The sequence below is a fragment of the Saccostrea echinata genome, unplaced genomic scaffold, assembly GCF_033153115.1.
Source record: "Saccostrea echinata isolate AGI-Se365-2 ecotype Australia unplaced genomic scaffold, CSIRO_AGI_Sech_v1 ptg000029l, whole genome shotgun sequence".
Classification (NCBI taxonomy): Eukaryota; Metazoa; Mollusca; class Bivalvia; order Ostreida; family Ostreidae; genus Saccostrea; species Saccostrea echinata.
Window position 1 is genome coordinate 17,005,812 of NW_026889778.1, and position 119,226 is coordinate 17,125,037.

Below are 119,226 nucleotides of genomic sequence, written 5' to 3' on the forward strand. Positions count from 1 at the left end.
AGTTTTTTTTTTCAAAAAGAATGGACAGTTAAAACAAACAGAATGGAGAGTTACAGGTAAACTTTGGAATGTGTTGAAGAGGGAAACAAAAACAAATACATTAAATTCTTTTTAATTTACATGTAAATAACAAAAAGAACGCGGAGATCAAAGTTAATCCAGAACACAATGTCTGCACAGCATCCACTCGAGTTTACTCGTTTAAATCCATAAATGACGCACATTATCTCAATACCCAAAACTTAATTTTCACAAATCTTGAATTCAAATGACACAATCTCACATTTGATTTAAATTTCGGAAAAATCATTCCCTCGAGGAAAATTCATTTTCAGACAGAAGTACGTCTAATATTAAATCCTCCACCCAGAAAACAGTTTGCACCATGAACACTACACTGCTGCAGTTAATATTTCGGTAGAAAATAAATAAAAATGAAACATTTCCAGATTTGATTTGAAAAAATTTCAGGTCGAAGATTGGATTTTGGCTAATCCAACACTCAGAACACAATTTGCATCTCACCATTACGCTGCTGCAGTTAATATATCCTCAAAAATAGAATTCAAATTAAACATTTCCAGGTTTGATTTGAATTTGATTATCTGTATCTGTCGTCGAAGTTCATTTTTGGGTCAAAATTTGGCTAATATTTCTTTTACTCTTACTTTTCTCTTTCCAAGTCCAAATATCACTAATTTTGTGCATATTTTGGTTTATAAGATTTTGATTCTGTCATATACTCTCTCCATCACAGGAAAACATGTATGCCTTTACAACGCAAACTTTAAACTGATTTTGAAGCATTGCATACTTGTATAAATACTAGTATCCCTCAAAATTCACCTGTAACTGTCCATTCTTAAGACAAAGACCTTTTGTTATTTGCATCTGGAAACACAATGGCTAATCAACAAATTGCTCTGCATCACTAGCTTACCTGTGACTGTCCATTCCGTAAACAATGAACTTGTCATTGTATGTGTGCGACCTGTCATTTTATACATTTTTATTTAATTTTCAGAACAAAGGAAATCATGTTTTAAGTAGGAGAAAGGCCTCAAACTGTCCATTCTGTGAGAGAAAGAACTAATCTCGGGCCTACGGCCCTCGATTAGTTCTTTCTCTCACAGAATGGACAGTTTTCGGCCTTTCTCCTTTACGTAATGTATCCCTGGATTGGTTATACATGTATTATGTTTACGGTATATACTTGACAATTCAAATTATCAAAACATTTAATTTAAATTGGAATTTTCATAATGAATGAATATATTAAGAATAAATGTCTCGTTAATCGTTTATTACACAAAAAAGTTCAATTATTTATTTATTTATTTATAAATTTATTTATTTATTTATTGGGGGTTGGCTATTCATCTGTAATTCGAGTTACTTTATAGAGTCTCCATTAATTCAGATAGATCCTGGTTACATTCCTGTAATTTTGATTATAATTTACAATTTCACTATTCTTAATGTGTATAACGGTTATGAATGGAATAATTTTTTTTTACTCTTGCAATTACGCATACATATTACAGTCACTTATTTCTATAATAAAAGTTTATCCCATAATTTAATAATAACACATCATTATACTACGGAGTAAATCTTTATTTCAAAAACAAGTTTCTGCGATACATTTGTATCCACAGATTACTTTCTTGATAATTAAGGATCTTCATAAACAATCTCCAATCCATAAGCTTAAAGACGCCTTTTGAAAAAAAATTAATATGAAGATACTTTTCACTACACCTATAATTATTTTGTATTATGTAAACTCAACAAAGAAATGAAATGTACTCTCTTAATGATGTACCACTAACTTGTTTTATCATATGTTCACATATTAATAGTGGATATCACTTATTGAATTTTTTTTTTTTTAAATGTTTCACTCTTTGTAAAGGCATGTGATGTTATTAGTGCATGTTTATAAACAAGATGTGTTCACTTTGTAAAACACTGATGCCCCCGTATGACAGCTTATGGCAAAGGTTAAAGTTTTCAAATGCAAGTCAAACTCACGAGGTCAAGGTAAACAGATCAAAATTGTTGGTACCTAAGGGAATGTCTTGTCAAAAGGAAAACATGTGTGAAGTGTTAAATTCCTAACACCAACTGTTCAAAAGCTATTGCCGGGGTTTAAGTTTTCCAAAAGTAGGTAAAACTCTAAGGTCAAGGTCAAAGGATAAAAATTGATGGTATATAATAAGGGATGAAATTGTTACAAAGAATACACCTGTGAAATTGAAAGCCCTAGCACCAACCGTTCAAAAGTTTTGGCCAAAGTTAAAGGTTGTCACAGTAGATCAGACTCAAAGGTCAAGGTCAAAGGCTCAAAATTGTTGGTACCCAAGGGTAGGTCTTTTCACAAAGAATACTCCTGTGAAGATGAAAGCCCTAGTACCAACCTCTAAAAGTTATGGTCAAGGTTAAAGTGTTTCAAAAGTGGGTCAAACTCCAAGGTCAAACCTTGTCAAAATCGTTGGTACCCAAGGGAAAGTCAAGTTTCAAGGTATATACATGTGTAATATGAAAGACCTAGCTCCAACCATTTAAAACTTATGGCCAAGGTCATAGTTTTTGTAAAGTGGTCAAACTCTAAGGTCAAAGGGTCAGAACGGTTGGTACCCAAGGGAAGGTGTTATCACAAGGAATACACAGGTATAAAATGAAAACCCTAGCACCAACTATTCAAAAAGAAATGGCCAAGGTTAACGTGTGATAAAATTTTGCAAAAGTGGGTCAAACTCCTAGGCCAAAAGGTCATATATATTGGTACCAAAAGAAAGGTCTTGTCACTAGGAATACACATTTGAAATGTAAAAACCATAGCTCCAACCAATCAGAAGTTATGACCAGGGTTAATGATTTTGCTGATAAAAGGACAGCTAGACAGACAGACGGCCAGGCAAAACTAGATGCCTCGAATCTTCTATTACGAGGGCACAACAAATACATGTGTGTGCTATATGAAATATGAAAGATTGGACTAGAAATTTAAACAATTTTAATCAATCGTTGACATAAAGGAACTTTATTTAATTGAGCACTATTTTTAGCGGAGAAATATTCTTAACACCGCACTGGAATGCAAATACATGTAGGGGTAAAAGATACTAAAATCACTACAGGTAAACTCATTTGATAAAGATCATAATCCATCATGAAATATTATTGGATACTTAGTTGTTGTTTTTTTATCCAACTCAATGTATGTTTTCTTTCCCTTCGTCAAACATAATTATACAATAGTTAAGTGTAATTAATGTAAAAAAAAAAAAAAAAAAAAAAAAAAAAAACTCTGATATTTTGCTTTGATACATTAGATTTACTAGGACACTTAGAGTCTATGATATAGTGATATAGAATTTTAGTTGACAATGAAACTTGACTCTGGATATCTTTGATATTTTTCATTTACATTTCTTTATAATCAAGAAATGACCTTGAACCACTACCATCCTCTCCTCAAAAACATGGACAACCTCATAAAATGGTAAGGAAAGTCATGTACCTGAAGAAAGTTTATTTGGGAAAGTGACTTGTTCTATCCCTCTCCTTCTCCACACACAAACACACGCGGAATAAATAGGTTTTTCCGGTTTCCGCAAGTTATTTACATTTTTATGTCCCCGTAATCCAAAATTCGGGGGCATATAGTTTTTGCCCTGTCTGTCGGTCTGTTTGTCTGTTTAACCGAAAAAACTTTAACTTTGCCCATAACTTTTGATTGGTTGGTGCTATGGCTTTCATATTTCACAAATAAATTCCTTGTGACAAGACCTTTCTTTGACTACCATCAAATTTGACCTTTTGACCTTGACCTTGGAGTTTGACCCACTTTTACTAAATTTTATCAAACTTTAACCTTAACCATAACTTTGAATAGCTGGTGCTAGGGATTTCAAACTTCACATGTGTATAACTTGTGAAAGATCTCATTCGGATACCAACAACTTTGACCATTTGACCTTGAAGTTGTAGTTTGACCTACTTTTGAAAAACTTTATCCTTGGCCATAACTTTTGAACATTTGGTGCAAGGTCTTTCATTCTTCGCATGTGTATTCCTCGTGACAAGACATTCCTATGGATATCAACAATTTTGACCTTGACATTTGAGTTTGTCCTACTTTTGAAAAACTTTAACTTTGGTCATAACTTTTTGAATAATTGGTGTTAGGGTGTTCGTACTTCACATGTGTATTCCTTGTGACAAGACCTTTTGGACACCAACAATTTTGACCTTGACCTTGGAGTTTGACCTACTTTTGAAAAAACTCTAACCTTCGCCATAACATTTGAACATTTGGTTCTAGGGCTTTCATATTTCACGTACATGTGTATCACTTGTGACAAGACCTTCCCTTGGGCACCACTTGACCTTGATATTTTATTTTCTCTTGAAAAACTTTAACCTTCGCCATAACTTTTCAACGGTTGGTGTTAGAGCTTTCATATTTTACAGGTATATTCCTCGAGACAAGACCTTTCTTTGGGTACCAAACTTTTTTGTCTTTTGACCTGGAGTTTAATTTGCATTTGAGAAACTTAAACCTTCGCCATAAGCTGCCATACGGGGCATCAGTGTCTCACAAACACATCTTGTTTTTATCTTATTTTGCTAGTCTAAAAATTTCCGAGCCCTATGTAACAATGTAAATAAAAATTCAAGTTCTGGGGATATATATTAATTGCAGCAGTGTGTCGTTGATGGTAAAACTGTGTTACGACAGTATTGAATTAACGTTTATCATACATGAATTTAAAGTGTTTTTGTTATAAATTTACATGATAATTAAATGTTGTTAAAGTATTTGTATTTTTTCCCTCATATATAGATACATTCCAATCTGTAACCGTATTCCTCCCGTCTCTATATGAATGAAAAATTCTCGAATGGGACGTAAAACAATATACAATCAATCAATCAATCCCTTCTGTTTGTTATCTCTGTTCATTCTCTTTTTAAAAAAGAATGGGCAGTTTTTTTTTTTCAAAAACAATAGACGTTTACAGGTAATTTAATCAATGGATTGTTTTTGGAGCACAACAATAAACTATATAATGGACAACACAAATAAAAGGTGTACGTCACAATCATCTAATTTTTCTAAAAATCGAAATAATCATTTTGAGATAAATATTTCTTAGCGTATGATTTGAGGAATTTTACCAGGAATCATAAGCCTAATCATTTTATGCCGTTATTTTTTTTTATTGATATGACAGTCACATTTTAAAAAATGATGCATTTGGCCTAAATGTTCCACCATAAATGTTGAAATCACATGATCTAATATACAATTTATTTTTAGAAAGAAAATTTCCGTTGAAATCTAAAATTAACTTTATAAACTTCCTGGAAGATTGACATTTAAAAAAAAAACAAAAAAAAAAAAAAAAAAAAAAAAAAAAAACCAGAACGCATATTTTCAATGGAAAAGGAGATGATTTTAAAGGAGAAAAGGTATACTTTTTTAAATATTTTAATGCACATAAAAGTAAGAACAAATTCTTTCACTTTTATCTGTTCATTGTCATTTTCCGTCTGTTTATGATAGGAAACAGTGAACACGTAATGTGAAACTTAAGATATGCAGATATGTCTAAAATATTTCGTTTTGTAGTTGCACAGAATGGATACGAATTTTGATATACACAAAATCTGTAAAATGTGTGTGCATTAAACAACTCTAGTTCGAATTTGTTCAAGACTTAAAGCACAAATTTTACTTTCGTTTTACTTTTTGAGGAATTTTCTTGTCGAAAATGTCAAAAGCATTTTTTACAACATAAAAAGAACTTTTATTTAAAAAAAAAAAAGACATTACCTTTAATTATCACAAAAGTTTTGTAACCATGCACGTGCTTATTCATTCTTCAAATGCATTTATCTCATTTCAAATGAAAAATCTCCATTCCATTTGTAGAATTAAGAAGAAGTGTTTTTATCATGGTGGAGACAATATCAACATGATACTGGTGTGTGTTCCGAATTGAGTATATTTGTAGGTAAGATTAAATTTAATTATTACTTATCTACACGATAGTTGTTTTTGAAAAGACAAAAAAATAATTCGGTCTACTGACGTCTAATTAGTAATTACCGGCTGATAATATAAGCATCAACATTCTTATTCAATTTCTAAAATTTAAAGTTACAATTCAAATGCTTATTGCGCAATTTTTCAATTTTTAACTTAGATCTACAAAGCATTAAACGTCTGTGTATTCAATGAACTTAAAAGTATTGTATGGAATATGTATAAGCATATTTAATTTTGCCATCATACAAGCATTTGGTTCCAGGCATCATTTACATGTACATTTAATGTTGTTGTTGTTGGTGGTGGTGGGTTTTTTTTTTTTTTTTGTTTTTTTTTTGTTTTTTTTTTTTTTTTTTTTTATGCTTATTTCTTTCAAAGCCCGAAATCTTAAATTTTTATATAAACAACTGGGTATCTTAAATTTATGAATTTATTGAATCATACCTGCATTGAAATAACCAATAATGTAGCAATTTAACATTAGCGTAGCATTATGTGATATTGCATATATTTGTCGTTAGGAAATGGCATCAAGGACAAAATACAAAGGCAAGACTCGCTCAAAGAAAGGACAGTCAGGTCATTATTTATGTACATATTCAAAATCTGAATAAAACAATGTAAGAACATATTTTTGAATTAAATAGAGAACAATGCTTTGTGTGTTTGTGCTTACACATGTATAGTTTCTAAAATTTGTCGTCTAATGTTATATAGTTATCATATATAAAAATGAAGAAAAAAAATCAGGATTTTTTGACAATATATTGCTAAGCATTAAAGACAAAAATTGTGGACACCTTGTATTGAATCCATGTGTAGTGTTCCAAGAAACTGAGAATTTTTTTATGAAACATTTATCTAAAATGTTGGATTAATAATATACAATATACATGTAATTCAGTGTTACTACATGTGTATTGTTTTAAACGATAATACCCCGTACTTTCTAATGATAGATGCAGTTTACAAGGATAGCCTCTCATTTATTAAATATACATCCAGTATGTCTGCTGATGTTCAAAATTACTGCTATTGAAAATAAGTAAGGGTTGTAAGGGTTGTTAAATCTGGTGATATTTCAATTTCACCGTCTGCTTTGTATTGTGTGGTACAAAATGTCAAAAAAGAAGAGGAATTCAGTTAAGAACAAGAATTTGCTGGCCTAGTAAACTAATATTCACAGATAAAAGGAGGATTGGATATTTGCTCAGTAAAAACAACACTAAGTGTAGAAAAATGGGGTTTCCCCCAGCCCTACTAGCTCTTTCCCTCTGCCGAATATCTTTCTATTTTTTAATATTTTGACCCACATATGAATCAATAGTAGACAGTGGAATACTCAGTGTTTCAGAACACTGATCACTAGTTTTGCAATTCTTTAATAATAAATATCTACAATAGGCTTTCTTTTTCAAAAGCACTCATTTTGAACATTAGCAATCGACCGGAAGTATACCCCCCCCCCCCAAAAAAAAAATAAAAACGGTAAGTTATTCATGAAAACTGCATATAAAATAAGAAAGTAGCAAGTATTGTCATTCGATAAAAAACTGGTTTCAAGTTATAAAATATTTTATTTTTAAAATATTTAAAAAAAAAAAAAAAAAAAAAAAAAAAAACAGTTCAGGAAACAATTCTCAATAATTTCTGGGAACACTATTTTTAAATGATTTTCATTGCAAAATAATAATACATAATTTCATCACATGAGAAAAAAAATGTATATACCAGTCTTTCCAGGATTCGAACCATTATCAGGTAAAGGAATACTCGTGCAGCCCACCTGCTGACCGACACTATAATTTAAACATATTTTACTGAATAAATCAATAAGGATCGGGAAACAGACAAAGCCTATACATACCCTCCTTGTATAATAGGTCAAGTCAAAGACAATAAATAATAATAATACTTGTACATGATAAAAATAATACTAATAGTCAAAAATAAAGATTCACAATCAAGTATCATTCCTAGGCCTCGAGCTCAATATTGTATATAAAAAACAGATGATGACCCCCTGATTATGTATAAATTATTTACTTACTGTTTCAGCTTTAATGGACTTATTGAGACCAAATGAAATTTATTCAGTTTTAACTCCTATTTTAATTGTGTAAATTTAGTACATCACACTGTGTCCATTGCATTTTATAATTAAGTACATATCTCAACATTAAGAGGATTTATGAAAAATAATTTATATCGGTTAAATATTTTGAAAATTTCGACAGTTATGTGCATGGATAATATATATGCTCTTTGCGCCTAAATTTCCAAATGTTTATAGTTTTTTAGTTTTTTTAATGCGTGCATTTGTTTAAATCATACAACACTGGGCCCATAACTGTATACACCGGAACCTTGTTAATCCGGATGTCAATAATTCGGAAGCTTCATAATCCTAATGGAATTTGTGAGGAACAAAATTAACATTTATACCTACGAATTATAAAAAGGTTGTTCTATGCGGTAATCTAGACGCTTTATTTGAATTGCTTGAAACACAAGTGTTGTAATAACGAGGCTCGATTGTAATTTCATTAATAAATTCCTCATATAAGAAGACTGTGAACACAAGTTTATATTTGCATCGTAAAGATTTATTGTATAATTTCATTTTAGCTCCTCCTACTTTTAATATAAAGATCGAGAAATATATTGAGATTAGAAAGAGCAGCGCCTTCCAAATAGGGGATCATAATGTCATAAACACGGAGGAAGATGCAAAGCGCCTAATTGAACACCCCAAAGGTAACCTTTTCTGATGGAGTACAAATTCATGTCGAACAGTTTAGTCTCTTTCCTAGATCTAGAGTATCAATACCCAGTAGTAAAAATTAATTCTTATTTTTTTAACAGAATTCCAGTTATCTCGAAATGAAGTAGCAATTGGATTTGTCAACGCAATCCTGTGTCCTGATGAGGACGATCCGGTTGCAATGCCCATTCTAGAACTTCAACAGAAAGTAGAAAATCAAATCAGTTTGCTGAAACGTGGTCAAAATATATCGTTCGAAGAGTTTTCTGGACATTCCATTCAAAATTTTATTGATCGAAACAAGGATTGGTATGAAAAACTTGAAATCAAGAGGAAAATGACTGTACGCCTTTTATCAAAAAAGATCGTTGAAAAGAAACCATTGAAAGTCAAAGGCAAACGTCAGTCAGAGAGCGAAGGACAATCCATCGGCACAAATGACCTGTCTGATTTGGAGCATAATATCACAGACTACGAAACAGCCTCATCAGATGTTGAAAAGCATCAGCAAGCAATAAATAAAACAGAAACACTTGAAAGAGAAGACAAAGAAGCCCCGGCACAGGGCACTCTATGTGAAGAATCTAATGTACATGAACCAACACGTCGACGAAAACTGGTGAGAAAAAAATCTCAAACCGAAGGAGAAAAAGACTTCCTGACAAAAGAGAATAACTACCATTGTGGATCATCCTCGGAAAACATCATGAAAAAGAAGAAAAAACAAAACTTGAGAGCAAGCGAAAAAATGTTCATGCAACATTTACGAAGAGGTGAAAGTCAATTTGTTCTCTTCAGGGACATTGGGCAATGCATAAATAAGCCTCTAGATCTTGCCCTTGACATAGTAAGTCTTTGGAACACACCTAGAGAAGAAATGGGAATTGTTATCATCCAAGATGTAAACTTTCCGAAGTCTGAAATTGACGATGATGATGTAGAACAATTAAAATGTCATTTAGAAAACCAGAAAAGCAAATTTTCGTACTTTCCATGCATTGAATATCAAGATGTTACTATTAAAGGAAAAGGCTTTATGATATTAGAGGTACCCCCTTCTCACAGTCAGAAAATGCCAATTTTTAAACACAGCATAGATGAACCTACACTTCCAAAGGAACTATGGTGCCGAAGCGGTACAGAGAGAAAACTTGTAGAAATGGACGATCCTTTCATTGCGACTGTATATAGTTGGTTTCAAAGTAGACCAGATGCCCCAGGTGGACAACAAAGTCAAATGACTATGAAATCAGAGGAATTAGATGCAACTCAAAGTTTGTCAACATGGAATAGTGAATTGACATTTAATACTTCATCTGAAAAGTTTTTGGATGATGTTCAAAGATTCAAGAAAGGCCATTTTTCTCTGATGATAGGAGATGTTCGATGCAAAGCAAAAAATTTAAATGCATTTTCAAAGCTACCGCTGATATCTGTGTACGATTTTGACGTCTACGGACGAGAACGTGGCTTGTTAAATGCAAATGAAAATAGCATAGTTGAAAATAGATCTCTTCAGTTATGTACATGGAAAGATCCTCTACCAGGACTTTCTGAAAATGCAACTATTTGGACATTTCTATTAGGAAGACGAGATGAGCCAGAAAGCCGAATGAGAGATGAAAATGATATTCGAATGTGGTCGAAGACAGTATCTGCACGATTACAAATGCACGCAGAACAAATTCAAAGGTTCGTTAATGGATATACGGTCCTTACTCTGATAATTTTATGGCCAGAGAATGAAGACCTTGTTGGATTTATGCAAAAATTTATACAACAGTGCCTAGAAGATTGTGTGGAACCTTCCCCAAAACTGATATTGTGCATGACAAATGAACCAAAAACAGAAACCGGAAGATCATACCTGAATACCCTTTGGCGAGAATGGAATCAACATATTTGCATATTCAAACTCTCACTGGAAGAAATATGTACTTCAATAGATTTGGTAATGAACAGTGATCAAGAAGTTCGACAACATGATTACACTCTACCGGCGTCAGACGGCAAATGCACTTTGTCAGCTAGAGAAGCATCCTGGCTTAGAGAGGATTTGGAGGTGTTATATCAGGATAATCCGTACTGCAAGACGTTGAGAGACGTAGATGCCCTTTCCGAAGAAAGACATCAATTTTATAGGGGAGGAACCTTGCACTGGTTTGCTTGGTATGAATATGGAAACGACAGAGTTGATGTAGATAGAGATTTAGCAAATTCTATCGTATCTAAACTAGATACAATAATAGAAAGCAACAAATGTGAAGTTGTGTATTTGTATCATGCCCCTGGATCTGGAGGTACGACACTTGCACAGAGAGTCTTGTGGGATTTCCATCAAAAGATTCCTTGTGTACATGTCAAGCTCCGAACGGCATCCCCAGTCGCAGATCTAGTTGGAAGGATTGAACTTTTGCACGAAAAGTCTCACAAACCAGTGCTTCTTATGATTGACGGTGAGGAAGAATCTCGAGTTCGACATTTAATGAGGCTACTGACTTCAAGAGCCATAGCAATTATTCTGTATGTGAAACAATATCCATATCAAATACCACATGGAGAAACCATGAGAACAAAAGTTTTTCTTGAAAGCACAGTTTCATCAAAAGAAGCAAAAAACCTTGCCATGAAATATGGTGACAGGTGCCAGGGGGATAAGGATAAAATTAAGACTTTAAACAAACTCAGTAAGGAAGTTGAGCGAATGGAACCCCATTTTCTTTATGAATTTGGACTTACAGCTTTTACTCACGATTTCAAAGGAGTGGAAGCATATGTTAAAGGATATCTAAGGCTTTATGACAACGTTGACGGAAAACTGAAGGACTGGCAAAGAATCCTGGGATATTTGTCCCTTGTTTACTTCTATGGCCAGGCTTCTCTTCCCTGTCAATTTTTTCAGCCTCTCTTACATATGAAAGAAGATGATGTTGTGGATATTACAGATTTTGAGCACCCCATAAAAGATTTTATTGTTGTCGATAAAAACGAGGGAAGAAAAGGCAATGTTAGAATATGTCACCATATCATTGCACAAGAAATATTACAACAAATTTTGGGCGATCCTAATGAAAAAGTTGTAAGAGGTCCCAATCTTAGTCCTTCTGCAAAGCAATCTCTGGAAGCATTTTGTATTGAATTCATTGATTATGCAAGCAAAGGGAAACAACAAACTTGCGGGACAGTAGCACACATATTGGCAAGGACTTTCATATTCCGGGACAATAAAGAAGTAAGTGAAACTGCTGAACAAGGTAGAAGAAAGCCAAGATTGTCAAGAATTATAATTGACATTACTTCAAAACAACCACTTTTCACTGAAAGACTGAATGTTCTGAAAAAGCTGACAGATGCCTTTCCTGAGGATCCGAACTTTATTGCTCATTTAGGAAGATTTTATGCATACTGTAGACCTAATGACCAACAAGATGCCGAAGATTGTCTACAGAAAGCCCTAGATCTAGCAAATAAACAAACTAAGGGGAAGAAGATAGAAGAGCTTGATGAAAGATGGAAATTATCACTTATGCATATCTACCATATGTATGGGACGATAATTCAAAAACGAATCGCGATGTACACTGGACAAACAATTGATGATATCCCTCTTAAAAAGACAAAAAGTGGGAATGTCAAAAGTAGGCTAGAGTATCTTATACCCCTTGCAGAGAGATCGTGTAATTATTTTTCAATTTGCCGAGAGTGCACACCGCCCGGGCGAGAAAACTGCTATGGATATGTTGGAGAAATAAATGTGCGATTGCAGATCTGCGACTTCGTTGAAAAGCATTTCGAATTGAGGGAATATAAAGGAATAAAGGGATTTCTGCGGATGAAATCTTCGGAGGATTGGCAAGGTATAGACTTTGTCAAACAAAGCATATCAATAATTGATACGCTTCTGATGGAGTGTTACAATGTCATTGATCAGAATGATATGGACCCTTCAATTCAGAGTTCAGTGTTTTGGTATAATTTTCTTTTTCACCAAAATAGCTTGAACCTTGAGACCTTGCCACAATCCCAAGACCCTACGACGTTTCGACTACGAATTGCAATGAAGAAATTAAAGTGTGTAAGTAAGAACAAAGATTACACAGTTTTGGAACATATCCAATCCAGCAATGACATAGACCAAATAGTAACATGGTACGAGGAAATTTTCCGAAAAATTCCAATTGAAGGACCCATAGAGAATAAACGTGCCTTGGATAGAGACTACCAAGAGTGGCTTTTTGCGATAAGACATCAAAAATGTAGCAAACAGTATGACTTAGAAAATGTACTGCTCGTTGTGAAACAATGGGAAGACCAAATGAAAACACCTATGTCTAAGTTCTACAACTTTATAATCACAAGTCTGATTGGATTTGGATCAAAAAAGCTGAGCGGTAAAACAGACTGCTTATTAGAGGCTCAACGTATACTTAAAGACGATATGAAAAAAGCTGGGAAGTTTCTGCTGAAACCAAAGTTTCCGCGAGAATGGCTTGGAAGGGATGAAAGTGGAATACGACGACTCGTTCCTGGAACAAGATTTCTGAGCCTAAATATGAGCGACAGAGATATAGTGAAAGGGACAATGACGTCCGATTTGGCTGTATGCAAAGGAACGATCTGTCAGCCAAATACCAAAAAGGGTGCTGGATTTATATCTCTTGACTTAGGTGATAGTATAGTCCAGGCAACTGTTTTCTTTATACCTAACGTATGCAATCTTGTCGGATCTCATAATGGCGGTCGTAGGGTCGAATTTGTAATCGGTTTCACGGTAGAAAATGGATATGAGGCATTTAATGTCAAGTTACTCAACAAGTATGGTTGCGGAAATTGCAGTGGCTCTGTGGAAATCACACAAAATGAATCTTTTGCTGTATGTGGGATTTGCGGGAAAAAGGTCATCAAAGGTGATTTGAATCAGATTTCCACAGATTAGACAGGAACACGCTCATTTATGGAGTTTTTCAAAAGTAGTCGGTTGACAGAGAATACTTTAAAATACTTAAGAAACTTTTTCAACCGTGCTACTGCACGTTTTTGCCATTTTCATTTACAAGTGATAACAGTTTATTAAAAAGAATGAAAAGTTTGACAGAAGTGTTTTACACTAATATTAGTCATTTCAAATGATTCCTTTTTTTTTCATAGAGTTGCTATTCTTGAACTTATCATGGTAAACCATGATTCATTAAGCAAAGTCATTGCACCTCAGATAGTATTTGTTTGTTCTACATTATTTTTAAAATTCTATTTATGCATATTTTTTAATTTATAGATATTTTATGTGTTATTTATCAGTTGCAATTCATTGAGCTGTGATTTTTAATATTCATTAATTTATTTGAAACTTTTTTTAAAATATATTCATTATATGGATTTTTTAACATGCGTCTGGTTTTAAATTTCATCATAAAAATAAATTACTGTTTATGCCAGTTTAATCTCTGTTATAGTGTTTTCTGATGTACATTAAAATGTAAAAGGGGGTACCGAGTATTTACATGAGTATCAAAGATTAACAGCTCTTCCGATATGGCCCCTTTTTGAGGTCATGGGCAGTATAAGGAAAGATGTAATTATTTGGCCCTCTTAAACCTTTGATCTACTTAGGGGCAGCAGAAAGGGAGAATACTTAAGAGAGATTGCTTACTTTTTCATTAAAGTTGCTGCAAAGCAGGAATTGATTCTGAATTGATTAATATACATATATAATCAAACGCTAGGGTCTGTTTTACCAAAAAAACTTGCGTGCTTACATTCGTTTGAAAATGATATTAATCTTTATAGCATTTTGACAAGAATAATTTTATGTTAGCAACTTTTAACAGAGGAACTAATTTTGTTACATTTTATTATCAGCTAAAGTTTATGTCTGGTATACTCCTTTGTAATGTGACTGTATGCAGTGTATTTGGTTTAGAACAGTAAGAACCTATCGTCATCATGTTGAGAGTTCACCAACAATCTCTAGATCTTCTAGCCTTAATCGTTATTTGTAGATGCTGCAGATGATCAAACATCAAGGACAATAAAACAGTTAACAACTAAAGAAATTTATGATTTTTAAGCATTCTTACAGCATTCAAGAAGGAAAATGAAATGCATGCATGGTGCAAATTATACGTAATTGCAAAATATGAGATGGGCAAATTAGACAAGAAAAATACCGACAAAATTATATCTAAACCTTTATAAAATTTTCTTGAAAATACAATTAAAAGTTGTTTAGGTCATCTGAATTACTCAGTTTTATTATAAAGAAAATTAAAAGGATATGTTTCTGATAAAAATGAATAAATATTAGTTAATTACAGAACCAAAGAGTTGCTGATTTGTGGAATGGAATTAAATTATTATTTGATATTTAATTTAATTACTGTATTGGATATCATAGAGAACAAAATGAAGAATACTTGTTAAGGATAAAATGTTCAAATGGACTGAGCATGGAAAAATGTATTCATTTGTTTAATTGAGCAGCAGAAAGGAGTCTAGGTAGGAAATGCGTGCACGTTTGCACAGTTTATTTTGCAAATTAAAACAAGCATTCAGTATTGCATAAGCACTACAACGAGAAAGAAACCTACAGTCCCCTGCTCTTTCACCGGAAGGAGACTAATAACACCTAGAAGAGACTCTGAGTTACCAGTATTGGATAACTGTCGTAGTTATGGATCGTAAGAAAGAAGAGTTGTCTTTCTTAAAATCAGTGACAAATTTCCTCAAGCTCAATGTATGTACATGTTCAACAGCATAAACAAATGAATTCTGAATCCTTTTGTCTAAATTATTCATTGCTTGTTGATGTAGCAGTTGATTAAACATAATAGAACCAAAACAGTTATTGACTACATGTATAAAGTTTTATATATATATATATATATATATATATATATATATATATATATATATATATATATATATATATATATATATATATATATATATATAATTTCAGTATACTCTGATTTTAATCACACCTATCATAATGAAAATGCGTCTTCTTTTTTTTTTTTTTTTCTTTTTTTTTTATACATATAAACTTTGCCCATTTATAAATACAAAATATAATTCTAAAATTTTAAAATTCTGGGTTGTTTTTTTTTTTCGAAGATTGATCCAAAGATAATGTTATACTGCTGTAAAATCTTTAATTACTGCAAGTCATCACCAAATTTTATAAAATAAACATTTTAATTCCAGATATACATTACTTTTAAAAATATTGCATAACGTATACATGTACATGTATGGTATTTATCTGAATGAAATTTTTAGACAACAATCAAAAGAGACAGAGGTATTAGTATATATCAAATTCTGTTGACGACTTCCTATTACATGTATTATATTATTAGAGATTTTAAGGACCATCTATTTTTGGGCTATTGAGAAAATTATGTTTTTCTCAATGGCAACATTATCATTCAATACCTGTGAATCTTAAGCTTTATCTTTTCTTTTTCAACACAGGGTATCTGGCATTCACCCCTTTGAAAAATTTTCAAAGACAATGCAGTCCTTTTGTTTACTTAAGAATACTTGAATCGATTACTAATTAAGCTATACACTGTATATATATATATATATATATATATATATATATATATATATATATATATATATATATATATATATATATATATATATTTCAATTAATTTTATTCCAGATAAAAGGGCAGCTCACTCTGCTTAAAAACACCAAAGAATGCACTCTATTGTGCGGTGTATAGAGATTTCTAAAAACACATCACATTACTTTGGGATCACAATTCATACTTTTTCCCAATGCAAACAAAATTTCCAAGCAACCATTAGATCTTCTTAGTTACTACACACTGGAGAGCAAGGGTGACCATGCCCCCTTCCTTTGACATAACACAACACCATATATAAATTATTTCAAATATTTTAATTTGCTGTTTTCATTATTTTTTTCTGTACAAATATAATAACAGAAACTGCTTCAATGTCGTCACAATGTACACAACCATAAATAAATAAGAGTTGAAGCTACACTTGTAGTATAGACAAACACTATGACATACAGTGTACAATGGATGATTAAACTCGTTAACAAATGGCACCTCGAGAAATGTAATAAAAATACTTTTTATTTATAACATAAGATTATTTGGGTTTTTTTTTTTTTATAACTTTGATGGTGTATTTAAATTTAAAATCAATCACAATGCATAAATATTCTATAAACAAAGCCAAATTTCATTTAACATTTTGTAATAAAAATTGAGGACTTTTTTTTGAAAACCACAATAAAGTATGATCTTTTGGGATAACTAAACAGAATACATTTTCATGAGAGAAAATAAAATGATAACATGACATGTAAGTGAAAATGGGTGAAGAAAGAAAAAAGAAGACGTCTCGTAACAAAGGGAGGTTAGTGTGTATGGATTTCATTATATAGTCACATTTATAATAATGCATTTAATAGACCTAATGTTCATCAGATTCACAATATGTTTCATACAAAACTCAAAAGCAATGAAACACAATGCTGTCTACAAACAAATGGTAAATATAAAATACTGATATATCTTTTAAAGCACCTTGTATGCTGCTGCTAAAATGTAACGGACTGCAAATCAAAACACCAACATACTTCTTTACTGAAAAGTAACCGACATAAACCTATTTTATTGAATTTATTCCTATTGGGAGATTTAAAAAAGTGCTTACTATTTGAAAAATGATTATCAACATTTTGGACATTTCACAATTCCAAAATGAAAACTCTGAAAAAATTTGTCTCATAAACAAACTTGCATAACATGAGTCACTCTCCAACTTTCAAACAGAAACATGTATGAACCAAATATTTGTGGTATGAGGTATTTCATTTTAATACATAAGTATGTACATCTTAAATACATAGAAAGAAATACTTCAATTTTTTTTCATGGAATGAAGAAATCTTTCCGAGAATTCAAAGCAATCTAAATTAAACGTATGGCAATTCATAAACACCATTTTACATTGTATTATGCAGTACACAGAACTGAAATTCTCCGTTTAGACTACAATGAAAATCATCTATAATGCTTTTGGTTTATAAATGCTCAAAAATGTTTCTGCCTTTTGATAACATACTAATGCTTTTCTTTGGGGGGAGGAAAAAATGTCAGTTCAACAAATGCATGATTAAGGAACTTGCATTATACACAACAAAGTTGAACAAAACAGAAAACCTTTGGCTTATACGATCACAGTCAACAATGGTTATAATTTCACTGGTTTTGAAATAGTTTCAAACTATATCAGCTAAAATATTAACATACTATGAAAGAAGGTAATGAGATTTGCACTGTTGCTTTACATTTAAAATACAAAATATCAATAACCTGAAGATAATTTAAGATAATACTCATCTCAAATGGTACATATTTTTCTTCCAATTTAAGCAATTTGACAGTGCAAATTCCAGAAGCTTGCTTTGAAAAGACAAAATTTTAACACTGCACTATACATCAGTATATTATGCTAGACATTCTGAGGGTGGGGGTATTTACCATGGGGACCCCCATTCTGTGCCAGCGAGCATTTATTTGCATGTATGTACATATGTTTATGCTGTTTCGGTGGAATGGTGGGGGGGATTTTGTCCGTTGACCAGTTCCGGTTCAGACTGTGGTGACCTCTAGTGTCTGCCCGGTGATAGTAATCACCCACCATACAGTTCTCTGCCGACCGAAACCGATGGAGTGGTCTCCCCTCCTGATTGTCACTACGATGCTCCCTGTTCTCACCAGGGGGCGCACAACAGGGATTTGCACAAATGCGAATTTCATGAGTATTTAAATAACAAGGTCCATTACTGGCATTGTGGGAGGTTGATTGTGGACTATGATGATAAGAACACGCTGCAAGTGAAAAAGAACGTAGATCACAATTTATTTTCAGTTTCTCTTCAATAAAGAAATAAAACCTAACTTTTTTTATATTTCAGCCAAAAAATCATCTTATATCACACAAAAGTATGCTGCTTCCTATAAAAAAACTCTCACGATTTACTTCCTTAAGGATAAAATGACTTTACACAACATACAAATTTAACTGATTACTTATTACATAATTCATTTAAAATGATCACCAGCTTTCTGCTGTATCAGCTACCTACCATTGCTTGTTCTGAGAGATGAGTTATATACAGGAGATACATGATTATGACAAGTTGAACATGTACAGGATTGTTGTGGTGGACTATCACACATTCTTTCTGAAACTCCTACTTCTGCAACAGAGAGACAAAAGGTAATTTTATACCCCAAAATTAAGTCTTAATTCCTTTAATACAAAATCTGTACAAAAATATAGTGAAAGATATCTGTTGAAAGGGCATTCAAAGCTACCCACTTCTGATCGTTTCCATGACAATACTAACCTCTAATACTACCACCAGGGGGCTGAGGAAGTGAACCGTGATGGACTCCTGGATGCGATAATCCATTTGAGTATGTGCCATTCAGCAAAGAATGTCTGTTTAAACTTTGGCATTTATGCGAGTCACTTTGTTCACCTCTACACAATTCACAGTTCTCACAATAACTCTGCTCTGAGCACTTGTTTTGGGATCTCGTTGAAGGGGGGAGAGGGGGAGGTTGCGGGACCTCCCTAATGTCTGGGTGGAATGTCCTCAGTGTCTGCTGACCACTGGTGTGAGTGCTACTCGTGCTCTGAGAACTTTTGAGTGAGTCTGTTTCACTGTTTGGATATGAAGCACTGTTGTCTAAAATAGAGAAAAAACAAAATTTGATTTGTTTGAAAGTTAAAGAATTAAACCATATTTTTTTTATTGATAATTTTTGAAAAATTTCCCATTCCTAACATCTACACGCTTGAATACCAATTCCTGGATGTAAGATCTTTAATTTCAAAGTGGCAGTCCATACCTGGTGAGTGATCAGCTGGTACTCTGGATCCAGGGTGCTGGTTCCCATCCTCCACATCACTGGGGAAGATGGCCGCTGCTCTTGCAGCTCTGATTCTGCCTGAAGACGACTCGTACCCCGACTCCTTGCTCTGATACTCCTGGTACTGCTGATAAGATCCAGGGTGATACATCATCACTTGGTGAGGGTATACCCCTCCCTCCTCTTCGTACTGCTGCTGGCTCATGTAGTCAGCTGGTATGGGGGAATCATCCGTGGAGGTGGGCGTGTATAGCTCATGTCTTTTCCTGGTATGGTAGATAATGATAACCCACACCAAGGAGGTTCCCACCACACAACATACCACAGCAATGATAATAATTCCTGTTGTGGTAGACTCATCTATAGAGCTATCTTCAGATGAAGGCCTCTGGTTATTAGATTTGACAGGATGGTGAAGACTCTGCACATGAAGATGGGTGTCTCCACTGCGGCTTCCCAATGTGTTTTTCATCTCACAGGTGTATTTGCCACTATCTGTTGTGGTGGTCTTTACGATGATGAGCAGTTGTTTGTGAGCTGCCAGGAAGTGGCGGTTGGTCAGATCCAGGGTGCGGTTATCCTTCTTCCAGGAGAGTAATGGTTTAGGACGACCCTCTGCCATACACTCCAACACTGCTGTTTGTCCCTCATTCACAATTTTTGTTCTCCTCATGGGCTCCGTAAAGGAAGGAGGTTCTGTATAACACAATGTGGAAACATTTAAAAACTTAACTTGTTATGATTTCTGAATGAACATTAATTGAGGTTTATATCAGAGTTAGTATTTTAATCCAAGTTCAATTAATTTATCATTCAAATTTGAAAACAACAAACTGAAGTTTTTTTCATTTAATATCCACACAATCAAATATTCAAGTAATTGCAACTTGAAAATTTCAATTTCATTCGAAATCTATTCTGCACTACAATATTTCAACATATTTTTTTTCTTAAAATCTATCAACTTACGCTGAACAGACAATGTTACGTTGATGCTGATTTGTCCTTCTGAGTTGGATGCTGTACATCTGTACACCCCCTCATCCTCCGGCTTCACCTGAGCTATGAAGAACACATCGTCAGCCGTCATCACGTGGAATCGGTTCTCATTAGCTGCTAGGAAAGTTCCCCCGTTCTTCCTCCAGACAATCTTAGGCTTTGGTTCTCCCTTTGCTGAGCAGTCAAACCTGGCTGTGGTTCCTACCTTGACTGTTACGTTAATGGGAGTTTTGATGAACTCTGGATATTCTATAAATATGAATCAGTACATTTTGTATGGCAAATATTTCAATCAGGATCAAAGTGGGAAATACCTTGCCTTTTTCAAAAAGCAAAAATAATATGCTCTGATAAATTTTGTTCAGTAAGCTCTCATTAAAACATTTATACTACCACAAATATCTGAATGCAAGCCTGATGATTAAGTCTGAAAACTTCCCATTAAGTCTTCAGATATTCTACCGGATATGTGGAGTCTTTGACAATTCTCAATTTCAACTGAAACCTACAACTTACCATGAATGGTGATGTTGGCTTTATTGGAGTAGGCGGAGCCAAACTTGTTAGTGATGATACACTGGAAGTTTCCCACGTCCCTCTCCTGGATGTTCCTGAGGGTGAGGTGGGAGGTGAAGTTATAGATGGATCTCCCATCACCCAGGACCCCCGCCTCTTTTGTGTTGTCCATTCCCTCTGTCAACACCTGAAACAATAACAGGGAAGTTAACTACTGTAAACAGTCAAATAGAATTACTTATAATAAAGATGCACATAATATCTCTTAATTCTTCCAATACATCTATCAACTGACAAATACACTTATCAAAATAATTTTAGCATTTTAAAAAATGTCCATTATGTCAGACTCTTTAATTATATATTTAGCTTTGTATTTGTCTGGCTTTGGTGATCCAACAAAGGTATTAAGTTCTGATTTGCAAAAACATCATTTATGATTTTTCTTTAAGGTTTACATACCACATTGTCCCTTTTCCAGATGAAAACTGTCCCAGAGTCCTCTGTACTGACTGCCTGACAGGTCAAGGTTATATTGTCATTCTTCAAAGCCACTCTTGTCTTGGGATGAGATGTGATGTACGGCTTCAGGAAATCACCATCTGAAAAAAAAAAAAAACAACATAAAATAAGTCAGCAAATCTATCATTTAAAAAATCATACCTGATTCAGCATTTAGGGATCCAAGTTGATTATTCCAACTTCATATTGATACATGTGTATCAAAAAACTTGAATGACAAGCGATAACTTACCACACTTGAATTCATCTGCCTGGACCAGAAATATATTCTTCCCAGTGAGTTTGGGTGGGTAAGCACACTTAGCGGTGACCATGGTGTGGAATGTTTTCTGAATCAACCATGTGGGCAGCCACTGAAGCTGACAATCACACAGAAAGCTAGACGAATTCATGTACCTGTCAAAACAGAAAACAAAAAGTTAGATCAATGAATCTATCTAAATGTAAGCTGTGATTACAAGTAAATTTTAAGTGGGACAGAAATGGTTTGAATAATCCCTTGTTACAATAATTACATTTGCAAAAGTAATATTTGTAATTCAAGACTTGAGAAATTTTTTAAATAAGGCTTTCTGACAACAGATCATGATACTGCAGCAGTTTAAATACACACATTATGCATTAGTCATATTCTAATTCGTCCCAAGAGTTATCTCTCTTGACACACAGTCTTCAGTGACTTACAGTTGCTGTAGGGAGATCATGCTCTCCAGGGCATTGTTCTTGATAGACGTGATGTTGTTCATGTTCAAACTGAGAACCCGTAGGTTGGTCAACCCTTTGAATGCATCGTTAGCTATTGACTTGATCTTGTTCTTTTCCAGTTTCAGTTTCATCAGCTTAACCAGACCCACAAACACACCAGACTTGTCCTCTATGGTCCAGGATAAGTCATTATTGTTTAGTTCCCTACAAGTAATCAAAATACGACTTAAAAACCTTTCAACCAGAAAATTACTTTGCTTTTTGTGCAAACATGCACAATTTCTAGAAAAATTTTATTTTGTGAATCATTTGCCCTTATATATATAATAATATTTTTGAAAATTTCATATCAGTTTTTTTTTCCCCAGGCAATTATGAATATGACTGTATTATCAAAATCGTAAATTTTTGGATCCACCCAATACTTACAGCTCCTCTAGCTCCTGAAGATGCTGAAATGCTCCATCCTGGATGTTGGTGATCATATTACTATTGAGGAACAGCTTCTTGAGATGACCAAGCTTTGAGAAAGCTTGACTGCTGATAGTAACCAGTCTATTGTTAGATAAATCTCTGCAGAGAAAAAATATTAAGTTTTATTAAATTCCACTCCTATATTTCACTTTTTTAATCAATCAATGATATTTTGTGAAGCATTTTTTTCAATATCTTTACCAAAAATGATTGCACAATGACAGCTGTATATTATTGCAAGATTTGAGGAAAAATTTGAATCAAAATTAATAACCCTTTCAAAATAAGTTTCACAAACATACTGATCAATATAAGAGATGAATGTAAATTTATATTGTTTGATCAGATCCTTTGTAAACAACCAGTCCTCCTCTTGTACAGTGCTGTAATTACTTCCCTGCCACATGGATAGAGATGTAAATAATTTGACAGCAAGAATAAAACTTTGACAATTATTAGGAACAGTTCCCTACCCATTAAAAACCAGGTCACCATTGTTCACCCTTCACGAAGGGCATATCTGTTTACAGATAATAGTGACTGATCCCTCCCCCCCCCCCCCCCACCCAAAACACTGGACCAAGCCCCCTTCTAAATACAGCACTGTGACACCTCTGTCCTCATTCCCGTAACGGACCCTATCTTAGTCCTCAGCAGCTAAATCAAACTCTAGTATCCTTAACTCAAAACTTTCATCATAAAATATGCACCAACACACTGGGTAACACCTGTGAGATATTTTTAAATCGATTTATCCCTCAAGTGCCAATCACACTTCAGAATTCTGAGTGAACAAAAGGGGGACAGAAAGGTGAATAGCCTCGGTCAAATACTAATTGTCTCCAAACTCTGCATAGTAATTTGAACTAAAGATGACTTCTTAATCCTTCGGGAACTGGACAAGAAAATACATGCATGAATGAGAAGGGTTTTTTTTCCTGATGGCACTAATTGGAGTGGGAGGATAGGGTTGTAAGTTGCAGCATTTCACATGACACTTTTTGCAATGAATCCACAAAATGTATAACTTAATTAACTCTGCAAAATGAGACACAAGGAATTTCCTGACCGACAATTCAAAGATTTGTGTCATTTAAAAAAAAATTACTGGGGAAAATTTCCATCAAATATTATATCTGCTTTAGCCTTTACACCAAATAAATAATATTAGTTCACCGGTAATAGAATAACTGTTACATTATATCAATATTGAATTCAGTTTGTTTATTCTGAAGCATAGCCTGACATTAAGAAGCAACATGCACTAAAGATTCATCATATGTTTACAATATACAGCCCAATGCCTAGAACATTAAACCAGAGGATGGTATGGTTTTATCTAACTTTTTTCCAAGCCATAAACTTTATCCTTGGAATATCTCCAAACAAAAGCCGATTAATTTCACTAATTAGTCATACCAGATGTTCAGAGGGGAAAAGAAAAATCATAAAACACAGATAATATAAAAAAAGGATGTATACTGGGAATAAAATTTATGGACTTGTTAAGCAACATTTCAAAGAATATTGTTACTTGTGTGCAATAATCGTCCATCTGTTAAAATCTATATCTTGATATTTTTTTGTCAATTCCAGAATATGTCGATCAAGCCTCAAAATAGTATCTCTACTTTTTTTTTCTTTTTTTTTTTGAAAGCGCTAATGAGCACACATTTCCTAAACAAGGCAAGAATTTTTCTTGTATGCTAAAAACCTTGCCGACTAATAGTGTCAACCTGCTGAGCTATGAAAGTAGAGAAATTAGTCGAATCTCTCATTAAAGAGTCCTCCAATTAACATTGTTTCTCCTAGTCCTGGCTGACAAATCATCAAAATGCACTACTTACACAAAACACCTGTTACATAACTAGCGGACTTTATTCATGAATGGAGAAAGCAGGTACAAGCCATTCGAAAACAGCAAATGACTAAGAATTTGAGAAAAAAAAATTATACATGTGTCTCTGAAGAATGTAGCAATTAAAATTTTACATTCAACATATGGTGCTCTTGTACAATAGTGTGGGCAGCAAGTTTGCCTTATGGAAACTGACTAAATCTTGCATGTGTAGTGTATTCATATCTCAAAACACAGAACACACGATATGCATCAGATGCATCCAGCAATCCTGCATGAAAATTGCCAACTCTAAACCCCTTTACTATCGAACCTGGACAATTCATGTCTTGAATAAATTTCTATCTCTCCCTTTTTCTCTCTCATTTTTAACTTTCCACCCCCATCCCTCCCTCCACCCAGTGCTATTTTAACAGTTGGATTATCTGAGACTTGTTATATTTTCATTTTTCTTTTCTTAAACCATGGAGATGCTAAAATAGATCACCCCCAGTTATCTAACATTGCCCCCAAGTGATAATGAAAGCATTTCTCTTTCACACATTCCTGACCTCGAAATCGCAGAACCGTGAAAATGTCAACCAGCACCAAGGAAAATTGTAATGAAAATATGAAAAAAAAAAAAAAGGCTGAAATGTTTTCCCAGTCAGACACAGAATGTATTAAGCGGATTACCATGTTTACAACAGAGCAACACCTCCCATCAATTCCTCCTTAATTTAAATTGGCAAATGGAAAAGTAATTTTGAAGGAAATTTTTTCTCTGGCCCTCTTGGTGAATCACTCAACATGGATTTAGGACCCCTATTTTTCAATGACTGTTTTATGCTAATATGAACCAGGATAGAAAAGTTGGTACTCTGGCATGTTTGAAATTCAAATTCACTATTGAAAGGCCTTAAAAATTACACCAAATGTTGCCATCTTATTCAAATTCCTTAATTTGTTTTTGAAGAGAAGCTGAAAAAAGTTTATAAGATTGAAATTTGAATATCAGCTACCAATTCAAATTCAGAAATTACAAAATTATACAACTAGGAAGGACTAAATATATAATTTTCCCCATCACTGAAGTGTCATTACCTTAATGTAACTGGTCCAAACATGGTTTCCCTATGGAGAGCATCAATTTTATTTTTCCTGCCTAACTTTGATTCTAATTGGACAAAAGTTTTACCTAGATGCTTAACCTTTCTGGAAATGTTATTTCTTTTTAAATCATTGTTTTGTTATGAGCTCTTGAGAATTTTGATGAATACTCACATTGTGTCAATTGAAACACACCCTTGCCAAGCCTCTGGATCAATCGTCTTTATCTTGTTGTGTGCAAGGTTTCTAAAAAGAAAAACAAAATAAATATTTACTTCCTGAAATAAGACTTTATCATTCCCATATCTTATGAGCATAACAATATTCTAACTATTATAATCAATGTTACTTTTTTTAACAATGCAATAAAGTATACACAACCTTGATAACACGAATAAATTGGTCAAATGAATATTTATTACAGAATTTTTTATCCCACTATCATGAACAATTTAATATACACAACTTAAGGCCATTTTATAACCCCCAAAATTATTTTTTTTTTTTAGTACGTGTGTGTGTGTGTGCCTGTAATTTTATTTACATCTTGGGAATAATAAACTCGAAGAATGATAAAAAAGATGATCGGACCTATGATGTTAACCATAAAAGTCATAAATATCGTTAGAGGGATCTATTTACATATTAAGTAGAGAGTAAATGCACGGTATGGACAAGCTTTCCTTTCTACTTGTACAATTCTGGGTGTCATGTTTCATAGAAAACTGTCACACATATCAAGTCTTTCGAAAAGAAGGGATTAAATTTCGTGCTCGCAAGCAGCCTTTTGCATCTTAATAGAGAAATTATGTAAACAGGGAAAGATCGTTCTCCGAGATTTTTATATCTCTTAATTATTGACCTCGTGGGATTTAGGGAATCACTAACTTATTTAAATCTAATGTGAATCGAAATCAAATTTCATGGGAACAAACTTTTGTCCAAGCAGATGAGACAAATTATATTGCAGGCTCACAGAATAGGCAATTATATTAATGACAGTAATTATCAAAGTCTGTTTCAGATATATTATAGGGGTAATATTTGCAGAAACCTCCAATTCTGGTCCCACCCAATACTTGCAAAACACAAAAAATAAAATCCACAGATGAAAAATGCCTGAGAAAAAAAATATTTCCTCCCAAATTCTGAGACAAGGACACCTGGCAAAATACTTTTTGTGAAAACAAGAGAAGAGAGATAGGGTCTCCGAGCCTGCGAATTCCATCAATATTTTTTTTTATATTTTCGACACCTGGAAATGTCGTTATCCTCCTGTCAGAGATTATCAGACGTTTTCTCAGACTAGATCCTTTCCCTAATCAAATTTGTTCAGATGACGGGCGGTGAAATAGAATACACAGTTTCAGCTGGGGGGTAATCTACAATTCTCAACAGTTTGCATTTGTGCACAAATCTCACTTTCGACCTCCAAGTTCACAGATCACCGCACAAGCTTATACATTTTTTTGCCAAGAGATTGGAGATTTTCTTCACACTCTGCACTGATAAAAAGATAACATTTCCCTGATAAATTTTTTTTAAAAAACTTTTTCTCCAAAGTATCGAAAGTTCATACATTTGTAACCAATTATTAAAAAGGGCAAAGTTCTTGAAGGTAAATCATAATAAAAGAAGTGTTTATAATCATTCTCCTAAATGTTTTAGCACTTAATGTAAACAACCTAGTTATACAAGTTTGTTTCATCTTCAAAACAGCCCCCTACATCTTGTATCTTCCTTCTGTGGCCATTCCAAATAGAAGGGAAAAAAAATCTTTTCATAAATGCCAAGAGGTTAACTCCTTTGACCCATGAAACATAAACATCTCAGAAGGTTGATATAAATAAAACACAATAAAAGAAAAACGGCCAGATTAAGAAAATAAAACCAAGCAAAGAATAAGACAATTAAAAATCTCCATGTCGGGCCTACAATTTTACGAGACCGCATGAAAAATGTGCATGTAGACTTATTTTTGTCTTCCTTGAAACTGTGTCAGGGATTATGAATGATACATACTCAAGATCTCTCTCTGTTATTGGTTGCCAGAATGAAAGAAAAACCACATCATTTGCAATTGTTGGAGTTTTGTAGGTTCAAAGACATAAGAGCTACACACAGAGAGAGACAAATTAGACCTGTACATAACCCTTGCAGATCCTTTTCACACGCTGCACCTGACAGAGTGAACGAGAAGTTGACACTGCATGAGCCTTTCTTCCTATCACAATTTAATTGCTATACTTATATTAGACACCTTACTTCTACTTAACATCATAAACTAAACTGTAAACAATTTGCTCTGTTTCATAACTTAATTGTTGTTCACGCAGTTTAATAATGATTTTATTTGCTTTTGTCTGTTCGGTTTTTTTTCTCTCTCGTTTTAGTACCAGTTTACCTTTTTTAAAGTACATATGGTACTATCTTAATGTTTAAATAAAACCTCTCTAGACTATATAATCTTTGGCAGTTTGCTTAAATTTGAACTAAGAATACTTGAATTTCCTACACATCATTTCATTTTCCCTATAAATTTTAATTAATTTGTAATTAAAACCAATAAATAAGCAAACGTCATGGCTAATTAAATTTACACAATATGTAGCTTTGTTGAAGGGGGGACTAGGTACCCTATCTCTCAACTGTTCCCACAAAAGTGTAGACTGGCTCCAATTTTTCTGATAACTTTGCATCACAGACGATAAAAATACTGATGATCTTCACTTAATGAGAAGATATACTTTTTTTTTCTCCATGGCCCAACAGAAAAAAGAAACTTCATCAAAAATACCAAGCCGGTACACTACAGTCACACACTATCTCTACTCTCGAAAGGTCAACCAATATCTTCTCTTCCCTGGCTTATTTCTTTGACGAGCGTCAATGCTTTCTTTGCTTTCGTTTTTTTTTTTCTTTCTTAACATAAAACCCTGCAGAGTGTGGGATCCGTCATAAAACTCTTTTGAAATGGAAATTTCTGTCGATGAAGACTTTCACAACTGAATTCATAATGCTGAAAAATTAATTCCACTTTTGTCCAGGGGATCCCCTTCTTACAAGTGAAATGTGGCTTTCCTTTGTCCCCCCATTGTGATGGTGTGAAAGTGGGGTCCAATAAGCGAGGATGTAAATATATTGAAAATGCTGAGCCATGAAATTAATTCAATAACAATGTGTTCCAGACATATGCTACAATAACCAAACCTAGCACTTCGCTTTCCAACCATTTATTGAATTTTTGAATATTAAATACGACATCTAATTATATTTCTCTGAAGTCAGTTGCATCAAGGTTAGAGATTCCTATCAATACAACCTAATTTCTTAAATAAAATCCTTGCCCTCCCAAAATGGATTGAATAATCAGTAACAAGTTCATATTATATTAAGGGGACCCCACAAATTTATAATTTACAAAAAAAATTGTAATCAACAACCCCCTTTTTCAATTTCCCATGAAAAAGAACTGAAATTAAGAAGACAGCGAACACCACTACATAAGGTAGAGATCAGCGAAATGTACCAGCAAGAAGCAGCTGGTTTAAAATAATATTTGATTTTGAGTTTTTTTGCTGGTTTCCAAGTCAATTACAGGGTTGATGACAGATCGCACTGCTTCCAGGGAAGATCAGATGTTTTCAAGTCGATGCCAAAGAAAATGAAGAGGACTCGACAGAAATAGGATGAATGGTGGTTAAAAATGATATCATGTCCTGAAAATACCTTTACAAATTAAATTTCCTTTTTTTCTCTCTCTCTTTTTAAAAGAATGATAATATTTATATTGTAATTTTTTTTTTTCCTTCTTAACCTGCACTGTTTCAATTCTTTACAAACATATCTCTAAAATCAAAAGAAAGTTAATTTTCTCCATTCTTGTACAGAAGTAATTAAATCTGCAGAATATTTAATAATCAAGAAATCATGTAATTATAAATGCTAAGCAATATAACATCATGCATGTAAGTTCTTTATTTGCATATATTTCAGAATGTATTTTTAATTATTATAATCTACATTATCATTATGCACTTATTTATCATTCGCATGGTTTTAAACACGTAGCGGTAACCACCTGATAAAACTCAATATAACAAAACTCAAGGACAGACTTCCAAGAATTTTTTTTTCCCCCCTTAGAAGACCATCGGCACCCTCAGATCTTTACAACTTCCTCCCTTTGAGGTAGTATTTTCTGCCTTGAAGCCGTCCATTCAGACAAAGCTATCATCACCAATAATCAAGTGATTAGTGTCAGTGCATCACAAATAAACACCGGTCAACACACCAAACTAGCCCTCCGCTGGTTGTTTGCCTGTAAACATCCCCCCATCATTTCCGACAGCTTCCACATGCTGCAGATCTTTAGATTCAATAATTCTGTTTTTCTTTCCCTTTGTACCTGAGTTTTCCCCATTTTTCTGAACACTTTATCATGTCTTATGATAAGAATGACTTACTCTCTCTCTTATCCTACAATAGCTTCAAGAATGTTTTATTTCACTAGATTCATTATAATGCATTTAGATACCTGGCTGGTAGAATTGCTGGACATTAGGATATTGAGGGATGGAGTATTATTATAAGTAGAAGTCCTTAAAACAATATGCACACTTACATCTCTCTTAGGCCCTTTAATCCATACAGCCACGACTGGGTCACTCGTGTCATATTGTTATGTTCCAATTGCCTAAAAATTAAAAAAAATTGCCTTTGATACATCATGTTATACAACTGTATTATCTCTTTATTTTGTGTTTATAGAAATTCTCAGCATAAAAAATTAATACTTCTCAACAACTGACAGTGCATTCAAGTTTGTTTAACTTAATAACTGTAGAGTTTGTAAACTACAACTTCTACAATAATATATTGAATTGCCCTCAAGTTGGCAAAGATTCCCACAGTTTTTGGCGTTTCTTCACTTTTTCTCCATGGCCTTGCTTCACAATACCAGTTTTTGTCTGTGCCCCACTAACGAGCATATGTTTTTATGGTTTCATCGCCAATCTCTGGGTGTGAAGGGATTCATTATCAGGCATCACATATCAAATTCATATCAACCCTTATTAAACTCAGCCAGATGTTGTATTCATCATTTTTTTTTTGAAGGGGAAGGAAGTCATGCCCTGCCTGAGTAAATAGTTTGTTTTTTGGTCGCAAGTGTAGCCAGGCACGAGGAGAACTAACTTCCGCCTAGATGAGAACAAATTTCCTCCTATCTAGTTATTTGTACCAAAACTTTAAAAACTTAGCACTTGTGAACCTTAATTCATAATACAGATATCCACTGAAGCTTTAACATTAATCATTACACATAAAATATTGAAAAGACAACCAATATGTGGATGATCTGTCTTATGTTCAAACCCTTCGTTTCCAGTGTAATGATTTTTTCCCTCTGTTTCCAGTTTATGTGCTGCCTTTTGTTAGGGGGGAACATTTTTAGATTTTGCTGTGCTCTCTCTTTCTCTCTCTTAAGAGAGCTGAGTCTGATAACAAATCACTAAAACAAATGTTTCTCTCCTACACACTTTGTCAATACTTACAGTTACATCTAACTATTCTACACAAATCCGAAAAGAAAAATAAACTTGTGATAACCTGCAGTAACAGATTCAAGCTCAGCTAGGAACCCTACAAATTATTTCTGTAACATCGTTCACAAGTTCTACTAGCTGCAGATCTGTAGCTCACTGGTCTGAATAAAACTGGGATGGCCAACCATAGAGCTACAGGCCATCCCATTTTTTTCAGACCAGTGAGCTGCAGATCTGCAGCTTAATTTCTACATCTCCAATAAAGCTACAACCACAGTTTATACAAGTAAAAAAAAAGTCTGTATAGAACTTTCTTCAGAACTTAATAAATATGAACACACTTACAAGGTGACAAGTTTGTCCAGGCCGTAAAACGCTCCATCAGAAATCTTTGTGATCGTGTTCTTCCTCAGCTTCAGAATCTTCAGATTTTTCAGATCCTGAAAAGTCAGTCCACCTATCCTCTTTAGTTTGTTCTTTGTCATCTCCCTGCAAAACAGAAAGTGATTAATTTAATATTTGACTACACTATGTGATATTGGTTGTAAAATTAATACAGAATAACAAAGTATTTAATAAGATACTATAAAAAATTTCAGCCCCTGATAGTTTATATTCTACAAAAGTTTTACTTAATAACAATATCTACTATGGATATTTTCTTTGTTTACACTCTTTTAAATTTGTCTTTTATGTTCTTTGATTAACTAAATATGTTTAATTACTAAAATTAATCATTATCTTATTAACCCCCAACTAATCACCCTTGTCAAAACAATCCAGCTGCTACATGCACTTTCCAAACACTGAAATATTTATCATTTTCCTCGCTATATTTTATTTTCCTTTCAGTTGAGTTATCTTCCTAATTGGAGCTTACAGAGATAGGTATCTTTTCATCCCGATTGATTAGCGGGTAATTTTAGCACCCTTCCACAGGGCGATCCCCCATATACCACTACCAGACCCGCAGCTTACTGCAGGTGTTGGAGAGCAAAGAAAGACTTTTATTGAATATGAAATGTATTTGTGATATGGAATCACTCCAATTTTCTTGTAATACAGCCACGATAACGCAGGAAAACCGTTCCGCTCAATGTTGAAACAGGTGTGCCTGATAGTTTCCTTATATTTTTCTTTACTCAAAAAAATATTTCCCATATCTGTGTTTCTTTAAACAGAACCAACCTCCCTCAAATTTTTGCTCCTTCTCTACATTTCTATAATTTTTTAATTCATGCAATTAGAAATTCAGTACTCAAAAAACTGTAACAGAGTTCCTTTATATATGTATATATACCAATAAATGAATATATCTCTGGGTCATTTAAATTATACGCTATAAACAATATAACTCCCCATTAAACCAATCCAGCCTCTAGACTAACTGACACGACATTTCAATCATCAGTGATTATTTAGGGATAATTTTCCTTCCATCAACAACCCCCTAAAAGTTCATAAATATCCATTACATCACTAACAATATGCCAGGACCCCAATTATACCATTTTCCTGACAATTATATCAACTGTCACCACATCTCCCAGACCAATATCTCAATTCTGATATGTCTCCTGACCCGACTTAATAGTTACATCACTGCAAAGTCTCCCCTTTAAATACCACTGTATCTATTTTAGCTCTGTGTTCCCCCATTTCCCAAATTGTCTTATATTGCAAAGTCAAGTCACAAATTCTCTTTTCTTTTTGACATGTCAGCAATCATAAGACAATTTTAGTCAAATTTAGTCACAGAAACTTTACTTTCAAATTATAAATACATAAACTAAGCAATGAGACATAAGATGCCCATTAAATTTTCAAAATCATACAAGTTTCCAACTTTCCTTTCCTCAACATTTTTCCATAGGTTTTTACGCCAGAAAGTTGTACAATGACTTACAATAAAGATGAGAATTGAAGACTATGATGCTAAAATGTCAAAGTCATATTCTGTTGACTTACAAAGTTTCCAGATTTTTCAGCTTCTTGAAGATGTCTTTGGAGATGGTGGTCACTTTGTTTTTGTTGATCTTCAGGACCTCCAGAGATGTCAGGTTGTCAAAGCAGTTCGACTCGAAAGACTCCAAGTAATTATTATTCAGGACTCTATAAAAAAAAGTGATCAAATATTGTTTAATTTTTTTTTTTTTAAATTTACATAAAATTTCTTCTATGAATAACAGCTGTTCTTGGACCCTGTTAAAAAAGTCCAAGGTAATAAGACAATGTGTACTGAATGTAATTTTTTTATTTCTTTAACTTCATAATCATCATAGGAAGGAGGAAGCTTTATCACCATCATCATCATCATCAACAAATTCAATAGAGGACATTACCATGAGTACTGGGATTAATCATATTAATTTTTATAATTTGATCAATTATTTATTTTTATTTTTTGGTTGTATATTTGTGAAACTTGCTAGACATGTTTTCTCCAAATAAGTGCCAGACATTTTACAGATTATAAAATTTGTAATGTGGATTTTTTTTTTCTTTACTCTTTTGTACTTTTTTCTCCATAAAAAGAAAATCTGATAGCCTTTAATGTTGTATATATATATAAAAAAAGAGTTTGGACTTCTGCATCAAGTTTCAAAACTAAAGGGTTAAAATGTGAGGACAAAAAATTTATCTGGATCATTTCCATTGTGCTCTAGGCATTAAGCAATGGTATTTGGAAAAGAATGGTAGAAAGCCATTTTCTAATCACTGTAAATCAGAATAGAGATTTGTTTTTTAACATTCAACAGGGAAATGTGGTACATTATATGTCATCACAAGGGACCTTAATGAATTAGACTCTCCTTAATTCTAGACACCATCAACAGGTGTTGTCCCAGAAAAAGAGTGGGTCAAACGCAGAACTCAATACAGGCAAAAAAAACTTTAAAATCTTAGATTTAGTTTCTGAGCGTCATTAACCATTTGTTTTGATGCTAAAAAACATAACACATTAATAAAAAAAAAAAAAAAATACTGGCCCTCCTTTACATATCAAAATTCACCATTTGTCCAGAGCCCTAACATTTCATATTACTTTGTGATGTGGTAAGAAAAGACAGAAGGCCCCAATCTGTTATATAAATAACTATAATTTTACTGGGACACCTCACTTTTTTGTTTGTAGTGTCATTAAATTTCAGGTTATTTGTTCTTTGTAACCGGAGGGGTCGATAAGAAACGGCACCTCCTCATTGATTTCCAATGATCAAAAGACAACACGTAGTATCACCTTGTAAAACATATTTACTGTGGTGCTTCAAGATCAGACTTTGAAGAGATTATCGAGGTGTTAGAATTTGTCAATATTAAACCATATCAAAGGCAAAAAGAGTGCTAAGCCTCATGGCTGGGTACCGGGGGCCACACAGAAGAAAACACGTCTGTTACATGTCTGCACTTAGTAATCAGTCAGATTGAAAGTCTGAAATGTGGCCGAAATATCACTGTAAGGATCATTTCGCATCTAACCCCAGACTCCATTCCCTCCCCTTAAAAAAAAATCACCCTCCCTATCTCCAGTCTGCCTGGCCTGGAAGAATTCCACATTCATCAAATTCCCTGTCAAACTTTCCGTCTCCGATTTTCAACACTTCATCAATTTCATTTTTTTTTTTTAATTTTAAGTCTTCCATTCTTTTAACACCTCTAATAACATGTTGCTTTTTTTACCGTACCATAATACACATTATATAATCAGCAGACATTTGTATTGCTATACTTCTCACACCCTTTAGTAGTTTGTCTAGAGACTTCACACCTAGTGTACCTTCACATTTCTACCTGGTACACGCCAGACTCCAGCATTAGGTCTTCAGACAAGCTTTGTCTCCACATTTTCACATACCATATAAAACAATAACAGGAAATCTGGGGACTGTCTAGCATGAAGGGGCCTGGGCTCTCACACAAGATTGATGGCTGATGTTAAACATGTTTTATAATAGGGGAAAGAGCTAATCCGAATTGAGATTAATCTATAATTTTGATTTTTATTACTCTTTTAATACTGAAAGAGCATAATCAATTTACAAAAAGTTTCTATTCAGTTCATGTTTTTCTTCATTTTTACCATAAACTGCAAAGGTTTGAAGCAACCTTTAAAAATCAAGAAATCCATAAATCTCTGTCTCTGGGACTAACATTTTCCTTACTACTCAACAAACACACTTTTTTCTATCCCCCCCCCCCCCCCTCCCTTTACGACAGATTGTTTAGCTGACTTACAGTTTCTGAAGTGAGTTGTTGGCTGGGAACACCCCTGGTATTATGTCCGTTAGTGAGTTGTGGTTCAGTTCCAAGGATGTTAGCTGGATCATGTGAACCATGAACTCTGGAACCAGGGTTCCTATGTGGTTATGGTTTCTGAAAAATACAAATATTTCATCAGTCAAAAACTTTGTTTGTTTGTTTGTTTTTTTTTTTTTTTTGGGGGGGGGGATGTTCATAAAATCTGAAGATCTGTACATACTTAAAAACTTCAGAACAGTTCAAATGTTGTATATAAAACCTTTTTATCATTATAGCAACACTGTGACAATTATGTGCCAATATTTTAACATCTGAATATCATTACTGACACCATCAAAATTACATCATCCCCTATTACACAATATAACAGATAAAATGTTCTGCTTCTTGATAATGCAAACTGTATGCATGAAGACCTTTCAACGTTTTGCTTTCGGTCACATCAAGTGGAGTATCAGAGTATCGATACGTACATTTCTTTCACCAATCTTCATTAATCATTGAAAAACTTGAGAGAGAAAGTTTTCCTAGAGATAGAGAAGAAATGCATGTGGATATAACTTGATCATCATCTTTCATGCCTACTCTAAACAAATTCAACTTGAAAGCCGTGTAATAAAATAAACAATAAATGAAATATTATTTCCCTCCATCAGCTGTTCACACATGGTCAATTTTCACCAGGGATCAAAAAATGACTGCAGACATGAATGTCTGTATCTTATCTGTTTTGCCCATGCATCCACATACCCCCCTAAAAAACTGGGTTCTTGGCAGCATTACGTAACCCTACGCAGGCCATTTGCACCAGCAGAAATTGATTTCCAGGGAATGCTTTACGAGGAGTTTTCAGCACATGATCGACATTTCATCACGCTTACTCCCCCTGGATTACAACATTACTGTCACTAATCCATCCATTCCCTTATATTTTAATGGTCTCTTGTGACTATACTCTAAGGCCTAACTAAGATAAATGAAAGCCATAACAATTTTAAACAATTCTCAAACTAACAATGGCTTGTAATTTCAGCTTTTATGACTCTACAACTCCTAAATAATCTGACTTTTTTTCCTTCCATTTTCATATATCCATTTGAAAATACATGGATACTAGACATGGCTTGTCAGTCTCATAAATATTTTTAGAGGATTTTTTTTATTTCAACTTTTGCATGAGAAAAATTTCTGTATCTTATACGCTAACTCTGAAGTACAATGGGGGCTTTGGGAAAGAAAACCCCTCTCTATCTCTTTCTCTCTTTCACATAAAATTATGACATGCACTGTTAAGATAAACGTCCCTCTCAAATTTCTGCAAAAAGGGGAGGGTATAACAAACAGAGACACAGATGAGGATATCTAAACAGTTGGTGACAACAGACCACACACTGAAACAAAAATTTCAGCCTAAAATATCTATTTATTCAGGATGACCTCCCCTTGGCCGACTTTAGGGCTTGGACGGTTCAGATAACCCCCCGTCTGTCAATCCAAACATTCACCTGTTGATTCAGGTTTAATTTTTTTGGCAGGATACCTGATAAATTGGGTTGGCCAGCCACTCTGCATACCTGTACAATACACATTGACTCCATATCACTGCATGTGATTTTTATCAGGGTAGTAACAATTGATGTTATCGCTTTGCACTGAATTTTATTGTGCATCCCATTAACAAAATGTGTTTCTCAATCTTTGTTAATATCCTTTTTTACACCTTTGATGTTTTTCTATTACCTGTTGTAAATTCTATAAGGATTTCACTTCCATTTTAGGAGATAAAACTTTTTAACAGACATATATATGAAGGAATATGCCGTAGTTTATGGGAAGTTGTTAATTAATTCACATCACTTACAATTCTAAAACTTTCAGCTTTCCCAGTCCTTTTAGTTTAGGCACTTCATTGAGTTTGTTGTGGTTGATTTTCCTAGAAAAGAAAATTAGAACTTTATATCAAAGGAGAAACGAAACAAAATAAAATGTAACACAACAACACCCCCCACCTCCCATCGTAAACCAAACCTTTAACTTTGGTTGGCCTTCTTGATCATTGTTTCACCTGTCAGGTGCTAATGATAACAAGCATCATCAAGTCTGTACGTGGACCACACAAAAACGTCCCATCTCAAGAGTTATTACATATAACAAAATATTTACTTCACACATGCACCAATAACCTCCAAAAAAATTTTCTTTCTAGCTTCACAGTTAAAGATGCCAATTTATAACACTTGTAGATTTACAAGCGGTGTGTTTAAAAAACCAATGTCGACACAAAACTGCTTTCAATACCATGTCAAGAAGACATTTATCTTTTTATATGGCAATCACCGACAAAGTTCGCAGGGATATCCAGGAATTTTGATTATTCTGTCTCTGTATGGCTGTTGCAATATGCCGCAAAACAAAGGTATCAACAACCTATCAAACAAGCTATTGGATACTAAATCGGAACATCATACGAGGCCCCTGTGTGTGTATACTGTTTATTGATGGAAATTTAAGTTAACAATTGCCATATACTTACAAAATTTCTAAAGATGTGAGATGTTCAAATACACTGTCATTTAGGAAGTGAAGATCATTGGAGCTGATGTCTCTGCAAAAAAAAAAAAAAAATCATAAAATTAATTATATCAATGTGAAAAAAAAAAAAAATGTAAGTGATGTTATAACAAATATACCTAATGTTTATATACTTATTGATATTCATGGCACGAATTGTCAAGTTTTACAATATGTAAAAAAAATAATAAAATCTGTTTTTATTTTAAAGTTTACACAAAGTTGAGAAAAATTCTTTTGAATCTGTGCATTCACACCTTAAAACATCAGGAAATTTGTACATAGAACTTAGAATTCAGACATAAAATCTCTTTGCAGGGGCTGTAAATTTTACTGGTAACCGTGATACAGAAGGGTTTCTCAACACATATAAAGTCAACAATACGCTGAAGCACTAGACACACATTAAGATTTATAACATCTTTTGTCAAGTAAAAAGTAATATTACAAACTGCATATTCTGCACAAATAATTTATCTATATATATATTCAGTTGTTTTCAATAGAAAGCACAATTTATTTATCAAAAGCATTTTTCATTACAGACTTTGGGATAGAATAATAAAATATATGAATATATATATCCAAATCTAAAACATCTTTTTACCAAAAATCAACATGCTTTTGCACATATTGAAATAAACGGAGACCCTGATACCTGTTTTTCTGTGCTATGACTTGACACATTTAATGTGGATTAATAAATGCAACTTTGCTAAGATTTCGTCACAGTTTCCCCCAATTTCAATATAAAGAGTTCAAGTTTTTTAATCCTTCCCGTATTGACAATGTACATAAAACACACCTTATTTTTGACACGTACACTAAAGCCCAGTCAATATCTCTGACACTTTACACTATTGCCCAGTCAATATTTTTATTTGCCAATTTTTGAAACTGCACTTTACAAAAAAATTTGAAATTTTAAACATGCATTCTCTACGGTTCAAATCAAGTGTGCTGAAACTGCAACAGATATTCCTTAGAAAAACGAATAGAGCAAAAAAATCTCAGTTAAATTTAAAGATTCCTTCAGCAATCACGGGAAATTTTTGGTGTATTTGATAGGCACTTGATAGGCATATCAGGTTTATAAACTGCAGGTGCAGTCTAATCACCCCAAAACAATGCAGAGGAAATGAGTGGTCTTACTATTTACCCTGACAAACCTGCCAAACACATGAAAAGTTGGGTGGTTCAACCATTCCCAATCATTTACATAAAACTATACAACCTTGAAAAAACCCAAACCAATTTGTATTACACAGTGGAATGTCCTGGCCATAAATTCTCTACACAAGCACACCTCCCCCTCTTTTTTCTTCAGTCCCAACATCTGAGCCATATATACAGTCTTCAATAAAAGACCCATAACAGAAAAGGTATCAATTTATAAGGAAAACTGATCCTGTGAAAAAACCCACCAATTTGATCATTCAGCATTAAATAATATTAAAACCAACATCAAACACACCAACAGTTATAAATCTCCTATCTAACTACCACCTTGCCAAACCAAATTCTGGTCAGCTTTGAACCAGTATTTTTTGTATGTAAATTAAAATGAGGCATCCATGAAAAAAAACCCCACAAATACAGCTACTATCAAGTTACAGTCTTTGAGTCTGCGGGGATTATAGAAACACCAATAAAAATGTAAACCCTGTCCCCTTAAGTTACAATAAAATAAAGATGTCAAAAAGCAAACTTATGTGAACTCTTATGTTGAACCTGGTTGCAAAACTCTAATGGCCAATTTTAGAATATATCCCTTTTAATTTTTAATTTAAACAATAAATTCAGTTTTAAATCATTTTGTTTTTCTGAGATGCAGATGTAAAGTTCATTACAGGACAGGTAATGTGTAGTTCTGGCACGTGTTAATGATACATTCAACATGTTCAAATTTAAATTTTACTTCACTAAATCAGGAATCGCAATTAACCCCCCAGTGGTCCACTCAAAATTGAAGCAATAAATTTACATTTCTAATATTCATGAGTTTGGTTAATGAAATTTTTTACGAACCATTTCACATAATTTTTCAACATATAAAACATGAAGTTTCAAGCCTGTAAATATTATATATATATTTCCAGATGACAAAAAATTTGGAATTCACTGGGAACATGATTTATTTTAAAGGGCTTTACAATGAAATGTACACAGGTATACAGGAATGTATGGGCAACAGCTGTACGATTAAATATTAAGAATACGATGGCACTATCCAGGGGAACCAAATGTTTTCTACTTAATCCGTAATAATAACTTAACATTGAGAGGCATTGGAGCATGTAAAATCCGGCCTGCTTTTAACACCTTTACTCAACACTTCGCCCCTTCTTGACCAGTAAACACTTTCTCTTCTCATTATTCGTACAATGCGATGGACAAATGGCCCTTGGCACCAAATCATACTTATAGATTTATAAATTCGCCAGGTGTTTAATTCTTTATCGAGCTTTATTCTATTGGTGTAGACCCCTTTTACTATCAGTATTTGCATTAGATGTGTTAAGCTCCCAAACCTCGGATAATGTACTGTATACATAAACCTCATCATTAAGTTCTAGGTGACATTTTCAATTAGTCAAACAAGCATTTACAGTTCATTTGTCACGCATATCAATAAACCAATATTTATTAATTCTCGACAAGGATGAATAGTCAATAGACAATACTTTTATGCAAAGATCTATTCCAGAATAAAATTGGAATGGATATTTGAATATATTTCAATTTATTTAACCCACTTCTTTATTTTTTCTTCGAAATCTGCAAAAAATTATTTGCCAAAACAAAGAGAATTTGAAGATATTTTTACTTTTTGTGCCAGGTACAACTTGCGATTGTGCTTGTTTGATACAATTTTAAAATAAACAACACAAAAATGTCAATTAAAAAAATTCTAGATCTCACATCAATTAGGCATGTCAGAGGCATTGATTTAATAATTCATTGCATTGCATGCATTTTAAACAAACAATGAATTCAACAACAAAAAAACATTAGCTTGATAAATGACAGTGTCAGATTGATTTTGAAAATGTGCATAAAATGTTGTACATTTACTAATGTAGTTTTCCTACATCGCCCATTTATCAAAATTCTCCTACTTTCCAATTAACACTGTACAGAAAGACAAAAAACACCCTGAAAAATGACAATTAATTGAGCCAAAAGTATATGTGTATACTGATACAATGCTACATGTATATATCTTAATAAATATATTGTACATTTTATATCAGTTTTAACATCATCTTCACCACTGTGTGCCATTACCAGGTTTACCACGGGATATGTCATCTCACACTTAAAAACAGTCTCTGAGAACTAAGGACATAATTTGGCATTTGATACTTTCATTATTACTTTCCCTGTCACGGGCGACATTTCATTAATTAACACCTCAACATAAGTTTATAAGTACAGGTAAATAATGTTTTACTGCATTGAAATCCTAGCATTGATGCATAGAGTTGTGAAATATTCTGTCAAAGGCAGAGAGTCAACAATAGTGACTTGACCAGGCTTTGACACATGTAAAGTTTTGTCCCCCCTAAGAGTCCGTTCACCAGCCGAGAAGCTAGCTAGGGCAGTTCTTTTTCCCTTTGCTTTGCCGAGGTGACACTTTCGTACACAACAAGATTAAAAGCAAACACGAGCAACAATGGGCAATTTCATGCTCGGAGACCACTCGTATTTGTTTTGTTTTATCCTCCAAAGTAACCGATTCCTGGGCCCTTTGTATGACCAGAGAGTTGTTTGGGCAAACTATTGATATAAGCATTAACCCCTGTACAAAAACTGGCCTTGTTTACTTAGTGGAAAAACATTTTTTTTTTGAAAGGTGTGAAAAGCTAATAATGAATTTCTTATTAGCATGGTAATTTCTTCTACATGTAAATGTATTAAACTTCTCTCTTGAGTGGATTATACCACAAAAGTTCCACTGAATTTATTTTGACAGATTTAATATTTTAAAAACTTTCCTTTGGAACTTGCTGTGGGATTTTTTTTCCATTACAAGTGGATAATCATTTCTAACATATTTTAATTTTCTCACTATAGCACTTCTCCAGTCAATATATTCACAAAACTTCAATTTTAATGAAATATTTTCACAGCAAAGATTTTTTTTAATTAAAATTGGAGACCAGGTGATAACAATTTCAATCAATTAAATCGCTGTTAAATTTCTATCTATTAATTAAATACTGATTTTAATGTTGTTTGAAAAAAAATGAGATTTTAAAATATACACATAAATTTAAAAACAAGTGAAACAATTAAACAGAATACATTAAAACTATCTTTTTAATTATCTTTGAGGGACATTAAAAGACAAGATTCGGGATAAGATGAATCTAAAAAGTCACCATTATCTCTAAAAATAAAAAAAAAAGATAGAGCACACACATATATAACACACCCTTTTAAAGTTCTTTAGATTTAATTGGATTTGTTTAATCCTCTCTCCCCTAAATTCACAATCACAAAACAAAATCAAGAAAATTAACACTGAATTAAAAGAGACAAATTGTAATTTTCCATTGATTGCACAAGTTGGTGATAAGGGTAGCAATAAAACCCTTCCATACAACGACTAAAGGTGCCCCTATACTTTTTCCTCTACTAAATCCAATACCTGAGAAATTCAATATCCCCTTATTCTACCTGGGAAGTCCTGATTGTTTTTACAAACACCTGGCCTTCCACGCTCAAAGCTTCTTGCTTGGGCAACTGTTGTAATGTTGGTACATATATATTTAAACAGATTTTTTTTTTCCCATCTAAATCAAGAAATAAATTTACTGTACACACCTGTTTCATGTATAGTGCAATAAATTTCACCTCAAAAGGAATGCATGGATACGAACAGAGCAGAAAACTTTATGAAAACCAACTTTTTTTCATATTTATATTAAAAATTGCATTTTTATCAATGAATTCCACATCCAGAAAAAGGAAACAAAATTGTAATTGGTAATCAAATTATATACTCTACAATATAACCTTCAACAAAGAGCAATTTCCCCCTTTATGAAGGTCAAACTACATAAGTATACATGTATATTTGCAGTGTAATAGGTAAAAGTCATTCATTTCTACCTGAATTAATAATGAGGACCTACACCAGATGTTGTTAATTAAACCTATACACCAACAGTCACTACTCTGCTGGGATGACATGCTACTTATAACTCATTTGAAAAGGAATTTGCAATGTCATTAGTCCCTTTCCAGGAAATGATATTAAAATACTATTGGAATCATGTACTTTAAGTACTTTTCACGGCATGATTGATACTGTAACAGTTAAAATATAGGTCAAAATAGCTTGAAAATGATGATAACCAAAGTAAGTTCTACAATTTAAATAAATCTTTGAACAGTAAGCAGAATATTTTACTCTAATTTGTGCAAAGTATTCAAAATTACATATTAGCATATATTCAAAACTAAGGAACAATAAAAATTTCTTGTAAAGTCTTTGCATTTATTAACATGATGAAGGGAAAAAGAGAGATCTCAAACTGACTAAATAGGTATGAAATATGACAACTTGCAGGCATAAATTCTAAAGCTATCGGCCATGAGAGAGATTATCATCAAATATCAACATAAAACATCAATTCCTTGCTTCTCATCTTTGCCTTACACCTGGTCCCCACCAAGAAAAAAGTACACATTATACGCAAACAACAACACTATCAACACCGCCATACATGTTTGCTTCTCATTCAAATCTAAGCCCAACACAAAATGCTACATCCTTTGGTGTTGGAAATCTCGCCGTAAGATCTACAGAATCCAATCGAATTACTCTGTGCCGATTTTTTTTTCCCCCTTGCAACACCTCGCGCGCTATAGGACTGAAATCTGAGTAATGAACAGGGGGGATGCTGCAGCTAAAATTAGAACACTTAGAAATCAGAAGTGGAAAATAAAGAGAATGTCAGACTGGCATGTTTACACCCAGGGAGCTTATCTCTAATTTACACATTTTCTTAGTTTTGAGATTCAAAGATCTGAGATTTATGCACTCTGTATATTTCTAAGATTTGATCATACTTGGATACAAAATTTCTAAGAGTGGTACAGTGTACATTCCTGACTTTTGATAATGCTGGGAGGCAAAATTATTTTTTTCTAGATGCATGTTTTAATACATTCAGATGGTTCGAATTATCAACATTTATGTGTTGTATAATTCCTATCTTTAATAACTGGTTTTAATTATGATAAAATTCAAACCTTATGTGCTCTGTACTCTATATTTCTGTATTTAAGTAATATTTCTGACTTTAAGTAATTACAATATAAAGATACAAAACCTCTCCACTGTATTCATATTTCTATACTTGTATTAATAACCACATGATTTTCCATTTTTTTTTTAAATCTTTTTTTTTTTTTTTTTGGTTGTGAAATATTAATGGCTTATCTTTCAAATAAATAAAATAAAATTGTTATTTTACATATATGTTTATAACAGGTGTACAGTAAAGAAAGAACACAGTCTCCATATTATCTAGTGTTAACTATTTGCGTGCAACAAAACTGCTAACGTTCTTTAACGTTTTCCCTATTTTGGAACAAGCTTTTTTTGATTGAAAACCCCATCCAGCATCATTAAATTATTCAGGTTGCACAAAAAGCAATACAAAATCACTCTGAAGAAAGACCCAACTTTCCATAAAAAGTCAATCTGTATTTTTCATTAAACTTTCACGTACTTGGTAGCCCAACCATACAATTTTACGGAGTGACTTCACAAATTTTATCGCTTAATATCATGCAATATCAAGAATTTATCGCTGTTACGCTATTATTATCCGAAACCCATATTTCATGTTTTTTTTTTGTATCGCTTGCCACATCATAGATGAAAGTGATCACATTAGCTAGGTAATGACTCCCATTGACTAACTTAATGCACACGGCTTAACATGGTGCAGAAAAAAAAAATCCACCAAGACGTTCAACAAACAAAACTTCCGACCATTTCATCCTCAGCTTAATATCACGAAGACCAATTTAAAATCACTCAAATTCAGATTTATCAAACAATGTCCAAATCAATTTTTCTCTCCATCCACAAGATTTATCTTAATTAGTTTATGTACATTAACTCTATATGGGGATAAACTCTTAACTAATTAATATGTACAAAACAGATCACACCAATATTATATTAATTACAAGTTACAAAAATTTACCTTAGGTCATATATATACAATTACATATTATATATCTATGATATTTAACTGTTCTTATCTATAAAAATTTAACAATTAATACAAGCAAGATGTATTTCAACCCTTTACAATAAAGAACAGATGGTCAGAAAAAAAACTGCAATAACACTGTGATAGGGTTAAGGTTCATTTCCCTATTCTTACCAGAAATTTATTTCATTTTCACCCCTTTATTAAAACTTAACCTTGCAAACATTTTTCAACAATGAAATCAAAGAAAACAAACTGTTATTGCTTATAGAAAAAAATATCCTTAAAGCACATAAAACTGGGTGTAATAACTTGAGTTACAATTTGTTAGAACCATATACAAAGTATGAAACTAACCATCTGTTTGGCATAAAAGTAAACAAGCACTCTACATGAAAAAAAAAACGTCATTAACATTTAACACTATTAATTTGAGGCAATCTGAAGTGTAGCAAATATACATCCCATGTTACAAGGCAGCTTTTGATCTATATTGTTCATACTAACTTCTCTGTCTTGATATCTAGATGGTAGGGTGCCTGGGTACAGTTTTAATTACACCCATTACCCACACGTGTGTAAGCCACACTAAAAGATCTTCACAAGTAATATGGTCAGCATGTTCAAAATGTGATATTTGCATGCTGTTGCTATTTTTCATGAGGCAAAACAATACGGCAATTATATATTCAGGTAACATTTACAAAAAAAACAAAAAACTGAGTGTTTAAAATGTTACAATGTGTACAATATTAGTCCATGACAAGACTTCATACAACACAAGATTAATTCCATATATTACACCTGAGTTAATATTCCATATTAGTAATGATTATGGTTTCAGTTTTCACGTGTACCCTTTGCCCAAATAATGGCCTCCTCTAACAAAATATAAATCATGAATGACGAATTTGTGTGGAAAGGTAGAGACCTTAAACAGGTTGCATGATGTAAAAACATCAAAAAAGTGATTCCATTCTTAATGAACCAAGATTTGTGTTTCAATAAGGAAACCCTAGCATCATACCCCTCAATGTGTTCATAAAAAGCCTCTTCATATTATTTCACAACTAAAGAAAGTGTATTTTCTTCTTAAAACAAGTACATTGAAAGGGGAAAAAAGTCCAATCTCATCTGACACTATACTACACATATATACATTCATAGCCATGAAAAAAGACACCCAATTTTAACCTGCTTATTCAAAATCTCTAATGACATTTTCTTTCATTAACAAAAAGTCCACTTGATCTGCAAATAAAACTTTTTACCCAGATAAGGACAACAGTTTAAAGATTTATAATTGTATAATGTGTCTATTTAATGAAAGGCCACTGTCCCCTTTTGTGCTAGCTGACAATCACATCTTTTTCTACTGACTTGATATTCCGACATATCTGATCAAATTAAAAGACCTTTGAGATGTGCTTCAACAACTTCATTAAACAACAATGATCCACAGGCCAATTATGTTTTTCCCCCCATACAAAATTCAATTGTAGATCTAGGTAACTTTATCAAAATGCTTAAAATTGAGGGAGAAAAATTACTCTTTAAAATGTGCACAGAGAAATAATGCTAAAATTTTACAACATATTATTTTTCAGGTTTTTGCATTATCCACTTCAAGAAATCTTTCGTACAGTCATGAAGAGTATTTAACCACCATGCTGAAATTCTTGAATCCACGTTGGCCAATAAACAATGGGCATAAAATCATCAAAAAAGTAATGTGCTAATTTTGTTTCCTTCTTGAATGTATAAAATAAGTTACTTATTTTTTAAATTAATAACAATGTGCAAAATCACATAAGCTTGTGAATTTTATGGTCATGTTTACCACCTTTTACTCTAGTCCCTGGGTTCTTTGTCAACTTCACAACCTGTATCATTTTGTCCTCTGTTTCTCTCAGACTTGCATCATTAACTTTCAAATATCAAAAAATCCCTGTGCCCTATGAAAAACTGAAATATACTGCATCATACCAAGCTTAATAGATCTATACTTACAGCTGGGTCAAGTTTCTTAATCCTTTAAAATCATCTTTAGACAAGGATGAAATTCCATTGTTCTGCAATTCTCTGTAAAATCAAATTTTAAAAAATGCATTTAATGCGTTACTTTTGAAATCACAACAAATGAGCTTTTAAATTAATATTCCTAGATGATGTAAATAAGTTTTTCAGTTTGAAACATTTCTACATCATGCAGTCATTACTTTTACAATAAATGTAAATGTTTCTCAGAAATCACAATTAAATTTTTTATACCATTGCAACCCATTTAAAGCATGTGACATGTACTATGATGTACTGTACAGCAGTGAAACATTAGGTAATGAATTTATTACATTATAATGCTGCATCCATCATATTTCATTTTAATTCAGAATCCTACTGGAGACCACTTTACAACTATTCAGTAAATTGTACACTTTATTCATTGTATCAAGAGTCCTTGACAAATAAGAGCTGATCTTAATATTATGCCTCAAACAGGAATTAGTCCTTGTTTCAAGCGAGAACAATTTCCTGAAAATTTTGATCGTGTAGTGTTTTATTTCCTCGTAATCTCTAGGTACCATCACAATGTGTTGGAATAGTTTATAGGGATTTTGAACATCGAAATATCTTTTTTAGAAAAAAAATATGCCTTGTCACGTACCTCTTCAGATCAATTTAAATTAACGCAAATATTAATTGCATCAACACCACTCATTATTCATAATCAGAAGAAACACCACATTATTGCAAATTGCAGCTCTATAAACATTTTCTATAGAAAAGTTTTAAAATGGATTTGTTGAAAACTTTTTAATTGATATTCTCTTCATAGTAAAAACCCTTTCAATACCCCAATTTAATTGTTCGCAAAGATATGTCCCTGAGAAAACCAATATTCTTTTGAATTAAAATTTCACTCTGCAAACACAAAGCAATTCTTTCTTTTGGACGTTACTTTGAAACGGTTGTGTAAATAACTCAGCTGGTCTTCACTGCATTAGAAGACGTGGTCTATGTAAACAAAACCACTTTACATTGGCCAAGAGAAGATAACCCAAAACCAAATCGTTAGGTAGTTTGGAAACTTTTACACAACTTTTTCTAGGATATATTACCTTAAAATATACTTATATATATGAAATAGTATCTTTAGGAATTAATTTTATCACTAGAAAGAAGATTCCATCAGATCTCTACTCGTAATGTTAATGTGCGTTAGAAAAAGGGGGTCAAGTTTACTTACAGTCTAGTTGTCCACACTGGGAAAATGAGGTCTTTCGGAACATTTATAAGACCTTGTCGAGAACAATCTACAAGGTTTCCTAAGCAATTACAATACGTCGGACATTGTAGCTGCACGCCCAATGTTCCACTAAAACACATCAAATTCCATATAACAAAAGCAGCGAATACATAAACAGCGGCCGCCATTTTGGCAGACCCATGGACAGATGAAGTTTTGGATTTTCACCCAAAATGCATTTACACACAATCAACGATTAATCGTTCCGCACGGATGAAATAAAGACATTCTGCTCTTTCGTTTGCTTTAAGTTTCCTGGTCAATCGATGTCCATTTTGTATGAATAAATACTAGCACTCCGCACTCTGTCCAAGTTCTGTGTAGTTCGAGATCTCGCGAATGTTTTACATCGCCTCCAAAGTCTGGAGAGTCAATACATACCGCAACTTGTAACGAGACATTTGATTGGTCTAGATAATCACGTGCGTGTTAATTTAACACCCCTTGGCTTGAAAGGTGTCAAAAGTGTGTGTATTATGGAAATTGGTGTCAATCAAAACATTTAATTGATAATTTACGCCAAATCTTAAAATTATATAAGCACATAGCCAGATACAGTTTTATATCGCATATCAAAAGCTCTACTGGACAAGTAAGATACTGATTTAATAAAAAAGCGCGATACCCATTTTTTAATGTTTCTATTGAAGAATTATCTGTAAAGAGAAAAATTAAGAAATTCTGTTAAAGTCAGCTTCTTGGAAAAAAGAGAATCATGGTTCACCGTAAAACTTTGCATGTAAATTCAATTAACAAATTAAATTACTTAGGATCATTCAACCTTGTTAGTTTTTTGATAATTGGAGAAAATATCGTCAAGGAGAAACAAATATACAAAACAATATGAAACAAAATCCAAGCAAAAAATGAAAATTAATGAAGATTCGTATATAATTGAACTGAAATGAAAGGAGGAAGGGGATACCGCAAATTCTAAGAGCTGAAATAACGAACTCATTTAAAATATTTCAATTAACGACCCCAGCTACTTGTGGATTTGAACTTTTTGTTGAATGGCGACAATTGCTTTCTTTCTTCCTCTCTCTGCTCAGCTCTTTTCATATTCAAGTGTAGTTACCCCGGTAATGTCCAATCCCCGTCTAACAATTTTAGGCAAGTGGTCCCCCAAACATTTTCAAGTTTTGCGTGTCTACTCAGAAACATTCAAGAAACGTTTCAAAAGTTTTTAATGTTTTCTCCTAGTTTGATTTTAAACTTAAGTAAACATACTGAGAAGCCACGAACAAGAATAAGACATTTTGAACACATAGAAAAATAAATGGCGACGTTCCTGACACTATATAGTAAGACATGAAATTGATTCTGACACATCGGGAATTGGACTCAACACAAGAGATTTCTCTACGGTTTAATTAAACTTCGTTAAGGGTATTTACAAACCTTAATGAGAAAATTACCTCAAATAACTCAACTTCTGTGTGTTTATTGCAAATTAGCAAGATAATTTCAAAGAAATTGGATCAACAAACTCAATTTCTTCTGTTTTATATACCTACATGTATCTTGTTATCGAAAAGCTTTTAATTTCGGCAATAGAATCTACAATCCTTTTTCGATTTTCTCAATTCCCATGTCCATTTTATGTATTCTTGACATTTATATATATTTAGAGAGAGAGAGAGAGAGAGAGAGAGAGAGAAAGTCGGATTGGAAAAAAAAAGTTAATACATATTTAAATATATACAAAATAAATATGAAAAAAATGCGTTCATTTTTCATTAAATATATTCATTTTACATCTTAAAAGCCACACGTGTAAATTTCTTATATCATTTATATTCTTCATAGGTCTTGATACAGCAACTAGAGTTATAATAGGGCGATTGAAAATTCAAATACATGTCTAAGTTTTCCCTTAAAATAAAGATTTTATGCTGGTTTATCGATTTCCTTTGAGAGATAAATTCTCACGCAGAGAGAGAGAGAGAGAGAGAGAGAGAGAGAGAATATTCATGTTCGTAAGAAAGCAAAAGAATGAAGCATACTAACACGTGGTGATAGATAAAGTTACAATTCTCCGACGAAGCGGGAAGCATAAATTTGGGTAACCAAGACAACCTATCACGTGTTTTATACGGCGCGTAACTCCAGAAGCTTGAAGTCAGGGGTTAGTACATTACACCAGAGAAGAAAATGTCCGTAGAGTTGAACGTCTAAATATACGCCATTTGTATGCAACAGACGGTGTTTTAATTTTTTTCGTGACATCTACTTTTTAAGTTGTATGATATGGGTGTATCAGATTCACTCGACTGAAAGACCATCGTTTCCAAAACATATAGTTATCTCCGGGCCAGCTGTTATATAGATATTTTTCCCATGATAAAACAGAAAATTTGATAAAATGTTTTATTATGCGTATTATAATTGAACTTATAATTACATAACGATTCGAAACAGATATACCGCCCGGGTATGCCCTTTGGACACCGTTTATTGCTTAAAGGTCCTGCAAATGATAAAGCATTTCAATTCAAAAAGAAAAAAAAATGGCGCGGGGGTGGTTGAAAGCTCTAAATCTATCAGTGTAAAATCGAGTATTATTTATACTTTCATTATGACTTCTGCTATATTTCAAAGCAATTGCTGATTAACGTCGAAAACAATGTCAATAATTTCTGGCAAACGTCTCTAGATGCTTCATTTAGATTTCATGCAAGTGACAAATAGCTTTCCTTAGCCATTTTTTTCTTTGGCCATAGTATAATGCGATATTTTTCGAATGTTGGAGAGAGAGAGAGAGAGTCCTAAGCGGGACAATAATATAGATCAGAAGAGAAAAAATATAGTTATTCGTGGATGATGTATGTTTGGATATCATGTCCATGTCTTTTCAGATATTTGCATTCCAAATTGTATTTATCTTAGTCTTGATAAATACTCCATTTCATTATATAAAGAATGAGGCTAGGTTATCAAGGGTTTGACACTACAAACGTTCAATTAAATTTCAACATTTTATCAATAGTAGATGTTTGTTTCTAATTTATTTTTCAGTTTGTCATGGTCTCAAATAGTTTCATCCCATAGAACGAACAGATGTTCGGAATTTATACTCCCTCTAAGGTGTTTCTAAAGTAGAAAGAAAAATAGAAAACTGTTGGCTCAGATGTTAACTTTGTAAGTACTTAAAAAAGTGCAGCATCTCATTTATATCTGGAATGATGTATTTTCTCACACTTAAGATGTGCAGATGTGCATTCCGGATTTTGTCAACCCTTTCGATCCAGTTCTAAAAGAAGAACACACCTGTCAATAAAAATTAAAAGAAAATTTCTAATTTGTCTTTCGAGAGTTTTTGCATCATATATTAGGTTTAGCATTACACGCTTTATTTACTTAGGTATTTAATATTAACCCTCCCAAACAGATGTTGCAAGCTTTGAGGATATTAATATTTTAAAAACGAAATTTGATACCCCCCCACGGAAAACATTAACCCCCTTATTATGAGAACCAATGAAATTCAAAGGTTAAGAAGGCAAATACATCATCACCACCTTGCTTAACACAAATGATATATTTTATGTCAATTCTATATATATACATGTATAGCTAGTGTTGGGACTTCATGATCGTCACTATGCTGGATTCTGAGAAGGGCCGACTGCGGGATGCGTCTGAAGTAGAAAGAACGTTTTATCATTAAAATGATATTGTCCCATTGTCCCCGGTTTTACAACTGTGGTGAGGACTTGTCCCGATACACATTTTGATTATTTTAACTACGACTGAAGGTCGACTTCGACAAATAATAGATGACATATATTTTTGCATGACTTGCTTTGGTCCAGCTCGTCGATTTTACCTCATCACTCTTTCTTCAATATGGTCATCTGGTTATCTTAAACCATGAATTTTTACTATAGGTACCTGAAGAGTGGATTATCAAACATCTCTTCATGACCCCCACCCAAGTACCAGGAACAAGGCCTTTTTCCCATCCCTTGTCATATCATAATTAAAACGAACCCCCTTTAATATTTGGACCCCCTTCTCATTTCTGTACAAGACACATTATATTAAAACAAGTATTTGCTTTTGTACCGATTTCCGCAGATTATAATACAAGAAATTCGAAGGAAGACCATATTCTGCCATGTTTACAAATACATGCAAAAGTTAATTTACGTTTAGTCTTATTTTTACATAAGGAAACTCGGATACACTTCGCTAGAATTAATGGCACATGGTGAGTGATGTAGGGAAAAAAATGAGGAAAATCCCGAATCCAGATTAAAGTTCAGCTCGACCTCCACACCTGTATAAAATCTCATCGCATTGTTATCCGAAAAACCGTCATCTAACACATGGTCGTCGTTTTCTCGTCCCACCCGCCTCATTAAAAATCTTTCAGATTTTCTACGGCATCCATTTTTTTTTCTTTAAAAAATAGTCAACATATGGTATACACGTGTTTTGGCAGACCTAGAAAATCGTTCTTGGAGAGGTGAAAGAAAAGATTAGTGATATAGGGAGAAGAACACACATGAAAGTGTGAAAAACGGGAAACAAACCGTTGTCTTAATTTTTTTCTTTAAAGAAAATCTCGCCTTAAATCACCTTTACACAAGACTGTCTGTCATACCAAGTTGTTCGGTGTCAATACGTTATACTCGAATCATGCTTTATCACTGAGCCAATACCTAATATAGAAGGGGACATGTCATTTTGATACAAGCGAACTGTCGGCCCTACAGGACCCCCGTGTTCGCAAACAAAACCAGAGCACCTGAGGGAATTAAAAATCAAACCATTTATTATACTCTGAACGTGCCAAGTAACATCTTTCTCATCCTGCTTCCCTGCAGCCCACCAAAATATACCATTTCTTCGGTCCAATAAGACAAGATATACCCCCTCCCGATGTAGGCCAACTTTTAAAGTAAAAAAAGGAAGGATTGTCCTATCTTTTGAAAAATAGTAACATTTATTTTTAAACATATCGGTAGAAGATCTACCTATGCATCGTTTAAGCATTAAGAATTATGGCGGTATTTATCACGAGGGCAAATAAACCCGTCATATTGATCGAGGTTCTAAGCCGCTATAGGCGACGATTGGGGGGATCCGTTGCTACCCTAGGTGTTGGAATATAGTGAAGGGTCAAATTCAAAGTGGCCAGAGTTTTTCAAAAGCAAATAAAACGTAAAAATGAGATCGTTAGATAGGGCCATGGTTTAAAAACATTTTCTTAAACTATTTAACATATTTGTTGTCCGCATATTCTTCTATTTGCCGACGATTTGCTTAAATGAAGGTGTTTTGATAAAACGTTTCATGCAGATTCACATATATAGTGGATATACATGAAGGTACTATACTTCAAAACCAGATAATTAACTGATTATCGTTTATTATACATTGGTCAACACTTCAATTTGTACCCGTATAAATAGAAACGTAAGTTTATATTTTCATTCCTTGTACCTGTATAATGTTAATTTGTATTCTCATAACCCCAACTTATCATGATGAAGAATGTGATTTCGTTCTAATTGACCGTTCCTCGTAGTTATGTTTTATAAATGGTTGTACTGTACCATATTTTTTAATTCTCTTCAGATATTCTCGAGTATATATTAACATATTTACATACTCAGACATATTATCATGATTATTCAATAAAGTTAAATTGTCTTTAAAAAGTCTGATGAGAAGTACGCAAGAAGAGAAACAAAAATCGGGCTAGCAAAACAAAAGATCACAAAACTACTAGTACAATGTATAATTAAAATTTCAATTGACTTCCGATTTTAAAATTACCCATACTGGAACGGAAGCTTCTGGAAGTGATTTTTTATTAATGTAGAGGATATATCTGCAGTTGAGTGTAGAAGATATATCTGCAGCTGAGTTTTCCCTTTCAAAATCTGAATCTAGATTTTTAATTTTATACAGCCAGGTGCATTAATGTATTTAAGTTTTATATGCAAAAAGACAGGTGATATAAAATAGATGAGAAAATCATTAATATATTCGTCCTACATATTACATTTATGGGCAATATTCTGTCGCATTATTCTGAAAGTCACCTTTGGCAGGTAGAAAAAAGATAAAGTATACATTGCACATGTGTGTTGTTGTTCTTGAAACACATAATAAAAATTCACATTTTTGAAAGGGAGATGTTGCTACAGAGTGTACTAGAAATGATGAAATTCATTCTATTTATACTTGGTTATCATCTCATAAATTTGGTCATTATGTTTCTCAATGATAGCCAAAGCAACAGCATCCATTATTTTGCAATATTTCGGGGTAAATGAAGAAGAAGAAAAAATTACTGTTTTAAAAACGAACATGTTTTCTTATTCAGTTATTCTTAAACCATTCGCACAATTTGATTAATTTTCCACTTGGCTGTTTTTGTTTATCTTCTTTATTTGCCATTTGAATTGTACTTGTAAACATTTTGTGTAAATGTTGGTTTTTCTTTTATATCATGTGATTGATATAAGAACTTTGTCAGATTACTTTGCAAAACCCAAGGCTCCCCAGCCTCTGCTGTAAACTTATCAATCGCCATATATATACTTGATGGGGATAAAAAAGGATTTGTAAACATTTTGAAAAATATTACATTAAAAATGAAACAATCTCATGAATGACTTACTTTTTTTTTTTTAAATTTATGAATTCAAATGGAATAAACATGTAGTATGCCTTATAATATCCATTATTGTGAGTGAAAAAAAAAATAGCTACCTGGTATGTATGACAGTTTATGGACAAGATTTCAAATTTTGTAATAGTGGGTCAAACTCCAAGGTTATGAGGTCAAAAATGTAGTAACCCAAAGAAATGTTTTGTCTCAAGGAAAAAATAAATGAAATATAAAAACTCTGGCACCAGCCGCGTTCAAATATCGTGTTGTAAATTTGGAATTTACCAGGGGAGGTAAATGCAAAATTTAGCCCTAGCACCAGCCGTTTTAAAGATATGGTCAAGGATAAGGTTTTTGCGGACAAACTATACAATCTAAGCTTGTTAGCTTTTAAAAGTTTCCAATCTAAGGACATGTTTGAGCGAAAAATCAGCAAAACTCTTTGTTTTTTTAAAACAATTTGTATCTTTATATGACCATTTCGCCACACAGAAATAATAAAAATTGAAAGATAGGAAGCATCTAAAAATTACTAACATACCCTAACAATTTTAGATAAATAGAGAAAAATCGGGTCATGCAGCCAATATCTATTTTAGTTAAATTATTTATCTTAATTTGTTCGTATAATCTGAAAGACTCGATTTGGTGTCATCTTTTTATGCAAAAGAAAAACATTGAATGTTTGAAAATAGAAGTAGGGTTCACATGATAAGAAACAATAGTGACTTTTTGATTCTTAATGTCAAGAAAAAAGATAAAGACCTTGACCTGACCTTGCTCTTAAAATAAGACGGTCAAATTCAGCCTAATTGATACCATCACTTAGTATTATATTGTTTTCTTGAATCTATAAAAAAATCCATTAATCATGCATTTTGCATACAAAAAGTATTTTGAACTTACTAGGGGGAGGTAAATGCAAAATTTACAGCTTCTGCATTTACCTCCCCTAGTAAATTCAAAACATTTTAGTCAAGAAGTTTGTAATATTGAGTATCATTATAGAAATTTTTATTTCATAAATTCTTGACTAAAAATGTTTTGATTGTACTGGGGGGGGGGGGGGGGTTAAATGCAAAATTTACATGATATAAGTATGGGAAGAATCCATTCTTAGTAAATATTTTATTCGATGGAAAAAAAATCAACAATTTATACATACATATATGTATTTGTGTAAAATGAAATGATATAATGAGATTTCTTTTACAATGAATAACTTATGAAAAGATCTCACCCATATAAAAGAAAAAAATTCTGAATTCGATTAAAATGTCACTATTCTAAAATTATTCAGAGTGCAGCATGTTGATATTTTAAATCACTCCAATAAAAGTCAAATATAATTAAAATTCTCCTAAAAATTTCCCGCAAAAAGAAATTTATGCTCGTATTTTGCGTTCATTATATTATAGTAAATTACGAAGTGGAAAATCACATTCCTCTTAGCTTAAAAAGCAAAAATATAAAATTAAAGGCCAAGGAAATGTCTTCTTTTGTAATGTATCTTAATGATTAGAATCCTAATTTAGAAATTATGAATATTTATTTGTAAAATATAAAAAAAAATCCGTCAGATATATTCAATATTACATAATAATAGATATTAACTTACATTAGATAACGCTCAGTCAGATTTCAATTCAAGTAAAATTATAATTGCCGATGGAGACCAAATGTAACTTGCTAAAACATATCCGAAATTTTATTTTATGACATAATTTACATCTACTGGTAATTCCAGTAATTATGAGAGAGAGAGAGAGAGAGAGAGAGAGAGAGAGAGAGAGAGAGAGAGTACTTGAAGATGTACAAGTAGAAATGTAATATGGATTCCATCAAACTAACCTAATGATTATTTTGTTATGCATCGATATATCTTTTCTTTTACATTGATAAATTCATGTCCTGTTGATGCTAAAGAATTTGACAAGTTGGGATTTTTTGCATTAAAAGAAAATATAACCAGAACTTGTAGAAAACGTCAATGTAGCTGTAATAATCCAATCGACATAGGCAAACCGATGGCGAGTTATTTGAATATATTAACTTACATTATATACCCTGGCATGCTTTGATCAATTGTGAAACCTAGGCATACACCTGAGAAAATAAATTTCGGAGATTAAAGATGCCGAGTAACAAGACAGCGTGAATTAAAGCGGGATAATGTATTGCTGGTACGTTCTATTGTTAATCTAAGAGGGAACTTATGCAATTTGCAGGAATATAAAGTAATTTAATTTGCTCCTCTTTGTGAAATTGGAATGTTGATCAATTATTTTTGTTATCATTGTTATTGAGAGAGAGAGAGAGAGAAGGGGTAGAGAGAGAGAGAGAAGGGGAGAAAGAGCATTGATTGGTTTTTAAAACAAATTCAATATACTAGTATATATATTGTAGATCTGAATTTTCTTCCTTTTCAATAATCAGCAAATATTATTTATGTTTCGTCCTATCACACGTCTGAAAACCTCTCATTTATTATTTTATAAAAACTATTGCATAAGAAATGCATTTCTAAAGACAAATATAATTTTTATGATAAGCATTTCATTTTGAAAAGGATGAGAATTGAATGCTAATTATTATGTAATTACCTACATCGAAGTTCACTTGATATTTTCAAATTCTAACTATGTACTTCATTTTTCTGTGGTCAAGGAATTGATGCTAAAACTCACATCATCATATCATATATCTTGCTAATGCTTTTATGACTCTTTTTACAACTGCGGACTAAAGAGTTTTAATTCAGTGTTATTTTTATGCAGTTAGAATGATCTACCCTTAGATAAATAATAATAATTAATTTATTAATAAAGTAAAATCTAAGGTTTATTACTCAATTTGTAAACAATTTATGCATTCTTAAAATTATTTCAAGCCAAAATAAATAAATTGAACACTATAATTTGCATGTATTTTCCCCTTTCGAGTAAGCAACAGTGATTTCTGTTTATCAAAATGTCTTTGAACATTTTTTTCTTGGGAAATAGCTGTTTTCTCAATGACACCCCCCTTCCACGCCTCTCAAAAACAAAAACAAAAATTAAAAAATAAAAATAAAAACATCAGTAGTATATAAAGTGTCTTTAACAATGTATCAGTTTGTCTTAGCTAGTCAAGTGTTTCTGATCTATCCAGCCTTAATAACTAAATTTACATTGTATTTATTTTTTTTTCTAGTTAGAACAATGAATGGTGACAGAGGAAATCTAAATATCCTATAATTCTAATAAAGAATACAAGTACATCTTGATATCGAATGTATCTGGAATTTACACCATTACAGAATACAAACAGTGCATTATGAAATGTAAATGAAAATTTTACTGCATGAATAACTAAACATAAAGAAAACAAATGGACATTAATTTATATGAATGCATGGACAAACAGAAAATATAAAAAAAGACAAAGGGAAATTTGGAGATACAGTTACAGTTTCAAAAAAAAAAAAATAATTATACAATGCAGTTTGCAAAATATGCAATACATATGGACAATGATAGCAAAATGGAAACGATTAAATTGCACGTTTGACACACATTGTGGCGTAACTATGGTGTTCCATACTTTTCCCTTGTGTTGGAAAGTTCGAAAAAGAAATCCTTAGGACTTCAATAACATGCATGATTTTTTAAAGAAAAGTAATTCTATGAAATGTGAAGCAATTCAGCTTCAAAAATCTATTTGGGCTCATTTGCTAGAATGACCTTGACATGATGGGATATTTCCTTGTGAACTACAATTGTGTATATTGCGATTAACTCACAGGCACTTGTTTCGCATACGGGACACCCCTACTATAAGTAGCTAGGGGGTACCCCGTATACGAAACGAGTGCCTCAGGATTAACCATTAGTACACCATTTACATATGACCCTGTTCTCAGCAAAGTTACTGTAAAATGATTCAAAATTCAAGGGCCCAGAACCAATCAAAGTCTCCATCAATATCATATACCACTCAATTTTAGTTCAATGAATATCCGTAGTCACATCTTTTTAAAAAGATCTATAAAAATATACTTTTTAAACAAAATTCTTAAAATTAAAGGACCATAACTCCCTTCAAATTACACCAGAAGGCAAGCAACTCCAAAACGATCAGTTTTTCATCGACATTCAACTTAACACATTAAAACATAAGAAATTTGTGGACGGAGAGGCAGCGAGAGGATGGATATTGGAAAAAAAGAAAATGTCGAGACCTATATCTGTATACCAGGAGTAAGTACATGTATATAATTCCATCAGAACAAATTCCAACCAACACCACCTCCCTAAATTTTATATAAAGTTTAGATAACTCTTCTGATATTAAACTCATATTTACAACAAGTACCGGTAAGTGAATCATCGTTGTCATTCATTTTTTTCGCCCAATCTAATTGAAAATTCTAGATCCGCCCCTGGTAGGAAATAATCAAATGCGATTTAATAAAGAACAGTTGAGAGCTGTGTGTGTAAAACTGGGCTTAACTTTTATTATTATTATTATTATTTTAATTTGCAATATTTAAACCTTGAATTTTGGAAACACGGGGAACTGGTTTGATGCGGTTAAAGTTTTAATATTTCTTACAATTACTATTCAAAATGATCTTGTATTCTGCAGTATATTATAGAACGAGGAATTGCGTATCTTACATGTATGATGTGATCTAATTTCTTCAAGATCTCAAGCAATGGAAAGCCGTCAAATTCATCCATCAGTCCGTCAAATTATGAAATAAAGAAGACCCCCGTCCCCACCCCAAAAATAGAGAAGAAATGTTAAAAAGTTGTTTGTTTTTTTTTTCAAGTTCTGTCTTTGCAGAGAGATTTCAAAAAATAAAATTGTAAACCATTGTTCAGATATTTGGATAGATCGGTCAATATCATCAGCCTTCGATATATTAGCTATGACTCAGAGTTGTACAGTATGATTTGCAATATATACGACCATGCAATATAACAGTCTCAATTCGAGGTGTCAAACACTTGAAAAAGAAGTGGAAAGCAAAAGCAAATACGAAAAACACGTTCCTCCCCGTACAGGAAATTAAAATCAGTCATTAAACAGGGGCAGAATGTCAATTGCCTCTTTTATTTCCTTTATTTCTTCAAATCTTTGGGTTTTAAAACCTGTTTGATTTTTTTATCCTAAAACTCTAACACCTTTTTGGCATAATCCGGTTTCATAAATTACATCTGTCATGGATTTTGCCAAAAGTATGTGTAAACTTTGTTATTGTGATTTCCATGTGAGATCAACATCAAGTGCACAAGTATACATTTGTATACCATAAAACCAGGACTTAGCCGGGGGGGGGGGGGGGGGGGGGCTGGGTAGAGAGGTTCTACAGACAGTGTGTTTATATCATTTTCTAAGTCAGCTGCAACACCCACTACAAAAATTTATTAACCAAAAATTAAACTTGTATTGAAAGCTAGTGAATGTATAAGAAAAACTCTAATGAATGTTTTCCGCACTATTTGCAGCTGCGAAATCACGTGGTCTCATCAAATTTCAACTTGGAACTTATAACGTCTTAATTACGACATCCGATTTTTTTTAAGCGCAGATTCAAATTTTGTTTGTCATAGAAATAGATATAATGCATACAAAAATAACAATGGTATGCAAGTCATTCTGAAGTTTGAGAAATTCAAGAAACGTTTGTATTCAGTTGCAATTCTCCGTTTCCCAATTACCATTTTTAAGTACGAAAAATCGTGTAGTGTTTCTCAGCAAATGACATGAGAACGAAATTTATGAGATGGTCTAAAGAAAGATATTTAGTATATCTTTATTTCACTGAAACAGAATATTTGCCCGAACATTATACATTGACAAGATACAAACAAGATGCCAAGACAGTTATATGGCAAAACAGTCCATAAATTTAATTTTACAGATCAAGTGCTAGATTCTATTTCATTTTCACTTCAACAACCAATTTCGGAATGATATAATTTATTTCTTAACCCCGAAGGAGTACCGTGTATCTTGCATAAGAGTTCATCAAATTCGGTGTTAATTCACAAAAAATGTAATCCGCACAGGTGCAAAGGACGCTTTTATGAATGTATTTTTATAAAGTAGGTATAAGTATTACAACCACCTTGATTTAATAAGTACCCCTTGCTACGATCATATGACGTGACTAAACTCATACTTCACAGTGGCATTAGAGATTTGAAGATTTCAGGTTGAGAATAACTTCAGATTTTAAAAGATATTTTTAAAATTATTCACGAGTGATTAACTTGCCTTTATTCTGTAATATTTAAAACACTTTTTCTTGAGTATATATTTGAACACGTCTGTTTATTTATTTCATTGTGTCCTCATTAACTTTTACACAGGTATATAACCTATACTAAAAAAATTGAACTGTTATACAAAAAAAAAAAAAAAAAAAAGCTTGTACAAGTTCCGTTAATGCTTAAACACATAATAATCACAAAATTCCCGATCAAACCAGCCTTATTTTTTCATACTTTCCAGATCTTCACTTAAATTCAATGCAAAAACATGAACATATGCAAAATCCCACCAAAATAAATATTCATTTACTATAATTTAACCAGGTACAAATTAATTTGAACTAAAAGCAACAAAATATAGAAGCTTTGATTAAAAACAAAACAAAACAAAATCCCCAAAATTTTTGGTGTCTTATGACCTTAAAGAGTTTTATTATATCAAATATTCCAATATTTAATGTTCCCATTCCTTTTTTTTTTTTTTTTTACTAATATTCTTTGTTGAATGTCAAATTGGCCATATTTCCGACATATACAAATGACAAAAGCAAAAATTCTCTCGTCCAGTGTTTCGTTTCCGACACATTTTTTTCTGATTTGCCTGTCAAAAAGGAAGTTATGATGTCTGCAACTCTCATTCATCAAAAGACTTTTACTAAATAAATAGGAAATTAATTGTTTTTTTTAATATTTTGGGAATTATAAAGAGTTTAATTATTTCAATATGATTATTTCATATATAATTATTTCAATATTATAATATGAATGTATTAATATATTTCCCTCGTCTAGCAGAACACTTTATTCTGTGATGCTTTTTAAAACAAATTTTGTTCATTACAAAAAAAATCTTAAAATTGAAAACTTGGGCAGAATAATTGGTGCGTTTTTTTTTTTTAAATCGGAAATTAACGTTTTGACTTCTTTGTCATAACCTTATTTAGGCATTCGTCAATTAGCACCTGAAAAACAGTTCTAATGGTTCATCTTCTCAACTTCCATTGTGCCTTGCTTATAAAAAACCTCTCCAATTAAAATTTTCACCAAAGATCTCCGTATTTATCAAACACTCAATGGTGGACTCTCGTTCTTTGGTTTTGTCATATTACGCACATACTCATGGGTGCCTTTCAGCGATACCTTTTGTCAATATTATCAGCTATTGAATTGCAGACAGTTGCAACGGTTTTTTGAAATTGATGAACAGAGAAACAAATTTAAAGTAAATATTGGGTAAAATCGACAGTTTGTCGTGAATCACTTGCACTTTGTAAGCTTTTTATAAAAGCTGTGTCAATATGCAGTTTTCTCCGAAAAAAAAAAATTGCATCCAGTGGTATTTTTACCTTTTCAAAATGAAAAAAATTCAACCCATTCCCTTGTTTCATTTTTAATCTGTGTTATAAATTAGTTGAACTTTCAAACAAGATATTTTTTTTTCAAAACAATGTAATTAATCAAGGTGTTATAATATTTGAAATATTTTGTTCATTGCAATTTTTTAAACCTTATTTTGTATAATCCAAAATTAATAATAGATGACATTTCTCTATAATCAAATTACAGTTGCTTAATCAAAGTCCTCGAAGGAGGGAAATTATAAAAAAAAAAAATCAAATGTCAAACGAAATGTTATGTAGTACTCGGAGACGGCTAGGAGCCATTTCGTGGGCGCTATTTGTACATATCAAAAAACAGACGCATGCGAAACTAATCTTGGTTTGCTTAAAATAATAAACAAGCCCCTTTTCCTCTCTGTATATTTAAACACCTTGATCTAACACTTGTGTAATTGACAAATAATTAATTTACAATCGGTTTGAAGTCTATATCCTTAACTGAAAAGATGACTCGGAAGTGTCTTTCTTTAAGGGAGCTCCATTGCTCTCCCCCATTCATAAGATACCTGGGTCCCGATCTTCAATTTGTCTTTATATTACTGAATCTTAATTTTACTTTATCATTTCTACACCTATATGATGTAGCTTAAACACAAGGGAACGTTATTTAGTTTATGTATTTAGTATCCTTCTTTATTCAATGTAACTCTAGATTTTAAATCTCGCTATTTTCTGTCCACCTTTATGTTGAAATTGTTTACCAAGATTAGGCAAGATTGGAGCTTGTGTCAAACTTTACTGTTTTAAGCACTTATATCAATAAAACCCTCATATAACCCTGATCTTGATCCGAATTTTCTCCAAATCCGACACTTACCATACTCAAACATTTCTTGTGGCGAAAAACAACAGCATAGAGGATCAGAATAGAAAAATCTTAATTGAAACGCTCTAAATGAGACCACTTGAATCTAAATACCCATTGCTTTCACATAAAACATGTGGAAATACACGATCTCGCATCCCAGGTGTGTTTACGTAATGGATTACTGATCGAACACTCGGAACAAAAGCCAAGGAACGTTTGACACCCAATACAAACAGACAGGCAGACAAAAACAATGAGACAAGTATGGCGTCCTACTGGGTGGCTAATGCGTATATATTTTGGTTCACTTTCAAGAAATCAATATACCTACATTTTGCGCACACTTGAATACGTATCCTTTAGACTTCCCCTGAAGCGCTCAATATATGAAACTGTATTATACCTATTACCCTAGGGAAAAACAAACAAAATTTCTTTCTTTATCTGTAAGTAATAAACAGTACGCAATGGACCAAGGATATTAATCTACAACTCTGATTTTCTATCACTGAATATGCAAAAGCTACCATTTTTAGATCACTTACCTAGAGACTCAACTTGGTTATTCTGATCGAATATGTATCCGGCAACCGTTGTCTAGTTGTCTGATTGTCGTGTAGTAAATATCCAATTTCCCCACTGGGTAAATTTCATACAGAATTTAACATAGCCTCTGTGGATGAAGGGGATCAAAGTCAGTTATATTGAGCCGCTAAGTCCCATATCAAGGGGGGGGGGGGATAATAAAATGTGAGGGGTCATTTATAAAATCTTCCCTTGAACAAAATGAATATTTTTGGTGGTGGTGTGTAAAAGTTTTCTTATATTTATTGCAGATTAAAGTTTATTGAAATCTTCTGTTTAAATCTGTCTCGGAGGTTAGATAGGGACCATGATATGGAAAAGTGATACATGTATACAATGTATATGAACATATTTGAATATCATTTGAAAAGGCTCGAGAACAACAGGACCAAAATTATCCAGCTGAATATGGAAGTATCCCCATAAAGTATTGGTTAAAATCATGACCCTCCAGGGCTAGAATAGAACCCCCAAAACTAAAATGTTTTATATATGAAAATATAGGAAAAAGATTTCAAACCTTTTTTTTCTACGAACCAAAGCAATATATACATACTACTGTATAGGGGGAAAATAACTCGCGGTGTTAATATTCGCTATATTCACGGTGTTAATAAATCCGTGAATTCAAGAAACCGTGAATAAGTTAAATAATCTCCATGTTATATTTGGAAATTTAAGAATAGACTACGATAGGTATATATACGTGTAGTACATGGTAATTTCAGTAATTACGAGTCGCACTTGTCATTCAATTATTTTAATTATCACGCTTTACTTTAATTTAGATCAGCAGATAATAACCTGTATTTGTCAAAAAGCTGTTTTAATAGCTAACGCTACATGTTCCATCAATCAAAACATGGGTCATGGGTTTTGATTACCCGTGCGTAACTATGTTACCACGTGTATTTGTTACCTGCACTTTCATACGTATTAGTTTTTATCGACATTTTAGTTTTAAAAAATCATTCAAATAATATCGAACTTGCTGAAGATGTGGAAGGATATTATTTCATCGACCTACATTAACAATTTCTTAACTGTCCAGCAGCTGTCCAGTGGTTTTTCGCCGCGATGTATTATCCCTTCGGAAAGAAGATCTTGGGGTGTCGTAATAGCATATAGGAAAGTCACTCGACGTTTATAGTCAAGGACTTTTATTAACTTATTAATTATTAAATCTAACATACCCTGTGAAGTGAACATTATAATGCTGATTATGTCGTTCTAGCTATACTATGGATTAAACGGATATAGACAAGGGAGGTAACTTTATTATATACATGTACAGATTCCGCGAATTCAACAAACCGCGATCGTGTCAGAGGAGAGAAAAACGTGAAAATTACAACCCGTAAAATTAATCCCCTTTACAGTATATTGTAGTATACACGTAGATTCGATTTGTTCAATTTTAACCTTGGGCCAAAGGTGGGGCCATAAGAAAAAAGGAAAAAAGAAGGAGAGGGGGGAAACTCAAAATATATATGTAGAACCCCCCACCAAACAAAAATGAACAATTAATAAACACATACACATTAGGAATTCAGGTTGATGTCTAGATAAGACATAATTGGGTGCTTTACATTTGTATGCGTATTTCTTTGACAGGAAGAGGTAAATGATTCAGGTGAGCGCCGTAGGCCGTATATAATCGTGTTATATTTCAACGTGGGAAAAATCACTAAAGGGAAACCATAAAACTCCAACAAAACTTGTGTTTTTATGACCCTCAGGTCAGGGGGTTCTGGCTACAGGGTGGGGCAAAATGGCCAACTTCACCTATATCTTAATAATTTTGAAAAAAATACACAAAATTAAAAAAAAATCAAATGGAATCGTTTACAAATATATATTTATGGTTATAAAAAGTTTGATTTGCTCAGTTACATATAATTTGTACATCATTCTGAATCTGGTCATCCGATTAAAAAAGAAAACAAAAAACAAAAAAACAAAAAAACAAAACAAACAAACAAACACAAAATTTAACCGAATACACTGACTTATCCCATTTCTATCATATATCTTATAAAACACAAACATTTCGTTATTATTTAAACCAAAACTCAATGTTTAAGATTTCAAAATTGAGTGTTCAGATCCTCTGGTCCATTTCCAAAAGAAATAAAACAAAAACTGTTCAAATATTCTGTCAAATATATTTTCAACATAAACCAAACAAAATAAAAATGTATCCACGGCTTGGCAACAAAGTTGTTCATTGCGCACAAGATTATAATTCTGAGGTATATTGTCCAATGTTCACCTTTTCTGTATAAACTCCCTCTCTGAGCGGTACTCGAAATATTTGATCGTGGACACGCCACTTAAAATAAAGTGTCCGATTGAGATTATAAGAGCTTGTTCCTCGTGTGAAGTGGCCACATGTCTTGGCCAGTTACAAGATAATTGAAAAGGACGAGAGTGCACTCGTTAAAAATTTCAAAATTCATATATGTGTTAGAAGCCTATAAAAAAATTAAATGCATGTTTCACAAGTTGAATGATTTGTGTTTGGCTAAAACTTGGAATGAAAAAAAAAATTGCAAAGAAATTACATAATTCCATAAAGTGACAGAGATTTTAATAAAATAGGGAACTTCAAGTGTTTCAGGCTTTTTTCGACATTTCATCTGAATTCATTTATATTATATTCAAGAAATTTCGGTTGGTATAAAAATTATCGAACTTAAACGGTACTATCCACAATACGATTTAATGAGAAAAACTCCAATTGTTATTTTTAAACTAATTCTAAGCAAGACCAAAGTTTTTCTTGCACAACAAGAGAAATCAAATTCTTTGTGAATGACACCTCATTTTAATTACCTGCTTCGATCTTCAAAAAAACTGTTATTCACGTAACAAGATGCTAATCGGGTGCTTCACATGCGATAAGATTTTAAAATAAAAGCTTAAAAAACGTTAATAAGAGTTAAACTTAAGAGGGGTAAAAATATAAAAGAACAAAAATCAATTGACAGGAGAATTCAATAACGCTATCCTGGCCTAACTCCAGAAGAAGCAATCGAAAATCCTTTAATCTCAATACCTTGTCGATTTACACAATCCTTGGCGTCGTTTTCGCACCTGGGTCGCGCAATGTCAACACACCGAGATTGAATTAATAAGACGTATTGTTCAAAAGATTCAAACTTTTAAAAGATTTAACAGCTCCGCAGTACAGTTAAGGCTACACATGAAGATAATATGGTAATGAGGTCATAATGAGGTTTGACGTCATGACAGTTGCTCCGCCTTGATAGATCCATATAAGGAAATAGAGCTCAAAAAAGCTATTTAATGATGATTGCGAGAATTTGTAATGAATGTCTGTATTTTCAGGTTTAAATAAATAAACATTAGTGATTTTCTCTTATATAGGAACAACACGTCTTCGAAATAATTCTCTTTTAATTGTGTCGTTTGGCTGCATTCGGCTTCAGCCAAGCGCTTGCACTCGGTGACACGGAATGTTGTTTACATCTAAAAACGTGGCGACAGCAGCTGAGATATGCAGTGAATAAATGCAACAATCAGGCAATCTTTAAAGAGAATAGAGATAAAATAAGAGACCTGGGCCTTGTTTATCTTTTTGATGAGAAGATGATGACGTTATTTCGGGAAATCATGGAAAACTGAGACGATCCGCACTACCTCCCTAGGTCCCTTTCTGTTCATTAAGGTGTGTATGTGCATAGGTATTAACATGTACACATACTATTCTTTACATCGATGTAAAATAACCTTGAACATGTACAATAAGATGTATTGTTACAGTCCGTCACAAACTGCAATGCAGTGCCTTGTGTGTAACCCCCCCCCCCACACACACACACACACACATACACAAAAACACACACATTTATGAAAGTTGCACACTTTTAAATATGCAATGATGTTTTCCTTTGGCATACATGTACAAACATATAAGATAATATAAGCACAGCACGTCATGATATCAAATAGTATAATTTAGATGCAGTCACACTTACAATGTATTTGTGAAGTCAAACTGCACAGTGTACAATGTATGTGCACTGTACATACAAGAGTATAAGACCCTATCAATTTTAATTTATACCTCTGGCAATCAAAAATATGTGAATTTTAAGATTTCAGTTTTTACCAGTGCTTCATATTTTAAATTCCTCATAGAACTTTTACTATCTGTATCACAAGGCTGTAAATTTGTAGAATTTCTACATTAATGAAGAAAAAATGTTTGAATTTTCATTTGTCTGACTACATGTACATTAAGTCAATCTTATATGTGTATACATGTATTTATGTACTGTTTATATGTATAATTCTTTTGTCATTGTAGCTATCACAGAACTGGTTAAAACTGGCATTTACATCAGCTAGAACTATCAAAATAGATGCATCAATTTCTCCACTGGGTATGATCACACTAAAGCATTTCACATTAATTTTATAGTATGCCAGTGTTAAATATTTTTTTTTAATGTTGTATAGGTGAAAGAATTAAATGTTATCTCTAGTATATTGAATTTTTTTTTACTTAAATTAAGTATAGCTACCAATTCTACTTTTGCAAATGTCATAGGTTTCAATTTCCCAGAAAAGTTTCGTATCAAAAGTTTGTTCCCATTTATTTTATGAAAATCAGAAAATATAGTATAGCATGGTTTGTTTTGTACAATGCAATGTCATTTCATTCTACAATAGTAATCATTATGTTTTTCACTCATGTTGTAGCTACTCCCAAACAATTTGAACAATTCATTCAGGCAGCAAGTGTTTCCACCAATGAAATAAAAAGGTATGCTCCATATAAGCTCTAAACCATACATATTCCTACCAAGATTATTGAAATGTTTTGATAATAAAAACAGTAGAGTCATGTATATGCTTTCCATGTTACTCAATGCATTGTTTTGAGTATCACTTTTTTAAAACACCAATGAACCTTCCATAATGGTATTTCATTTTGTTTTCAGAATTGATTTCATCCAGAAGAACTGTTTGAACTGTGGACTGTTTGAAATATTTTGCACCTGCTCAGAAATCCCTTCACAGCTTGTCTTTGAATTTGAAAGGCTGTTTTTAATCAAATAAATTTTCTAGATAACTAATACTTTGAATTTTTAACAGTACAGTGGTGTGAAAGTTTGAAGGCTCTTAAGATTTGAGTATCTTTACTTGCATGTATTCTGATAGGCGCGTAGCTGCTTATACGCAAATACGCAGGTGCGTACACATCGTTTACAAATTAAAAAAAATGGGGGGGGGGGGGGGGAGGAAGAGATTTGTGAGAAGAGAAAAAAAATATCAATACAATCCAGCAAATATTTGTGTTTCAAATTATTTTATCTCATACTGTTTCGATTCAAATTCAAATTCTATATTACCATGTCTTTATAAAAAAAAAAATTGTAATGTTTTATTAAATCATTGCCAAAACCAAATAAAACATTAATTTGGAATTCTTCTATAACACATTGATAATTTATTTTAAGATCTTTGAGAAAATATCAACCGTTGAATGCTGTGATCCACTAGAATATGATTTGAAATATTATTTTTATTAAAAATTGAAATTATTAGTTATATTTGTTGCTGAAAGATGATACCAATATATCTTCTTAAAAAATATTCAGCCTCTACATGTACAATAAATTTGAACGGAAGTATTTAACTGTGTTAAAAACAATATTACTATGTCTTGTAATTTCTAAAGAAAATCGAAATGGCATGATTTTGAATGAAATATTTGGTTAAAAAACCATGAGCTTCCAGGGACTTCGCCCCTGGGCCCTCATCTGGACCCACTGGGGGTCTCAAAGCGGACCCCAGCCGATCTCTGCGTACACTTCACTTCCATTCTGCCTATGCACCTGTCTGTGTTTTGGGGTACAAGATCTAAATTTCAGCATGTATATTGTGTTCACCTGTTCTTTAACAGAGTATCTGTTTCTTGATTACAAAGTTTTTACTATGATTATCTTGTTTGCGCATTGATTGATAATTACTCAAAACATGAGACTAAAGCCCCCCCCCCCCCCCTACGCCGATATGATTTGTGCTACAATACCCAAATAAGTAAAACCTGATGTAAACACTGTTTAATAATTTATTTTTAACATGCCAGTAAGGTATATGGTATCAAAGGAGCCAGAGGCAAACTGGTGATTGGGGGGGGGGGGGGGGTAGATCTGTAGAAAGGAAAACAGGTTATTAAATACAGGAGTAAGCACCCCAATCCCTTCCTCCTGTTCTTAAAACTTTTAACGTAGTCTAGAATCCATAAACAGTTGAAGGTTTGATAACTAAAATAATCACATGTGTAAAAAAAAAAAAATAAAAATTAAAAAAAAAATACTAAGTTCTGTTGGAGATATTTTTTCTGTGTGTCTACTGAGGAAGAATATATGTTTTATCATTGATAGGGGCTGTCTATTTTATTTTATTACAAATGACTGAATATCTTTCAATATTTTTAACCATGGGCATTTTCCAGTTCATTTACATGATGGATGTTGCGGCAAATTTTAGGCGAACGGAGGAAATGCGGTAGGTGTCAAATACGTCTTGTGTAGCGTATAAAAGAACGAAGATATACAAAACAAAGTAAAGTCAAAGATTTTTTCATGCATACCGTTTTGATTAAGTGAAATAAAGCCCAGCGCAGTCCGTAGGTATTATTTGTTTAAAATTTGCGAGGTACATAAACTCTTCTAAGTACCACAGAGTTATCTCCCATGCTGGGTCAATGATGCGTTTGAAAACTATATTTAGAATGAATGTGTTAAGATTTCAATTTTTAATCAAAAAGTGCAAGGGCAAGGCGACAACCCAAGAGGTAGGTTTTTATTTTGAATTCTTTATTTTACTGTCTAGTTTTTGAAAAGTGATGCTCATTTCTTTGTAATTCATTAGGCAATTTAAAATTTCCGATTCAATGATGAAAAATACCCTATTTTTGAATACTGGGGTTTGTTTTCAATGAATAACTTAAATATCTCAGAAATCTGACTGAATGAGCATCAGTTTTTCGATAGGATAGATACCAAGGGACGCAATGAAACCTTGTGCAGTTCAAATATTGTTTGCCTTGCCCTTGCACTTTTTGGTTAAACTTGACATTTCATATTTTGACCTAAAATCGGAGCTCACGTGACTTTAGAGGGTCACATGATGACAAAAAATACCGATGTGAAAAGCGATGGACAAACTCTTCATAAAGACATTAAGATATTTCAGATAGAGTTTCATGCTAAAAAATAAGACGGTTGAACTTGAAGTGTCTCGTTTTTGGTGCCTTTTTATAGAAAATGTTGCCTTAACTGTACTGCGTCCTAATTCAAATTCTCAGTATTGAAATCTTATGTTGACATTTGGGATTCCTTTTAAGGTATGGAAAAAAAGAAAAATTCTTATTTCATTTATAGTGGACAGGGGAAAAATGATTTGAAAGAAATTGAATTTGTTGAAAAACCAATTAAATTGGGTGTTGAGAATTTCGGATGAGTCGCCTTTGAGAAGATTAGAGATTGTTAAGCTCTCCTCGAACACAGACACTTTAACACGTGTTCAAGATGCTCCCAATTAGCACTTAAGTACACAAAGAGTGCAAAGAGGAGCAACTCTACGATACAAAAATGTTGAGGTCTAACTTTCAAATAGTTTTCATACAACAGAAAAAATTGTTAAAAAGTGATGTCGCCAGAATGAATATTCCCAATCGAAGGGCACTTGCTAGTGACGAATTCGGGAAGGATGTGAACATGGCCTCTTTTTTTTCCTAAGTCAATAATACAATCTCATGTACACACGTACGTTAAATATAGACGACAGTATGCAGAACGAAAGAGAATGGCCGCTCCCTGTTTAAAGATATCCCCCCTCCCCCGCCCGCCCGTTGGGAAAATAATCTTTCCTTTGCTATTTGTCACAGTTTCTGACCTGAATCATCCTTTTACAAATAAAGAAATAACAAATACACTGAACAACATAAGTTAGGAGTCAACTAAAAAAAAAAAATAGTGTTTCGAATAAATTTTCACTAAATATTTAAGAATTTCTTTTTTCATACCTACATGTAACATTAACAAGTGTAAAAAAAAAAAAAAAAAAAAAAAAAAAAAAAAAAAAGAATTTAGTCAGTTAATTTTTCCAATGATAAACAATTGAACAACATTCATTAAGAAAAACTGAGGAAATCCATCATCACTGGATTTCAAAGGGTAAAAAATAAGGACTTAGCATGCTTATATAGGTTTAATGAATATGATCAGTCCAAATTTTTTTGTCAGTATCTGGTATAACCACCTAGTTCTAGCCACTATCACTTCCCTGCATCGCATTGGGAAACTGTTAATTAAGGCTATCCTGGGGAATTCTATACCATTCCTGCACAAGAGCAATTTCTCAAGTTCACAGATTGTGTTTGGTTGGTTTTGCCTTTGTAAAAATTGTTTCTGGAGCATGTCCCACGCATGCCCTTTGGATTCGGTCAGGTAATTTTGCTGGCCAATCCACACTGACGATTTTTTCCTCTTCCAGATACTAGTTGAACACTCTCGCACGGTGGGGCCTGCATATGGCATTGTCATCCGTCAAAATGAAATTGTCACCAGCATACGACTACAGGCTTCAGCTTAAGGTCTAGCAATAGGTGCAGCGATCTCATCCCTGTAGCGAATATCGACAACAGATCCGTTCCTTATGAAGTCGAGGTCTGTGATACCGTTGTAATTGACGTCTACCCAAAACACGACTGACCCACTGACCAACTGGTCGTGTTCAGCAATGCAACAGTCATTGAATCACGTTTCCCCCCCCCCAATACACATCTAAGACCGTCTTTGATATGCACATGCTGACAAAGTCTGTATTCACCCAGTCCATAGCACTCCTTGAATATGATGTTGGTCCTAGTTGACATGGTCTTGAGCAAATTGTAGGCGACGGTTGCGATGTTTTACGGTCAAAAGTGGGCGCACTGCAGGTTCGTCTGGCATGTAATCTCTCATCATGAAGTCTGTTTCGCAAGGTATGTATGGAGATTCGTATGCATGTTGCTACTGTTAGCTCTCCGTTGAGGGCAACTGCTGATGACATTCGATTTCTCTTAGCAAGAAGTGCTATTTGTTGATCTTTGTCAACAGTTGTGCTTTTCGGGCGACCACTTTTAGGTCTCCGCTATTAGTCTATTAAAATCGTTCCAACAAACTTCCGATAACAGAATCGCTGACACCAAGCTGTGCAACAACTTATATAAAGGTTCACCCCTTTTTCTTTAAACCTATATGAACTTACCGTAGCCCAATTTTGTAACCCGCATCTGCTCTTCCTGAAGAAGTATCCGCTGAGAGAGAGAGAGAGAGAGAGAGAGAGAGAGAGAGAGGGGAGGGAGAGCTATGGAGAGTTCAATTTAGTTCGTGGCGAGGACCGATGATGCACTTTCCTGGGGAATGGGTCACCATTTTTGCAAAAAAATTATTATGAATTTATAAATGTTTAATCAATTACTCGTAATTATGTCGCCATCCATTTTCATTCACATTTGCTTGTGTTCGTAATTTTAATGCACGTATAGCTTCAAATCAAATACTGTTATACATTAATGTATGTTTTCATTTGCAACTTCAGACGACATATCTTGAAATAATGGGAATTTAAAGATATACAGAACGCGGAACATTAACTGGCAAAATTGGAAATACGCAGCTTACGTCATTTCCATCTGTTAAAATCAAAACATTTAAGATAATGGAATGGGCGGGTATACAATTCGACACGGACGTCCGAGAAAACATTGGATTGAAATTCTAGTTTGAAATTCATTTTCAATCCACCTCAGCTACGATAGAAGACAATGTGTTACTGATTGACCCAGAAGACAAATAATTTCAAATTCGGAATATTTTGAAGTTTTAATATATAAATCAGAATTACTGACCAGTATTTTTAAAGAAATATAAAGGAACAAATATTTGATTTCTGTTAGGTATGTGCATACATGTGTTGGGGGTGGAGGGGGACGATCACTGAACGATCTTGGAAATAAAAGAGAAAGTTTCTTTTTTTAGTTTGGACAACCCCTCCCTGTTTTGATTGTCAAACATTTTTCAGTGAAGACAAAACTAAAGAAATTACCTCTTGTCATTACCTCGTGTCCTTAAAATTATAGGCTAAAAACTCGTATAAACAAGGATAAATATGAATTTCAAACAACATGTATTTGGGAATTGAAATTATTTGTCTTTTGGATCATACATTCACACTCTGCGTTTGAAAACAGCTCAGGTGGATTGAAAATGAATTTCAAACTAGAATTTCAATCCGATGTTTTCTCGGACGTCCGTGCCGAATTCATTGTCTATCATTAAATGTTTTGACTGCAGCAGATGGAAAAGACGTAAGCTGTATATTTCCAATTTTGCCAGTTAATGTTCCGCGGTCTTACTGCATTTTCACTATATAATCAATAGCACCCTGCTCACCACCAGAACCTCTGTAAACCCAGAGGCCATGAATTCCAAAATTTTGGAAGAGGCATCCTTGCACATCTTTGAAATGCAATTACTTTGTTTACTAAATACCCAGGGCAGAGAAGATTTAAAAAAAAATGTGCATTTTCATCTATGATCAATAGAGCCCCACCTTAACACCAGAACCCCTGGGGCCAAGAATTTCACAAATTTTGTAAGAAGCATACTTGCTCATCACAACCATGTGCTTAGTCTGTTTGCTAAATACCCAGGTGCAAAGAAGAAGCTTTTCATTTTTAGTATGTGATCAACAGACCCCCCCCCCCCCCCCCCCCCCCAGGGGCCATGAATTTCACAATTTTGGAAAATGCATCCTTGTTCATCATAACCAAGCACTTAGTTTAACTGCTAAATACCCAGAGGCAGAGAGGCTTTTCAAAGAATTTATGCATTTTCACTATAAATGTAATCAATAGAACCCCACCCTAACACCAGGACCCTGACCCAGGCGCCATGAATTTTACAATTTTGGAAGAAATATCATAACCATTCACTAAATTTGTTTGCTAAATACTCAGGGGCAGAGTAGAAATTTTAAAGAATTAATGCATTTTCACTATTTTATCAACAGAACCCTAACATAAGAATCCCTGACCCAGGGGCTGTGAATTTCACAAATTTGGATAAAGTACATGTACCCTTGATTATCATCATCATGCTCTAAGTTGTATGTCAAAATACACGGGGAGAAAAAAAAAGAGATTTTCAAAGAATACATGCATTTTTACTACAAGTACATACACTGTATTATCAACAGAGCCCTACCCTAACACCAGAACCCCTAACCCAGGGGCCATAAATTTCACAATTTTGGATGAGGCACCCTTGCTTGCTCATCATTATCATGGACTTAGTTTGTTTAATATTCAGAAGCAGAGAAAAAGATTTTAAAAGAAATATTATATTTTTACTTTATGACCAACAGAGCCCTGCCCTAACACCAGAACCCCTGGCCTTGGGGCCATGAACAATTTTGGAAGAGACACCCTTGCTCATCATTATCATGAATTTAGTTTGTTTGCTTAATATCCAGGAGCAGAGAAAAATATTTTTAAAGAAAAACTTTTCAAAATTCTGAGATTATGAGACCAAAGAAGAGGAACAAATCTGGGATGATAGATGGGAAAGAATATAAAGATCTAAAGACACTTGATCTTAGACAACTTGCTTTTTTGAAATGTTTGCTTTCCCACTAATTATAAAGTTGTAACTCTATAAATTTTATGCAAGACATGTACTGTAATTCAGCATTGGTACTAAATCATTTACGTATTTAATAATAATTTTTCTATAGAAAAAAAATCTGAGAAATAAATACACTAAATAATGTAAATTTTACCATAAATGGTTAATATTTGCACAATTTCATTGCCAGAAATGACACACTTGCATACACCAAATTTTATTTTATATGAGTTTAATGTTTATACTGGCAATACCCTTTGAAGTGATATGTCGTCTACACAAAGTTGAAAAAAAATTAATTGAACACAAATGTATTTTTTCCTCTATGAAAAATTATGGTGATTCTGATAGCCAGAGAATTGAAAAAAAAACATAACAAAACAAAAATCATACCAAAAAGAGAAATGAATAAGTCACCAACTCTAGCCACATACTGGATAAAACAAGCATGGGGAGAACATAATTATTTGATTTTAAAACGTCATGTGACATAAGAACTGGTCATCTGACAACATTCTCTGGTGGTATGGACCCACCCAACCCCTGGAATTTGCAGAGTTATTAAAAGTATATACTGAATCAAATAAAAAAAATGACCTTGGATAAACATCCCTCCAGCTAGAAAATGTGGACCCCACCACCACCACCACCATTAAATAGTTTTATTCCTGGATCCCACCTGGGCAAGTTTCACTATTTGTGGAATCAGGGTTGCGTATGGTCATTAACTAACTTTTACTATATAATAGTGTCTCATTTGCCTCCTTAGGCAAGGTGTTTATGTACATATGTATTTTGTATAAAGTGTTTTTTTTTTTTAAATACTAAAATGTATGTTACATAGCATGTGACAAGTAAATAAACTACTTCAACTTGAACTTGATAAATATTGCAGAGACCTTTGCAAACAGCATGTTTTTGGAAGGATGCATTATACAGCATTGTAAATATTTGTGTGGGAATGACTGAGAATTCTTTTTGTCATTTAACATTTTTAATGTCAAATATACATAAAACAAAGGCATAAATATCATGGAATGATCATGTTTTGCATTGAGTTGTGACATATTCCAATTGTTAATCTAAAATCAGGTGCTAGTCAAAACAAAATTGACATTGTAACACTTTGTAAATGCAACTCAAATCATGTTCTTACAACTCATGATCAAGTGAAGGTTTGCAAACAGAATATCCATTAATGAATTGTTATGAAAATTTTTATGCACATTCCTTTTTAATTATGACACAGTGTGATGAAGGAAAAAAAATTATTTCACACTAAATACTTACATTCCTTCCATTTATTATTTAAAAGGTATTTGATTAAAATCTACTCACTCAGTCACTCAGTTTCAAAAATTGTTTGCGAGTTGTAAAAAGGGAGACAACTGTGAAACCATCCCCATTGTTAGATATTCAAAATTTGAATCAATATTTTTCAGCAAGTGAACATCAAGTTGAATACTCTGCCTGAGTTTTTTATTCAGATATACATTGACATGAGTGTTCATATCATGTGAGTGTTAGCATAAAATAATTTTGATATCACATGAAATACACTGACTTCTCTTACAACAAATATCACATAGCTACGTAAATGTTCAATGTGACACAACTCTCATACAAAAAGAAGTACACACAGCAATAAAAATAACTGTCATGAACAAAGTCTTACTCAGATATATTAATTATCTAATCTGTCACACTGTCAGGAGCCTTTGCTTTTTATATTACTGTCTGTTTTATTCTCATACTTCTTCTGGGATTGTTCAAACTGTCAAGAGAAAAGAGCAAATGACATCAGACAGTAAACATACATGTATGTCAATATTAACTATATATATATAGACTAAGTAGAGTTTTGCATTTGCTTATAGTATTTATCCACCCTTTACATGTATTTATTTTTATTCCATTTTAAAATAAACCACCCACCCCCCTTTTTTTAAAAATAAAAATATTCATATACCATATAAGCAAAATTTTTAGTGAGGATTCAATTTTGGCATTATTAGCGAGTGTGTTGAGATCGCTAAAATTGAATATCACTGACAATTAATTGCGTATCGCTTGTAATGGCTTCTCTTGTTGGCATTACAAAATTGCTAAAATTACTTCTCGCTAAAAATATATACCGATTTTAAAGGATAAATCGCCAAATTTGTGTCTCGCTAAAAATTACATTTATACAGTAATCTGATAATCTTTCTAGAGGTTTAAATATTTTATTCTTATTGGAAAAGTAAGCAAAAATAAAGCTTCAAATAATAAAACAACAGATAAAGAAAAAAACAAACAATAAATATCTGACATGTATAAAAGAATAAATTTTGAGTTATTTCTGATCTTTTTCAGCATACAGCAATTTTTTGGTCTTACCCCAACTTCAAGTCTCTTTTTAACATCCTCCCAGTGAAGTTTATCTTGTGTCATACCAAAATGATTTAAAAATACACAAAATGCGCCACCATAAAGCAACCTAGATGTGGAAAAATGTCAATCATTAGTCTGATGAGAAGAAATATCAAATTCAGAATTTCAAAAACTACCATCTACTTTATAATGGATATTTCTCTCATTTAAATTTATGCAATATAGTCCTTCATAGAACCATTCTAAAACTTATAGTATATTCATTTGTGTATTCCAAAGTCAGGATTTTGAAAGTTAAGAGAATTCATTTTTTGCAATTTTGTTTTGATTCTGCAAACACTGGGCAATCAAAGAAATTACACATGATTAGAATTTGGTTAAATTTGTGACCCTGCTATATAATGTATGCAACAAGATCTTACCCCATTATACCAGCTACTGTACCCCCTGACACCATCGCCCGGACACCGTAGCTGAATTTATTGAGTGCTCCAGCTGCCGCTGCAAATATCAGAGTGTTTCAGAATCAGATATCATAGGATTTAACATGTTAAACTTTAAGATATTTCCAATAGTACTACATGTACATGTACTAACAGTACAATTCTTAAAGAACTATCAATATCAATCAGGGCTTAATTGACCCATTTTTGTACACGGTTCTGTACCCTTGCAGTTGGGAATTTAGATCGAAAAAGTGTCAAAATTTGGAGATATTGATGGCTTATATTAAGTTTTACTGTTAAATAAAGAGTTAGATTGAAGGCTTATTCCCGATTCACAAAGAGCTAGGTTCACTTTATGCATAAAATGGCACTGTCCTTATATCAATTGACTATCACCCTCTGTCCCATTTCATATATCAATATAAAGTAGAGACTTAGCGCTCTCATTTCCTACAACAGAATTTCTTTTTGAGAATCCAGGTATTGGAAAACAGGCTTTGAGAAAATGCAGTGTTCTTGAATTTTGCAGAAACATGCGTATTTCACTACCTTCAGCAAAGAATTAAAATATGAGCACAGCCCATGATCCAAAACTTAAAATATGTTTTGTGATCTTCAGAAACAGATCTTTCATTAAGTAGTTGCATATTTTGGATCAGAGGTTGTGCTCTATATGAAATATTGAAAAAATACCTCAATGTCTGGCCATTTTTAAGGGAATTTACAGAATATGGGAAAAATGATGCATTTTATGACATCATAATGCATTCACTACAGAGAAAATTACGTCATGTTCAAGGGTCCAAGTGATAAATACTGCATTGTCAACCAAAACTGAGCAGTTTCGATTTTTCAGAAATTCAGAGGGCCAATAAAGGCCCTAAGTGGCTCTTGCTCTTTATGAATCATTAAAATCTCAAAATTCTCATTCTTTTTTAATATAAAAAGCACTGAAAAATTCAGTCTGCTTTTCATTTGGGAGTTTTCCCTAAATTTTGGGGAGAAAAAGGAGTAAATTTTCAATTGGGACAGGGTTCCTTTTACTGGACCTGGGTGTGAGGGTAATTAAGCCCTATCAATAATGAGATTCCTATGTATGAACGTGTACCTATCTAGTAGTCTTTGGTTTTTTTTTTTTTAGTTTTATGTTTTAAACTTAACACTGATGGATACAATACTTTATTCACAATGGCAAAATATGTGAAAATCAAATCACTTACTCTCAATTATCTATCAAGCATTTTCTCAGCAGTACTTCAAATGAGGATATTTTTACGGGGTAAAATTATGCCACTTTCATGGAACAAAGCATTCACATGGGGCTTATTTTTGCAGAAGTTAAGGAATTTACAAAATGTGTTGCTTTGTTGTTTACTACAGTACCTTATATGAAACAATTCACGTGGATATAAATTTTGCAAAACTTTACAAATCGCAGAATTTGCAAAAATTTCTCCCACAAGAACATTTCCACATTTACAGTACTTTTTTCCCCTCTTCTTACAATGTACATGTACATGTAAGCACCTCTCCCCTTGTGCAGAGCCTCCCCCTCCACCAATTAACCTCACAGCAACCTCCTATTTCATACAAAGTACTTACCTCCCCCTGCCCCATAATACAGTGGACTTGACTTATTGTTGTATGTAGCTAAAGTCTGATTCACCAGTCTGTAAAAAAAAAAAGCATATAGACAATTTCTATGGTGCAATATTTCATTTACTTACTAACTGTAGACATACATTTTTGGTGCTGGATTAATTTATGCTGTGTACAGATGTATGCACAGTCACAGATTTTTGGCGGAAATTTGTCACAGCATACTTAAAGTGCATCTAAGATGCATAATATCAGTTTAAGAAATGTGGCTGCGTAATCTATCTGTGCATTGAACAGAAATTGTGCTTCCATGGAATTATAACCCCATAGAAAAAAGTACATTTTCAGTATTAAATTGCTGAACACAGTGTAACAAAGCAGTAAGATAAAGGAATGATTACATGATGCATCATTTTCTGTCTCAGAGTATAATATGCATAATTTTCTTGCAAAAAATCTAACAGCTGTGCTTCAATAAATTTGAAAACCAAATAACAATATAACAACCAAACACTCACAAAATACATGTAAAAAATCCACCAAATTTAAATGCTGCTCGACCAGCTGTCTTCATCACATCCAGTGTGATAATATCATACTTATACCTCTGAAACAGACAAGCAACATAATGAAAATCCCTCCTACAGATCCTTATACCATTATCAATATGTATTCTAATTTACTCATCAAAATGACAGTAATGGTTTTTGAATCTGATTGTTGATTCATAACAAATGGAGAACAATATAATGCGTTATTTAAAGCCATATAAAATCATTTTTTTGTATCACAGGATAGATCACCCTGGACCATTACAATCTTATTTGATTGTGAACATTACAATTATTCAAATTAAAAATTTCACCTTCTCATCCCTCATTTATTATTCGATGCAGAATGAGAATATCAAAATTCATTTTAATGGTCATGTGTATCAAATTTTGGAAGTTGAAAGCAAAAATTTACTCTCAAATTCTACATGTTTATTGTTATTTCATAGAAATACATGTCTATTATTTTCCCCTACATGCAACTTTTCCTTTTATAGCAAGAGGTATAAAATGCTTCTATTTTAGCACAAGTGAATACCATGTGTTCCTTCACCTGGAATTACTACACACTGTGATATAACCAAACTTACTTTAGCCATTCGAAGATTTTTCCTCTGAAATTTCACTAGCCCTCTCTCTGGACTTCTCATGAAGTCCTCTTTGGCCCTGGGGTATCGGAGGGCTCCTATAATCATACCGGAGAAGATTGTCACGGGAGCTGCTACACTGAATACATTGTACAGGTCAGCACTGAATTTTGTCAAAGGACTGAAATAAAAGAACAATAAGAAAATAAAACACATGCTAATATGCTTATTATAATGAAAAGATAATGATATCACATGCATTTCAAATCATTTTGGTTCCAGATTTCTAGCCTATATTCAAACTATGCATTGTCCCATCGATGACTCTCTATTTTAAACTTTGAGTAAGTATGCAATTTATCTGCCCATGCAGAATAAAATGACAGAATATGTACATGTATCATTTCTTTTCACCCCAAAACTGGAAGGAAAAAAAATTGTTCAGAGAAATCATCATTTAGTTTCTGAGTAGCAAGGTGATTTTCTTCTGAAGTAGATTGCTGAGCATCATTTCTGATTCAGTTGCTTAATTCTCTAATTTTAATAAATAGATCAGAAACAAACAAAAAATTAATATAATTTACTTCCAATGGGAAAAATTCATCTTCAAGTAATTTAGAGAGGTACTCCAGGTAATATATAAATGTATGGGGTCCACAAAAACTTGAACTGGCTTTGCCTCATCCAATACAGTTTGTTTTGGAACTCTGTAAATTTCTGAATCCATATTTAAGTGACTGTACAACTAATAATATTTCTAAATTTGCATTTATACACACACATACACTTTCTTTTCTAAATACTCACTTGTAAGAAAACATATTTATGTTTTCTAAATACTCACTTATAGGAAAACATATGTTTTATCCTATCCCATCCTGTTTCATTTGCAATGAAAGCATCTACCTCTTCATTACTGATTGGAGAATATGGACCCTGAGACACTGGAAATATGGGAGCAAATAATTCATTTCCCTCGGGAGCTTTATTAAAATATCCTTTCAGCTTTGAAAATACACTCTCCTCTTCTTTGAGTGGTTCTGATGAACCACTGGGAATTTCTACGGGTGGTTTGTCACCTGATGCCATGTTTCACAGTGAGTCTACAATGATGTGATCTTTTGCCATGTGACAGAGTTTATTTGAACTGGAAGCACATGCATCTCACAGTCATCTGAAAAAAAAAAAAAACATTTTAATAAAATTCAAAAAGCATATTTCCTTGTAAGATTATTTAGATTTATTCAAATTGACCATGAAGGATTTAAATACAAGTTTTGTTTTTGTTGTGTGTTGATAAAAATTAATGCAAACTGCACTTAAATTGTTTCTCAACTGAGCTCTTTGAGAAATTTTACATTTGGCAAAGTTTAATATTGCTAATAAATGTGTCAAATTCATAAAGACTCCAGACCATTCTGCTACATGTTATCTCCAACAAAACAGATGTATTTATCAAATTGTATTTCTTGTACATAAAAAAGAAGGGATGAAACTATCATCTTGGATTCCAGGGGGTACCTCGGTTCACACTTGATTTTAATCAATATCTACACTTTTCCTACCAGTGTCGGGTAAGATTTCACTTCAAAATTGATTGAATAACACCTTTCTATCATCTGCCATTTGTAAAGTATAGACACATCCCGGAATAGCACGGAAAGTCTAGATAGGTTAGAAAACACACCAAACTTGTTATCTCTAGACTTTCTGGGATGCCTGTACACTTAAAATAATGAGAAATCATCACTTCCATTGCTTTTGATTTCAGTGCTATGCGTCAAAGATGTTTTGGTTCACTGCATGTTCTATACATGTTTTAAATATAAAATTTTATAATTCAAATTTTTAAAACTGTAAATTTCAGCAATTTTCGATTTTAATTGTAGCAAGCACAGTAAGGGGTGTAGAATGCAGATTGTCACTGTGAGCTCTTCAGGCAATGGCTGGGCGAAGAGAAAATTCAGACTGTGCACATTGATCCCAAGCATTTTTTTCCCCACAGTCCCAGTACTTAATATTGCATACATGCATGTATGGCATCCCAAAAAAGTCTTGTGATAACCAAACAAACAATGTAAAATAATTGAACGACTTTACTTTACCTGTCCCCAGAAAAAACGCGCTAAAATATAGTGTCGCCGTAGGCGACTTCAGTATATATGGGATCGCGTGAGCGATAAAAAAAATTCAAAAGTATGAGGTTTTTGCCCTTTTTGACCCCAAAATCGAATTCTACGGTTAAAAGTTTAGTTTAAAACTTCGTTTTTAAACGAAGTTTTAAACCACGTTCTCTGAAAAAAATTTAATGAATATTGTTTATTCATTGAAAAATTGACAAAAAATAATTTTCAACGAAGCGCGTGCGGCACATGCTTAGTGTCGTTTCTTTCGTACTTAGCCATTTTTTCATGTAAACAAACCAACGAAATGCCATTGACGCTGAATTAAGATCTTGCAAAAAATACAGAAGCAACTGAATTTCTTAATTCATCTAAAAGAACGAGTCACTTACCCTAATCTCTCGGATGGTACATGTATGCGAGGACTAACCCAAATATTCCAGGCAGATGCTAGACTAACCCTAATCAGTCAAATAATGTGCGAGGACTAACCCTAATCTCTCGGATGGATGCGATACTAACCCTAATCAGTTGAATACTTGTGCAAGGACCAACCCTAATCTCTCAGGTGGATGCAAAACTAACCCTAACCAGTCGAAAATGTGCAAGACTAACCCTTATCAGTTGAGTGACGTAAATCATATCTGTCATAGTGCAATGAGCGCACGGATCTGCGGATCTGGGGACCGGTAAAGTAAAGTCTACCCAAAATAATAAATATTATAACCCTGATTTAATGGACATTGTAGATAGATGGTAGATTTAACCCTATTTGTAAAAAAATTTAAACATTTCAGACTTTGTTATGCAACTTACATACGACGTCATGTGTTGTCTCAATTTAGACCTTCCAAACAACTCGTGCGGTTTGAAGAGGCAGATCTAGTGAATAGGTAGGCTATTCAATAACATACACAACTGCGTTCGTCCCAATGGTCGTACCCACGGGCACTGAAAGTTAATGTAAATATTGAGTATGTTCATGCACATACTCAATATTTATACATTAACTTCCAGTGCCCTTGGTCGTAACTTCAACATATTAATCAGTACATGTATATTGAAATAGACAGAAAAACATGCAACAAACAAAAATACACCATCCTGAAACCAGCCTCTGTGAAATTTACCCGTTCTCTCATTGGTCAGTCATTAAATTTTACATGCTGCATTTTCTAAAAAAAAAAATCAAAAAAACATATCCTTCGATCAAAACGATGCCTAAAAATCACAGCCTATGGTCTTAATTCCGACTATCATGACACTAGTCACTATGCGACTTTCGCATGGCAAGGACACCTACTCGATGTTAAAATAATGCTCAAACACTCTGCTCAACGGTATGAAGTAAGAAACATTCAAGAGATGAGGATTTGTCTAATATAATATTTAAACCAATATATGTCGGCTTATTTTTTCCCGAATAACTTGTATCTTTTGCATTTTTTCTAATATGAAAATCATGCAAACAACTGCAGTCTTGCCGAATATACATGTACCTGTATATCGAGTGGCCAGTGTTCATACTTCGAGAACAGTTTTATATTAAAATAGCATTTATATAGACTATATCTAGAATATAATATATTCTGTTCTATTATATTTCATTGCATTATATTTACATTTGCAAATGCTTTGGTTTGAACATATTTTATTGTAGTTTTTAATTACAAAGGGATTGGGCACAAGTTCTAAAAACTTTCATGAAGACCGCAAGCGCTTCATGAAAAATATGCCTACGTGCAAGTCTGTGTGATTTACACACCAATAATTCACACTAAACTTAAAAACATTCCTTATATTTACATTTTACATGTTTAAATGCACCAAAAATATACTCAATGTTTGAATTTCTCGCTGCCCTATATCGTCATATTTTTACTAACATCTCTGTAGCCTTATTGTGACGTCATTTTAGCGCGAGTTTCTCCGTGTATATTTCTACGCGTGAGTATACACAAAAATGACTTTCAAATCAATTTCACAGTTTATTTAGTAGAAAAACACAACAAATGTAAATATTTCCGTATAAACACGGGTTCCTCGCGTCATAAACGTTCGACGTAATTTCTCAGTGACGTCATAAAGGGTCGACGCGCAATCAATGGATCAAATACGTGCCGTTGAGTTTGAAAAATAAAACATTTCACGCGTTAAAGATTATAATCAGGAAAATATAAAATATGAATAAGTCATAAATGTAAATAATATGTTAGACGGTGCGACCGTTGGTGAGGGCGGAGCCATCAAGTGAACTTTCTACATTTTATTGTTTAATGATAAATCATTTTAAAATCAAGTTGTAATTAGTGTCAGAAAATCATAACAAAGACCTCAGTCCTTTTTTTTTTTTTTTTTTTTTTTTTTTTTTTAAAAAAGCTATAAGTTCTCTTACCTCAAATATTTTTTCATTTCAAATAAAGAAACTCAAGGGTTTTTGGTTCTATAAGTCTTGAAAACTTTTACTAATTTAAGATATTTCATCATGAATTGCCTAGCCAGAGCACTCAAAATCAAATAGCATAATGGAGAAAGAGATTCAACCTACCAAGGCCCAAGAACTCTTAAACGTTAACTCTTTCATCTATGTATCTGTCCAACAATTAATACGTGAACTTGCATGAGCATCGTTTCTTTATCTTTCACGACTTAATTTGAAAACCCCAATCCAGAAACATCAAGTCATTTAATTCTCATCTTTTACTTCCAATGCATGGTCATGACATCAAATACAAACAAGGATAATTGTCAGGGACTACATCGGAAGTCAAACTTGAGACCCAAACTATAAGAAGATGATCTAACTCCTGGTTATCAGGACACTTGGAAACTGATCATCTGACCAACACTAGGGCTGTGTATCGTGAGGGCTAAAAGTATCAGCATCGCAAAATTTCTAAGAATTATTTTCTTAATTTTAATGGAAAAAATGTAGAGTAAATTTAACGTTTCTGCATTTTTCAAAAACTAATCTGATTCGAATAGTCTTTAGTGCTTTCTAAAACTAACATAAAAGCAACATAAAAATCTTTTCTTTTTAATATTTGGAAAAACGAATTTAACTCAATAAAAGTTTTTTTTTCTCCAGATATTGAATTGTTAATGCGAAAACTATTAGAATTTTAAAACCAAAACTGGGAAGTATCAAACAGAATATTTAGCGATGTATCAACCCTCCCCCCCCCCCCCTCTGCATCAGTAATTGATGTTTTGTGACATCCCTATCCATCACATAATAATTAATAAAAAGGATCATATGTGGAAGCTTTAAAAAAAGATTTTTTAGTACTACTCAACAACATTGAACTCTCTACATGGATTACCATGGGTAATGTCAAATGAAGATTCTGTTGTTTTAAGCCAAGAGAGCATTAAACTTTATTAATAATTTTATACATGTCATGTGTTTTTCACTCCCTCGTGTATTGTTGAACTTAGTTTTTCTCATATGATTTTGGACTTAATACACTATCATAATCCACCATAGGTTCCAACTGGCTGAATAAATTTTCTGTTCTATATTTTTTAAAGTACTTTTTAAAATAAAAATTAGGAATTTTATTTAATTGAAGCGTATCCACATGCCGATTGTATAGATGGAACGTGTTTGATGTGATAGTTAGAACTTCAGACATGTCCAAAGATTTCTCTTTTGATGGTAAGCTTCATGAAACTGAAATTTGACACTTAAAAAATTGATAAATCTTTTGAGAAAAAAAATCACAACAAAAATGAGACACAGGCCTCCACCTGCAAATGTATGTAGGAACTAACAAAGACACGAATGAATGAATGAATAAATAAATAGATAAATATATAAATAGATAAATTAATTAATAATAAAAAATAAATTAAAAAAAAAAAAATAAAATGCATACCCCTCCCCCTCTTCTTGAGTTCATACCAAAATTCAGTAAAGCTTTTCATGCATTATTTTACCACTAAAACATTTTTTTAACTGTAGTATTATACTACATGTATGTCACAAAAAAATCTTATATTTCTAGTTTGTGTATTGAAAATAATCCTGAAGACATTCGTAATTAATAAATTTTATTAACAAATAAATTAGAGTTGTTTCTTTCCGCTAAAGTCTGGTGAAAGGGGCCACAGAAAGATCCGCCCCTCCGTAGTGCGTAGTACGCAGTCTAGACAGTGACGTCACCGGAATTCGTTAAACTGAGTTTTTGTTTCACCAAAATATAGTAAGGTTTATTAAAAGGTGAATAAATCTGTTTTTAAAAAGAGGTTACGCATATGAAATATCAATTATTACAAGTTGTTAAAAATTCAACAGTTTCCGCTGCAGTCAATGAATGACGTCACATGTCAGGTCTATGACGATTGAGTCCAAGTTAGTTGAAAACGAAAGTAACAAGGATGTGTACTATAAGGGTGATTTTGATTATAAGAATTGATAAAATTTCATTAACGCAGGATTGAAATTAAAATTACGATTCTCCAGCATCTCGTTTATGCGGGAATTTGTCGCGAGATTCAAGATGGAAAAGACTATGGACGCCATATTGGCGACAAGGTTCTCAGTTCCATAGGTATTGTAACAAAAACATAGTTTACAATAGAATTCAATATATTTAACATACATACGTGTTACCTATAGGGAGAGCTTCGCTCTCACGGCCCCTTCGGGCCCGTGAGAGGGCTCCGCCCTCTATAAGTAATAATGTATCATTTTTAGCTCACCTGAGCTGAAAGCTCAAGTGAGCTTTTCTGATCACCCGTAGTCCGTCGTCCGTCCGTCCGTCCGTCCGTCCGTCTGTCTGTCCGTCCGTCCGTCCGTCTGTAAACTTTTCACATTTTCAACTTCTTCTCAAGAACCACTGGGCCAATTTTAACCAAACTTGGTACAAAGCATCCTTGGGTGAAGGGGAGTTTAAATTGTTAAAATAAAGGGCCAAGCCCCCTTCCAAGGGGAGATAATCAAGAAAAGACAAAAATAGGGTGGGGTCATTAAAAAATCTTCTTCTCAAGAACCACTGGGCCAGAAAAGCTGAAACTTATGTGGAAGCATCCTGGGGTAGTGTAGATTCTAAATTGTTCAAATCATGACCCCCGGGGGTAGGGCGGGGCCACAATAGGGAATCCAAGTTTTACATTGAAATATGTAGAAAAAATCTTTAAAAATTTTCTTCTCAAGAACCACTCGGCCAGAAAAGCTGAAACTTATGTGGAAGCATCCTGGGGTAGTGTAGATTCTAAATTGTAAAAATCATGACCCCCGGGGGTAGGGCGGGGCCACAATAGGGAATCCAAGTTTTACATTGAAATATGTAGAAAAAATCTTTAAAAATTTTGTTCTCAAGAACCACTGGGCCAGAAAAGCTTAAACTTATGTGGAAGCATCCTGGGGTAGTGTAGATTCTAAATTGTAAAAATCATGACCCCCGGGGGTAGGGCGGGGCCACAATAGGGAATCCAAGTTTTACATTGAAAAATGTAGGAAAAAATCTTTAAAAATCTTCTTCTCAAGAACCACTGGGCCAGAAAAGCTTAAACTTATGTGGAAGCATCCTGGGGTAGTATAGATTCTAAATTGTTCAAATCATGACCCCTGGGGTAGGGCGGGGCCACAATAGGTATTACAAGGGGGAAATCGGGTGAAAAACAGCAAGGCCAAAGTTACTCAGGTGAGCGTTGTGGCCCATGGGCCTCTTGTTAAACATCTATCGGGATATAAATACGGGTTGGTACGAGATCAAATTTACCATAAAGCCCTTCGGGCTTTATGGAATTTGATCTCGTGACCAATCCGTATTTATATCCCGATAGACGTTTAAAAATGATACATTATTTCTTAAATAGTGTACATGTAGATGTCATGTGTGTTAATATAACACCATTATAGTAAAGCGCTGCTGCGAGTAAAATAGTTTTAATAGTACAGATGTATATTTTCGCCAGAGACATATTTTTTTGATTAGTTTGTCTCTGATTTTCGTTTATGAAACATTAAAATGACTGTCAGCATTTAATTGCCACAATTTTACTACTTATACTTGCCGTTGAATATATGTATATACAATTATTTGTTTACATTGAGGGGAAAAAAAAAAGAAGATAGAAGTGTGTTTACATTAAAATACATCAAATGCGCTTTTGATTTATTGCTGTTGTTATCTACATATGACAAACAACAGACCAAAAAGCAAGCAAGAATCTAAATCATCACCTTTTATTTGCCTGCGGACCAAAAAACTGAGGGGAGTGAAGTGTAACAGCTGAAATGTCACGTGTTGAAGACGTGTAGGGGAGCATTTATTATTTCGATCTGTCAGATATATCGAACTTACCTTTGGGCTGACAAATATCTTAATTCAGGCAAAATTTATACAAGAAATAAAGTACAGGAGATAACATTCGAGGGAATGTTGTCCTTAAACGATTATAGACTTGCAAAGTCCTGCAAAATGTGCACAATCATTAAAATATTTAAATCTAAAGTCTAAACTTGAGTCTAAAGTATTTCTTTTCCGATAACGTCTGCAGAAAGTAATAGTGAATAACAGATTTTTATACTCACTGTATTCATCGAAAATGTATACCTGCACGTATAATGTACCTACTATGTATCATTGTAAAATATATTTGTGGTCAACCAAACCAGTTGAAAAGTTCATAAAAATATACATTTTTTTGCATTTGATAAATAGAAGGTAAATAAAATTGTTATCAGAGCTAAGAAGAAAAGAGAGAAGTGAAAATTATAATGCTGAATGATCAACATGTAAAATTTCAGCAATGATAATTTTAAGAGTCCTAATTTGAAATTAACATTTTTTTTTTTTAAATTGAATTAAAAAAAAAAATCTATTTTTTTAAATTTAATTTGCTAACTAAAATGCTGAGAGCCAGGTATTCAGTAGACTGCCTCGGCTAAAAAATTGGTAATGCTCAGAGCATGCTCTTCCAAATCAGATGGAATTAGACGAACCTTCAGAATCGGAGACATACTACAGTAGACACCATATACAGGAGATAGTGGAATATAACTAAATAAATAGAAGAAGTTGATGTTGCAAAGCTAAAATCATCCAGTCTGTCATATAGTTTACTTGTTAGTCATTAACTTTTACAGTCAGTAAAAAATCTGAAGTTGAAACAGATGTGACAGACTATGTGGTGTCTTCAAATTGATCCGAGTCAATGAATAAAGTTAATTTTAAAAAGTCTTAGATGTATCTAAATGTCAATTTGTACACCATAGCAACGAGTTTTTTTTTCCTCATGTAGATTTTTTATGATAAATTCTGCTTTATGAGAATACGAAAATAAAAGTTTGAAGAATGTCGTTTGAAAGGAAACTGTCAGTATAAGTTGAACTACCAAATATTGAACAAGAAAACATTGATGTAACCATCAATTGTCGCCCGGGAAATAAATAAGGTAAACAATGGAAATGAGTCTTGATCATCAAACCGCTGCGATATGTGTGAAAAAGGCATGCGTCCAAATGATGGAGACAATAGTCGAGAATATTTTGAAAACTTATAGTCGGATGAAAATCGAACAAAAACGATACCCTTTTAAACTTTATCAATTTCTCAAGTAAATGTTGGCCGCATAAAATATAATTTGAAACCAGACACATGCATCACCTATTTTCAAAAATGTCTTTCACTTTAAGAATATAAAACACGAACTGTGTAAAGTACATTTTTACGTTTTTATGCGACAAGTAAAATTCGATGTTCTAAAAAAAAGGGACCTGTCGTTTTTTCGATAATAAATGATAAGCAACTTTATATATTAAATATGAAAAACATATATATTTTTACAGATTCACTTTATGGAAGTAAATATATTGTGTATCTCGTAATTTATAAAGGGAAAGAACATTCTGATTAACAATCTTTTTAATATTTAGAAAACCTTTAATTCTGAATACCTTCTCCCACCTCAATCCCCATATACCAACACTTAAACTTATATGTATAGAGCAGCCCGGTCCTCCGGGCTGCAATAAAAGCCAAACTCTTCCACAATGCTGCCATATTAATGAATTTTACAGGCAAAGACTATATTGCAACAAGCTTTATCAGCTGAAACCATTACATATTAATAAATTCATTTAGTCTTTCAAATATATTCTTTTATTACATTCCACTGAAGGAGAAACTTCACGAGTACTGTACAACAGTATATTCGAGAAGTGGTGTAAATCAGATATGGATACTTAAAAACTCCAAAGAACTTTTGGAAAATTTGAAATCAAATTTTATTGAATAGTATCAAAAAGTACGACTTATCATCACTTTATACAACCATTCCCCATGATAAATTCAAGTCCAGGCTTTTTGACATCATAGACAGCTGCTTTTTCAATAAGAATGGAACTCGTAAATAAACTTACCTTGTCATTAACAAAATTAAAAAGCATTCTGATTGTACACACAAGTACTTGTAGTTGATATGAAAAATTTAAGATGCTTGAGTTTCTGATCGACAATATCTATGTAGTTTTTGGATCAAGTCTTTCAACAATCTGCTGGAATTACCATGGGTACCAATTGCACCCCCTTATTAGCAGACCAGGGTCCTTAATGGTAACCTAACAACAAAGCTTTATGATAAACGTGATGACTTCAACTTTTCAATCGTCAACTTTCCTTACTTATGTAGCAATATACCCTTATCACCTGCATATGGGGTTTATGTCTCTTAGTTGATTCGATACGCAAGAGCATGCTCTACGTATGAACAATTTCTTAAACAAGGCAAGCTATTGACAAACAAGTTGAATAAACAAGGATATCAGCAGTCTCATTTAAAGTCATTTTTTCGCAATTTTATGCGATACAAGGACCTTGTCAGCACATACAAGCTATCATTGAGTCAAATGCTGACTGACTTTTTTCATACTGATTGTTTGGTCATTATTTACACACTGAACTGTCTACGGATTTTTCCGTTTCCCCCCGATCATCATGACAAGGAGCACATGGCGGGTGCGACCAGTCGGCAGGGAATGCTCACTCCTCCATGGCACCTGATCCCAACTCTAAATTTTGAGGTCCATGTTTGCTCTGCTCCAAATTTGCATCGTTTCATTGGACTTAGAGATTGAATACTGTTCGTTATCTTCATATTTCATTGAAAAGAGAACAAGGATTAGACGATTCGCTTCTTGCCTTTTAACTACATTGTATATCTTTAGCAATACTTTAATATGCTTGCTTTCAGGTTGTTATTTTCAACTATATTTGCATAACCAGCAATAGTGTGTACAGAAGGACTATGGATACAAATACTATATGCAGGTGGTAATATAAAAACCTATATAAATAGTGGAAGTTGACGTTGCACAAACCAAACTTATCCCGTTTGATTTATAGCTAATCGAAGGAAGATCAGGGGTACTCATGTTTTAGAAGGTTAATATCTAGGCAGTGTGGAGTTCGTGTGTGTGATAGAAAAGTTTGGATGTAATCATTAGTTTATATCTGTAGGAAATGCAAGTTGTAGACTTCAATTAGAAACATAGTATAATGCAAGGCTGAACGTTTTATTGATTTAGAATGTTATCAATGTCTACAGCATGTTTACTTCTATACATTTGTTGACAAATCGGAATACTATCTTTCGTAACGTTGCGATATAAAGAACCTGTGATGGACAGCATTAATAATTATGAGTACAAGTCTGTATTCTGGAGTTGAAGAATCGAAGTATGGACTTGCTTTACTTTCTTCGAAAAGTCTGTTTAAAAGTTTCAAGGGTAAAGAGTAAATTAAAGAACTTACATTTTTATATACTTGAGAAATCTCTTGATAAAAGTATTTTTTGGGCTACTATGTTCATGGGAAAAGTTAAGGTGAAGCCATTCTCCTTTGACTACATACTGTAAACCCAACTTGATACTAATCTGCGCAGTTTATATTTTTTTTTTACTCCAAATTAACTACATTTTCCCAGTTGTTTTTAAGATTTCAATGTTATATTCTCCCCGAAATGATTGAAAAAGGCTGCTTTTAAATATGGGTGAAAAAATCTGGCAATTTCATTTGTTTTAGAATTTGTATAGAGATGCATGTATCTTCAATTATGAGGTTGCGACCAGTAGAGAAGAGCTTTATTGTCTTCTTAGGCAAAATTAAAATTAGCTCTTGATTGTTTTATATGAATTTTTATGTAATATTATGATTCTTCTAGACATATTTTATTATATATTTATATTGTGCATTTTTTACAGAAAAATGAAATATATGGAGATAACGAACAGTATTCAAGCTCAAAAGTCCATTAAACAGTACAAATTTTGGAACAGAGCAAACACGGACCTCTAAAACATTAGAGGTGGGATCAGGTGCCACGGAGGAGTGAGTATTCCCTACCGACCGGTCACACCCGCCGTGTGCTCCTTGTCATGATCGGGAAATAACGGAAAATCCGTCGACAATTCAGAGTGTAAATAATGGCCTAGCAATTAGTATGAAGAACATCGGTCAGCATTTGACTTAATGATAAATTGTGTTTGGTGACAAGGTCATTGTATCGACCATAGGACTTAAGAAATGACGGCTTTAAATGAGACTGCTGATATTCTTGTTTCATCAACTTGCTTGTTAATAACTCACCTCGTTTTAGAAATTGTTCATACGTAGAGCATGCTCTTGCGTATTGAATCAACTGAGAGATTTAAACTGAATTTAAACTCTAAAGCATCTTATTTGCAATTTTTTTTTTCATTTTCTTTCAAAAATACAAAAGAATTCATATAAAATGATTAAGAGCTAATATCAATCTTTCCATGCTGAAACCCTATTTCAAATGAGAGGTCTTAAAGATGTATCAAGTAAATTTTGAATTTTTGAAATTTCCTCCTTATATACGCAGATTTGACTATTATGAAAAAAGAAGAAAAATTAATGTATTTATAATTGATTATTTTAAAAGAGATATAGTTTTGTTTTTCAATTTCTGTACTTAGAAAATACATTCTTTTAAAAAACGAGTCTTAATGAAGAATGTAAAATTTGTATAATTTAGATGTTAAACATTTTTTTCTATAAATATTTTTTCTTAACGAAAATAAAAGTACTTAAATTTTCCTTATTTGGATTTTTTCCAGAGATTTACTTAGATATTTAATTGAAATCAAACATTCACCTGTATGAAAATTGACATACAGGAATCTAGAATTAGGGTATGATGCATCATCAGTTTGTGCATGTGACTTGTTTTTGACAAAAAATCATTTATGCTAATGTATCATTTACGTCAAAAAATTATTAAATATGTAATTCTTTCATTATTTTTGTTTTCTTTGTTTAATATATAGCTGAAAATTAATTTACTTGAAGCTGATTTTGCCACACAGGGTCGGTCTGTACCCCAGCATTAAGTGGCACTGCTAAAAAAAATACTACTACGACAATGGCCTTTCCCCAAGAAATATATTTTAAGTTTAATTGAAAATTTCCCTCAGAAGTTAATCCGAGTATGGCCCTTTCTAAATCTATATATTTGTATGAAGGCAGAGTGATACAATCCCCATCTTTGCAAATTTTGACCTAATTAATGTTTTGATATTAAAACTATGGTTAACAGAAGTTAAAGGTGACTTCCCTTTAATTTCAACTCATACATGTATATTCACGCATATTCATGCATTTCACAAAAATGTTGGTAATGCAAGATTTCATGAATATTTATTATTGCAAGACATTGAATGTTACCCGAAGACGAAAAGGTGAATCTTGCAGAATAACTCTGCTTTGGTCTGTATGAAACATGTTCTTAATTGTATCTTTATTAATTCGCTTCCGAATTTATCTTTGTTATATAGTGTTCTAGCTGCCGATCCTTAGATATTGCTTTGAAACTACTATAAAGTATGAGTTGGCGAGTTGCCAAACTGCATCGAAGAGATCAAAAATATGTTAACATACTTAAAAGATGATATTATATGCTCAGAAACAACGATGTAAACAAAGAAAGCAATGCATCTACCTATGTGCTTAGCATTTCCTCTGTCGAAATATATGTAATGGATATGCCAAATACAGTTCTATATGAAATAATATCAAAAAATTTGAGACATATAAAGGCCGAAACAACTTCTTATTTTTTCAAGTCAACTGTATTCGGCATATGTATATCTTGTCATTTAAATGACCAAAAGTTGCTCGAATTAAGAATATAATATTAGGTAAACGATAAATTGGTTAATTAAAACACTTAATTAATATACATGTACTCATACTTCTATCCTCTTTAAAAAATGAACAGAAATGATGTTGAAATTTACAAATCCAGACATGCCCTTAATGGTTCAATATAAAATGCTTAAAAACCAAACTACAAACAAGCCTGGCTTCTAGAATACTTGACAAATAGAAGGTCAAACGGTGACAATTGACATCATTTGCAACAGCGGGTACAAATATTTATTTTCCGAACTATCTAATTTGAGTTGGCATCAATCACTTCAAATGACACAGAACTAGATATTTCATCATGACCAGATTGTCTGGTCTGATAAGAAACCATCCATATATATAAACAGGAAATACAGGAAGTGTAATTTACAAAGTTATTCTAAACAGAAGGAGAAGATAACTATAGGACAAATGGCTGAATTTGACGTCAAAGTTGTGTGCGTGTTAATTGTATCACAATTTCTCTATGGCACATCAGGTATCTTGTGTATCTTTTGTAAAAATTTCATGACATTGATTTGTTAATATTCCTAGAATTACACAGTTGCAGTTAACCTTTGTTGTACAGGTATATGAATTATATTGCAGTAAATATAAACACTAGTATGTGAAATTAGGAATTTCGTGCATTTCCTTAATTGCTTTGTAAATACATCTAAGAAGAAGGTACGGTTTGGGTTTATTGTGCCCTAAATATTTTATGTTCTTAAAAAGTTGTGATATTAAATTGGTTTTAACATGAGTTGAGTAGATGAATATGATAAATCATTGAAGAATATGGCATGAAGGATTACCATTCTGGAAATATGAAGTCATTAATTTGGTACATTTCTAAGTTTTATGCAGAAAAGCCTCAAAATGACTAATTTTTGTGGTTATATTCCTGTAGAAAATAGTGCCTGCAGCCGTCGCCCACTTTAATTTTTGGATATATTGTGCAATTTGCTTTGAAAAATCAGATACCTCAAAACCTATGTGGGCGATGCATGCGCTGTATGTTTTCTCTTCTGCAATTTTACACAAGTTAATGACGTCACAGTTAGCATTTAGAAGGTCATATTGGTAAAACAATTTTTATTTTTTTACTGCATGGAATTTCAATAATTCAGAAAGAATGAATTTTAATTTCTGATATCACTTCTAAATATTAGAAAAATACAGGGCCAGATTTGTATTGAAACCGTACCTTGTTCTTTAGGAATTACATGTATTTACATTTTTTTTGGAAAATTGTACATGTTTGTATGATGATGCCGAGTTGTAAAAGTGTTGCCCTCATTAGCAGGATATTTATGTAGATAAAAGCTTGAAAATATTTCATTAATGTCAAATATGCATCCATTTTAAAAACTTCTGAGTAACAAGCAGAAAACCTAATAAATGTGTTACATCTATAAACAAAATTCTGCCATACAAATGTTTTTGCACCTATAGAGTCCATCTGCCTTTATGAATTTCACGCATTTACAAATTCTTTCTGTGTTTACATTTTTATACCCATCTCAAAAGATTGTTGACGAGCGACTTCCTTAAAAAATATTCCAAGAAGAATACAATCTTTTATTCCCAATTTGAAGTATAATATTTTGTTCTCATCCTTTTCTAAGATATGAAATACATATCCAGGATTTCAGTATCTATAGATAGAAACGGAATTATTACATTGTCATCCACCCTGTGCGCGACATAACGTTTGATTGCTTCTTGTGATCATTTTGAGTGGTATGTTTAGACAGATTTGAAGCAATGGAAAAACGCTCTCTTTTAATGTTCTGATAAATACACCAGCATTTAATTCTGAAGGCTTTTAATAAAGGTTCAAATCTGATGAATAATCGGGGACCACAGATGAGCTTTATTGATACTTGTTCTTTAAAATTATGATGCAATGTATGAAAATAATACGCTATATTAGGGGCTATAAACGCATTCTTGGAGGCGGGGGGGGGGGGGGAGGGGGGGTAATTTTTTTCATATTTTTTTTTAAGTATAGGGACATTTTGAATTCGTCTGTATTATATTATTCATTATTATAGCGCTATTTTTACAAGTACAGACGACTAGCCCCTAGGATAATTTGATATTGTGATTAAACTATGCTGATATTTGTTGGGCAACATGTGTGTAAATAGCATAGAGAGTTGGATACTCCAGGGTTTGTTTCAACACATATGAATTTGACAAATATTTCGCCTTATCATTATGAGGATATTGTTGATGAAATTTGACATCAATGAAAACTAAATTATATACGCAGTATACTGAAATTATTAAATTTTTGTATTTCCTGAAACTGTATATTTTAAAAGTCGTTACACTGCATGCAGTAATTACTAAGAAATGTACACAGTTTTTCCAGTTTCTTTAATTGATTCACAATACAGTATTTGTCGATTGTTGAAAATTGAGAACAACTTCCCGTAAACTAAAGTATCTATACCTGGTATCTCTTGAGCATTGTGTCAAAAATTAAAAAAAAAATGTCATGAAAACCTATTCTTCAATCCTTCCTTTAAAAATTTGATTTACGTCACCTTAATACACTGAAGATATCTAAATGTAAGCGAGGAATTTGTTATGGCGAGAAGCACAGCTTGCGAAATAAAATTACTTTTCTTTATTTTTATGTTGCCGAAATACATGTAAAACTATTGAACAACGATCGACTCGTGAATACAAGTTCTCGCGAATTAAAGTCCATGAGTCATTTTAAGTATTCGCATAAAATAAGGAATCTGTATTCACACTAAATTTTCAAGACTGTGGTAATTGAAACCAGCAATATTTTTTTAAAAAGGAATATTGTAGAATAAAATACTGTTTTTTGATTCAGCTGATGAACTTCTATGTGAGGAGGATAAGGACGTGAAGTTACCCCATGAAACAGAGTGTCACCTCTACTATGACTGCTCCTCAACGAGAGCCCCAGAATTTGCTACAAGTGAAAGATACCTCCGCGAGTGTAAATACCCCCAGCTGTTCTCTACAAAAACACTCAGGTGTGAGGACTTTGAGAATGTACAATGCGGAACCAGGATAGAGCGAAAGCAAGCATGTAAGCATAAAAAAGTATTTTTTCAAGCATGTACCGTAAACATGAATAGTATTCAACTAAGTTAAAATATTCGTTTCAATTTACATTTATACCATAAATTTCATAATCTTCAAAATACGCTCATAGAAGCTTCAGAATATCAATACGATTATAATAAAAAGGAAAATAAAGCATATTATTCAGGAATTTTTTTTTTAAAAGACAACAGGGAAAATATATAAATTGGTGCATAAATTTTGTTTGGAATCAAAAGTTAAAAAATCCTAAATACAATATTTATTGGAAGCAAAAATTTGTATATTAAACTACTTGAGAAAATTTATAGAAATAGCTTAAAATATCTATTTACAAGGTCTTATAAATACATGTATATGAATGATGAGTGACGATAAGTAGCACTTTACGTGCTGTAGCTCACACAGGTGTATATATAAAATTCCATTTATAGCTCTTATGCATTTGATTCAATATTCGTGTGATTTATAACACCGTTAAGTTTACAAATATAATCAATTAATGTTCGATAGAACACAACAATAGTATATTGTCTATTTCATAAGTTAAGTATTCGGTAAATGTTTGTACAGGATGTAACTTGTTGCAAAGCACCCAGAACACAAACTACAAGAACATCCTTATCTTCGAAGACTTAAAGGACTTATCGCATGTTTCTAAATTATTTGAAATTAAAAGCGTATTACTTTCCTTATGTCCACAATTTATAAATTCTGTGTTTTTACTGTGGATAAATCGCGGTAATTAACCAATTATTGACTCAAATGAAAACCCCTAAATTAAAAATCTAAGTTAATTAGATAGCGATCACGTGACCCTGTGACGTCAAAGGCGACAATGGCTGATCAGCTCTTTATTAATCTTACTAAAATATACACGACACAACCTGAATTTTCTGCGTTGTGGACGACAAATCACTTATTTTATCGATATAAAATTGAATATTCAACCTTATATGTTAGAAATGTCAGCAAAAAAGAAAAAAACTGAAAAATCTGTTAACATTGTAAAAATAACAGCGACGAAAGCGAGGGAGACTCAGCGAAGACGAAGAAACTCGCCATAACAATGCAATTTGATTTGTCATCTTATCACATGTGTTAACTCATCTGATTCACAAATTAAACATTATATAATTTTGTTATTCTTCGTTTTGTATATAATATTAATTTATGCAAGTCTTCATATGTTTTTTAAAGGATGGCTATCTTGAAAAATAATTTCCCGATCACGAAACATTGCCTTAATTAGAGCTACAGATTCTAAATGTTTTGAATAAAAAACAAAAATATCTTAAAAGCCTTATACCTTAGAACTAATTAATGTTTCTATAGTAATTGAAAAGCATATAAGGAATTATTTTTTGCAGCATTTTTCGTAATTTAGCTGCATTTCATTGATAACTCCGTTAATAGTGTGCATATTCTCATCTCTCTATCACCGAATTGTCGCCTATGACGTCAGAGCAGTATTTCGCCGAAATCCGACTAAAATATGCATATTGCCGTATTTGAATTTCAACTCTCAATATCTCTTAAAATATACTTTCAACAACGTTTATTGTATTCAGTATTTCAATAAATAAGGTTATAGATAATATTTTTCATAAAATTACGATTTTTGAAAGACCATGCGATAAGTCCTTTAAACATGCCTAGATTCCACACTAAATAAAAATAGAATTAAAAAAAAAAATTAATAGAAAAAAGAGTTTGCCAATGATTATCGGTATCTCAGGAATATAAGCATAAATTCGTCAAAGGTGTAGAGTCACAGGGACACCTAAAAGAACGTAATTCTAAACGTTACCATCAGCCAGGTCCCGGGATCACGAAGCAGTCTTTAGTATCTTATAAAAAAATATTTATAAAAAATCAACTCTTACAAAATATTTTTTCAAATTTTTATGTGTTTTCTATATTTTAACTTCAAGTCAAGGTATAAATTCTGATTAAATAAAGCTGAACACGATTCGAAAAAAGGAATTAGTTCAGCACATTTCTCTCCATCTGTAAAATAACCTGTAGCGACAAAAGTAACTTACTCTACTACGTGCTTCCTCCTAGACAGGAAAGTTACAAAAGAAATATGACATCAGTGGCACAGATCAGTGCAGTACAAACACAAATATACGTAAAATACAGTAAAATATAAACAAAGGCTATGTAAGCGAAGTGTCATCAATTCCATGCAGGTAATCAGGTATAACGAATGCAAGGGGTGTACCCCAGTAAATCTCATCGGAAATTGGAAAAATATTATTGAGTATTACTTTTTAAGAGTTGTATCCAGCTGTAAGTCAAAAACCTGCTTCATGATCCTGGAAACAGAATTTTTATATGAAGCCAAATTAAAGTACATATAATCATTAAGCAAAGCATCAAACATATAAGTGAAAGGTTATGATTTAATTTTGAAGATGTATAATTATATCATCTATTTTGTTACTTATTTAAGGTGAATACAGAGCCAATCTGTGCAATGGACCAAACTGCAGCCCCTGTATTTTTCTGTATCCTAGTTGTGCCGGACTTACTGACGGAGTATATCCACATCCCACCAAATTAGGAAGTCCCTGGAAGATGGAATGCTACAAAGAACGACTGATGAGAACTTTTCTTCAAAACTCTCCCCGAGGTTGAACTAAAAATAACACTCTAGGCCCGATTGTGCTCAAAATGATATCATTACATTTTCTTTTTACAATTTGAAAAATGTCTGCATCATGGTTTTTAAAAATGCTTGAATAATAAATAAAGTATGAATAAGAGTAATGTTATTTTTCAAAGCTATGTTGATAATAGGTCTTAAATACATAGAATGGAGAAGATAGAGTAAATTACGATTATTTAGCTCTTTCAAAGTATGCTTTATTATAGACAGTAAAACAGTCTATTAATATTAATGATCTTACCAGCAAAGTCAAATTCATCGACCACATATATGAAATGCTCCTGTCGCCGAAATATGACTAAAAAATTGCCGACTCGGCGTTAAATGCTCCCAACAATTGTTATTTCAACCTCTTGAATATTCTGAAGGTATTTTCTTTCAAATGCATTTGAAATTCAACATTCAGAGGAACAAAGAGTAAGCTTTTAAGACTATTAGATATAGATTCTAAAAAACCCCACCTTTTTTTTAAAATGAACAATATTCTGACAAATACATGCAAACGAAACATAGTTGTGCATTTTCAAACATACTTAAAAACTGTTTAAATGTGTAACATTGCACAAAGTTTTCAAACATTCATAATTATTGCATTTTGATTTTTGCCAACGTATATTAGAATTTCTTGTGAGTATGTGCCGATGCTTTAGATCAAAAATTTGTTTTAAAAACCCCTCAACGTTTTGTTATGAGGAATTATAAAAAAAAAAAAAAATCATACAAAAATCGTTTTTGATCTATGAAACCTTTTTTGAACTCATATTCCTATTCAAATCTTTGTTTAGATCCACTAGAGACTCTGTGAATTTCACCACTCACTAAATAAAGAACTAGCTAGATAGGTCAGAACAGGTTAGACATATACATCATTCATCCGACAGCTGGTTTAATTTGAAGGTCACACGCAACATGTTTCAAACTAACTTGGCGAACGTAGAGGATGGAGGCAAACATCTCTGATTTAATTTTCCCAGATTTTATATGTGATTTAATAACCCTGACCTTCCATCTTTCATTTGTACTACGTCGATCCTTGTCAGGTTCTAAAAATAATCAACAGGTTTTTTTAACAATCGGCAAAAAATATACAATTAGCAGCAATATAGTGAATGGGACACAGGTTAAATTTTTACAAATCCTTACATTTGGTCTTGGTGTTGTAGACATACATGCAGAAGATATTAATATGTTTTGAAGTTGGATATGGAATTTATTTCACGAGTGGTAGAGGATTTTTTTGATAATTTTAAAAGTGCGAAATACTACTTATCAATAATTTTGGTCTCAAGAGTGAAATAAATTCTCTTTCCAATTACAACATATTGCAGTTTCTGTTTAATTGTAACATTTTTTTTTTTTTTGGTTTTTCCTTTGCCACTGCTTTTTCTTTACGCAATTGCATATGTTGTGATGGTATAACGTAGCAGTTGCGACACGAGATTGTGGGGTTAAAAATTAAAAAATTATACACACAAATTTTACGAACAATCTTGTTTGTTCGTTTTACGTCCCATTCAAGAATATTTAACTCATGTAAATACGATACCATATGCCGGTGAAAACAAAACAAAAATTTTGCTTTTTTATCCATTTCAGGAGGATTTATTAACTCTCGCTAACTATATGGGGTATTTTTTAAAACAGTCTTCGTGATGCGAAGGAAATCGAGAGTTTTGTCCATTTTTTAAAAAAAAAAAAAAAAGTTTACTAGTGAAAATATACTACTGGTACTTTTGAAATTTTCACTTCATAATATTACTTGCTAAAATATCACTTGTATTTAATGAATAAGGAAGAGTATTTTACTGTTGAAAATGTAATAAAATGTGTTTATAATTTTTGAAGAATGTGGAGTATTATAGGAAAAACAAATAAAAAGAGAAATTTTTTTTTAATAAGTCATGTTTTGAGTGAATCAGATTTTAAACCGGAACAGGTTTCAGACAAATAAGCTGATGTTACAGGGCTTTCAACTATCTCGTTTAAAGTCAACATTTTGCAAATCATAATTATGGTCGATATAATGACCTTCTTTGAAAAAATACAAACAACATGAAATTTTGACATATGTTCTATACCAATTGCTAGGCAACTATTTGCTCTCTTTACTTGATCCATACTGAGGACTCAGGGAATGCCTACTCGTCCTAGGTACCTGATCCTACCTCTGGGGTTTCCAAAGGCCCGTGTTTTTGCCATTTTCATCATTCTTATTGTTTAGAAGATTTATGAGATCGATCACTGTTCCTTATCGTCGCCTTTTTCATTTACATATTTCAACAATTCTGGAACAAGGCAGAATCTCTATAAAATTCGTAGGAATCGGATTACTTTAACATTTCTAGTGTAAAAATTACTTTCTTTCCTCTTGAAAATGTGTATACATGTATTCTGTTACATAATAAAAATATTGAACAATTAATACAAATTTGCTAATTGCTATTCATATTGCTATATATATCTTTGTGATATAATTGGGAACAAATGAAATTCTTTATGCGTTGGTCACTGCATGCCTTCATTAAAGATGATGTTTTTTTCTTTAAAGTCAATATGATGTGTCTTGTGCGAATGAGTTTGAAGTTGAAAAGTCAATTTCAAACAGCCATATCTTTGTTTCCGTTTTCGATGTGTTTGTCCTTATTGTAGTCTGCAATTAGGTCCTCGTGTCTAGGAAATAACCACTTAAAGGTCAAATTTCAGTCAGAAGAGGTGACCACTTAATAAAAAGACACTTCGTATATTTCACAATATATCTTTTCTTGTATTTGATCCCTCTGAAAGTACTCTTTGATGAAACATGAAATAGAATAATTTTTTAAAGCTTACTTGCTATTTTTCAGAAAATACTGAAAGTAAGTTTGTTTCTCTAAAATTGACTATTCTTTTGACAAACTTGATCGACGAATTTAATGTTCCAGTGGATTAACTATGCAATTTCCATGCTCCATTAACAGATAAATTTGTATTTTTTGTATTTTGAGAATGATCACTGTGCGTTATCTTCACCTATGTCATCTAACGATTTTTATGATTTTTTTTTTTTCAAACGAAGGGTTTTAGAGTTTACAAATGTTATTTCCTAAATGAAAATAAAATCTGTAAAACTACCCGGTAATAAATATCATAATTTTACTTCAGATACTAGTAACAAATCTAAATATAAAAGCTAGTTTTATTAAAACATTTGAAAGTATTGCTTTTAGATTTTGCTTAATTTTCTGCATACTATATACAGTGTATATTGTACTTTTCAAATGGTGTAGACTAAATAAAATCGCTCGTAAAAAATTACGTTCAAGACTCAGAATTGATCACTCGTTAATTGGAACTCTGGTATCTTGAATATATATCAGGGTTATATCGAAGTGATTTGGCAGTCTCAAGCACTTTTTCTTTCAATTTTTTAACCTCGATATTTCGAAACCACGCATTTCTCGAAGCTTAATCTTGGTCCCATAGAGTTTGAGATAACGAGGTTTGACTGTACTTTAAATTTGGTTGCCATTCCTATCATCCCTTTGATTATTATTGTAATTCGAATTCAAAACACGTTCTCCCTCTTGACCTATTGTAGCTTAGAACCAGCTTCGTCAAAGAAATTCAATAGTTAACAGAATATTGCTATAAGTTTACTGTGCCCTGTCTGCTACAATTCAAAGTATAAATATCGGAAGTAAAGTAAAAATAAAAAAAATTTAAAAACTACAAATTAAGGGAAAAAGTAATTTATGATATTAAAAATATAACTACTGATTAAAGAAGTTTAAAAAAGTATTCCACATGGAGATTTGGAAACATTAAATGCACAAATATTAATTTTATAGTGGTGAAAACGTAATACAACTTTTTCTGCTTATCATGCCTCCGTGTGCCAGTCAAATAGAATTACTTTTTATCTAAAATTCCGCGAATAATTTACCTAATCCACTGATTCACTCTCAACTGCATCACTGAAGTTTCTCCAGAACTACTGAGAACTACTTGTTTATGTGCTGAACGTCAAAAAATAAATGATCCCAAGCACCTTTATAAAGTTAGTGGATACAATGGAGCTTTTTAATATATCAATTTTAAGAACTAAAGCGATAAATTGTTAACATATATAAACTTGTACTGTATATGTTCTGATAGCACGTAGTTTTAAAGTGTTATATTTATCAAATTAACGAACTAAAAATAAGTGAATGTATTGTCGGTACAGTTAAGGTATGCAATGTTAAAAATCTTCTTGTTTACATGTACTTTCAAAAAAATTTGATATCAAAGAAAAGAACCATACATTATATCATCCAATATTTAATAAACAACTCCGAAGTATATTTTTTTCCCAGCAGGACGCTATAATTGTAAAAAAAAAAACCGGAACTGAAAAATGTTGTTCTTGTTGGAAAGGATTTAAATGTTTGTCACGGTGATGTTTCTGAGTGGAGAGATCCAATGCCAGTTTGTGTCAGAGGTGTATTCTATATTCGCCACCTTTAATTTTTAGACCTCCACCCTCGTGAACCTGGGTATTCTGTACAAATGTAGAGGAAAGGACATTTGGATCTAAAAATTATAGCCTTATTTTTATGCTTCCCGAATTGAAGATTCGGGGGCATATAGTTTTTGCCCTGTCAGTCCGTCTGCCTGTCTGTCTGTCTAGATGTCTGTTTGTCTGTCTGTCTGTTTGTCCGCAGAAACTTTAACCTTGCCCATAACATTTGATTGGTTGGAGCTATGGCTTTCATATTTGACCTTGGAGTTTTGCAAAATTTTACCAAACTTTAACTTTGACCATAATATTTGAACAGTTGGCGATAGGTTTTTCATAAATCACATATGTAATCCTTGTGTCAAGTCCTTCCTTTCGATACCAATAAATTTGACCCTTTGACCTTGACCTTGGAGTTTGATCTACTTTTGGAAAACTTTAACCTTGACCATTACATTTCAACAGTTAGTGCTAGGGCTTTTATACTTCACATGCTTATTCCTTTTGACAAGACCTAACTTTGGATACCAACAATAATAGCCCATTGACCTTTACCTTGACGTTTGACCTATTTTTGGAAAACTTATACCTTGGCCTTTACTTTTGAACAGCTGATGCTAGAACTTTCATACTTCACATATGTATTCCTTAAGACAAGACCCTATTTTGGATACCAACAACTTTGACCCTTTGACCTTTACTTGGAGTCTGACTTACTCTTGAAAAAGTTTAACCTTGGCCATAACATTTGAACGGCTGATGCTAGGGCTTTCATATTTCACATGTGTATTTCTTATGAGGAGGACCTTTACCTTGGAGTGTGACCTACTTTTGAAAACTCGATATTTGATTGAATAGTTTTACATTTAGTATTTTGAGCTATTTTATTTTCAGCGGCTGGTGCAAAATGTCTTAATGTATCAGTAGACAGAGATCTATTAGTTTCTAAAAAGCTGAATGATGGACTTCTGAAATTCTCCTGCAGCGCTGGTTTTACTTTATGGGACCGGGTTTATCTATTGTGATGGCTCTTCATGGAGTAGCCAACCTCCAATATGCATTGGTAAATCAGTCATTCAATTGCTAGGTAGAGGGGATGATGCCATATTGATGGTACCTTAGGGAGAGAGAATTGTGAATTATGTAAATTTTGTAAGATTTGGACTAGTCTTATGGATGTATGCAAATGGTTTAAAAAATTAATGATTATAGACTAATATAAAACAAGTTAATATATTTATATATAGGATTATCTTTCCCTTTCTAAAATGAACACAATGACAATCAAATAGGATCACGAACAATCGAACAGGGTTCTGTCCTGGGTATGTGTCTAACGGATCTGTCTTATGTCGAATTAATATACAGCTGTGTTGCACCTGGGTGTATTTTAGCGCATGTGAATGAGGGGGTAGAGGTGGGGGTGTAAGCAAGATTTGCTCGTGAGTATTTTTACTCCTATAATACGAAATTTACATTTAGTAAGACTAGGTGCAAACTAACTTTTACATATGAGTAAATTAAATCCTCGTGTGTTTTCAATCTTGAGAAAACGTAGCAAAATTTACATAAGGAAAGAAATACACCTTTAAATAAATAAGCGCATGTTAAGGAGGCTGTGGGGTCAACAAATTAACCACAAATTAACCACCAGATTTAACTTAATTTTTTAGATATGATATCTTAAGCTGTCAACTATCATTTGGCAAAGAAAAATTTCAAAAATTTTAGTTTTAAAATTTGATCATTTTCTATATCTTCATATGGAGCTCTTCTTTTAAAGGAGATCAATATGGTCTAAAAATGGCCACAACCCCCCAGCCTCTTTAACAGGGTTTCACAGTGGTCTTAAAATGATTTCAGAACTCTTATTACTGTGGATCACCAAAGTTTCGCGACACATTATTTTCGCGAAATATTTATCTTGTATTTATAAGCGAGTCAAAATTTTCACGAGTTCTGGGTATTGTTGTATATAACCTATATTAACAAATATATGCGCGAGAATGACATTTTCGCGAGCAGACCGTCTCACGTTTTTACGCAAAAATAAAGTGCTCGCGAATAAAAAGTGATTTGCATTATTAAAATGAAAATGAATTTTTATATGTTGTGTGATCATCGTCTCAAGCGCGGTATTGTGCACATTCTATTTCCACAAACGCATGGCAGTCTGATGCAAAATATTGATCGAGAGAATCTTGCACCAGGCAGCCAAAGGACACACAAATCTCTTGGCTTGCAACGGTATTTATGAGATTTATAAATTTGCTCTAGCTTTAAATTCTGCCATTTTCTATGACATATAGAGCATCACTGAAGTATTTTACGAATTATGAAACTAACTAAACCATCGAGAACGAAGAAGAATAGTGCATTCTATAAAAAAGGGGTCGCTTCATCAATGCATCACTGACCAGAAAGTATGCGTGAAGAGGCCTACCCTCTGGTTAGAGCTTGAACTGTGACAAGTAATATAAATTATTTCTTTAAAACGACTCGAGTAAATCTTTTTCTCAGAATTCTTATCTACTTACAGTTTCATCAAACGTAAATTGGTCAGTCCCGGGATGACTAAAAACCTGAAATGTAAATCATATAGATACCAATTTTGATGCACCATATGCGCATTTCGACAAATTATGTCTCTTCAGTGATGCTTATGCCAAAAGGTTGGAAATCCAAAATATTTAAATAAAAAAGTCTTTGAAGAGCTGAAAAAAGTGCCAAAGACTGGAGCCAAATACGTGGAAGGATCAGAGCTATGCATGAAGGAGATAATCCTTAATTTTGAAATAAATTTCTAAATTTTACCACAGCAATTAAATATATGTCCGTATTTTAAGACTAGTATACCGAAGTACTAAGCTACTGGGCTGTAGAGACCCTCGGGGACTAACAGTCCACCACAGAGGATGCAATTAAATGAACATGGAGTCCGATCATCATAATATTAACCCTAAAATGTTTTCACCTCAATTGTATGAGAAGTTGTTGAGATCACTCGCTGACAAAAGAGTAACCAGGAAGAAGAATGATGATATAAAAACAATATGTTCCCAAAATTCGTTTGGAAAACATAATTACAGGTAAAACGAATTTCATAGGTGTTTTGTACGTACTACCTTAAACGTGGTATAATGACGATTTCCAAGTTTGCAAGTGACACTCTACTAGTATTTAAAATTTGCCTTTCAAAAAGGACATCAAACAAGTGGAAACGTTGACAGTTATAAACCATTAGTAAATTCGTCACTGTTTTCATATCATCTGGGTTTCTAAATTTACAGGATAAACATGTATTTTGTATTTAAATTTTGCAGAAATGTTTTAACTGTAGGTGATTGCATTTTAATAGTGGATTCTTGGACTAGGCATCGTAGGAACTCACTATTTTCACCATACTATTCCCATGTAGAAATTGGTCCGGACGTAGAAAAAAGGAATCATCTTTGCATAAATTTGTTTATTTGTAGATAATGCTCCTGTTTTTTTTTTTCCAGGAAATTTTGTTCTTGTGACTACTCTACAAATTATTTTTCCCATGTTTGATTTGAAGCAATCATAATAACTCAGTAAGAATTGTTATATGTTTACTCTTTAGATGCAGGGCTTCCATACCTTAAGATAAGTAGCTCCCTTAACAGCTCTTGGAACCAATTGACTTCATTGATTGTTTCTGAATACCGGGGAGACTATTGGCTGAAGGGGTCACTGGAAATTGGAGAACGGTCGTCTTTTTTTTCAGGCAATTTAATATTTTTCTAAACACATTTTTTTTTAAAAATCTGGATATAATAGGAAAATTAAGTTATGCTATCTTAGGCAAGTACATCTATTTCTAATAAGTCTTTTAACTGGCTCCAGGAGTTCTATTAATGTGATTTTTTTTAACTTGTTTATACCATGTGTCAGGACATTGTTTTTATATAAGATTTGACAATGGCACCCGACACTACCTCAGCTGTTTCCAGAAGTCAGTGTTTCTTTTCTTGTTTACAGTTTGTTTTGTTTACTTGAGTTATGACATTGATCAATGTTCATTATGTTAACCTTTTACATTTCATCAGCTGTTTTAGATTGTCATCAATGCAACTCGAAAATAGGGCTACAGTGGGGGTTTCGTAATTGAAGACCTCTCGATCTCCAACTGTCCCATCGAAAAATAAGAACGGGCTTACACAATAATGAATGTGGAAATGAATTTCTTTGTACAAGTGCACCTTCGGATGAGACCGTATAAACCGACGTCCCGTGTCGCAGTAGGTGCTGGCAGGATAAAGATCCCTCACTGCTCAATGGCCGTAAGTGCCTAGCATAGGACAAAATTTGCAGCTCTCCACCGGCAAGTGAAAAATTCTCGAGAGGGACGTTAAACAACATACAAACAAACAAACTATATTTGTAAAAACTTTTATGAAGAAATAAAAATAAGCATTTGCCCATATCGAATGATGCATTATAGACAACAGCTTTTATAATATGATGATTAATGGAAATATAAGACATAATAAATAGCATCACGATTTTGTATGAATTGACAAGTTATCTTTCTAAAATTTCCCTTAAAAAGTAAAAATTATTTTTATATTCCCTTCTTCTCTAAGAGGGAAAGAAGTCATTATTACACATCTATTATTCTAAAAGATACAATTTGTGAAGTAATCTACAATAGCTATTATGCGAACATTACTTACTAATTAATGCCATTCAAGATATCAATTGTTTTTACTTGTCAATTGGTTAATATATAAAAATGTAGATGCGGCAGTTGGACCAAACCGTAAAAGGAGAAGGTCTTTCGATAAGGACACGTAGCTCTCATTACACAGATTAAAATTTGATACTTTGAACACATGCCACAACATGCAAACGTTTTCTGTTGTGCAGTTTAGAAACAGCTCTCTACGCGACGGCTTTGATGAGGTTCTGTCTGATAGTTCTAGTTCTAAACTTCCGCAATTTCGGAAGACATTTTGGACTGAAGATCGGTGATCTAAGAACCGGTAAAATAACAGTTTTCCTAACGTAAATTGATTGTGTTTGTTCCAAAATATAATTTATACGTTTAAACGTAATATTTTGCATTAAAAAGAAAAAAAAGATGCATGTTAAAATTAGCATTTTCTAATATCTTAGTAAATATTTGAATTTTTTAGAAACAAATCCAAGGATTAGAAGTACTTATCGTACATACATGTACATGAAACTTATTATTCTACATATGGTGAAGTCTTGAGGAGTTAATCCTTCAGATTACAATTAATGCCCATGATTTTAGATAAAAACTATAATGTTCAGTGATTAGAAATTATTTTAATTATGTTTTCAACTTCTCAATGTTTCGGACGGCAAATTGAACACCGTAAGCGTCTTTAATTTCACGTGTTTAATATTTCACGATTTCCTATCATGGTACATTTCACGGTGGTTTTGATTTCACGGTCAATGAATTTCTCTTTACTATATATTTTTGCAATTTTATAATCTATTCTTAACAAACAAAGAAAGTTTGTAAACTATTTAAAATAAACTTATCCAGTAGCTAACTTTAACCCGCTATTATAATTAAATTCAGGTTTCCAGATAATAATTTTCAATTATTTACTATTTTATTGTTATGATATAAAAATTAAAAAAGTGTGTAGGTAATTAAATGCTTCATTGATACGTCAACAATATTCACGATGCCTTAATTTTCGCGGAAAATTCTTTGATCGCGAACATAGTGAAATTAAAAACACCGCAATGTATTCCACCTTTACAGTAATTGTTTCTTCTGCGTGAACATTTTCTGAAAAGAAACTTCATTGAATTTTAAATAAGATAATTTTGGGGAAAAGCAACACCTCTAACATGAAGGAATATTAACATGTACTTTAATGTTTCGATACAAATCTTTCAGTGTTAGGAGTAATATTTACCTGATCTGCATAAATTGAGTGGTCTTATATTAAGTAAAGAATATTTTATGAGAATCATTGTGCTCGACGTTTGCCAATTTTCTTTTCTTTTGCAGAAGAATGTGCTAAGGTCATAATAAACATAGAATGTGTTGATAATCAAATTCTCGTTTTAGCGATATGTGGAAATACCTATTCTGGGTTGGTAGCCCATCCGATGTATTGCCAGGCCTACTAGGATTGCGGTTCCACATCCGCTCCTGAATATCGTCGCTGGGATAAAGGATTCCGTGAATGTCCGTATCCGAAACTGTTTAATGCGCACAATCTGACGTGCGAGATGTTCCAAAACGTCGAATGTGGACACAGGGAAGAATTTAAATCTGGTTGTAAGTAAGCGGTTAAGACTTATTGCAATATGACATAAAAAGTATTTAGAATGCCTTCATTCCCATTCTGATTTCTACAATTATGCCTAAAATCTATTTGTGGACTAAGTTTAACAAAAGAATATAAAGATTTTTGTAAGAGAGAGAGAGAGAGAGAGAGAATTCTTTCACACTACTTTATAAATGTTCATAAGATGACAGGCACACTTGAAATCATCTAAAAAAATCTTAAGAGTCTTGCTCAGTCAAATGAAAAAAAAGTTGAAAATATCAGTGAATGCTGTTTTCATTAAGCTTATTATTCCCAAGGAAAGCATGCAAGGCTGATCCGATAAACGAAGAATAAAATGTGGACTCTCTGAAGACAGAATTGACAAGGAGAGAATTCAAAACTTACTATAACAGCCCCTTATTTCATTTTTTCCTGAATTCTAACACTGCAATTAAATATTAGTCCTCACGTGAATTCAGATGCCATATTTCCGGGCAGTTTCTCTGGTCTTAGAGAATACATTATTCAGAGCATCTAATTTTGCGTTCATTTTTCATTAAGATTACCTGATTGTTAAATACGTCCGCTCAGAATTCTGTAACAATCAATTATCAGCTTCTATTCTTACTTTTAGGTGACTACTTTGCGAACCAGTGCTTACATAAGCATTGCATTCCCTGTTTCATACGTTACCCTAGCTGTGAGGGGCACAAGGATGGCATCCAAGAACATCCACTATGGAGGGGCAGTAAATGGATGATACAGTTACAAGGAGAGGCTGATGAATTCTGCATACGAATAAAGATCATGTACTTCCGAAATTCATGTCTGTTCAAATATTTGACACAGAACTATTGAAGATTAAATAAAGAAGTAAAGAGAAATTGTTAGGATTATTATTTTTATCAATGAATAGAAGCCTAAAGGGGCGCTTAAGTAAAATCATGGTTTCTACGGAATAATCTAGAAAATCCCAGTACATGTATATTGTTAAAGGAATATCTGTCTAGTGTATTTGGTTTCATCATGTGACCAAATAAATTGCTCAGGTGCTAATTTGCATAAACAACGAAGGCTTTTAGCATGAAATTATTACGTGAGTAAAGTGTTTGATCATCGTCATAAAACCAAACCCCCCAGGCATTAATCCTTATTTATCCTTATATTTACATGTTTACCTGATCTTTAATTCGATAGAAATAAGATGTTTTCGTTATTTTAATTCAATAGCTAGAAATTTAAGTCTACAAATCAACCCAGGTTATTTCTATGCCACAAACAGCGAGATGACAGTTCCATCACGTGACCAGATATCACATAACTTTATGAAGATATAACTTATGTAACTTATGCTAGTTTTACCTCAGATAAAGACAACTGAAAATGTAAAATATTTTTGCATACACTCATTGTCCGGTTCCGGGATATATTTGCAGATAGCAGAAGATTTGATTCAGGAATTGTTATAGATTGTTTTTGACTTTGTATTAGCCTTATCAGTGAAATCATACCTGCTCTAACTTTATGACATTTTATGAAATGACGTTCTTTACTTAACACCACTAGAAGTTTAAAGTATCTGTAATGTAATTAAAAAAGATTACAAACTGGTCTATCGAATAAATACTTCCACAACAATTTTTCTTTTCTGGTGTTTCCTTCGCCTTGTATGTCTCAATGGATTTTCTTTTTCCACAATAAACAGCAATTTGTCATTTTTTATAATTCATCAAAACCAAAAATATTGAAAGGTTGGAAGCATTAACAGTTAAGAAGCTTTAATTCTGAAAAAAAAAAAAGAATAGTTACTTACTTGAAACAGATGGTATGATCTCCATAAAAAATGAGTATGTAAGATATTTTTTATGATATGGGAAACACTCCCTTAATTCTAACTCTTCCAATGATTAACCTTGCCATAAGGACACACTTTTGTACAATCTATTTGAGGATCATTGAAATATATGTAGTTTTTAATGCTTGAACAATTGCCCTACTTATGAAATTAGTCATAATACATATATTTGGAAAAGAAACAATTTTTGGTGAGTATTCGTGTAATTTTAATAAGTTGCAGGGAACCTGCAGTAATTTCCTCATCCCAATGCACGTTCATGCTTCGAAAAAGTGTTATGCTAACACCCTGTTCCTTGGGTTCACTTAAATGCTTTGAAAAAGTTTTATGCTGCACCTGTGTTCTTTGGGTTCGTGTACTTATTAGTATTATGCCAAATTTGAAGAATGTATACGGGGATATTCACGCCCGAGGAAGCAGATTTACTCTGGAGCACAACTGAACATTCTGAAAAGGAAGAAAAAGACGTTTTTTTAATCATGTTATTGAAATGTAAATTATATCACTTGGAACAAAAATAAAGAATTACCTAAGAGATGGATCCATTTTATCTTGGTTTGGCGTACTGCGAATATTATTGTCCTGATTAGAAACTTAAAATGACATGCTTTCTCCAGAAAAAAAAAAAAACTTGATGAAGATAATTGTACCTTTGAAGACCCTCTACTTTAAACAGATACTTTTAACAGATTGAGATAGAAATGGTAAAAGTATTTAAAATAGTTACGCGAATAATTGGTATCGTTTTATTAATAACATAAAGCGTTCGATTAAAAATGCTTTGAAACAATTTTTGATTCATCTTCGAAAAGAATGACAATTCATTTAGATTTTAGTGAAAGTTACAGTATTTTCTATATATAACTGTGCCTCTTCATAGACATCAATGTAAGGTGAATATAAACAAACAAACAGACAATTATATAAATAAATAAATTAATTAATTAATAAACCAATCAATAAATTTATCAATCAATCAGTCACGAAGTAAATAAATAATAAAAATAATAATAATAAAAATGAAGAAATAAAAACTAAACATAAAAATAAATGAGCTTATGCCAGTCCAGCGAATTTGTGTCCCTCGCGTAAGGAAAACAGAAAGGTGAAAGACCTGAAAGAAATAAAAATGTTATTGTTGGGAAAAGAGTACTTATTATTCTCCAATAGAACTCTATACAAACCTTTTGCCCTCTCAGTACTCTACTAATTCAATTCAAGACAAATCCTTGGCATCATTTGAAACTTTATTCCAAGCGCTTATAAAAAAAATCCCGAAAAAATATAGGGTTCCATGGCGTTTATAGGTCAAAATTGCAGTTGTTTACAAGTTACAGCGATCGGCAGTAAATGACACTGCCAAAAATACCACTCCTACTCCTTCAATCTCCCCTGGTATTTCTGTATTTTTAAAAAAATATTTCTACATTTCTTCATTTATTTCAAACATTGATATTTTTACTTTAAAATGAAAAAAAAAATTACATACCTGAATTCAGTCAACCATGAAACACACACTATTCAGTACTCTGTACTACTTTCCATAACAAACAAAGCCACGTGAACAAGCGGGGATTTGGTACTCTCATTCCTATACTTGCATATTTACAATGTACCTATCCCAGAATTAATTTTGTAATTTTCAAAGACCTTACACAGCTTGACAGCTGCTTTTTCAATAAATATGGAACTCGTAAATTTACTTACATTGTCATTGGTCATTTGCAAAGTTATTTTGTTAAAAACAATCTGATTGTGCATTTACAATATCTATGTGGTTTTTGGAGACCAGGTCTTCCAACAATCTATTAGAATTCCCATGGGTACCAATTGCTCCCCGTTATTAGCAGACCTATTTTTGTATTCATATGAAGCAGAATTTGCTCAAAATCTTTTACGTAAAAAGAAAAAAAAAACACTTGCTGCGGCCTTCAACTCGACATTTAGATATATCGACGACTTATTATCAATTAGCAATGGTTATTTCCATTTTTATTTCGATATGATATATCCTGGTAAGCTTGAGATAAAGATACCACAGAGTCTGACACATCTATTTCATATTTGAATATTTTATTTGAAAAAGATGTTAATGGTAATGTAACAACAAAGCTTTATGATGACTTTAACTTTTCAATCGTCAACTTCCCTTACTTATGCAGCAATATACCCTTATCACCTGCATACGGGGTTTATATCTCTCAGTTCATTCGATAGCCAGAGCATGCTCTACGTATGAACAACTTCTAAAACGGGATCAGTTATTGACAAAGAAGTTAATGAAACAAGAATATCAGCAGTCTCGTTTAAAGTCATCATTTCGTAAGTTCTATGCCTTGTCAGCAAATACAATCTTTCATTGATTCAAATGCTGACTGACTTTTTTCATACTAATTGTTAGGCCATTATTTAGGCACTGAATTGTGGACGGATTTTTCCGTTATTTTCCGATCGTGACAAGGAGCACAGGGCGGGTGACCGGTCGGCAGGGGATGCTCACTCCTCCATGGCACCCGATCCCACCTCTGATATCTTAGAGGTCCGTGATTGCTCTGCTCTTATTTTGCAATGTTTAGTGGACTATTGAGCTCGAATACTATTTGTTATCTCCACATATATCACCTACTAATGTATATGTATGAAATTTGAGGCCTGTCACTTCAGTGTCTTGGAAACTGTGGCCATCTTTAATAATGACACCTCCCTGCTGCAAGTAGTGTTTCAGGGAATGAATAACTTTCATTCCTGTGATCAGACCTCGATATAGTTGTGACTGTGATGAATAAAATATATATACAATTGCATGGTTTTGATGTTAATAAGATGAAATAAAGTCACATTTGTGTCAATTTTTTCATAAGGATGGATCCTACCCAGAATTTTTAAAAAGCTCCAAAATTTGATAAATCATAGCTAATTATGCAAATTTGAAAGTTTTTGAAAAGACATTCAGATTTTTTTTTTCATGCTTCTGAGAAATAAATAATTTATGACTCTGATATACTAATTGATTCTTATCTAACCCCTCCTGTTGATTAAGTATTTGCAAAAAAGTTTCACTATCCCCAGTGAAAGGCACTTAGGGAAATAGCAGATGCCACCTATTTTATTTGTTTACATAATACAAGAAAATGTCAATCCTTTTGGAATCAAATTTAATTTCAGTCTCTGTAGTCATAAACAGTACTATTCATAAGCTACATTATTGAAATTTATGCTTAGGAAAGGGGAATTCCTATCGTTTTAAAATATCAAGAAATGCAATAATTATTACTTCAACCACCAAAATCTTAGTTTTATAAAGAATTATATTTTGCATATCAAGAATTTTCAGTTGTTGACACTACTGATGTATTTGTTAGTGACCAAATAATTGTACTTGTATTATGGCAATTTTATAAAATTCTGTATAATGAGAAGTCTGCATAAGTTATAGAACTTGCGTCTTATCTCTTTGACTTTTTCAATGAAATATAATCAAGTCAAATATACCCTATTTTTGCAATTTACTAGAGAGAATATATGCAAATCCGATAAAATCTGTGCATGGTAAAACCAAGTACATCAGTACAATGTTTTATTGTCATCAGGCGCTCAATTCATAACTCATACGCATGTACATTGTAGTATTAATATGTTATCAAGTATTATACTTCCTGGTAAAAATCGAGTAAACCAACTCAATGTCTATCAAATGAGTGCGTAGTGCAAGATGTTGACAGCAGAATTAAGCTATTTCTCATAGAGTTCTGAGATTGTCTGGGACCACCACACAAGGGAAACAGGATATGAAAGGCAATGTGTTTATGAACCTGACACATACCTCGGTTATCACTAGATGCACATATGGAAGATTTATGTAGCAATGAAACATCTTGCTTTTTCAGAATTTTCAAATCGAATTATCTCTGAATTTCACCCACGGTATAAGCACTCGATATGATTTGTAGCGCTCTATTGCACATGACGTATTTGAAATTGGGGTTTATTCCCACCTGGGAATTTTTTTCTTAAATTTTTTATTCCCTTATCTAGCCTTAGTTGGGATTTTTCACACCTGGGTGGACACCTGTGTATGGTTCATTTTAAGCTTACTACCTGTAATATCACCTGGGATGTACGATTTATTAACCCAATACCTACAAAAGGGGTGATCAAAAAATTCGCAAACTAATTGAATTACTTCCTTAAAAGAAATAAAATGAGGTTTCAATGTTCATTATTTTTTTAAAGTAGTCTTCTCCGATTAAAATGCACATCTGCCATTGTTCTGCCCATGCGCGAATCACGTGATCAAGGCGGTCATGTGACATGCTCCGTGGCTTTCTGTTCACAGAAGCTAAAAGATTTTTCGGAGTCTTATATTTCTTACCGTGCAAGTTATTTTTTATAACAAGAACAGTCCATCTGTCAGAAATGGCCAAATATCGGCAATAGGATGAGTAGATAAAGATATCCCTTCCCAGAATTAGCATGGTGATCATCAAAACCCGAGTCCTCTGTCTCGGGAGCGTCGTTTATCCAATATGAATAAAGTATCGATGACCTCTTTTTATCATATCTCATATGTTTAAAGTCTAAAGTAAACGATATTTTAGGGATTTAATAATTATATTATTGTTAAGATATTCAACTATTTTTCTAATTGTAACTTGGCGATCTTTCATAACAAATTGCCCAACTAAGGACACATCTTTTCCCCGTTTGCTTTCGCTGGGCAACAGAACAAACGTCATTTTTAACCATCTCCCTGTCTTCACTAAAACGATCAATTCA

At 32.9% G+C, this 119,226-nt stretch overlaps 3 protein-coding genes and 1 long non-coding RNA gene across 4 annotated transcripts; 2 read left to right on the forward strand and 2 right to left on the reverse strand.

Moving 5' to 3' along the window:
• Positions 1-16,718: 16,718 nt before the first annotated feature.
• LOC133195654 (leucine-rich repeats and immunoglobulin-like domains protein 3) lies at positions 16,719-49,202 on the reverse strand. Its single transcript, XM_061331545.1, has 19 exons — positions 48,782-49,202; positions 47,545-47,616; positions 38,259-38,330; positions 37,587-37,658; positions 35,702-35,839; positions 33,434-33,577; positions 31,811-31,954; positions 30,544-30,615; positions 26,094-26,165; positions 22,928-23,071; positions 22,478-22,702; positions 22,026-22,189; positions 21,734-21,873; positions 21,272-21,458; positions 20,726-21,004; positions 19,736-20,452; positions 19,228-19,572; positions 18,964-19,077; positions 16,719-18,706 (listed from the first exon to the last, which is right to left on the reverse strand). The coding sequence occupies exons 1-19, from the start codon at positions 48,967-48,969 to the stop codon at positions 18,327-18,329; spliced, it is 3,669 nt and encodes a 1,222-aa protein (XP_061187529.1). The 5' UTR covers positions 48,970-49,202; the 3' UTR covers positions 16,719-18,326.
• Positions 49,203-68,097: 18,895 nt separating this feature from the next.
• LOC133194560 (uncharacterized) lies at positions 68,098-69,308 on the forward strand. The gene is made up of 3 exons (XR_009722115.1): positions 68,098-68,213; positions 68,856-68,931; positions 69,251-69,308. It is a non-coding gene; the product is annotated as an uncharacterized LOC133194560 (long non-coding RNA).
• Positions 69,309-77,685: 8,377 nt separating this feature from the next.
• LOC133194561 (complex I assembly factor TIMMDC1, mitochondrial-like) lies at positions 77,686-85,173 on the reverse strand. The gene is made up of 8 exons (XM_061330503.1): positions 85,043-85,173; positions 82,634-82,963; positions 81,793-81,970; positions 81,170-81,258; positions 80,655-80,722; positions 79,029-79,107; positions 78,613-78,712; positions 77,686-78,007 (listed from the first exon to the last, which is right to left on the reverse strand). The coding sequence occupies exons 2-8, from the start codon at positions 82,876-82,878 to the stop codon at positions 77,942-77,944; spliced, it is 825 nt and encodes a 274-aa protein (XP_061186487.1). The 5' UTR covers positions 82,879-82,963; positions 85,043-85,173; the 3' UTR covers positions 77,686-77,941.
• Positions 85,174-96,465: 11,292 nt separating this feature from the next.
• On the forward strand, positions 96,466-101,925 carry LOC133194562 (uncharacterized). Its single transcript, XM_061330504.1, has 3 exons — positions 96,466-96,569; positions 98,925-99,146; positions 101,619-101,925. Exons 1-3 carry the CDS (start codon positions 96,503-96,505, stop codon positions 101,801-101,803), a joined length of 474 nt encoding a protein of 157 aa, XP_061186488.1. The 5' UTR covers positions 96,466-96,502; the 3' UTR covers positions 101,804-101,925.
• The last annotated feature ends 17,301 nt before the right edge of the window (positions 101,926-119,226 follow it).

What these genes read in the sequence shown, in the direction of transcription:
- LOC133195654 (XM_061331545.1), bottom strand. Translation starts at nt 48,969, where the DNA reads ATGGCGGCCGCTGTTTATGTATTCGCTGCTTTTGTTATATGGAATTTG. An exon ending in TTAAGAAACTTGACCCAGCT is followed by an intron (nt 38,331 to 47,544) that starts GTAAGTATAGAT and finishes TTTTTTTTGCAG; the next exon opens with AGACATCAGCTCCAATGATC. An exon ending in ATCTCTCAGAACAAGCAATG is followed by an intron (nt 18,707 to 18,963) that starts GTAGGTAGCTGA and finishes TTTCACTTGCAG; the next exon opens with CGTGTTCTTATCATCATAGT.
- LOC133194561 (XM_061330503.1), bottom strand. Translation starts at nt 82,878, where the DNA reads ATGGCATCAGGTGACAAACCACCCGTAGAAATTCCCAGTGGTTCATCA. An exon ending in GTATTATGGGGCAGGGGGAG is followed by an intron (nt 79,108 to 80,654) that starts GTAAGTACTTTG and finishes TGATATTTGCAG; the next exon opens with CGGCAGCTGGAGCACTCAAT. An exon ending in AAAAGAGACTTGAAGTTGGG is followed by an intron (nt 78,008 to 78,612) that starts GTAAGACCAAAA and finishes TTCTCTTGACAG; the next exon opens with TTTGAACAATCCCAGAAGAA.
- LOC133194562 (XM_061330504.1), top strand. Translation starts at nt 96,503, where the DNA reads ATGGCTGAATTTGACGTCAAAGTTGTGTGCGTGTTAATTGTATCACAA. An exon ending in ATTTCTCTATGGCACATCAG is followed by an intron (nt 96,570 to 98,924) that starts GTATCTTGTGTA and finishes TTTTTGATTCAG; the next exon opens with CTGATGAACTTCTATGTGAG. An exon ending in GATAGAGCGAAAGCAAGCAT is followed by an intron (nt 99,147 to 101,618) that starts GTAAGCATAAAA and finishes TACTTATTTAAG; the next exon opens with GTGAATACAGAGCCAATCTG.